Genomic DNA, 105,335 nt, shown 5'->3' on the forward strand with positions numbered 1-105,335 from the left:
TACATACATACATACATACATACATACATACATACATACATACATACATACAGGTGAAACTAATATAAGCGTGTTAAAAAAAGATCAATGTACTGACAAACGAAATAAACCGAGGTGATATTATTGAACACACTAGAAATCATATTTATGATGTTTTAAAGGAAGTACTTCAATATCAGCATATAAAATCCTTTTCAAGTTCACGCCAAAGAAATTTGGATAATAACATGAAAAAAGATTTGTACCAAACTTTGATGAATGAAAGCTTCAGTACATCTGATGTGTTTGATTCCGAAATTATTAGAAATGATCAACACTATGACTTACACATGAGCATAGATAATATTAGACAATGTATGCTGAATGAATGTAATAATTGAATTAAATGTAAAAAAAAAATCATTTTAGTAAGTTTACTTTCCATGGAATTATTTAATTTTTTTATGTTATATGTGTAATATGTTATATATTTCAATCAAAAATATATCTTGAGTTTATAAAAATAAAAATTTTAAAATCCTTAGTGGTTTTTGCTTCATGTTCATTTTTAGCTTCGATGCGAAGTTGAGAAGGTATTGGTTTTACTAAGATGTGTTTAATTTTTTTTTTTTGTCTGTTACCACTTTTTTTCTAAATATTTATTGAAAAGTGAGTATTTTCGTTTTCTTTATTAAGTTTGATTCCTTTATCTTGTAGGCCCGCACAACAATATTATGAACAAAAAAAATTATATAGAAAATGGTTCTGCTTTACCTATTTAAAATTATTGTTAAACATGACTTTAAAAGTCCAAATCAAAGATATAACTTTACGAAATGATTACAAAATTTAAATAACTACCATCATGATACAATAAGTAAAATTAAGGCCATTTTAATTACATATATGAGGAAAATAACCCGCAATTGCACAAATACCTAAATTGTATTTAAAATATTGACAGTATAGAAAAACTAAGGACATATTTCGAATCAGCGTCGAAAAACCTATCAGAAAAGGTGAAAAATAATTAATCACTATTCCATTACCCAAATTTGTGAAGTTGTATTATTATTAACATATGTATTAAACATCACAATTATATGAATAAAGCAAAAATCATCTTACCACTTTTCCCTTTTAGAGGTTTAAAATAACCCTTTCATTACTAAATATATCAAATCAGTCAGTCTCTTACAACTGGGTCAATCCATATGAAATCATTCAGAGTTACGCGACCATTTTAAATTTTTTTGAAATTTCACACACGAGTTGCCTAGTGTTTAAATAGAAAATATGTCCAACTATAATAATAATATTAACATTATTCAGTAGTATAACTCAATTTTGTTTTGAAGTTTTTTATTTTGACCTTTTTCAAGAAACCCAAGTATAAAAAAGGATATGAGGACGGCATGTGCGTAGGTAATGTGGGACATTGTGTCAGGTGAAAATTTAGAATAAGTTACTTTGCTAATCTCAAGTAGTTAGGATTAAGGTGAGAAAAAAGAAGATCTAAAATCAATATTCACAGTTTAAGGTATTTATTAAAAAATTTAATCGACAAAATATTTATGACCTGTCAAAATTTTTATATTACAAAAAAATGGGTATTTCGTAAAATTATCCCTGAAACCTGTGTATTTATACTGACGACTAAAATGTCGTCTAACATGTCCAGTAATTAACAATTGGAAATATTTATTTTTAAGTAATTTTATAAAAATGTTTTTGTAAAAAAATTACATTTTCATAATTAAAATTAACGAAGAAATGCAATTTTTTTCATCAAATTTTTTTTACATCATATTAACATTATTCAGTATTATTACTTAATTGTGTTTTGAAGTTTTTTATTTTGACCTTTTTCAAGAAACACAAGTATAAAAAAGTTCAAATTTTTAAAGTAACGATTTTTAAACAACTTTAACTTAGTTTTTCTCTAGTGGGACAGAAAATTAAATCATAAAAATTTTATTGTAAATTATGTAAAATTTTATTATGATATTGTTACACATGTTGACTTTCTATGGTAAAAATTTCAATATTGGTATTTTACCGAAACCAACATAAAATTATCTTTGAAAATTCCCTTTTTTTAAATTTATTATCTTGAAAATCATTCAATAACACCCTTACATCTCTTATTTTTTTAGTCTTCATTCTTCATTCAACATTTACATTATACTACGTAGAATTAATTATGAATTATTTCATCGAGGTCGTAGTAAGAGAATTTAAAGACAATAAGGTATTAAAATAATTTATCACGTAATATCATTCGATTGGTGGTACGTTGAATTGTAAGAATATGGTTTCATGCGTGTTAAGTAACTCCGAGTAGCAGCTGAATTAACACAATCTTGCTCCGGGCACTTGTTCTTCGAGTGACGCAGGCAAAAGTACAAACGCTTCGTTTCAATGGTGTGTAACTTGGGTAAAACTGGCAGCAGCAAGATCGTCAGATCCAAGTAGATGTCACTTTGTTGTCTTCATCTGAGATCTTATACACTAATATACTCGTCACTATCATAATATGGGATAAAAGTGTGCTACTCTGTTAGTGTCCGGAATACTGGTCTTTTTATTTTCGTTAAGATAATCAACACTCCCATTATACATTATATTCATATTCTTAGAATAATAACATGATTCTTTTCAACCATTTTTTAAAAATGTAATAAATAACTTATTTAGGTTAATCTTAGGACAAAGAAAAATTATCTGATAACATTTCAAATTAATAATAGTTAATACTTATATTATTTTATGACCCTTGAATCACACCACGAATGAAAGTATCTCTCACTTTTATCAATCACCTTTTTTTCTTATATTAATCTTTTATGATTTAATCATGTAAACAAGTGTTTGACACTTTTTTAAGTCTTCTAATTTTGTAAAGTTTTGAGTTACGATACATAAGACAAATTGCAATTAAGAAGAAATAGTTTGAACACCGCAATAAGACTTGCAAACGCCTAAATGTCTATGTTTCAATTACAAAATAAAATAATTTTACTTTGTAATTTATGAATTTTTTAACGCTATTTTGTGTGCACTATTACCAGTCTATAATACTCTTATATTTATAATAGATCAGGTATTATTTTTCAAAAATGAATAGACTAGTTTAATTTTGAAATAATTTGTGTACTTATGCCAATTACCAATGACCAATATGTAAATAATTAAAAATTAATTATCTATCGGTAGGTTATAAGACGTAAAAAAAAATACAATATACAAAAATATTAAAAATTACTGCCAAATTAAAAAGTAACGTATATTAAGTTGGCAAATAACATATGGTGAACACAATATACACGTCAACAAACAAATTAAAAGTATTATAAGTAACATCTAAGAATTGTGAATTCTATATCTAATAGAAGTCGATAAATACATCAATATATTTTTATTGTTCGCATCATTTTTATTATTCATTTATAATTCATATATTTGTGATAAAAAGTTTTAATTTTAATAAATAGATAATTAATCAACAAGATGATTTTGAACTTATTTATTAAATTTATTATTATTGTGGTCACAATCGTTTCATGTAGAGCTTCTTTTAAATCTAATGAAAAAAGTTCTGACGATCCGTCTGAAATAACAAAAACTCGGTCTTGGAAATACGTTCATAATGAAATCGTAATTCTGCCAACAGGTAAAAGTATAAGTTTAGCAGAATTGATAAATAGCATCAATGAACATAATTATAAAATAAATGGTGATGATGAAAATGTATACAATTATAAATACATTAAAGACAATTTGTTTCGTACTGCTTTAGTTACAAGAGTATTAAAGTATATTTGCTTAATGTCTGAGTATGCATTAAGATTGAAGAATTTAGGAGACTCAAAACATGCATCAGAATTAGGGTTCACATTTGATATTGCAAAAACATCTATTGATCACTTTGTCAAAGAATATTCTTGGGAGAATAGGACGGACTTAGAAAGAAAGATAATTGATCTGATTAGTACATTAAATTTAAAAAAAGATGTAGTCGAGTTATCTATAAAACATTTTTATGATATTTTAGTGAAACTACTTAAATATCAGCATGAAAAATCCTGTTTTTGCTTACGGTCAAGAAGTATTGGTATTGACATGAAAATAGATATATTCGAAACAATGAAGAATACAATATTTAGTGTATATGATGCTTTAGATTCAAATATTAAAGACAAGGTGAAGCTACTCAAACATATGAATGATTTAAATAAATTTTTCAATGGAGAATGTTATAATAAATAATAGAAGCTAAATATTTTTCAATTTATTTTTTAAAAATGTTCCGAAAATACTGACACTTTTTTACATACCTTTAAAGCTTATATAATATACTTAAATATAAAAAAAAATTCGAACTTTAAGTTGTCTTCTTAATGATAATTGCTATCGTAAAAAATATGCTACTTTTGGAGTAAAATTCTCGGTTTTGAATTTATAAAAGAGAAAAAAATATTCAAGTCGTTCGATTTTTATCTCATTAAGATTCAATAACTTTAATTAATATAAAATGCTGATGTTGGAGGTTATAACTCTTAGAAGAACAAAAAGTTTCTGACTTGAATTTGACTGTACACCTTCATCTTTGACACTATTGTTATCCATAGATAAAAAAAAACTAGGTTTTCTTATCTTTTAAATTTTGAGCAGAAAATTTACTTTAGTAAATTCCAATTCCATGGAATTATTTAATTTTTTTTTTTTTATTATATGTAAAATATGTTATATGTTTCATTCGTAATATATCTTAAGTTAATTAAAACGAAAATAATAAAATCTTTAATGGTTTTTGCTACTATATTCATTTTTTATATATTATTGAATAAACCTGTAGAAAAAGTAATGACAATTGAGATTATCAATCTAATTACAGATTTCATTCGAAAATTTACTATTCTCTTTTAATATGTAAAAAAAAATTAGTACAAAATGTCATATTTATTTTTTTGGTCATTTAAAATTGTAATTAATTCCAGCTGTATTATAAAAGATATTCCCTGTGCCTTAATTTATACTAATAATAGTTCAATAATAACACAAACGTCATTATTAAACAAATGATATAAATACAAATAATCAAACAAATGATACGTACAAAACAAAAATACACTCTAAGTACACTACATCAATACACAAAATATAAGACTTTTTGTTATGAACGTACATTACGGAAAAAGATTAACTGCCATGCTCCTGAGGTACTCTCCTCTTTAAAATTCAATTCCTTTCGTCTTATATACTAAAATATTTTCATTTTTCTTTTAATGAAACAAAGTTAATAATACAACCATTTTATAAAACATTTATAAATATTCACTACCAGGTCAAGTAATAATAAATTAGAAAATTAGAATTAAACTAAATATTACAAAAATATTTTACTTCCAGCTTTAAAGTAAACATACTATATTACAATAGATAAAAACCCAGCACAGTGGTGACGTGGCATAGTTGGATCAAGTATAATGATATCTGACAGTGATTAAAATCACTATCAAAGTAAACATTTCGATGCAAATCTTTAGATAGTGTTTAATTTAAAAAAAATGGCGGATTATTACAAAAGCTACATGATCTGCTATTTTAATTTATAATAATAAATAAATAAAATTTTAAGCTGAAAAAGTAAATTTTTTGTGAAAAAGTTGTCATTTTAAATTCCTCTCTGTGGGCAGGTTAAGTGTCAGATTTACAAAAAAAATATTCCAAATGATAGATAAGGACATCAAGCATCTATAAAAATTTTTTTTATTGATATGTTTATTTTTGAAAAAGTTACGGCAGTTTTTAGTAAAAAAAATTGAAAAAATTTCGAAAATTAGCGATTTTTAAATTTGTAATTTTTTTTGAGGTTTCCTCCATTTACGGGGAACGAGGGAATTTTTTTCAATTTTTAAGGGTAATGTCTTCGACTAGATACAATTTGTGATCTATTGACGTATCGTTGAAAGAAATCCACTCGGTGAGAGCTGAGAAAATGTGGTAACAGACGCACAAAAAAAAAACACATAGTAAAACCAATACCTTCTCAGCTTCGCATCTAAGCTAAAAATATTATTTTGATTTGTTATTATTTGAAAAAGTTATGGCAGTTTTAAGTACAAAAAACATCTCCATAGAAAGTGATTTTTATCGCAAACATTACATTTTTTTTTAATTTCGACAGCTATTTGCACATAGAAGATAAGGTGTCGGGACAAATTTTTTTTTCAGATGCGGAATTTTTTTTTTCAAAATTTGATCGGGTCACCCCCGGAATTTGTTCAAAACTATAAAAAAACAATTTGTGTCAAATTTCACTAATTTTGGTCAACCCTAAGCCGTGCCTCAAGAGGGTTGAAAATTTAATCATGAGGGTAGTTTTTCAATAATTGTAGTTTATCTCAAAATTTATGATTTTTACATAAAAGTTTATAAGAAAAAAATTGTAGATATGAATATTTTACATAAAAAATTATTACTAAAAAAGTCATAAGTCAAATATCTACCTCGCAAAAGTTAAAAGTTCAACCAAATATATGTTTTATAGTAAAATTCTGAAATTTTCACAATTTTAATATATACGATGAAGCGTTTGCGTTATAAAAAAAATGCTTGAGTAAAAGTTGATTGAAATTTAATATTTCATATTTTTTGTAAAAAAAAAACAGTTATGAATTTTTTAATTTATAAGTAAAAGTTAAACTTAAACTTAAATAATAAGTTTCGTTCTAAAATAATTGTAAAAAGACAACGAATCTTTTTAATCTTTTAAATAATTATAAATAATGCAATATAAAATTTACACACTATAAATGATTACAATATTTTACAATATCCAAATTCATGTATAAATTATAGAAATATAAATAAAAAATGAATAAATAATAAAAATAATTTATCTCATTAGTGTAACTTTTTTACTGTTAGGGAATTGCTTTTGATATCGTGTTACAACTTGTAATATGTACTGTTTTTGTCCCTCGTTTTTAGATCCTATCTTATTAAAATCCTCCATTAATTTTACCGCACGCTCTGGAGTATCATTCACTACTTTTAAATTATTGATAATTGCTTGACCTTTGCAATAACTTGAATTTTCTTCCCATATAGATGGGTCTGTTTCCATAAAACTATAATCAATATTAAATCGATAAAAAAAATTTTAAGTTTTATTTGTCACAAAATCTTCTATTTTTTTATTTTTTATAAAGTTTGATATTTCATTGAAGTTCAAATATATGCGTTTATTTTTTATGACATAATATTCTTCCCCATCGAAATTTTCAGTATCAATTCTTTTAATGTTAAATGCCATTTTAGTTTTTGTCTCGTGTGGAATATGTTTATCGAAAAATGCTAAAGCAATGTTGTCTGAAGTTAAATACCATAAATGGTTAACAACTTTTTCCAAATTATTTTTAGCTAATTCTTTATCTATGGTTTTGTATTGGAAAATATTTTTTAAAAATTCTAAATCTTGTCGAGGCGAAAAAGCAGCAATTGGTGCATTAAATCAAACTTTGATGTATAAATTAACCAAGCAAATGCATATACTCGAGATGGAATTATATTCTTTTTGTGTCAACTTGAATTCTTCACGAAAAATAAATATTTTAAGAGTATAAAGCGCTATTGACATCCATCGAGCATGGTGAATCGCTCCTGGAGCTCTAAATAATACACCTCTTGGCGGAACTCCATTTAAAAAAATTACTGTTAGCTCAAGAAGTTCTCTATAATCTTCTCAAAAGTGGGATAGTTTTAATTGATTTAAACAAAACTCTAAAATATGATCAATAGAACTTTGCAATTTTTCAAAAATAAATCGATCGTCGATACCGGACTTGTAATCTTCAGTATTAATTTTTGGCCAAGACTTTTGAAAACGAAGAAATAAGGGGACATTCGGTCCTGAAGTTATACCAAATTTTGTGTCAAATGTACATTTTAAAATAATCTCGTAAATATGATGATGACACGGAAAGTATAAAATGTTTTTTTCTAACCATTGTTCTAACAAAACACACGTACCTCCAATCCTGCCTAAACGATAATTAATATTACTATTTATATTTTCAATTAAATTTTGAAGGATACAAAATTATAAATAACAGTTAATATAGTTTTAAGTAAAAGTAACAACACGAAAAACGGTGATTTTTTACACAAAAATAATAATTTTCGTTTAATTTCGACTGAATAAAATAGATAATAATAAACAATTGTTTTATTTACCTGTGTTAGTGGCTGTAGTATTAAAACACATTGATTTTACGTGGTTTGTTAAACCCCAATCGACCGACGTTTGATATACACCACTCACTGACAACTTAAATAACTTTTGATCCAGTTAATATTTTTAGCTGATTTTTTTTTAAAATATTAGTTAGACGTTAGGTCTATAGCTATATCTCAATAATTAATTTTTTTACATTTTATTAAAAATATTAATTATTTTTAAATTTTAAATAAAAAGTAAAAAAAAAATCTAAGATAGCTATTTTGTAGAGTAGAATTTAAGAAAAATTTTAGTAAAAAAATATCTTATTAATATTCAGTAGTAAATATTCTGTAGCGTTTTGAAGTTTGTGAAAATTTGAATTTTCATGTATTATTTTACGGTATTAAACATTGAAATACGTATTGAGAAAAGGACAGAAGAAAACGCTATCTTTTCATGATTACTGTGTATACATATGATGATAATGTGTATACATTACAAACTTGGCATTAATACCATGATAAGAAATTAGATAAGGCAATTATTACTTATCACTCTCATTCAAAAGTATATTGAAAAGATAGCGTTTTCTTCTGTCCTTTTCTCAATACGTATTTCAATGTTTAATACCGTAAAATAATACATGAAAATTCAAATTTTTACAAACTTCAAAACGCTACAGAATATTTACTACTGAATATTAATAAGATATTTTTTTACTAAAATTTTTCTTAAATTCTACTCTACAAAATAGCTATCTTAGATTTTTTTTTTACATTTTATTTAAAATTAAAAAATAATTAATTATTGAGATATAGCTATACACCTAACGTCTAACTATTATTTAAAAAAAAATCAACTAAAAATATTAACTGGATCAAAAGTTATTTAAGTTGTCAGTGAGTGGTGGGCCACCCTGTATATCCTCAGCCTGTGATTTAGAAGTTTCGTTTAACATCTTCGATACTGCTAATAGTTGGTCATTTCCATTATTTGAAATAATTATAGGTAGTCTATCAACTATTTGTTTACTACATAAACCAGGTAATAATTCGCCGTCCCAATGTAAAACTAAGGCATTGAGATTAGTCACAGAAAATTTGTCGCGAATTTCTGTAGCTAAATTCCAACGTATTTTTCCACGATGTCGTTTAATTGATGACCTATTAACTATGATATCATTGACGTCATGCCCTAATGATTCAGCCACTGCAATTATAATGTGTACTGCGTCTCGGTCGCTTATTTTGCACCTATCTAATGCTGAAGATAACTTTACAGTCATTATGTCTATTGTACCTCTTTGTTTTATGAAGCTTGATATTGGCAAAACATTAGTTTTATTAGACGGACCCGGTGAACAATTAATATCTTCTAAATTTAATATTTGATACTTAGTTTTTTTAACATTGCCATCAAACAAATTACTGAAGTCATCATTGTTTACGACTATAAAGCAATATAGATTAATGAATATAAGGATGTATAAATCGTTGTAGATAATTTATAGATCGTAATATTTTAATCTAACTCACAATCATCAGGCAAACTTTCTCCTGTGTCGTCGCTTGTAGAACAGGATTCCACAGTTTTAGCTAAAATTTAAATAAAAATTGCATATGACTAAACAATACAATACTATTCATTGTTTATTTATAACTCAAAATACTTACTAGTTAATTTGAATTCATCTTCATTAAGTTTTCTTTTTTTCTTAAATTCTTTTAATTTTTTAAATTGCTTAAATTCTTTCTTTTGGTAAGTTAAATCAACGCCAATAAGTGATACTGGACGACCTTTTTGTTTTTGACTTATTAAAAACTGCTTGTCTATATCAATAGTCATCATGTCTAATGCATCTGCATAAGCAATATCAAATAGCTCATCAAAACATTGTACAAATTTATTTTCTTTATCTATCTGAGTATCTGTACGCCGACTTGAATTTTTTTGCAAATTACGCCATGTATTGTACAATTCCTCTAATTTTGGTAAACAATTACGAACTTCTTTAGTAATTATTCGAGCTTTTTGCCAGAATATCAATTTTTCATCGATCACTAAACGCGCACTATCATGAATACTAAAATCAACTTCTCGAATATTAAAAATAATACCGATAAAACTTGTTTATTTGATGGTAATTTACATCCAACGAGTTTATTTGAACTATTACTTATTAAATAAATACACTTTCGTAAATTTCTTTTAGTCTCCATTAAATAAAAAAGTAATAATAATACTCNTATATATATATATTTAATTTTTTATTACTTTTTAGATTTCTTTTCTACATTAATTATGATGTAGTATAATATATTTTAGCAAAATGTTATTTTATCGCTATTTATTTAAATAATTACAAATTTTAAATAAGTACAAAAATATATTAAAAAATTTAATTGAATTACATAATTGAAAAAGAACAATTAAAAATATTTATAACACAAAAAATCTTTAAATAAAAAAAAATATATGCATCGTGTAATCAATGAACGTCCAATGACAAAAATATTCATTAGATCTTAAATAAAAAGAAATTCAAAAAAACAATTTTTATGATTAGAACAACATAAAAAATATAATAGAAAAAATAATGTACAAAATGAATGATAGAAACGAAACTATTCATTAAATTGAAATTTCTTGAACAAAAGTTCACAAAAATTATTACCAACTTGAAAGTTGTTTATAACACAAGACTGTTGATTTTTCAACAATTATAAGTCATCCACAGAGTATAGTTCAATAAAAATTTGTTTAAATTAAATCTATTGGTCATGATTTATCAAAATTAAATGTTTAGGTGAGTTCATCAATTGAATCTAGATCTTTTTGATCGTTTTTTCTTAGAAACTTTCTTTGTAGAGCTATTCGTAGATAACTTTTTATTTTTTTTAGGATTATCAGTTTGTGTATCAAAATTATTTATGCCATCAACATTGTTAGATAGTTCTATATTATTTACTAATTTTTCTAGTTCCATTGTATTAAATGTTTTATTAAACACATAGGAGTCTATAATTTCTTGCGGAATTCTTTTGAGCAACACAAAAGGATCTATAAATACCAAAATTATAAATTAATTTTTTGATAACAATTTTATACAAAATAAATCATTTTTATATTAAAAAGTAATTATATTATTATAAAATGACGAAATTTTTTTTATTAACACCATTGGAACTTTAAAAAAGAATATATAAAAATAAATATTACTATGATAATTTCATAAGAAATGTTATTTTCAAAACAAAAATGAAAAATGTTTAAAGTAACGTGATTTTGCTATTCGCTTAATAGACTTAGTGTAGAGGGGTTTCCGAGGAACTCCTTTAGGGTTTCTCGTCATAAACACAACTAGGAAACAAGAAGGTGCTAAGCCACTCAATTGACAAAATTACCCTCAACATTTTTTTAATTTACGTATGTTTTGATATGACTTATAACTTATAGTACAACAATAATTTTGTTGAAATTTTATTTTCTTCAAAATTTTAAAATAGCCATTATTCAGCCAATATTATCTTACAAAAAAAATTTGTGGGTCAATGATAATTTTAGGACAAGTACATATTTAGTTACTATTTCAACAAAATTATTATTTGATCAAAAATAATAAAATATGTCTAACCTAGTTTGACATCCTGTATAATTGTTTGGGGTAAGATGAAAATACAATTAGCACCCTCCAAAATGTTAGTTAAATGTTAGATTATTTTATGGTTTAAGTGTTATATGTATAATTAAGTGACATAATTAGACTAAATTTAATTATTAAAAACTAAAGCTCTATGAAATATACTTCATTAATTTATTACTTGAAACATTAAAACAAAATACACTAATACAAAATTTTTAAATATATTATTTATATATTTTTAATGATAGTATAAAATGAATGATTGATTAGCTGTTACTATCAAACTGTTATTAACTATTATTAAACTATTATAAACTATTATATATAATCTAACAGTGGAATTTGATTTTTTTTATAAGAAAAACAAAGGCGTCATTTGAGTGGAGACAACTAGGCTTTTTCCCCAGTCTAAATTTTCAATACATATTGAGGCCGTATAGTGTTTTAAATTGCAATATTAGCAAGACACAAAATTTCAAGAATGTGATGCAGCTGACATACTTTACCCACTCATTCTATGCACATGTGTATATTATTATAAAAAAAATGACACTTACTCATATGATTGACTTTGTCGGATGGTATTTCCACATTAATTGGATTTGATTTGTTTTCAGTAGATATCACGACGTTTGACACGTCAGGAGTTTTATTCTTACGATTTGAATTAAGAGTATAAGAATTATTTACTTTGTCTTCATATTTATTTGTTAGTCTAAGTTTTTTACGTGAATCGTTAACATCGTCGAGATGAGCTCTCTTCTTTGATTGAAAAGTCTTGGAAGTTTCAGGCTTTTGAATCCTTGAATCTTCGTCTTCTTCAAATGTTAAAAGATCTTTATACAATTTTATAATTTTACGTTTACTTGGACGTTTGCCAACATAATGAGGATTTAAACGTATGTTGATGTCGATAACAGGAGTTCTATTCTTTTTTCGATACATCTTGTGGGTTTCAGAATTGTTAATTCTTACATTTTCTTGTTCACCAGAATTATTTACTATTTCGTCTGCATTAGTTTTTTTACTAGACATATAGTAGTCTATAATGTCTTGTGAAATTTNGTTTTTTTACTGGACATATAATAGTCTATAACGTCTTGTGGAATTCTTTCGATCAATACAATCGGATCTATTGATTCAAAAATTATAAATATTTTATGTAAAATATATAAATTGTATATTAAAATATATTAATATAAAATAAATTAATCTTACTCATATGTTTGACAGCTTCGGATGGTATTTCCACATTAATTGAATTTGATTTGTTTTTAGTAGATATCTTAGCGTTTGACTTATTGCTAGTTTGATTGCTACGTTTCAAAATTAACGCATCAGAATTTTTTACTTGTGTTTTATTGACAGTTANTTTCAAAATTAACGCATCAAAATTTTTTACTTGTCTTTTATTGACAGTTGTTTGTTTTTTAGTAATTTTCTTAACATGGCCAACATTAAGTGTCTTTTTTGATTGAAACGTCTTGGAAGTTTCAGGCTTTTGAATCGTTGTATCCTCGTCTTCATAAAATGTTAAAAGATCTTTATAAAATTTTATAATTTTACGTTTACTTGGACGTTTGCCAATATAATGAGGATTTGAACGTATGTTGACGAGAATGGAATTTGATTTTCTATGTCCAGTTTTAAGATGGCTTATAGTCTTTTTGGTTTTGTTTTTCATGTTTCACTTTTCGTGCAGAGATATAAATTAAATATCTGACTACAAAAACTCAAATATTAAAGAGGTTTTGGGCAACTTTTGTGGGGTTTTCGGGCTTAAGAAAATTTCCGTGTCACACCTAAATCGCCCGTGACTGTTAAAAAATATTAACTTAAACAATATAAATTTGTAGTCATGGAAACAAGAAGAAAAATTTATATAAAAACAAATAAATTGGAATAGACAATCGCTTTTGCATTATGTAAAACGAAAAATACATTGGCCATTAAAACTTTTAGCCAGAAAAATTAAAATTAAAATTATATTTATTGTTGTAAAAGTTTGTAAAATTTCCATTTTTTTATATAAATTTTTTTTATTGTTGCATATTATATTTTTATAATTGTATTTGAGATATTGAAATACAAAAATGTGATAGTGATTGTAATCACTGTCAAATATTATCTATACTGGACCCAGTAATTCTAAACTATGCCACGTCTTCACTATGTCGCGACCCTACTGTGCTGTTTTTTTTAGTCTTCTTTCAATATTTTTATTATATTACGTATAAATAATTATGAATTATTTCATGGGGGTCGTAGTAAGAGAGTTTAAAAATAATAAGGTTGTAAGCTCAACTAATATCAACCAGCCTCACTTTACAAGGACTCCGATGAGGGTCCACCCTGGGCTAAGGCAAAGCCGGAGCACTAGGGATTTTGGTTACTTATCCTAGGTGGAAAGGTTATAAAATAAAACAGTTTTAATTAATTTTGTGATAAACATAATGAAATATAATAATAAAATATAAAACCAATAGAGTTTAGATTTAAATCAATTAATTTATATAAACAAAATAATATAATAAAATTTACAATTTACATGGAACAAAATGCATCTATTAAGTTTTATTCTAGACTATGATACTATAAATATTTCCACAATAAAGTAATCGAAAACAGGAATTTTTGTAAGCGAACAATATGGGCAGTGTTTCTTCTAATTTTCTTTAAATTTCAAAAAAAAAACCCAAATTTCATTTCTGTGTACGCTACTGCTAAGAAGGTATTAATTTTATTATGATTTGCTCTTTTTTGAAACATTTAATTTATAATCAACAACAAATTATTATTTTCTGAAAAGTTTTGTATTAAGCCCTTGAATTTTTATACACGTTTGACATAAAAATAATAACTACTTTATAATTTTTATAAATTCTCCGAAAAAATTACAATACTACGTTATTAAATATCAATCTCATGTTATATTTAATTGCTATATTAAATATGTTTTCATATATTATAATTACAAATCAAAAACTATTAATCAGAAGTAATGAAGGAAATAAGAATTTATTTTTCTTTTACGTTAAAAATGATATTTTGCACTGATTATTTTTAACATGTTAAAAATCAAAAACTATGATAATTTTAAAGCATTTTTGTTGAAATTAAAATTAAAATTTAGTTCACTAATTTATTTTACTGTTTAGTAGAACATTTATAATTTATGCTGATGGAGTATTACAAGAAGTTACTGAAATAAAAATCAATGATGAAGAACATGTTCAGAGGAAAATAATTTTGTTGAAGAAAGTGTTCAGAATAAAGTGATAAAGCTGAGAAAACCCAATCAATAGAAGAAATCCAAGAAACATATAAAATGAAACTGTGGTATAGACAAAATTAAGAAAACCACTCAGGTACAGAGTAGAAATATATTATTCGGGACCTGATGATTCAATAACGTATGAAGATGCTATGCCAATAGAAAGGTTGAAAAGTTGTAGAAAAGCAGTGGACGAATTATAGTCGTCATTATAACATAATTATACTTGGAGATTAATTAATTTAGCAGAGAACAAAAAAGCAATTATTAACTGTTGGAATTACTGTACAAAGTACAGCTTTGTAAACTGGTGAAATTGACAGGTATAAAGCTAGACTTATTGTAAAAGATTGTGCACAATTTGACGGGATAGACTTTTAAGGGATATTTAGCCCAGTTGTTAAGTATGATTCAGTACGACTTATATTAGCAATCACGACAACAAAACAATTAAAGCTTAGACAGTTTGGCATAAAAAATGTTTTTTTGTACGGAGATCTAGAAGAAGAAATATGATGTTTCAACCCAAAGAATATAAACAGAAAAAGTAAAGTCTGTCAACTTCAGTGAAATCTTTATGGTTTAAAACAGGTGCCAAGATTTTGGAACAAAAAGTTTAAAACTATGATGAGAGGTAACGACTTGGGCTACCCAACGGATTGTGGAGTCGCCACCCTCATGGCTCCCTTGAAATAAACAAAGTCGTGTCTCGAGGTGAAGGTCTCGATCATAAAAAAAAAACAACACCCGGACCATAAGTGGATTTGAAAAAAAATAAACAAGATTAAACCAAATAATATACACTATGATGAAATAAAGCGTATCATCGAATAAAATTTATATATACTAAAATATAAAGTGTTGTTGCAGACTATAATATGCTGATACCTTGTAGATAAAACAAAATATATTTTATTTAATTTCACCAGTGGTGAACAAACATGAGTATGTTGAAGACTATCACCTTAAAGTTAGAGAAAATTATTAAAGATAAAAAAATAAGATACACGTGAATATTGATAATAAAAAGATTTTTGTTGAATATTAAGGGAACTTTATTGAATTATGAACATTAAGTTAGTAGTGGACAAAACCCGAAGACAAAAACCACTCTGAAAATGAAGGGACAAGAAAGAAATTATTATTAAGAAACAATTATTAAGACAAGAAAAAAAAGTTAACCTACAGCTATTAGACAGTACACGCGAAGTGTCTTCCCTACCGGAACAAGTCCTTATACTCCAGGCACAGCAGATGATTTTTGTAATCTGGCCGGCCGGACCATAGTTGGGCACTGCGAAAATAAGATATAAGTATTAAGTATACATGACACACCACTGACTAATAACCTTGTAAATAGCAATTCTAGCACATATTAAATAATGAGAAAAAAATATATATATAATATAAGCAAATAAATTTTAAAAGAAAAAGGCTCAAACATTGATGAATAACAAAAAAAATGTACGATACCCAGTCCCGGATGGGATTCATCCTACGATAGGAAATTGCCGACGCCTTGTAAAAGTTAATACATCGTTATTTATAAAAGCTATCACACATAAAAAAAAATTGGCTGTACACACACAGCAAAGTACTACTTCGGTGATTTATATGGAAGAGAGACAACCTTTTTACACACCGACGATGACAATCACGTTTGGGAGAGGTTATCAGTTTAACAATTTACAGAATATAAAAAAGATACAATTATGTGAAAATATTAAAATTATTCAGGTATTGATAGTGGTGGCCAGTGTATGTATCATATAGGAAATGATTATTAAATTGATAAAGAATATTGTGTGTATAGCGTTCACCTTACAGCAACAGTACAGTTTTTTGATTAGACGGACGGATATAACGTACGCACGCCCATTAGCAAAGCAAAACATTAAATTTATCTATACCATCAGAAATTAATAGATATAAAGGTTCACATTTTGTCACGTTACAATGTTATTAAACTTTGATTTACAAGAATCAAAAGCTGATTCAAGTGTATTTGTAAGTTGTAAAAATAACGATTTAATTTAATTGTGGGTATTTTTGTAGACGCTGGTTGGCAGCAACTAGTGGCAGCAACAAGTAACGACTTAGTCAACAAATTGATGGCATATTTAAAGGATAATTCCGAGACGAAAGAAAGTAAGCTAGACCAATTCCTTGGTATTGAGATCAATCTTAGACCAGACGGGTCGATTTTTATACACCAATATCTTATTGTAAGCGAGTATTACAGAAATTCAACATGGAGTTGGCAAATCCAACATTAGTAGCTGCAGACATTCAACATTCGCTAGATCCTAGTTTGTCAGATTCACGACAAGCAGAGGGAGTGTCATATTGTAAGCAATTGGCAGTTTGTTATATTTGAGTCAAGTAACAAGACCTGATATTACATATGCAGTTATTGTTGTCAATCGATATCTCGAGAAACCACAGAATATACATTGAAAAGCTGTTAAACGTATATTTAAGTACTTAATAGGTACCGTTGATTATGGTCTATTTTAAAGTTCTAGTGCTATACTTAAACTTGTAGGATATAAAGATGCTGATTACGCTGGAGATACATTCACGAGAAAATCGACGTCTGGTGTTATACTTATGATGAGCTTTGGAATAATTGCTTAAGGTTCGCAAAGACACAAATCAGTAACACTGTCAACGACTAAGTCAGAGTATTAGCTCATAGTCAGGCAGTACAAGAACTTTCATGGTTGTCGCTATTAATAAGTTGTCTCCTGGAAACACAGGAAAGTACTCCTATTATGTATGTGAATAACCAAAGTGCAATAAGATAAGTAAAACACCCTGAGTTCCATAAGTAGACAAAACGCATAGATCTAAAGTATCATTACATATGTGATATATAAACTAAAGTTTTGCTTCTGTTAGAGTATGTATTTGCTTCTGATGAAAGTTTCTTGTAATTCAGTAACTAATATGTAAATAATTTAAATATTATTTGTCTGTTTGTAAGTTCTAAGACGTATACATGTACAATTTACAAAAATATTAAAAATTACTGCCAAATTAAAAATTGATGTATATTAAGTTGGAAAATAACATATGGTGAACACAATATACACGTCAACAAATTAAAAATATTAGAAGTATCATTTAACAATTTGGAATTTTATATCTAATATAAGTCGAAGTAACCTCAATATATTTTTAATGATCGCATACTTTTTATTATTCATATTTATGATAAATAGTTTGAATTTTAACAAATAGATAATTAATCAACAAGATGGTTTTGAACTTATTTATTAATTTTGTTATTATTATAGTCACAGTCGTTTCATGTCAAGCTGCTTTTAATTCTAATAAACAAAGTTCCGACGATCCATCGGAAATAACAAAAATTCGGTCTTGGAAATTCGTTCATAATGAAATCGTAATTCTGCCAACAGGTAAAAGAATAAGTTTGGAAGAATTGATAAAAAGCATCAATGAACAAGATTATAAAATAAATGGTGATGATGAAAATGTGTACAATTATAAATACATTAAAGACAATTTTTTTCGTACGGCCTTAGCTACAAGATTATTAAAGTATATTTGCTTAATCTCTGAGTATGCATTTAGATTAAATATGTTAAAAGGATCAAATTTCGATGATTTTAAATGCACACTACGTACAACATTAAATCGAGCAAAAAAATATATTGAATATTTTCGTGAGGAATATTTTTGGGAGAATGAGACAGACCTTGAAAAAAAGATCAATAATCTGGCAAACGTAAGTAAACGAAATGATATTATTGTACACAGTTTGAATTATATTTATGATATTTTAAGGAAAGAACTTAAATATAAAAATTCTTTTTTATATTTATGGCCAAAAAATATGCATATTAACATTAAAAAAGATTTATACAATACATTGAAGAATAAAAAAGTTAATATATATGATGTTTTTGATTTAACAATTAATGACCAGTGGAAGCTATACGAGAAAATGCAACGTATAAGAAAATTAATGTATGACGAATGTTATGATTAATTTAATGTAAGAAAACTTATTTTATTAAATTACCATTTCATGGAATTATTTTATTTTTATTTTTTTGTTATATGTGTCATATATTTTACTGGAAAATATATTAGTTGAAGATATTATCCCTCAAAAGCTAAAAAAATAAATCCCCTTTATCAAATCAAAAGTTGCTTAACCAGATTTTAACTATAATTCTGTGTGCTTCTGCCAGTCTATAATCCAAATTTTTTGGTAACATTCTGTAAAAATATGATTTTTAATTTCACATTAATTAAATAATAGATTTTTACTTTTGTAATCAAATTTTATAATAATCAACTTTAAAGAATCAAAAAAAAAGGTTAGCAATGATATTTTTCACTGATTATTTTTAACATTATCAATAACTGTTAATAATTGATCAAATCAAAAGTATCCAAACATGGATTATTTTCGTAAATATTCAGAGTAATCTAAGATTTTTGGATTAAAATACTTAATAATAGAAAACCTAAGAATAATAAGCAACTAGCATAACCCAAATATAACTCCAGAAATAATATTTAGTTTACGAACAGTTGAATCACTTTGTATACTAATTTCCACAATACCATATCCTTATGAATGTAAGAGGATTTTTTTTAATTTTTCGAAATTCTTTGCAAAATAATAAATAAAAATAAACGATCCCTGACCATCTACGCTCATATCAGTCATCCTCATATCGCATTCAATAACATCCCTCTATCTCTTTTTTGGTCTTCCTCTATCTCTTCTTCAACATTCATTTCTATAACTATTCTTACAGCTACCAATTCCTCTCCTCATATCATGACCAAACCATTTAAGTCTACATTCTTCCATTTTAACATCGTTTGACGCTACAACTATACTCCTTCTTATTATAAAAAAAAAATTTTTTTTAATTTAAAATACGTTTTAGTAAAAGAAATAGATGAAATATCAATTCTGAACAACTATTACATGAACATTTTTTATAAGTTAATCAGTTAGTTCGCAATATTTAAATAATCAAATGAAATTGATTTAAACAGTTTACATAAAACTATGTTGTAATTTTTTTTTCATCTTTTTAAGGTAATTATTCGTCTTAAATTTCGAAATCAATGACGTAATTTTGTAGCAAGTGACTGATTCAATTGAGCCATAATATTTTTTTATAAAAGTTATTTAAAAATTGAGAATTTGTTGAAGTTTAAATTCTAGGCATAATTTGAAAAAATCAACTTTTTAGTCGAGAAAATCATAAAAATGTGTATATCATTGCGTAAAAAGTTATACTGTGAGAATTGATTAATTTTTTTTCATCAGAAATCTTTTATTAATACACACACAATCATTTAGTTTTAAGAAGTCTAACCTAATATTCAGTACTTTCAATTTTTTAAAAAAATATGACTAAATTTCTGAACTTGAAATTTACCATCATATGCAGGCCATATATTTTTTCCCCATTACATTTGCTATACAGCAAATTATTTTCAAGGCTACTTAAAGTGGCAGCCATTAACGATGAGAAGCAAGACCGGTTGTGGATCTCTTGGCACAAGTGTACCTGTAAAATTTTGCCGAAGATGTTGTTCTAATCCTTTCAGATAATTCTATCAGTTTGACGGGTCACCGTCATTCATTGTGATTAAACGCCATATATTATTTGCAATTGTGCCTAGTATAGTATCGGATTATAATTTTTGTTAATAATGAATTGCATTACTAAAGATGAAAAATTTAGTACTAAATAAAAAATATTACTAATTCAAAATAATGTATGCTAATAGTAAAATAATTATATACTATTGCTCCAGATATTTATTTATTATTTTTCTTAAGGTTATAGACCTCAAGATCAATGACTTGTTAAACCGTATCATTGAAAAAAATATCTATGTGATTCTTTTATCTATTTTTTTATCTTCAATACACACGTTTTACATTTATAAGAAACATAATAAGACGATTTGGTTGTGAGTTTAGCAAGGCTATAATATGAAGTACTGAATACTTCAATACTAAATGTAATATAAAAATATTTTGTGATGATTTGGTGATGAATGCATACAAATTTTAGTTTAAATATTAATTTAATAGCTCTATTTTAACAAAATATAAGTAAATCTATACAAATTTAATCAATATTGAACATTCACTGCCTTATAAATAAATGTAGAGAAATGCACAATTCGTTTCGTCATTCCACTTAACACAATACAAATGATACTTAAGTTGAAGTATAATTATATTTTGCTCTTAACGGTTTTTTTGACATATCTATATTGATGAAATAATGATCCTGGATAAAATATTTATGTCTTCCAGCGATATCTACATGTTCGATAAAACTCACTTTTGTTTATAGATTTGATGTGGGTACAGTTATTAAATGCCACAGTACCGTTTGCTAAATCTAATTAAAAAACTCAACAGGTTCTATATCTAACGTTGATGATCAAGATAGAATATTTAGATACTTTTCATTTTGAAAATCGCTGATAAGTTTTATCAACCTATAGATACCACTGTAGTAAAATTTTGTGTGAACCATTTTAAAAAGGACCCAAGTTTTACAAATTTGTTGTTGAAATAAACAATAGCGTATTTACTATACTATACTTACTATACGTACCCTTTACACTTTTTCGTATAAAGGGATTAAACCCCCCTAATATCCTCATTACTATAAACCCAGTTAAAAAAAATTACTACGTTTTCAAGGCTATCAATACAAATTTGTACTGTCTAATAATGTGTTTGGAATAAGAAAGTTGAAATAAATGACATTGAATTATATTAAACTGCGGTATAGAATGCAACCTAGTTCTGTACTTTGTAAAGTAATGCGAAACTAAAAATTATTCATAGATAATCAGCTTATATAATTTAAAATTTAATTTTGATAAACATAGAAATTGTATGTTAAATTTGAATCTGCAATTCAAATTTACATTAAATAAAATACTTATAAAGATGAGCTGTTTATTTATATTTTTTGAAGGGTAAATGATAGATAAAGCAATGTCAAATAATGAAAACTCTAAGATTTTTTTTATGTCTTTGCCAAAATAGTTTCAACTTAATTGGGTGTACATAATTTATTCAATAAAAATCGGCGACTGTTCTTCATTATTAACAGAAAAACACATTAACGTAAATTTTTCGAATTGTATGGTAATTTTAAAACAAGTTTTTTTCATTTTTTATTATTTTTCCTAGACATTGAGACGCGATTATTTTTTATTGGTGGTTCAAGTGTTAAATGAGTCATCTTTCGTTAAAAACATTACATATTAAATATAAATTATCGAACAAATTAAAACCATTACTAAAGTAATTAATCTTTAAGCGAATGGTAACTCTAATAAGCAAAAAAAAAAATTAATTAGCATATAAATATATTATTATATAAGAATGTATACATGAATAATCGATTAAAATAGTTACTATATGGCAGTTAGTAAAAAGAAGGCCAGTGTCATCGAAACAAAAACGAATTAATAATCAATATATTTCTGTTTTAAGTATCAAAGAATAAAATGTTTAAAATAATATTGGTGGATGACATCAACGTATCGTTCTTAATTTTTAGTTTCGATGCGAAGCTTAGGTAATAGTTTATTAATATCACATTTTTTTTTTAGTTTTACTTTTTTCGTTTATTGATTAAGTTTTGATAAAAATTTATGTTTTAAATGTTATAATTATAAAGTTATTTATAATGTTTTCTTGCCATGCCATTACTTTAAGTAGGAATTAATTTTAAAACAAACAAGATATTTTACAACAAATTATTTAACAAGTCCTACATTAAAAATTAAGATTCCATAGTAACTATTTTATTAAAAGCCGTTTAAAAACGAGAAAAACAAAAATTACAAAAAAATAGAAAAATATTTTAATAATCGATTAATTGATGATAAGTATGATAAGTAGTTTATAAACTTGAACATATTAAAAAAAATTAAGAAACAACAAAGTATGCTATTTTTCAAACAAGGACACTCCCCTGAAAATGATGACATAGATTTGTTTGTTACTTTTAGATTTTATTATTTTATTATTTTTTAATAAGCAAACACGGCGATATAATATATTAATTATCAAGATTAACTAATCATATTATTTTTAATGTTTTACAGTGTTTGCTTTTAATTTATGAAAACGTTAATAGAAGTGGAACGATTGACGCAAAGTACTGTCTAACTTTAGAAGCATTGATTTTTTTTTTAAATTCTCTATTTAAAAATTAAATTATTAATGAATAAATAAATATTAAATTAATAAAAGAAATACTGTATTTTAATAAATTACACATTATACTATTGTATAATTTTTCCATCGTATTGATTATTTATTTGTGTTATTTATATTGAATTACTTTAAAAATAATTCATACACTACGAATTTTATGATGTTCCCAATTTCTTAAGATATGCTAAAATTAAAAATTAATTGATTTAGTTTATTGGGTAATGAACTATTAAATATTGGTCAAGCTACAAATACACAACCAGTTTTATTTAGTCTCGCATCTTATCATTAATACAACTAGAAAAATATTTTTTAGGGTGATAATTGTATTTTCCTCCACTATAAAAAGTAGTTTTTTATGACAACGTATACGATTGTTTGCATTGTGAAGAGGTGCTAACTTATCAACTGAAGTGACAAATTTCATTTAGTTGTGCTATGCGTATAATATAATATATTATATTATCACATTCTGAATATTTGGAACTACATGAAAAAATATTTTAAGAAAAAATAGTAACCATTTAACTTTTAGATGAAAAGTTTACATCTTTTATTGAAATTTCTAAAACTGAAAAATTTTAGTTCTGATCGAATTATTACTCGATGAAAAAATTACTTTGTAATTGAAAATAATAAAGCTATTAATTTTATCAATATTTTAAACACTTATTTATGTTTTATGAAAATATATCTTTAAATAATTCTACTTAGTCATATTAAAAAAAAAACAGTAAAATATCAAACTTATTTTTTTCTTTGCAAATAATCTAACATTTGTCAATATAAATGAAATAAAAGTAAAGAATAATTTTTACCTAACAGAATAACATGTAAATACAAAAATAACGTTAGCTGTATACAAAATAATAATTTCAAAAAATTATAAAACATTTTTCTGTTATTTTCATTATTTTTTCATATCTAAAAAATAACGTTTGATATTATAAGTGATTTATGTATTGTCATTGAAGTTTCTAAATGGTATTCTATTATTATCCATTAACTATTTTGTGGATAAACTTACAAACCTGGTTAAGTTCGTTTTTATACCAATATGTTGGTAAAATTTTACACTATATAGTGTATAGATTTTTAGTTATTTAATAAAAACACTACTGAGTATAATATACTCGAAAGGTCCAAAATATTACGTTAAAATCTTATCCGACCACTAAAAGTACATATTTAGTTTTAATAAATCTTACAAAGGAATAACTTCGGAGAATCGACAGCTGCATTAGAGATATTTAAAATTTATATTTTTATTGTACAGCGAATAAAAGGCAATGCTTAAATTATCTGAAGTTCGCTGATACCAAGGTCAATGCTGAAGATGAGTACATAAAATATTGATGTTGTTAATAAAAAAAATGTTCTTCTCAAAGAGCTGTATAAAAAATGAGTTACACAGAATCGAATAAAAAAAAACACCTTTCAAGACTAACTATGAAACTCTATACACTCTACACTTTTGTCGTGGATGTAATCGTATACAGTTGATCCTCTAACCGGTTAAAGTGCAAGTAGTTTATGCAGAACGTAACCAGTTTTACGTCGATGAGTTGGACGAAGTATCCGTTCCGAGGACAAAGAAAATAATAGCAGTTCCTCTCAACAGATCTCCAAGGGGGTTATCATTGGTTTCCTTGCTATAGCCATTCGTTTTATTGCTATTATTTTTTTGTTCGCATCATTTGTTTTCTATGCTATTAGCCTCCTCTCGCTTTAGGTTCTTCTTCTATACATCGTTATTGATGGCTCGCCGCAGCTCAGCAATCTATTTAAGGCCGGACTGGTGTTGAGCGAGCTCAATTGGGCTTTAGTAGCTTAAAAGAAACTGTTAAACCTTTAGGTCTCGTACACATTTATCAGACACACTCTATAACCAAAAAATGAAGGTAAGATTCTGTTTAACAAGACATTTAGAGTTTAAATACTTTGAAATTAAAAAATAAAATGTTTTATTAGCTATAAAGGTTATATTTTTGTTATAACTAGAGGATTAATAAGAATGTTTATAATTATTATTTTATTTCAATTTTATCAAGGCAAAACTATTTCACAAATTTTATCTTTCTTATTTTATTATTATAATTATAGTTTCTTTTTCAAATCAGTACATTAGTATTATTTGTAGACTATTAGTACAGAATCTAACAAATTATTATTACATCAATCATATTTTCATCGATTTAAAAATGCAATTTTCTGTTAAAATTTAAACTTCAAATTCCAATACGTAAATTAATTTATTAATTTTTAGAAAAAATGACTTTATAATTTTATTTTAACCCAAATTTAGCTAGTTCATATAAAAATAATAATTTTATTATTTCCATGTCTAAAGTGTTTAATCAAGGCTTAGGAACGAAATGATATTGATTTTTCAAAAATTATTACCATATCTAGTAAGTTGGTTGATTGTTATGGAATTTTTTCAAGGATATGTAAAATAATAGTTGTTTTACAAAATCGCTTTTGAAACTCAACATTTGACATTTATAAAGTTTAAAAACCAAAATTAATCAATCATTTTTTTTTTCAATTCATTTCGGTTTTCAAAATATTTTAAAATCAAATTTTAAGTTTAAATAAAATTTCAAAAGCAGTCTTATAATATTTTTAATTATTGTAATTGTTTTTTCAATCTGTGCAGTCAAATGGATCAACTTGGGGCAGTTAAATATCTATTATAATTTTCAATCTACCGCACTAGTAAAATGTTTACAAGTATTGCAATGATGCACAAAATATATGTTCATAAAAATTAAAATTTGTAAAGTATTTAACTGACTCAAATTGGCCCATTTGATGTCATACTGTAATTTTACACATAATTAGTGCAATTTGGACATTAAGTTTGATTTCACTAAAAAAACTAGACATAGATGAGTTTAATTACTCGATATAAAAAAAAATGGTCATTATTTCCTAGCCCTGTGTTTCATTCAGTTAATAATATACTCGCACAGGTCATTGATCGTTACGATACGATTAGTCTCACCTTAATAGTAGCACGTTCAAGGTTGTAAACAAACCATTCAAATTATTCGATTTTAAAAAATAGATCAATTTTTTTACGTAATATGAAAAAAGTAATATCTGCTTTTCATTTCTTATTAAAAGAATTCATGTTTTAATTTAATACAAGTATGAAATCATTTTTATCAACTTTTCCCTTTTGTCGCCAATGACAGTTATCAGTTGTTGAAAATAAATTGTTTAATCTCACTAATTTATCAGTTGTATGAGATTCGTAGGTTTTTAATTTTTATAAAATGCAATGCTCACACCTAATATATTGTTGTGCTTTGTTTTATTTAAATGTTTTTTATAGTTCAACTCTAATAATTTACGTTGTTTTTATATAGGTTTTATGTGTTGTTTTATTGTTAGTGGCGTCAGTCATTGCTCACCATGATCAAAAACCAGCATCTGCTTCTGTACAAAACGTTGCATCGACAGCATCCCCTTCACCCGTGCCATACTCAGGACAAGTACCGTATTCTGGCCAAGTCCCATACCCTGGTCCTTACCCATTCGGAGCTGACTATAACTCGCCTTTAGCTAAATCAGGATTCGGCCCCAAAGCAGCTCCAGCCATCGGTAAGCCTAACATGTAACTAATTACATGATAGTATAGAATAATATATTTAACGATCCTTGATGTTTTTAGGCGCATACCAACCATACCAACAATACAACTATAACCCATATCAGTCGCCATACTATCCATCACCAGCTTACACTGGTTATCCAACACCATACGCTGCACAATCTGCATACCCCGGGGCGTTCTTCGGAGGATACTCAGCTGCTGGCGCATACCCATATTCTGCATACCCATACAATAACTACCCTACGAGTGCATACCAATCCAGCTCTCCAGCTTTCAGAAGCAGCTTTGCTGACCCTGTTGTCCCCTACCATCCATACTCATCTCATTCCGCGGCGTCTCCATACACTCCATTCCCAATGTCTCACCATCACTTGTCTCCATACAGTTCTCACCCAGCTCAACAGTACCCGTATTTACAAAATGTACAAAACTCCGGCGCCACATCTGTAGCTGATTCTTCATCCAAAGTCTCTGAAAGTAAATGAACATGATCTTCAACAATTGTACACGACTCCTCTCTACATTATTTTTAACACTTTTTTATTGAAATAAATGTATTATTTAAGTAAAACTGTTGTTGTTATTATTGAATGAAATCATTTAAAAATATACTTAATTCATTGAAATAAATTCATACTATGGATAATACATAAATAAATTATACACATATACAACGCATATCGCACATAATCTATAATATGCACAAAAACATAATTAAACGTTATTTATTATCAATGGATGATTTTAATCTTTTGATGCTACTGATTAGGTTATCGAACATTTCCAAGTAAAGCAGTTCATTAAGAAAATTGGTGAAAATTTCAAACAGATGTATAATTAATTTAATGCTAATGAATGTAATTTAGATGATCTATTATGGAAGGGTTATGACAAAAATCAACAAAACTCTAATTTTCATGTAATAACATTAATTGCAATAATTGGAAAATAATATAAATACGTTGCCCATTTGCCAATAAAAATAAAAAAATATTCTACAACAATAATTAATAGATATAATTATACCTTTTAACATACATATAATTTTAATTATATACATATAATTTGTGAAAACAGTAGTAAATCAATTTCAAGAAAAATGTTTAATTAATAAATTTTGAAAAATTAATTTTTATCCAAATATTTTGAAGAAAGTTGTTGCAAAAAACTAGAAGATGTCAAAATCAACTGATTTTAAATACCACAATTTCGTGATATTTTCTTAAAAAAAAGAACAATTGTTTTCAAAATTTTTAGGGTAATGCTCTTAGGACAGATTTAAAATAAACTTAAAAAGTTGGTTAATAGTTTTTTAAATTTTACATAAAAATTAATGTCTTTTTTTTTTGTAATTAATAACTAAATAAACAATATATTTCTTATATGTAAAAATATAAAAATCGTATAAAATATCTAATAAAAAATATATAATTATTATAGTTTTTATGGACTCAGGTTTTGTAACATTTTCAAAAATTCTAAAAATGAAATATTAGTAAAATTTTTCATTAATTATAAATGTTCCTTGTACTTCGGTTTAATCTAATTGTAACAAGTTTTTGTTAGAAGTTTTTATAACAAATAAAATATTTAAACTCAATGCTATTAAAATAACATAATTTTTTATATAATATAATTAACTGTTTAATCACTAAAAATTTCAATTTTTTAAATTAATTAAAAGTTATAATTATTTATATATATTTTATTATTATTATTACTATAAATTGATAAAGAACTTTATTTTGTATAATTAAATTATCAGCGTTTTATTACATTTTCAATTTTAGGTTGATAAAATGAAATAAAACATATCGAAGCAAAAATTTGATGTAAAAAGTTATTATTCACGTACCACTTTTAAAAACATAATTTTTATAAGATAAATTATGATTCATTTAAAACACCAGTTTTACATAAATTTTGGACACATTTAATTTCATCGAACTTTTTCAAATGTGTATACTTTTTGTGTTGAATGAAGAAATAATTTCTATTTCTACTTAATTTAGCTATAGAATTACACCACGAAGATAAAAAAAAATTAATTAAAAAAAATGAATGTTTTAGTTATTGCAAAAGTATTAATAATTTTTATTCATTTTATAAATGCAAGCAACTATTTAATTAAAATATCATCTTAAATATATAATATTATATATATAAGCAGGATGATAAACACGTAAAAGTCATAAAAAAAAAATTATATTAATATATAATAATTTATTCTAAAAAGTTTTATTCTTGAAAAAATATTTGATTTTATTAAAGATTTGGCCACAACTCAATTCTGTACAGCATACTAGTTCACAGCTTTATGATATATTTATTCAATATAGAAATTTAAATATTCATTTATTTGGCGATAATTTATGTCCACAATTACATAATTTTTTTTTTGTAAAATTAGTAAATGTAACTGTTACATTCACATTGTACCATGTAAGCAACAACAGTATATACAATTACATATATCTATAATTTAAAATACTAAATGAATAATGTTTCACGGAAAAATAAGCAACTTAAAACAAATAATTTGATTGACTTATTAAAACTAATTGAAACTAATTGAGCTGGGAAATAATTTTAAATTAATAATCGACAATTTTATTTTATGAAATAATTATATTTATATGTGTTATTATTTTATGGTTAAATAAGTTGAATTACATTATATTATTTTTTTACAGCTTATAAAATCTAAAACAAATAAAATGAACAAAATTTACTAATGTATGTGATGTATTATTTTGGTTATTAAAATATTTATCATTACGTACTCTTGAAATTTTTTTTTTTATTCAAAATCACAACGCCATAAAACTAAGCAAATCGAAATTATTGAATGATTTTACGTCCACTATAAGTATAAAGACAAACTCAGGAGAATTATGCGACACAATTGAAATAATAAAATGGAATAACTAAGCATATTTTTCGGTCGCTAAGAATAAACAATGTTATAAACTCCAACTTTCTAGAAATAATGGATATATTAGAGAAAACTTTCCATTAAACTATAAAAACAAGTTTTATTATTCCTATATCTAAACCGATAGGACAAATTTGAAATTGAAAATCGCTATCCAATTATGTTGTTATGTACAATGATTAAAACATTCGAAAAATGTTTGACACTAAAATCAGATGGTTCTTACAATCAAACAAAATCTTAACAATAGAGCTAAGTGGCTTTGGAAAATATCTCACAACATTTAATCTTTTAATCTGCTTACATAATGAAATAAACAGTGTATATACAAACAAACAAGATCTGTCATGTTGATACCAATATGTTTTTCCTTATTTTTAATACATAATAATAAATTATTTTATGTATTGCGAGCTAGTTACACTACACAAAAATCTATATAATTTATGTAATAATTAATATTATATTTTATATCAATTGTTTATTAGCTTCGATGCGAAGCTGAGAAGGTATTGGTTTTACTAAGACGTGTTTATTTTTTTATTTTATTTTTTTTTTTGTGTCTGTTACCACTTTTTCTCAGCTCTCACCGAACCGATTTCTTTCAACGATACGTCAAAAGATCACAAATCATATCTAGTCGAAGACATTACCCTCAAAAATAGAAAAAATTTCCCTCGTTCCCCGTAAATGGGGGAAACCTCCAAAAAAATTACAAATTTATAAAAATCGCTAATTTTCAAAATTTTTTCAATTTTTTTTACTAAAATGTGCCGTAACTTTTTCAAAAATGAACATATCAATATAAATTTTTTTTTTTATAGATGCTTGATGTCTTTATCTATCATTTGGTAATATTTTTTGTAAATCTGACACTTAACCTGCCCACGGGGGAGGATTTAAAATGACAACTTTTATACAAAAAATTAACTTTTTCAACTTAACTTTTGAAAATGTTCCGGAAAGTCTGACATTTTTATATATATCTTAAATTAAAGATAATGTAATATAATTCATTATGAAAAAAAAAAAATTTGACCTCTGGACTTGACTTCATGGTTAAAACGGCTACCGAATGCTATTTTTGTGTGAAATTTCTCGATTTTTTATTTTACATTTTTTAATTTAAAAGGTTATAACTTATTAAAAAGTGTATGGTTCAACAAAATTTTTTTATGAGAAATAATATTTTTTAATAATCCCTTCTTCATTCAGGATATTTATAAGAAAATAGCAGATCATGTAGCTTTTGGAATAATCAACCAATTTTTTAAAATTAAACATTATTTAAAGATTTGCATCGAAGCGTTTTTTTTTTTATAGTGATTTTAATCAATGTCAGATATCATTATACTTGATCCAACTATACCACGTCACCATTGTGCCGCGACCCCCCTGTGCTGGGTTTGGTTTTTTTAATATAAAGATGAATTATTTTTTATTTAAAATCAACTATTGTACATCTTAATCTCAGACTTTTAATTGGTTAAATTGAAATTTATTTGATTATTGAATTTGACGCCTAGTTCTTTCTTAAACTGACAATATTTTCATTTACGTGCTTATTGAGAAGACTAATAATAATTATAATCATTTTGACCTTCTAATGGTGTTTTACCTAAGTTAATGTTCAATAATTGATTTTAAACTTTTTCGTATATATTTTCTCATCTAGTGGTCTTTTGGCGAGTAGCCATTTATTTTTCATCGGAAAACAAGTTTTGTTCATCTTTTAAATAAAATTAAAAACTGGAACTAAAGATGATACCCCATGGACCTGTTTAATCTACTGCATTGGTGAACATAGATTTTTTTTACATAGCTTTTATGTATATATTTTTTGCCCCTTACATCTAATTTTTTTTGATAGTCCTTGAAATTTTGTTGATTTTATAGTGGATGCAATTCCTATTTAAACTCAGTTCTGCGAGCTATTCAGTACATTACAGTCATCTCGAAAACTGAGGTATTTTGTTTATTCAGTATTTTAAGCAACTCAAAAAACAAACTATCATCATGAAGGTAAGACGAACAAATAATATTTATATATATATTAATTTAAAACTGTACAATTTTTATCATATGTCAAATATGTGTTCAGGTCACATGTGTTGTACTCCTTTTGGTCGCTTTAGTCGCCGCAGAAAAAACTGAAAAACGCGATGCCCTTTACAATGGAGGTAAATAATCACTTTATTTAAAATTATATAGAAGTCATAATTTAAGTTTTATATTCCAAAATTTATCTTAACTACTTTTTCTATTCATACTTTTTGTATGATTTTCAATATACTTTTTTAATTGAAATGTAAAAATAAATTTGAATAAAATTCTATAATATAATCACATTAACTTCATTAATTAGTACTAAAAATCATAATACGTACTATTTCGTACTTCTTCTACGGTGATTTGACATATATTAATTTACTTTAAAATAAAAAATTGCATTTTTTTTATTCGCATAAATACTTAGGATTTTTTTTTTAAAGAACCAATACAATATTTAAAACATTTTAGTCTTAGAACATCACTATCATAATAATTATGAATAAAAGCAACTTATCAATATAATTGATGGGTAACTCATTCCATAATACTTAAATATATAAATTTTAAATCAAATTTATTTGAATTAATACTTATGTTTCGTCATGAATTAGTATATATACATTTATATCAATTAATTTAATAATTAACTGATATAAATGATTTTAATATTATATATATTTGGGTAGTAGAAATTCAAAATATAGTCATTGCAAATTAAATAATATTTTTGTATGGTGAAACATCACTCTAAGAAATTTAGATTGGATAGATAAACCTTAACAATAACATAAATTGAAGCCTTATAGTCGACAATGAAACTATTACTTGTAATTTACGTTTGTACTATGCAGTAAACTTTTTATATTTAAAATTACAATTCTTCTTTTCAATCTTCGCTGTAGGTCTTTTAGAACACCTATGATGATTGAAATCGCTAATGGATAAATCAATGTTACGATTATTATTTCAATATTCTTTTACATTGAAATTTCATTGAATGATAAGGAAATTATTAAACAAATTCGCTCATTAATGCACCTTAATTACAAATAATTTTCATCGAATTTCTAAAAGACATGTACATCAATTATAATTATGTGCATATTAATTTTTTTAACGCAAAACCAAAAAGTATTTTTAGTGTGCTGAGGATATGACATTAAAATTCAAGTAATAGATTTGAATTAAAAAGTTTTACATAATTTTAATAATTGGTTATTCTATTTATCAAATATAATGTTTAGTAGTTTTATTTTTTCGCATAATAAAATTAGCTAACTTCACATGCTCATTGCTCTAAAGCAGACACTTTTAGCATCAAATAATTAATGATAATATGCTAAAACACTGTTCAAGTGATGCTTATAAATTATTGTTTTTTGCTGTGTATAAACAGGACACATATAGTAATTTAAGGTATAATGTATCATGCAAGTTGAATTAATGATTTTTTATTGTCAGATTGAATTTAATACCGTTTATGTCATTATAACTTACCCGATATTTCTCTTTTTTTTTCAGTATATGGATCCGCATTTTCTTATGGAGTTGGAAGCCCTGTAGTCCCTCAATCTCACTCTGTCCATGGAGTTGCTCAACCACTCGTTAAATCTTTGCCAGCATCATACTCTGGAGCTTACCCATCAGCTTACTCAGCATACTCTGGAGCCTACCCATCAACTTACTCAGCATATTCTGGAGCCTACCCATCAGCTTACTCAGCATACTCTGGAGCCTACCCATCAGCTTACTCAGCACACTCTGGAGCATACCCATCATCCTTCAGTCCATACTCTGGTGCCTACCCAGCATCCTTCGGTTCATACTCTGGTGCCTACCCATCATCCTTCGGTTCATACTCTGGTGCCTACCCATCATCCTTCGGTTCATACTCTGGTGCCTATCCAGCTGCTCACTCTGCACACGCTTATGGATCTCCACAATACCTTGGTTCTCAAACTCTTGCCCTCAAAAAATAATTGTTCAACTTTGAACAAACTTCTCTAAAAACGTTAATTTAAATTTTCAAAATATTTTTCAAATGTTATAGTGTACATAAATGTAAACTAATTAACTTCTCAAATAAAATAAATAGTATTTTACTGAAATAATAATTTTTTTTTTCATTTCACATAATTTACCTCCCCGAAAATTCTAAAATGCTCTTATATTAATTAACACTGTTAAATAATAACAGAAATACGAAATACATTTATTATTATTTTAAGTTGATGATTTTAAAAAAAACAGTTGTTATTATTATATTTTATAGAATGTAACTGCTAACTATATAAACATAATCCATTGGTTTCTTATGAGAACTGATGAGCCCAATAAATATTTTGACTTTCGAATTATTGGAAACTACATCGGCTATCGCAATATTACAAACATATTGTCATAAGAATGACAGGAAAATCCGATTTGAAATTTATAAAGAAAAATATATTATTATATCAATTAAAATCCAATATATTTCCATAATCAAAGGAAAGGACCAACACATACATGTATATCACGAATTGATAAAATTAGTAATACACAGTAGATTTACTAAAAATAGTGAAACTATTGTGGCCCTTTAATTTTAGAGACTTCCGCGAAGGTTTTGTTAGGTCTTCTATGATATTTCATGTTTTATTTTTTTTACAAGTTTTATATTCGAAATTTATAATTTGCTTATACATTTTAAATTTAAATAAAACAAATTTTTATACAATTAATTCTATTATAAATCTGTGTCTATTATCTAAAAGTTGATTTGTTATTTTAGTATTTGTAATATTGTAATTGCAATTGAAATTATTATAATAACAAGAAATATTTTTTAGTTAATACAATATAATATATATTTAAATTCTATCTCCCCGAGCATTTCTTAGATACATAATTTATGATTATTTAATATAACAATTAATATTCTAATGTGTGATAATTAATGATCACACATTACTCAACTAATTGAATGTGTAAATAATAGCAATGCCGCTTCTAGTAATTCTAAATAGTCTAATTACTAGTTTAGAAATACTAAATTTGTTTTGTTAATAATAATTGTTATAAAACGAACAAGAATATTTTTGACACAAATTTACAGTTTTTTTCGGATATATTAAAGTTACCAAATGCCACAAGTAGAGGGCGCTACTAAAATATAATAATAAAAAAAACTATTTTATCATAAAAATGATAAATCACTAGATTTTTTATTTCAAGTGTTCATTTATTCGAATTTTTGAAATAAATATTACTTATTTTTATCAACTTTTTGTTAAGATAGAAGAAAAATGTTTATGATGTCTTTGAAAAAAAATTACTCTTATCAAGGATCGTTATTTTGAATTACTGTACCCATATATTGGTATTTAAAATGATAATAAATTCAAAAATATAGGTCCAAAGCTATTATTGACCAATTTTTTTTTTTTTTTAATTAGATAATTTTTATTTTACAAATTAGTTAAATATGTATGTTGTTAGTAAAACCCCCTAATTTACCGTCTTAAGACGGAAGACAGATTTGAAAGCTTTTACAAATAAATATTGATTATTGGTTTGAATTAAACTTAAAAAGGTAGACTTCATTGAATCGATCTATGATTAATGAACATAATTCATTTTAATAAAAGTTGAATAATGTTTATCGTAAAAAAATACTGAAGAAACTTTTTCATTTTTATGAACTTAATAAACATTAAGTATGATGTAAAACGAATTATTTCCTATGATATTTTTTAGGTTAGGCTTTCAAAGTCAAATGAAAACTTATTCTTATTTTTATACTATTAGATGGAGAATAGACTTAATAAAATATTATCTCGACAAAACTTGTCTATAGAATAATATTTTTTTTAATAATATAATTTTTAGGTATAGGTTGAAAGGGTGCGCAAAGTGAAAGTATTATTATTTGTGTATTGTTGTAATAAATAATATATTTTACTTGGTGTATAATTTTTTTCTGTGTTACGCAATAATTTTGTGGTGTTATTAAAAATAATCCAAATTTCCAAATAAAAACTTAATTTTGCTTTTAATTGCCTAGCATGAAAAAAGTTGATTTATTTTTAGGTAAGAGGTAAAATGTTGCCAAGTCATATGTAAATCACTATTATTATATGACCTTATAATTCGAGTGATTAGAAGGTTGTCCTGTTTACATTTGTTGATATTTTTAATTTTTGTTCTTACATATACAAAAAAAAACACACCTTTTTTCTATAAAATGCTTCAAAGCGAAATAATAGAATGCTAAATAATTATTTAAATATTTTTATTAAATACATATATATTTATATTAATGTAAGAGATTTTTTTAATACTATAAATATACATATTAATATATAGAAAATAATTTGTTTATAACTATTGGGGTGTTAAGCTGACAAACATAGAAATTATAAAAAAAGTTGCTTAAAAAATACGATTTCGAAGAGAATTTATAACTCTTCGAAATCGGATTTTTTAACGTGAATTAAGTCACTTCAAGTTTTAAAGATAAGTTGTTTTATTTTTGATAGATTACAGGTCATATGACATATTATTTATCTGACAATTCAGAATGAATAAATAAAATAATTACTGTAATTAATAATCATGCAGTATAATATTAAATTTTCAATAGTGAATGTTATATTAACATACCAGTCAGTGCAAAACAAATTTTATTGCACACATTTTAATTATTAAACTTATTAATTCATTGAATTTACGTTAAAATATTGTAAAATTTCCGTTACGCTAAAATACATAAAAAATAATATTTTACATAAAAAGTATGTAATGCGACCCAGTTTATTTGCATGTATAATTACTTTTGAAAAAAATTCAGTAATATGAAATGTGGCTATTATACTAGGTAATCGATTTAGGATACTCATTTTCATGATATTAAGAAGTTAGATTTAAAAAAACAAAGTAGAGTTAATGTTATAAGTTAATAACTTTCAATAGAAACTCAGTTTAATTACTAGTTACTTCAAATAGTAATAATATATTCTTTTATCTAAGTAAAGTTAGCTTATATATTTGCTGTCCATATAAAAGGTATTTTTTTTTATTAAGAAAGAAGAATAAAGATCTACAATAAAAACTGCAACAAACAAATCATTTTTTTTTTTTTGTCATTTGACATTACTAAAAAACTTGAATACCACATAATTCTGTTGTTGCAGTTCAAACCTTCACGCGGACTAAGTCAATATATTCTTTTCGTTATATATATTAATAAATAAAATATGTATAATATATTTTAAATTTCTCAGAAAATGTTTATTTTATTTCAGTACTGTTAATGACAACTACTGAACACTAATTTAACTTATTAAAAAACTACAGTTTCACACGGTACCTCGTTTCCCTCAGCCGCACATCATATTGTCGACCTATATGAGAGTGTATCTAAATCATAAGTGCACTTATGGGCCTAGTGGTAAGGTTTGTCTTTAAGACGCCTTGAGTCTCGGGTTCTAATCCCGTACAAGATTTCCGGTACACTTTCTATGACTGGCGACCATGTTAAGTTAATTATTTAAACTATCTAGTTAAATTCAAACGTTAAGTACGTGTTTAGCGTTGATAATGGTAACATTGTTTCCAAAATATTTATCCGCGATGTTTTCTGGCCTTTTGAGTTTAATATTTTTTAGTTTTAAATTAATAATATTTTTAATATAGTTTTAATTAAAAAAAATTAACATCGTTCCAACCCTAATATGCGTTGAACGACTTCAAAACTAAAAAAAAAAAAATTCCAATCAATCATAAGATTAGAAGAATAAATATAAAATTAAACACATTTTGTTAGTCTTTTAAGTGTATAAGGTCAAAATAAGAATAAAAATAAAATCAGAATAATACAATACGATTGAAGTTAATAACGCACTTTGGGACATCACAGGTAACTCTATTCTAGTGATCCTTCACTGTTTTTAGTATGAGATCCATTTTACCCGGTGGCAATATTTATTACAAATTTAAACCCGTTTATTGTTTTTTATACGATTGTATAATTCATGATTGATTATACAGTAGAAGAGCAAGAGGAGGATGATCGTGAATTCCATTTTACCCGAGTTCATACCACACTCTGCTGCTCGAATACCTTAAGCGCACTGTTTCTATCTCTTTTTGGTCTGCGTAAATCTTTTCTAATTAAGTGGTTGCTAGTGATCAGAAGACAGGTGGGGATAAATTGACGTTTACCGGTGGCTAGTGATCCACCGCTCCGGTTCCGTTGGCATACATCGCGCCTGGAGTGGCCACCACCGCTGATCCCAGTGCCGACTGTATGTTTTATTACACTAGGCGCTCTCGGTACGGCGACGCATTACAATAATAATTGTCCACTCGGCGTCCATTGTAATCGGAGAAGTGAACACTTTCGTTGTATTGTGTGTACTGTAATTTGTTTCTTTTAAGTAAGCCGATCAACGACAACGTTCCATCTGCCGGTCGGACCTGTGGAAAAAGTGTCATCCGCGGACATCTCTCGGTATCTTTTAAAACGTGTAGCACAGTACGACATGAATCCACTCGGCTTATCCGTAAGTATAAATAAATGCTCGATTGTGTTTTTTTATTTCTGTTTATAAACGTGTTGTGCGTATGAGGCTCGCATTTGAAATACGGTTTGTGAAGAAAATAAAATCCCTATTGTTACTTACCCCGTGATGAACTCCACGGGATAAGGTCACTGGCCATGACCTTGATTGAAATCGTCTGTCTGGACTCTCCGGAGTTTTATGTCTGGCCACGCTGTCGAAGGACAAACCGGACTTGAGACTTGTTTACGGATTGTCCGATTACTGTAAGGCGTTTAAAGACAAAGAAACTAACTAGGGTGCTTAAGAACGGTATGAAGCTCAGGGTTAGATTTGGTTTGAGGATTTTATGTTTAAATGATACGATTTTCAGCTGAATTACATTTTAACTAATTAACCTGATAAAATTGATTGATTATTCAAAATCGAGAGGAAGTTTTTGGATAGAATCAGTTTATTGCCGGAAATCTTTTTATTATCAGAATCAGGAACACTCAAGTTCCTCATAACGAAATTAATATTTTCCAAGTGACGGCTTCATCAAAATATGTCGTCGTAAAAAACTTTATCTAAATTTATACTGAACAAATATAAAACAACAGTTTAATATTTTATCAAAAAAAATTAAATACTGTTTACATAGAATTTTTTTTTAATTGATATTCTTTAAGATAAATTAAAACGTTTTTTTTTTATGCTCCTATTTAACTAACAGAAAATCATAAATGTTTTTACTTTTTAAATATCCATAGATTAATGTTGATCAATACTATTCAATAGCATAGCCAAAATAGTTTGATGTATATTAAAATTAAAAAAAAAATTGAATTTATAAGTAAAATATTTTGTTTCAAAATACACTGAAAAAAATCCTTCGGTAAAATCAACAAAAACATTATTAAAATACATACGTCCAATAAATTTTTTGTTAAATGAATCATAGTTTTTTGTTAATTTAGCCATTATTTTTTTTTTGAAGAATAAAAAATTATAAAATTACAAATATATTGTAAAATCGATAGAAAAAATTGGTTAAAGTAATAACAAAAGATATTATTTATTTTACAAAAATTTTATTAAACGTATAATTATAAAAAATGTATTGATTTTACCAAAAAGTTTTTCATTGTAAAATTTTTTTTAATTTTTTTTTCGTTTAGATGGTTTTTTTTTAGAACTATGGATTATTGTTATTTCTAGTATCTAGTTTTTTCAGCGTTTTACTATATTATTTGAAATAATTAACGTAACACAAAATTAATGTTAAAAAATTGTACATTTCTATTTTATGTTTTTATAAATGAAAGATACTTAAAATTTTGATGTCCTAATTACAATTATGGTAAAAGCAGTAAAAAATTTAAGTATTTTATTAACAACACATTTATTCAAATCATATACGTTATACTTGTTTAATTCGAAATTGAGTAATGAATAAATGATGAGCAAATAAATATGTTTTCATGCGTGACCATTTTTAAAAACTCAAAACCCTCGTACAAAATAGACAGATCCAATTCATCAAAATGATAGACGTTCAAAATTAAATTGAGGAATTCGAAAACAAATACTATCACGGAGCGGACACGAGTGTTACACAGTTTTCTATCATCGTTAATTATATAGAAACAATCTTCTGAACGATATACATTATAAGGCATAAACCAAACTCTACATTATCGTTCGTTCATAGTACTTAGTGTATCATTATAAGTTATGAATTATGATCTGTGTTTAAATTTATAAATGTAATACGATATACGTCGTATTAAATTTTTGAATAAATACAATATTTTCATGATTTATTATAAGTTCTTCTGTTGCACAGTATTATGTCTTATAACTATTGTTTTCATAGGTTAGATAGGTGTAACAACTCGTGGTTGTTACACCACAGAAAAATTATTATTACATAGCATATTATTGAGACTTATGCGCTGGTGCAAAAAGTCATTAGTTATACGTCACTTGACGCATATTATTACAAAGCCCTTTATTAAATTTATAAATCGTGACCCTGATCTTAGTATTTGTTCTTATAAGCTGAGTTCTAAATAGCTCTTGGTATTTATTATTTATTTGTATAAACGCCACACAAAGTCACGTGAACAATAAAAAATAAATCAATTATATACTTATGGAAACGACAAGTTTCTATAACTGTCGGAAATTACTATGTAAGAACTATCCGTTAGTTTACGGCGATTCAAACGAACATGGAAGTGTTTAATTTTCTCTAGTAATAATTTTCTATGAATGGAAAAAGTTACTGAACTAACCCTTAATAATCATAGTAACTATTTATGGCTAACGAATTAACTTAGCCAAAATCGGAATACTTATTCTTGACAGGATAATTTATTGATTTTGAACAATTATACATCATGTTAATGTTATTGGCGCACGGTGTTAACGATCGTTGAAGTCCCCAGCTGATAGATGTCGAATTAGGCAAGCGAATTAAATCCCAACGGTTGTCATACGATAAATGGAAGATTTGTCCGGGTGGTTCCAAAGTCAATGGCACGAGATGGCTGAGGTCAACGAACACTGTCGGTCGAGGTTACCCAAAGTTCACACGTATAATATGTAATGTTTTAATGTACTATATTAAGGCAAAAACAAAACGTGTTATTAAAATAACCATTTCGGATGGTGTGCAAGACATGCGGACAAGTTCGCCCACTTGTCGTGTAAATCGGTGCAGAATCTCCACGTAATTATACAAATCACTTAGAGAAACGATTACGCCCATCGTTGTATTAGCCGATGACCATACAGTAATGCACTCAAAAACTAGACCTTCTTCCCGATTATTCACCTATGCTTAAACAGTTACAAACAAAAAATTCCATTAACAGATAGCATTCACATACGAAATTATATTAATATTAATATTTGCAAATTTTATTTTAAATGTTTTCTAGACGGTCACGGCCAACACAATTTACCGTTTATAATAAAAAACGTGACTTGTATACGTACTTCTGGTTTTATATACCAATAAAATATATTTCTGTTGTTAATCAAATTAAATTTTTTTTGTATTATTGTTTATCAAGATCGTAGTACTAAATAATTTAATAAGTCGTAACAGATACACGCCCAAAGGTTTACACCTACTTGCTAAAATCATTATAATTTTGGTCACTTTAAAGGACATAAAACTCCTACTAATACATTTACATACAACGAAATATTTTATTAGCTACCTGTTTTATAAAACTTAACTAGTATACAATTCGACTCAATGCTAAACTATTCAATCCTCTGTGTTTTGAAAATGTAGACTCCGTTCAAAAAATATATCTTATATAGTAATATACTAATATTCAGTATATTGAAATCATTACTAATTATATTAACTTCAAAGATTTTTGGCATCTGACCTCTTTTGGCACTTGATGTTATATTAATACAAATCAAATAAGTATAATTGATTCAGATTGTGTCGCTTGACGTCTTCGACTTGCTCACACACGTGAACCGCGTCCAACTCGCTTCTGAGTAATAACAGAGAGCACATAATAACACTACCATATAATTACTGAATTTAATAATGAACATTTATTTCTATGTTATTAGAAAAACGTGTTGCAATTTTGTTCTAACCTAATTTAAAATAAATGTCATCATTTTACAACTCATTGAAGTTTGAATTTTCTATCTGTAATATCAAATCGACATTTCTCATATTTTTATATTTCAAATCGACAATATTTATTTATGTCATTAAATTAGTAACTTTCGAAAAAAATACAGCAACTATTTTGCTCTCATTATTTTTCATTGAAATGGTCGAATTTTGTTCAATATTACAAATACATTATTTTTAATTACTACATTTCAGAAAATAATAACCTAGAAAATTTTTAATTTTCGTTTTTGTCTTAGATTTATTGTAGAAATTAAATGAACATTTGCATATCTAATTTTTTTGTATGAAACATTTCAGATTTCAAAATCAATCGTCATATTTTCTAAACATTTAGCATTATCATTATTTAACCGAATATTATTTAAAAAATGTATTTTTAGTAAAAATTATAACTTATTTATTGCTGTAATTATTTATTTATATACAATTAAATAATACTTCAGTTTTTAGTTTGATTATCTTAATCAATTTAATTTATTAATTATCTTAATTAAAAAATTTCGCGAAAAATATATTTAAAGGTTTTTAATTGTTATCCAGACGGCATAATCAGAATAGTTTGTATTTAGTTTATATTTTATAATACTTTTCATTTTAATAAAAAATTTCTGTCTACATTCTTCGTATTATCATTTTGTACACGACCATAATAACACTTAGTATACTGAACATATATTAAGGTTTCAAACATTTTTTGACGCATCTAGAGTTTTTATAAAAAATGAAATATGAAAATCATGATATTCCAATAGAATATTTTGCGATATCATCTGAAATTATTTAAATACGACTAAATTTGTATGCATGTAAATAATAACTGATCACCATAAGTGTTATTAGCGTATGGTGGTTTAAGAGAACTACTTACTATATTTAAAAAGAAATGTTTAAATATTTGAACAGGTTAAGGTCAAAGACATTTAGTAGGCCATTTTACCAAGAGAATAGTCAAGTTAATATTGTTTATTTTATCGTTCGAGTTGTCTATTCTTATATAAAAAAAATATATCGTGTTTTATTTTGGTTCAATGTTATGAATACTCATTTAGTATTAACTCAGAATTTGTCTATACTTTTTGAAATTTATAACACAAGAAGTTTTTTTTGTTACTTTAGTTAATAATAATATTCAAGTAAATACTAGTTACAAAAGTATTACATCAAAATACATACCGTTAGAAGATACATTGGTTTTCATAATGTTCCTAATTATACAAACAACATTTTTTTTTTAAATGACCAACCATTCTCGTCTAGCTTATATATTTCTAAGTCTACAATAGAAATATATCAACAGCATTATCGTAGAATATCCCTTTTATAACCATTGGACAACTGATGATAGGTTTCCAATGCTACATGTGGATATTAATTGTATTCGTTTGACAATGAAACTATAGTAATTAAATGTCGATAAAAAATAAAAAGATATCGCACTTTCGTGTGTAATTTAATTATTATTAGCACTGGCCTACAATGCCATTGAATGATAAGCAAAGTGACCAGAAGGTGAAAATAAAAGTAAGATGTATTCAACTAGAATAATTATCACTATGAGAGCAGCTATATGTATCACCCACTAACCTGGTTAGATTAATTTCGAAAATTGCGCTTAAATATAAATATTTTATAACGGGTAATTTGCAAATATATTTACATGTTGCGAATACAGATAAAGTACTATGAAATATAAAAGAAGATACTATTGTGAGAATGCTTCTGATGGCTAATCGTACCTGGGAAAACATTGCGAAAAATAATCATTTCCTGCACCTATTGTTCTCATTCTCGAGTTCCGCTACTTAATACTCAACAAAAAATGAATTATTTATTTGACACAAATGTTTTTACGAATGTGAGGTGTCAGATAACGTAATAAGAAAAAAATTATTTGACGTTGCAAAATACACGTTGATTAATAATCGATAATTGTTGTTTAATACTTTATTTCAATGGGAAATTAGAACAATTCTGATTAAAATAATTTGTGAGAATGACTATTGTTGATCTATGGATACATCAGAAAATTTTAGCGAAGAAAAAAATAATAATTCACAAAATTACTGTAAATGTAAAATTAGGCCACTAAAATATATCGGAAGGATGTAACAATAATCTAACAGGTAGCTGTATTGTAAACGATAATGAGATGTTATAGACGAATATCTATACAGTGTTATTCATATTGGAAGTGGTTGAAGGAGATGGTAGCTAATGCTTTAGGTGTAGAGAAAGGTATTGCAATAGATGACCATATCATTTTTGAGAGTCGAGCTATTTAGAAGTTTGTGTTTGATCAGTGTTAATTAAAATGTTGTTTATTAAGGTAAACTAATTAATTAATTTTTTTTTTTTTTTTTACTTACGTGGTTATTTTTTACAGGTGTTATTGTATTGTTTTATATCTTTTAGTGCTGCTAGGCCATCAGATGTAGATAATTTAGAAGAAACTTCAAGAGACTCCAAAGGAGATAAATTTTTCCAGCAGTAAGTAATGTTTGTAGTATAGTAAAACACACTTCTAGAGTAGTATTAGTATTACAAACACCTTTAATGTATATAACTTTAAACCTACACGTTGTAATAATATTCACTGCAATGAACACTATACAAACTGATATAACATTATTAACACACTGATTAATTGACGGTTATTGTTGTTATACTTAATAGTGACTATAACTCTTATATTAGATAGAACTTTTTTATATAACTGAACACTCGTATACAGTGCACACTTTTTAGTCGGTGGTATTTTTTCCTAAGGTTTTAGTGCTTTTTGTGAAAGTTTAGACATGGATCGGTCATTTCGTGTAACATGTAGTAACAAGGTAAGCTTATTATCAAATAGTTTTTTTATTATTGCTTTTATATGCTATTAATTTATTTGTAAAACTTTAACACAATTTATTTTTTGCTTAAGGTAACATAGTACAACTAACACAATTTAAAATACTATAAGAAAATTTTACTTATATAAATAATCAAAGATCTTATTTTATCTAGTCTAGCTACTATTCTTTTTGCAAAGGTATTAGTAATGTAATTTTTTTGAAATATAAATGTTTATAATTTAAGTTAAATTTAAGTTAATTTTGAATGATAATAATCTATTTTCTAACAAGTTGAAACTTGCATGTTCATTTTGCATGGTGGTTATTGTAAAGTTATATAATTATTATAATTGTTTTTTAGTGAAACCACGGGAGAATGGCCAAATACAGATTCTCCGACAACAATTCAAGCACTTGCAAAATTAAAGTCTATAGCACGTCTTCAAATGGCTAATCACAAGGAGGCTGAAAAAAGCCTTACACTTAGTAGGGAAGAAATGGAGGCACTTAGGGATTTATTAAACGACAACCTTCAAAAATATCAAAATTTTCATACTCACTCACAAATCAGAAGACCAAATGATCCTTATATAGGCCAAATACTGAATAATTTAAACAGTTTGAAAAATAGACAAGATTTTGTTCAAAATGATGAACCACATAATATTCCTGTACGTAGAAAGATTATTAAACATACAGTATTCATGACGCCTAATTTGGGTTATGGTTATCAAACAAATCAAGTTACACCCTCGTTTAATCAATATGCGCAAAATAGCCAGACTGGACAAAGTAGCGATCAAAATTCTAGAATTTGGTCTCCTTGGGCTGAGTATTTTCCAATTCTCATTAGAGATCCACTTCAGGGTTTCACAAACTATTTCAGCGAAACTATAGAGTACGGTCCAGATGCTGATATATGTAAAAAGGACTCTTCTACTACTGAAGTAAATAGTGTAAGCAAACGACACCAAAATAATGATGCCATTGAAAATAATAATGAAAACTTGGTTAGAAAACGAGATTATTCAAATCAATTTCCAAACGATCGTAGCCAAGACCACTCGATAAGATTTCCAGAAGACGATTCACGTCAAAGCAGAACGATGGAAAAAACCATCGAGCCTACAGCAAAATCTTTAAAAAGATCTCGTCGAAATGTGGACGAAGAAAAAGGAGTATTGAATAACATAAAACCATTTCGACCACAGACCACTACGACTGTTGCAGCGGATAAACTTCAAAAAACTTGGATTCCCTATAACCCAAATGAACATAATGGTGATACAGGGCCTCAAATCAAACGTTTAGTTGTACGAAAAGGAGGTGTTGCTATAGCTGGGCCTGGAGGAATAGCAACTGCCGGATCTGGAGGTACAGCCATTGTTGGACCTGGTGGATCAGCATATAGTTCTAAACACTCAGCATCCGGGTCTACATCAGAAAATATACCAGCTGGGCCAGGTGGTATATCGATGGCTGGATATGGACCTAACGTAGTTTCACCACAGTTTTATTCATATCCAATGTATCGCAAAAGTTTTGGACGTAAGTTGAAATCCAAAAAACTGAAACATGACAGTGCAACAGCTGTGTTATCTACAGATGGTGTTGCATACACATTTCCGGTGCGTTCCCGTGGACTTACAGTAGAAGATAGTAAAAATTCACACTCGGCGTCAACCGCTAGAGAAATCAAATTGCCAGATGGTGCTAAAATCATAGCAACCGGCCCGATTGTTTACTATAACCCAGAAAACCCTTCCAAAAAAAAATCCAGAAAAGAAAAGATATCAAAAACATTTGATGATTCAATCGAAAAATTATATGGCCATATTATTTCCCCACAATCAGATTAACGAAGTCTGTCTGGATTAATAGTGTTTGTTCCTTGATATAAGACTGTATAGTTATTGCTCATAACATAGTATCACAGATATCTTATCTGTAATAGTATTAATTTTTAACTTAGTTTTGGTATTAGAGTACCAACAGTAATTATCGTTCCATCAAACGCATGTTGAATACATATTCTTTTAAATATTTTCCTGTGTTTATTAAAATAACTATTTAATTAAACTTATTTTTCTTTAATTTTAATTATAAGCATTTAATTAGAGTATAGAAAGTCTCACTAATTTACTTAGCGTTGATAACAAAAAAAATTAGTCTTACTGAAACATCACATATATTAAGTAACTTATGAATTGTGTAAAGTATTTTCATTAAAATATGTTTAAATTAGTTTATTACAGTAAAATATTACAAATAGTTGTTCAATCATTGAATGGTGTCATATGGAATAGTTAATGATTTTAAAAAATAGGCTATTAATTAATGAATATAAAATATATACAGTATTATATATAAGTATACACTATACTATCTTGAAAATTTTTTTCTAATATAGTTTTTTTTATAAAGTCTAGGTCATTATAACTCTTAATTAAATAGTTGATTAACGTTATTTATAGTTACAAAAAGTATTGTAATCCTTAATGTTAAAATTAATTAATATATCCAATTTAATCTTACCGAATTATTAAATATTAATATTTATTATATTTTTACAATCAATTATATTTATTGGTAATCATTGATTAGCCTAGCGTATTTAGCAACTATTATAAATAATTTTAATAAGTGTACTAAAATTATAAATTTAACAGAATATTACATAGAAAACACATTAATATTTTTAGTTATTTTATAAAATGTTTTTTTTCAAATTACTAATATTGTAGTGTCATTTAAATGAAAATATATTACTTTTTTAATAGATAATATCTATATTGCTTAATTCACTTAATAAAATGTTTTTTAAATAAACACCTATGCAATTTAGTTGTATCATTCCTACTGAAAATCTATTTTATCAAAGATCTTATAATAAAAATGAAAAATAAAAATAATAAACTTATTTAGTTTTTTGTGTATTAATAAAGTATAGTGTTGAGTAAGGAAACGTATTTCTATTGTTCTCATTGTTTGTAACAATTTACTAGTTTCCTTACTTTTTGAACACCTTATATATTAAAGAAACTTATAACTTTGACTTTAGAATACAGATTGTTTACGCTACAAATAAAATTAAATTTGACGATAACATTAACAACTTGCACAGTACTTACGTATTAACTAGAAATAATTTAAGTGGTTCATTTTGAAATCACTGATTTCACATTTATGTGTTAAAGAAAGCAAAAATAAATCGATCAAATTATTAAACTACACAAAACGAATTAAATGTTTAAATTACGATAAAACGTGTAATTTATTAATTATGCTTATTGTTTAAATACAATAAATTGTATAAAATATTAATAATAATAAAAAAGTTTAGTTAATCTCTACTAAAAATTAAAATATATTAGATTCAATAGGAATTATTCATGTTCTAATTTTTTTTTACAACTAAAATCTAATTTATAACAAATCTAATGAAGATTTGAATTTTAAGAAATTCAATTTTAATGTACTCAAATGCTAACGAATTAAAAATAAATTACTTAATATATTCTCATTAAACAGTTTTTTTACATTTATGTAATCCAACTCAGTGTTTAAATAGCTAGTGTTATAAATGTGATGTTTAATATTTAATATTTATTAGTTAAAATTTTTTTTTTTTTAATTTAAATAATTTTAGTTTAATTTATTAAGTTTTTATTCTGAATTTTATCAGATCATACAGTAAACTTCACTTAAAGAATTTTATTTTAATTATATAAAATTAACTGTTTGTTTTATTTGAAGTGGAAAAGATTTACGTAAAACAAAAATTAGCTTAAATACATTAAGTGTGAGTTAGTACATGATGGTTTATTAATTTATATTATTACTTTATTTTATCAAAATATTTTGATTGAGGGCCAAACGTCTAAATCGTGCTTTTGTATGTGCAGGTTTTCGCTGCCTTACTGGGCATTCGTTCCAGCTCTAGGCGTTTGGCCCGATGGACCAACAACCTCTATGATTTCAATGTTGCCAGCTGAAATTGCCAAAATCAATGTGAATGGAGCTCAAGAGCCAAAATTCAAGTACCAAAAACATCCAAACACACCAAGTATTAACGGACCTAGCAAGTTAAGAAAGTCTGCGTCAACCCAACGGCCTATAACTAAAATTTATTTAAAACCTTCAGCCAAGGCAAAAGCAGGTAAAGGAGGCGTAGCACTTTCTAACCCCATCAGTACTGCAATAGTAAAAAGAGGTGATACGGTCAGTATCGAATATTTGCCAGTGGCTGATGCAGAAGTAGGAGATGGTGGTGTAGCTATTTCCAGACCAGAATTAGTCATTCATTTTGTAGACTGAATAAATATTAGTCATTTGACTATGCCAATATTACCATAATTATAATATTATATTTTTAAATACCATGCGATGTGTACATAGAATCAGCATAACAATTTTATTAGATTTTAAAATTTCTTACATTACTTTTTTATATATAAATAATTATTAGCAATTTTAAATTGTGCTCAATATTCATTAAATTAAAATAAAATCAAGTTTTGTCAACATGACTAATTTTTAGTTATCATAAATAATTATTTAAATATTATCAGTATGTTTTTAGTAGATTTTTATACCAGAAAAAATGTTATAAATAATTAATACTAGGTAATATTTAAATAATAATATATAACAAATGTAATTATTATTAAAAAACTAGCATTTATAGAAGCAACTTAAATTTATGTCATAATATTTGTATGTATTATATCATATTATTTGAATGTATGATTTTTTAAGAATATTTTTGTTTAACAAAGTAATATCAACAGGCACTTTTAAACTGCATATTCTTTGCTGTTATTTTTATTTAGTATAGACAATATAATTTCAATATATTTTAATTTTATACTTTAAAATTATTTTAAGTTTTATTGACTGTCAGTAAAATAATGAGTCAATATTTTTGTAAATATAAATAAAGAATAAAATTATATATTTATATTTTAAGATTATTTTTTGATTATAATCCTTGAAGTTTAATAGACCAGCAACTCAATTAACTTTATATCTGTACACATTTTCCCTATAATAGATTAAAAACATATATTATTGCTATTTTTACTAAAATTAGTTATATTGCAGGATATTTACATTTATTAAATTTCTAAAATTATTATAATCTATATCGCTTATATTAAGTTTGCGTATCTAATAAATAATTTTTATTATTTAAAAAGACTAAAAAATATACTATAATGAGCATTTCAAATTTTAATTTTCAAAAATTGATAGTTTTTAAAAAAATGTTTACATGGAAGTTTTAAGTAAAATATTAAATTAAATTAAAATATTGGATTAAAAATATTAGATTAAAATACAAAAACAATAATTGTTTTCCAATGAATAATTATTATTCATTAGAAAAGCATGCTGTTAGTTAGCTAGAAAAAATTATGATATAACAAAATGTTTAACTATTTTTTATAGTTTTTTTTTAATGTCATTTATTATGGACAAATCAGAAGAAAACTCACTTTTATACTAATCATAAATTATCTAAATATTAAAAACATATGATATATTCTTAACAAAAAAGTCGCAAGAACATTCATAAAATGGCCACATTAAGGTTTTAATTTATTAATTTATTCCTATATAAATATATTATAAATATTCCTTTGTCATTTTAATCTTTATACTAAAACTTATTTTCTAAGTTAATTTATTTGATTTTTAAAACAGCTAATTTACATGTTATACAATTATAATTGTATAATAGAAATAATTATTTCTGGTTTAACGATCAGTTAAATACAAGTAACTTGTGATAAGCTCTTTATAATAATGTTTTTTTTAAATTAAAATTATTACAATAATCTAATTAATAAGAGGTAACATCACTAGTCAATAAACACTACCAGTATACCAACACCATTGAATTTACAATTAAAATACTGTCTAATCTAAATATAAAAAATTGTTATTAGTAGTTTTTATAACAAATAAAATTCTTAAATTAAGTCTTACTGCATTATCACAATTTTCGATATAATATCATTAACATTATCATAAAATATCACTGGGAAACTCCAGTTTCTAACATAAAAATATATTTAAATTATTTTATTACCTTTTTTTTTGAAATTTTATTTTTTCATATCAGACTAAATCATCTATTAAAATACTGATTATTAATTGCATTAATTTAAAAAAATATTATTTATACTGAAGAGTATGGAAAAAATTGAATGAATAATTATGATAGATTGAGACTGTAAAATGATATCGAGAAAGAGTATGAATATTATGAAGAGCTAAAGAAATAACTAACACAATTCTATTTTCTTTTGTTACTTATTTATAAATATTTTTATGCTATTATTACAAATAATTTTCCAGAGAACCAATATTTGTAAACTTTTTAAGTGCTAAACAAAATATATACTAATAGAGTACTTTAAAAAATGAAAAACTGTTTTTTCACTGGTGAAATTAAAAAAATAGTTTAAAAAATACTATCTTGTAATCTGTTTAACCATTGTTCTTCACTTACAAAAAATAGGTCGCATAATACATTAACGTGTGATTACAAATATTTTATTGACTTTATGCCAAATCCGGTGATCCGAGTAGTGCTTAGTAAAAGAACAGTTATATATTCTGCTTGTAGGTAGACACGCATAGTGAATTTATATTGTTTATACTTTACTGAATTAATTTAATAATAAGATGTTTTATATTAACTTACAAACAAAACAACATTAACACAAAATAATATCCACTCATAAAAGGTGCGCCAAAAACTACTGCATGCAATAAAAAATAAGAATTATTTATATCTATAAAATGAGAACATCAAATGTTTAAAATAGTATACAAATATAAACAGAATATCAGAAAAAATAAAATCTAATTAAATTTAAATGTCTTTTATGAATAAATTAATTTTTAATTGAAATAATAGGTACTAATATCAATAAAAAAAAATACTCAATATCCAGCATATTTAAAATATATCTATTTACTTAAAAATATATTCGAAAAAAAAATAAACATAATACTATAATATAAGCAGAATAAATTATAAAAAAATGTAATCGATACTTCAATATTATTTAAAAATTGAGACATAATTTTTTTTTTTTTTGTAGAAGTCGCCTTGAGCACCGCGAATCTGAAGACGATGGCGATGTTCAGACATTACCATACTATGGTGGCGGTAAAGGCAAGTACCTTATTATTCATCCTTCAGGGAAAACAACCGTAGAAGACCACAGATTTGATGCGGCCCGAGAAGACGATGAAGAAGATGTAGGTCAAGAAAATGGGACTGGATCTGAAGAACCGCCTAACAACGAATCTGTGAGTGTCAGCTTACCAGCCGACGATGTCTCATTAGCTGAAGCCAAACCTATTGGTCTGGCAATTGCAGGTTGCAAAGGTGAAGCTTCCTCTAAGCCCGTAGCTACTGCCGTGGTCGGTCCAGGTGGTCTTGCCGTTGCCAAACCCGTAGCAACTGCTATAGCCTGTATCCCGGGAGCTGAAGCCTTAGTTGGTGTAGTCGGTAATGGAAAACAAAAGCAAAAAATCATTCCTACAACATCTACTGCACTTAAGAAACCCTCAATTATTACAGGAAAAACAAAAAGATCCCTCTTGCAATACGGTGGGCGTGGAACTATTAACTGGCCTACGTATCCATTATACAAAATTCCTGAATCCCACAGTTGGGGATTCATATTGAGACCTGTGTACATACCATTCATTCAAGAATGAAAAATTAGTACCAAAGTAACTTGCCATCAGAATTAATATATTTATTTAATTTCATTAAAAATAACTAATGGAGTCATATGAATCATACTAAACTTATTTTATGTTTAATTAATTATAATCAATAATGTTTTAAGTTATGTGTGTATTATTTATCACTTATATTTTTATTGCAATATCCAGGTAGTTTTAAAGTATTGAAAATTATCCCATTAAATTATTCAAGTTATCGATATTATACAAAGTTATCAGCTAACATTTATTTAGTTTTTTTTTAAATTTATTTTGAATGCTAATATATGATAATATATGCATAAAAAATCTTTCTCGATGCTTATAGAAAAATTTTAACTCAAAAGTAAAATGAACTTAAAAAGAGATTGATAATGGTAACTGATACAGAAAATTTGTTTATATTTTAGTCAATTAAAAATAAACAAAATTAAATATTTAAATTAAAAATTAAATTCAATATTATCTACGCATTAGAGGCATCGTTCTTTGGTATGAAGGTCCAGAGGTTCATTTTCTCAGCACTGTATTGTGCAGATTATCTCGTTTACTGTACAATAAGATCGACTGTTAAGGAAGGACATTAAATTTAAATAAAATTATAATAATTAATTATAGAAATAATATGTAATATAATAACATATTATAAATTTTAACAAAATCATCAAAAATATAATTGTCTATTTTTGAAATATTATCATGAAATAAAAAACGTGAATTAGTTACTTCTCTAAATTATTGGCATAATGTAAGTGTTTTTAAAAATTGTCTATGCAAGATCTAACTGTATCATAATTATTTTCATTATGATGTGTTGTGTTAGATAAAATAAAAACACTACATTCGGTCTTATTATTTTTATACTTGTACAAAATCATTTTCGACTATTTTTATACATTTTATACTTTTTGTTTATTTTATTCTTTTAGAGTAAACTGGGGTAAAAGTCATTACGGGATTAGTTCAATGTTAAGATAATTAATTAAATTCTATAGTAATGAATCAATGATTGAAAAAAAATAAATTTTATACTATTTTTACATGATTTTAGTCATTACAAAATCATAGAGAAAATTTGAATACATTATATAGTTTATAAAAATTTGTCATACTTTTATGTTATAATTCACTCTTAAAGAATACTACTTTATTTTATAAAATAAAATAAATTTTATAAGACTTCAATTTTTTTAATTGAATATGTTTTTTATTGTATATTGAGTAATGGCATAATTTTAACATCGCACACAATTTTTTATATGTCATTTAATGAAAAATATTGATTTTTTGATTATAGCAAAAGATTAATGCAATTAAAAGAATTACTTTTTTTATATAACTGGACTCTTACACCAATAATAGGATATGAGTACACTTTTATTTTCCATTTTATTTCTGTTCAATAGAATTCTAACCTTCCTATTAACACTTAACTTGTAGTTTTTTAGTTTTCCTAGCTTAAAAAATATAAAAATTGTTTGTAGTTACCATATATTGCAAGTTATATGCGATAGAAAAAAAAGTGAGTAGTTTTACACCAAATTACTCTCTATTTTATGTTTATAATTTTTTGATAAGTTAGTTATCATTTTTTATTATATTGTAACTTGCAGATGGAGTAATTTGAAGCTAGTAGTTTTCAATAATTCTTTGACACTCTAAGTTTATTTTAATGTATTCATTTTTAATTCTAAATTATACTTTATTTTTATTGAATGAAGAGTGCCTATAATCTCCATATTATTATAAAGGATAAATTTTATTGATGAGCGCAATATAATTAAAATAGAACTGTAACAAAACAAGTACGTTATATTATTTGTTATTCAGTATAATTCGTATACAAAAAATAATATAGTAATTACCATTGATTAATACTTTTAAAATTAGAGTTATAACAATAATTGATTAATGTTTCTTGTTCTTTTTCCTCGCCTTAATCCCAATTACTTGGTGTCGGCCACCCTTGTCCTAAACTTCCACTTGACACGATCTCCCCATCCTTAATTGATTAATATTATTTAATTAAAAAACATTTGCACAAATCTAACCAATTCTTAAATATTTAATTTGAGTATTATTGAAATATAAAAAAATTAATTAAATTTTTTTAATTTATAATAATGTTGGCATCTTTAAATGTTAAATAACAATAGTAATAAATTTAACAGTTTATTATTACAAAATGTAAATAATATTAAGTTTTTAATTAATCATAACTAAGACAATAGGCAATAGGATATGACAGCAATTCTTTGAGGCCTGGCAATTTTATGATAAACCCCACACATGTCCTTATGATATCGCATTAATTTTCTATTTAATGTATTTCAAATTGTATTATTATACTAAAATTACACCCCACGTCGACGTACTTAGATATAATATTTTTTAGCTTCTGTATAAAATGACAAAGTTTCAAAGCTGAAAATAAGCTATGAATTTTTTTTTTTTTTTTGATATGAATATTTAAAAACAGGTGAGTAACATTTAAGACATATAAAAAGGTGAACATGTGCCACGACTTAGCCAAGAACCATCTTTGACTCCTTAGCATGTGAAAGAGGGTCATCACTCTCTGTAGCATCTTAAGTTTAGGGAAATATAAGGCTGTAAAACTGATTATTTATTATTACTTTTTATTTATGTTTTTATTAATAAATTAATTTTTCTATAACAAAAATCAATAGAAAAAATCTAAGGGTAGATTTAAAATCAACGTTAAAAACTAAGAGGAATATAAACATTATTTTTATTTTTGTCCTATCAATAATTATTCGTGGTTGGTTTATGGTTTATAAGCCCATCCACAATTGAGTTTATAGTTTAATTAAATTCCTTAAATATTTTACTTATTATAAAAGTATTTATTTATTATAAAGTTATTACAAAAGTAAATACACTAACCATATTTAATTATGTTTTTAAATAGCGAATTCATCTATGAAAAAAATGATATTTTGGAATGTTACCTTAAATTTTGATAAATGGTGGAAAAATACTTGGTAATGAAAAATTAATATATACAGTAGTAGCAGAATTTTCGGATTGTCCAGATAAATTCTTTTATTTTAAGAAGCTATAATCAAAAACAATATAAGATGGTTTTTATTACTCTGTTTATTATAAAAATAATAACATAGAATTTTCATTGATTTTTTTGTAATAAACTTAACTATTCTTATAATATATCAAACATTTTTTTTTGTTATACTTAATTATTAGTGTTCAACATAACCATGCTAACTGTCATTGGCGCCCTAAAATGTGAGACGTTATAGAGCACTAGCTGTCGTTGCCCCCCCCCCCTCTCAGAATGGCCTTAATGATAAACATGTTTGTTGAAAGTAAACAATTAAAACAAAAATATAATATATTTATGTAATCATTATAGTTGTAAAATATTGTATGATGCAATATGTTGTATGGTAATGTACATACTAATTTTGAATTTTGCAGGAAATCAATGAAAACTTATAAAATAACAATATTATAAATAATTATAAATAATAGTAGGTTGTCTGGCAACAATGAAGCTTAGCGGCACATGAGACTAACATTATAATCTACAAGTTATAAAATTCTAAATTGTAAATTTGAACAAAAATTTTAAATATTCATAAATTAAACCAGAAGGAAAGGTCAAAAACCTTAAAAATGTATTCTAACTGTTATAAGTGAACCGTATAATTAATGAATAAAATCTATGGCAGATATAACGTTTACTTGATAATGTAAAATAACTATACAAATGTATAAAACAACTAAAGAACACATTGCTTCCCAAAGTACAGATGCATCAACAAATCAAACTGGATATCAAACTTTTTGAACATGATTTTTAGTTATCACTTAAATAAATCAACAGTTAAATAATTATAAATATGCAAATCTGACTATAATCATAAATATAGAACCGGTTTTTCTGGTACGATATTAATATTGATATATTTAAAAGTATATATAGCCTACAAGTGTTGTTAATATTGCGAACTAATTAAAAATATTTCCTGGGATGCCTTTTAATCTGATCAAACAGTATTTTTGAAGTATAAATGATGTAGTTGATAATGATACTAATAATAAATAATATAATAATTAGTGTCTGATAATAAATATTCTATTATTTATCATATCATATGTCGTTGAAAACATTAATAGAACATGGATCAAATTATCTAAATTAAATATTAGTAAAATTTGTATAAGAAGCTAATTGTAGCTCTATTTAGTTAAGAAGCTAATAAGTTAAGATGTGAAATAAATATAAAAAACTGAATGATATTAATACACTAATGATAATTATTTAATTTTGAAATGAAACCAATCTTTTCAAAATTTTTAACCAACATTAATTTTAATGACTATTAATATTTTAAATAAAGCTCCTAAAAATTTCTAAAAGAGCTTATACCTCTTATATATAATAGTTTGTCCCATAAAAACATTGTTGAGGAATTTTCTTATAGTATCTAAAACTAATACCTTATAATATATCAAAAAAAATATAATCCTCACTTTTTTATTTTAAATAAAAATTGAAGTATAAAATATATATCCTCGGATTAGTGACGACTTGATGACATGCTTAATGAGTTTCTATTTTATTGTCAAATATACTGTCCAATATTATCAAGAAAATGTTCTCTCCCAATAATAGGTTATACTAATGCACTTTTTAACTTCACTAATAACAAAAATAAAAAAAGGTAAAAAAAAAACTTAGCAATTGATACACTATATTTATTTATTAAGGATATATAGAAAATGTTACTTTTTCTATATGCAGCATAATTTTTTAAGAATACTAACTCCAACTTTTTCGTTAAATAAAATTTACTTTAATTTGTATAAATTCGATAATTAAAGTAATGTCACTGAGCTCTTCTAATTAAAAAAAACCCAGCATAGGTGGGTCGCGGCANAAAAAAACCCAGCACAGGGGGGTCGCGGCACAGTGGTGACGTGGCATAGTAGGATCAAGTATAATGATATCTGACAGTGATTAAAATCACTATCAAAAAAAAGGCTTCAATGCAAATCTTTAGATAGTGTTAAATTTTAAAAAATTGGTGTATTATTCCAAAAGCTACATGATTTGCTATTTCCTTATTAATATCCTAATTAAGATAAAGTATGTCGAATGAAAAAGGGATTATTAAAAAATATTATTTCTCATAAAAAAATAATGTTGATCCATACACTTTTCAATATGTCATAGCATTATAAAGTTAAAAATGTAAAAAATAAAATCGAGAATTTTCACACAAAAATAGCATTCGGTAGCCATTTTCACCGTGAAGACAAAATAAATTCCGAATTTTTTTTTTTTCATAATAAATTATATTACATTAGCTTTAATTTAAGATATATATAAAAGTGTTAGACTTTCCGAAACACTTTCAAAATTTAAGTTGAAAAAGTTATTTTTTTGTGAAAAAGTTGTCATTTTAAATTCCCCCTGTGAGCAGATTAAGTGTCAGATTTACAAAAAAAATATACCAAATGATAAGTTAAGACATCAAAATTATATTGATATGTTCATTTTTGAAAAAGTTACGGCAGTTTTTAGTAAAAAAAATTGAAAAAATTTCGAAAATTAGCGATTTTTAAATTTGTAATTTTTTTGGAGGTTTCCCCCATTTACGGGGAACGAGGGAAATTTTTTCAATTTTGAAGGGTAATGTCTTCGACTAGATACGATTTGTGATCTTTTGACGTATCGTTGAAAGAAATCGGTTCGGTGAGAGCTGAGAAAAAGTGGTAACAGACACAAAAAAAAAAACACATCATAGTAAAACCAATATCTTCTCAGCTTCGAATCATAGCTAAAAAGGTTTAATTTGGACATCAATAATTTATTTTTCAATGTTTTCTTATATAGTAAGATTATTAAAAATAATTAAATTAAAAATATAAATCAAATTTAAATCAATCAATTATTAGAAAAAATAGTAGTGTCTACTATTAATGGATAAATTATCTCCAAATAATTCTTCAAAAAAATTTAAAAAATCGCCTAACATACTAGATTATGAACAATATTATACGAAATAACAAAATGGTAAAAAAATGAACTAAGAATGAAATTAAATAAAAATAGATCAAAAATTAAAAATTAAAAAAATGTTCATTATTTTATTAAAAAAAAATAAAATTATGAAAATAACAACAACAAAAATTCTAAGATGAAGAAGAACCACCAAATTTATAAAAACAAGTCAATCCATCAATATAACTCCAACTAATAGACTAACTAACTGTCATTCCGAACATAAATTCTATAATGAATTATTTATATACAGTGAAATTTCCTTTGAACAGACCTTCTAGGACACTTCTGCAATCAGAAAATTGATTCGTTTTTTTTATAGATTGAAATTAATCTCAATTAGAATTTTATAATATAAGCAGCAGGTGAAACGAAGATGCTTCTATTTTTATCATATGTCATTTCTCGATCGCATTACCCCTCTCAGAAAATTACAAAAGTATGAATATCTTCCCAAGAACTGATCCAAATGTTATTTAACAGTCATTGTCTGTAATAGATCATTTTCTATTTTGCAAGATAATTAAAAATGTATGTTGCCATTTAATAGAATTAAATTGACACCTCTATACAAAATAAGGAATGAATATAAAAAATATTTTATAACAAAAATATGGAGATACATGTATAACTAACAAAAGCCAAAATAACTATTATTTTAAGAGAAATTAAGTAGCTAGCGTTAAAAGGAACATCCTATTTATAGAATGAAGTTAGTGGCATTAAGACACCATAGAAAATATGGCAATGCTCTTTTCGCAAAACCTAATCTAGTCAGTCAAGATATACTAAGAAAACGACATCATATTCATCACAATACACTTTCTGACCATCTTAGTTTCATAATAGTAAAAACTACCGAATTCCCCTTTCATAACTCCTGATTTCAAATCCGAAAGTGGCCCGTGGTACATTACTAACATAATCATAGGTGATTTTTGAAGCAGCAGAAATCTGAGAAGAAGGCAAAGAGATGGTATTAATTTATGATAACAAACATCACCCATCCTTCAATAGCGGTTGTTGAATAAAAGGATATAACCCTAACCTTTAAGATGGGAGACCCCATTCCAAACACATAACACAGGCCAGATTGAAGCTATGGTAAGATACAATTTTCTACCAATCCAAAGGAGATACAATTTCATAAAAACATAACTCTTTTTAAGATCTCTTGATTCAAGCGAAGGTAATCTTGAAGCACTACTCAAACACTACTAATCCTTTGTAGAAAGTGTAAATTATTAATTTGCCACAAGCCTTTTTTGTCAAAGCTACTATACTTACATTAATAAAACTTTTTTGCCATAAAATTTAGTTTTCTATATCAATATATATATATATATATATTGATATAAAATCACAAAAATGACAATTTTTGTGTTGTGTCCAATTTTGCCATATGAGAAAAAATGATCATTTACCATTTTTCAAATAACTCTCTTTAAATAGTTTTTATGACATCCCTTCTTAAAATAAAAAGTAACGGTCCTAGACTTGATTTGCTCTTGTATTCGATATTATTACTTACAAATAAGAATGATATATTTCATGCTTAGATATTAATTAATAAATGTTTAATTGGGATAGATGACAAATAATATTTTAACTATAGATTTAATATAATACTCAATTATTCTTAAATTTTACTGTAACAAAACAAATGTTTTTTGTGAAATTACGGATTTTAGCAAGTATTATGATTAGGAGATTTTTGTTAATTCCTATGGTTTTCGTACAAAAACTGTCAAGTTCGTCAAAATTGATCTAATTACCCTTTTTAAACTTATATTTGTAATAGAGCACTGATGTAACTGTTATTATATAGTTACACCAGATTAAACGTTTAAACATAAGTACATGCTTCAATATTTAACATATTATAAGCATTTCAGCATATACTTATAATATAAATATCACAAATATATTTTAAAGTATTACACATTTTAGTAAACTATCAAAAATTCCAAAATATATATATGTAATACAATTTTTATTAAATTATCTCTAAGTCACGGTCAATGGCACCAAAGTTAAACCACGAATAATTTTTACATAATTTACATTTTTATATTTTGTTTATTGGATAACCACTGATTGAAGATACTTTATCATTTGTGGTACCGGTTTCTCAGTGTAACCTACACATTTGCGATTATTATGCTAATAAATTTGAGATCGTCTGGCATTAATGTTTTTCAATAGTAATTTTTTCCATTAAATCCTTCACATTTTCTTTAGTTTTCTCTAACCAAACAAGCGACATTGCTACAGCTTTGTCAACTGTGTATAATTATACTACAATCTTAACAAAAATAAATTACACTTATTAAATTTAAACAAATATTGCTACTAGATAATTTAGTATACAACAAAGACATGTTCTACATACTCGTTAATTTATCTTTAAAATTATTGAACTAAAATAGTTAATTTATTTTGAAAAAGTCTTAGACTCTCATTTTTACTTTCAAACATACAAAACAGAAATACGTAATACAAATATAATCAAAACATTCTTGATATTTTTATTTACACACATACATAAATAATAGCATGATGAACAGTAAATTTTACAATTTAATAAATTAGCATTTACAAATTCAGAAGCCTAAAATGTAATTAAAAAAAAAAATTTTAAGTGAGAATATTATGTAATTTTTAAAAATTTTATAGGAATATAAATATATTACAATATTTGTTGATAACCAGTATTCATTTAAAAAATATTAGTTGTTCATGAAAAAAACTTAGTAATAATAAACAAGAAAAATATCTTCCAATAATGTATGCAGAGTACTATAAATTACAAAAGATTCTTTTTAGTATATCGTGCTCATAATTTGTTTCTATAACAGTCATTGAAACAAAATTTTTTTCAAAAGTCACTTATAACAAAATTATCATATTAATTGTTTTATAATAATAACTCTACTTTTATGCTTTAACACATTGGTGAACTCGAGCAATTATTAAAGGTTTACTTTTTAGCTTAAGTAACTAAAGTGTTACTATTTCTTTGCGAAATTCTTTTGTTACAACATACCAATCAATGACTTTCCTAATTTAATTTTATTGATACATTATTAATGCTTTTATGTGATTGATATACAAACCTACAGGCTACTGAGATTTGTGTGACATTGTATTATAATCGTATTGATATACTTGTAAATTTTCTTTTTAGTGATGTAATATAATTACATTTAATAGAACTTGAATTGAAAATAAAAAGACCTACTTAACATTTAAACCTATACAATAAGGTTTTGTGTAATCAAAACTTTTGGAACTATATATTTTTTTTCCAAAACCAAATTTTTTTTTTATAAACACTGTAAGAAATGGTCGAAAAATTCCCACATGTCAGTATGCTATTTTTAATATACACATTAATTTTATGTACAAATAGTGGAACTTTGACAAAAAATCGATAATTTTTATACAAATATAACATTTTTATCACATTAACATGATATTTATCAAAATTCCTCCTTACATTGCATGCGTTAAAAACTTCTAATAGTAGTAAATAAAAATTCAGAGTTTTTTTTTAAAGTGAATGTATTGTTTTAGAATTTTCAATGAAAAATTTTATAATATTATACAATTAGAGACTAAAATGCGAATATGAAAAGTAATTTTTATCATGCAAATTGCTATAATAAGTAAAACGCTTAATATGATTTTTGTAAAAAAATACATTATCTAAAAAAATTATTGACAAATATTGCAATAATATTATTAGGAAAAATTTCAATGAAATTAAATTATTTATATCGATAATTATTATTAATAATCATTATTAGTAATTATTAATTAGACAGCAATAAGACATTACTATTATAATTCTCTATTTTTTAAACCATTATTTTGTGTTTTCTATAATTGAGATTTTAATTTTAATAGTCCGAAACAGATCATTGGTACCTCTATTTCATGGTAGGGAGTCATGCTCCTTTATAAGCCTTGTATTAAAACACGAATTGCACACTGGACTGTTCATCTCAAGTCAGCAATCATGTTGAAGGTATGTAGAATAATTTTAATAATTTTCTTATACATCCTATAAAATTGTATAATAAAATAACAACTTTTTTATTTACGATTTTCTGAAATCCTCTTACAAGTTTAAACCGTATCCGATTAAGTATATATTTCCAGCTCAATTAACACAAAAATAGTATCACATAAAAAATAAAATTTGGAATACTTGATTAACTTAGTCATTGTTAAAAATTCAATGATTATATTTAAAACATGAACTTCTAAACTTAAATTTTTAAATTAAATTATTTATTTTATCTTACTAATATATTTTTATTAATAATTATAATTTAACAAGTTAGCCAACATTAACCACGAAAGACACATTACATTACTAATATTAAATACTTTCGGTTTTTAAATTGTATCAAAAATATAAAGTATACATCAAAAGCTAAAGAAAATGTTCAATGATTGACCGTAATTAAATTTATAATATAAAAATACGAGTTCACAATCACAAAATATTACTAAATATATTTAATAGTTGTTAATACTGATTTAAACTATTTTGTATTTTAGAAACAAAAGTAATTTTGCCTGAAGTAGCGTCATGGCAATAACCTCTGTAAGATTTCAAGGAGAGTAATTTGTAGTAGTTTTTTCATGATATAATTTAGTCGCGGCTAACCTCGCGATTCTTTAGAGTTCAAAACACTACAATTCACTCTCGCATGATGTTGTTTCATTATAAAAATAACTTGTAAATTGAAAAAACTCATAAAATTGTTTGTGTTTATCTTTAGACATCTTTAGACAGCTTTTTAATCTCAATGGATCTTCTTTTATAGACTTTTAATTTTTTGTATATTTAGTTTTTAATGTAATTATAATTATAATAATTTAATTAGTTTAATTGCTTAAATAATAAATCATAGATTTTTTTTTTAAAGAAATTTTTCATTTGCATTTACACTAAAGTATTTTTTGAGAGGGTTATTATTTTTGATCTTTAAATAACAAATGAAGTATCTATTAGTAAGGCATAGAAAAATACAAAAGCTATACAAATACAAAAAATTGAGAAACCATAGACCATTTACATATAGAAATATGTTAATATGTTTATAGAAAATTAATTCTATGTCTTTCACTAAACATGTTTTTTATCAACCCTGAGTATAATTTCTTTTATACTTAAATTGATATGTCTTAATAACATTATGTCTATGTAAAAAACCCATAATAAAATTCAATATAGCTTTTTTTTATGAGGTATTTATTTTACATTAAAAATATTAAAGACATTAATATAAAATTTTTGTTTATTTAATGTTTAAGATAATTATAATTATTATAGTTTAATTGCCTAAATAATAAATCATATATTTTTTCGAGGTTATGGAGCATTCATAAAAAAATTTTTATACCTAAGTACTTATGAAAAACTTTATCACTAGGAAATCTTAATTAGTGGTGTTAATCAACTGAGATTATATCTAAACACAATAATTTGTCCAAATATTTGAAACCTACAAACAAATTTGATCAAACAAGGTTTAAAAAAAATATATGTAAGTTCAATGTCTTGTAGATTCTTAATTTTGGAATTTAAAATATATTTTTTATATGAAGACCTGAAGTTCCAGTTTCTTCCTTTTAAAGTAATAAAGTATAACAATTTTTCAGTTATATTTTTAAACCAAAAAAAAAAATAAGACACACCAATTATGCAAAAATAATGATCTACGCTACATAGTTTCTTAAATTTTTATTTATAAATCATAAAGGCTTATAAATGAATAAATATCTAAAGAAAACTAATTCAAATGACTTCAATAAACTAATATGAGTATTTTAACAGGCTGTGTTTTAAATTCAGAACCTATTCGCTTGATATCTATTTGACAATAACTAAACATATAATAGAGCTAACTAGGATATATGAGTAATCATTTTTGTTGCCTAAAAGCATGATAATTATGCTTTTCAGGCTCTATAATTATTATGTTGAAAAAATCAAATAGTATACTAGTAACCTTTATTATTTAAAAATTGTTTTTAACCAAGTCATTACCTATTGTGTTAATTCAATATTAAATAAAATAAACAGTTATTTTAAGATTTATTAGTATGTGTATATATAGAATAAAATTACACTGTTTGAATTTATGCATTAAATGATCTTTAGAACATTAATTTTTTATGCTATCTGAGATTTTTATAATAAATTATCTAAATAGTAATGTTTAAATTTTGACCTTTCTTGAGTAAATTCACAAAAACAGAATTTATTTATAGTAAATATTTTTTAATACAACTTTACTAATCTAGTAAAAAATACTAATTAAATGTAATTGACTATATTTTAGAGTTTATTCAGCTATATGTATTTATAGTTATTTGTTAAAGTCTCCCATCTATATAATTACTTTGTCACAGTAAACTAAATTTTTCGGTTGAAATAATTATTTAAATAGATGTTCCTACTGTAGTATTTTCCATATAACCGTTTAGTGTTGATCAAGTTTATGTAGTTCTTGTCAATTAATAAATGGGATGCATGTAGTGTACGAGCACTAGATATGTCAAGTTCTTTATTTTAATTTACAGTATTATTAACAATTTTTCAATTAATAATTGGAATTATAAAAATGTAGTTTTGACAAATATAATTTCTTTTCAGTTACTTGTATCAACTCTCTTCGCTGTTGCTTGTGTTGAATGCAGAAATGTACCTGTTCCAACTGCAGTTCCCTACAATGCTCAACCATACCATTCTCAAGCTTTTACTGTACAACCAAAATACAACGGTTTGCCATATGTAGTATCTCCTTACTTCCCTGGATCATACTTCAGACAAGATTTTCTACCGTGAGTTAATTTTCTTGATAAAAAGGGGATAGTTGTTTATTAATATTTTGAATATCGAATTCAAACAGAGAAAACAAATTTTCAAATTAAACACCACATATAATTATTAATTTAATTGTAGGATTGGAGAGTACGTACCGATTTTAACATTAAATTGTGCTTGTTTTCCTTTAATTTGCTCATGTTAAAGAAAAAAACGTTTTGAAATATTAAAAATTTAAGAACTATTTCATTAAGTGAAATTTTTTTTTCAATCGCATATGCGCGACTAGAATAAAAATTTAAGGAAGGCTCGATTCACTTTATCCCCATCCTAAATATATACTTATATAGTAAAAATATAAATTTATAACTTTTTGAGTAGCTTATCCTTCAACTAGAAAGTAATCCCCATAAATCCTCTCTAACTGCACATTTATTTAAGTGAAAAATAACTAAAAATCAAATTTTTTTATTGATGACTAAACATAGCAAAAGCTAAAAATGATTTTCAGAGAAATCTATTTTCCACTCTAAAAGCATTTATAGACAATCAAACAATTTTATTCAGTTTTGTTGCTTACATCATTTAGCATATTTTACTGTTTTCACTTCAAAAGTACGGTTTCCAAATTTTAAAAAATTATAGGTACAACAGTATATTGAGAGCTTAAAAGAATTAAAATATTTAAATTCTTTAAAACATCTTTTAACGTTTATATTTCGTGTATAATAATAAATGTATTAATCTTGGTAATTATTTTTCATGTAAACCCTTTACTAATACATTGATATTCACACATTGACATCTAGAGCTAATCCTGCCTACAACCCTTATTTATATGGAGCTTACCCGGCTTTCCCTCAGCAATACCCTTTTAATGATGGAACACAAGTTGCTGAAAATGCAGGAGCTGAATCTTCGTATATTGACTACTTGACTTATTATTATAACAATTATTTTCCAAGCTGGTCAAGTATTTACGGTGGATCATCTGAAACAACATCTGCTGAATCATCTCAACAAACCACAGCATCTGAAGGAGCTGCCGGTATGGTTATTTATAAAAATATGAATTAAATACAATAAATTACTTTCTTTTTTTACATAGTAAATGCTGAAAATTCCATCAAAGGTGAAAAACCAACTGAAGGGCTTAAAAGTGAAACTCCAAATACCGTGAACCAAGTGCCTATACAATATCCTTATAGGCCATTTGCAGCTCCTCAGTTTTCTTACTTTGGTCAACCTCAATTTTATGGTCAATACCAACAACCTGCATACCATGGTTCCATTTCCAACTATATATTGGGCTATCCTCAACAGGTAATAAGGAAGTAAAATATTATCAAATGAATTTTTCATTATTAAATACATAAATTTATATTTAAGGTAATTGGCCAACGTTTCCATCAAGCTCCTCAATATGAAGCACCTGGTTCTGCTGCATTAGCTTACCAAAAATATTTGCAACACCATAAGCAGAATTCTCAACAATCACAACAAGGAGTATCACAAGTTCAACAAGATGCTTCTTCAGTCACAGTTAACTCAGTTACTAATCAACCCGAAAATGATGATCAACAAGCACAAACTAAAATAACATCAGGTTCGAACTAATTTGGAGCATTAACGTGACTGACTTTGTTTTTTTTTTTTTAATGCCACCAAAAATTTAAGTAAAAATTATTACTTAAAGTGAATGTCAATTAATGAAATTTAAATTGTAATGTTTTAATTATATTTAATTTGTACATTTATGTGAAGTAAATATGAAATAGATCATCATTCCAGAATACATATCGATGAGATATCCCAAAATATTTATAAACTTTGTACTTAATAACCATCGAAATAAATATATTTCTTGACTAAACTTTTTTCTAATTTTATGGGATAAAATATTTTTTGCCTAGATTCTTTAAACCTCAGTTTTTCCTTTCTTAATTAAAATATTAAAAAAAAAATAGGTGCTTAAATGTAATACGTAGATTAATAATAAATATTAAAGAATTATATTTATTAAATATTAAAAACCTTTTATTATGCGTTAGTAATAAAAATTACTATTTAAGTAACATCTTTTACTGTTAAAATAGTGTAATCTTTTTTTAATATGTATGGGTTTTATGACTACATAAATCATTATTGTTTTCATTACATTTTTAAACGCATATATAATTTCAACACTATTGTCTATTCAATTGTTATCATAAATACTATTTAATAGCTATGCAAAACAATTGTCATGACACTAAATATGTATCATCATATATTGCCAAATAGATCCAACGAGAGCAGTAGCTGAACCGATAGGCGTTGCCTTTGCCGGAATCGGAGGTCAAGCTGGAGCTGGACCTGTAGGTACAGCAATTGTTGGAAAAAATGCCACAGCTGTTGCAGATCCTAAAGCTACAGCTATTTCTATAGACGAGACACCATCTTTTAACATCATTCCTGTACATAAAATGACATCAGCATATATAGCCAAATATACACCAGAAAGTGGAGTTTATAAAATTGTTGAAATTAAATAAAATTAAAATAGGGTTAAACCCTTGTTATGAATTAAGTTTCGAAATGTAAAAAAAATAAGGCTAAATCTTTCCAAACAAATTAAATGTGTATAAATATTATATGTATCGACATTGACACATCCATAACATATTTGTTTCAATAATATAATTCTATCAAGTAGATTAATTATCTTATTTTTCATGATTTTTAATCTTCATAATTTTGTATTAAGTTGACCATAATTTACTAAATGGTGTTTTTTTATCACATCAGAAATTTTATGTATTAATGTAGTACAATTTAATTATAATTAAGATTATAATAATGACTGAACTATTGACTACAATTATATAAGAAAATATAATTTATTTATTTATAAAAAAATGATTTTTTCTTTATTTTTCTTAAATTATTAATAATAGTTGATCAAAATTTAGTTAATAAAATTATTAATAATCATTGTCAACAAAGTTTAAAAAGCTTAAGAAAACAAGTTTCAAAAAATTTCATAGTTTAGTTGAATTTTTTCAATTTAATATTTGAAAAAATTCTATTACAAATGTAGCATAACTGTAACTAGTAATTTTTAAAATGCATGAAGAATATTTTTGAATTTGGGAAATTCGATTGTTTTAAAGATATTATAGATAAGCTATTGGTGTTAAAATGCCACCTAGAAAGATCGCCTGTGTATCTGTCAGGTTTAACTCGAAGACAAGACAGCTTGCACGCTAGTTTTAGGGTTCCACTATGGAAACGGCATTCCTATATTAACTCTCGCCACAGAAAAATACTAAAATTATAATAGAATTAAAAATAATTTATACGTCTTAAAGTAATTATGAACAATTATATTTGTTTCGATAATTGAAACACATACGAATAATAAAATAATTTATTAACACAATATTTTTATTAAAGCCATTTGAATATAAAATTAATGCTTTGGTCTACACTCGGTGAAGACATTTGTAGTCAAAACGTTAATCTTCATTTTATAGTTTTTGTTTCCTTTACATGTCAGCTAATCTCTACTACTACATAGGCGACTAAAATCAGTCGCCAATTACCGAAAACTAATAGTAAAAATAAAATAATTGTTTAAACTCTCACTTACCCTCTAAAAATAGTATAATAATTTAGTATTCAAGTAAAATGCTTTGTAAAATTTTGGCTTATAGCACCTAATTCTATTGAAGCTCTATTTAATGATATTTTATTTTTAAAAGCACTTGATGAATACAGATCTGATGATGTACAAGTAGCTGGTTAAGCTATCAAAAAGTTTGTATACCATTTATAGTACCTTGGAGAGGAAGCTTCAGTATTATCTATTTTTGCCGATCGTATTCATTTAAATATAAAAAGACGAATGGCCAACTAAATCGTAGACTACATAAATAAAGAAAAAGATGTAGAATTTGAAGGAGAATGTCAAAAAAAATTACTTTTAAAATCCATTGACGTTACTGATTTTTTAAACAAGGACTTCCCTCATAATATTTGACAAAACGCAGTTTGATATAGACTTCTTCAAATAAAAGTTTACAAGTTATCCAATTGTATATATTTTAGTTTACATAAGCATTAGAGTTGTATTTTTAAGTAACAAAATTTGTACTTAAAAGCCAAATTTAGCCTAATTTAGATAAATACATAGATTTTTTTTACTGGAAATTTTTCATTTGCATCTACACTAAAGCATTTTTTAGGAGGATTGTTTTTTTTGATCTTTAAATAACAAAAGAAGTATCTATTAGTAAGGCATAGAAAAATACATAAGTCATACAAATACAAAAAATTCTATGGATTTCAATAAACATGTTTTTTATTAACCCTGAAATAATTTCTTTTATACTTAAATTGATATCTTTATAATATTATGTCTACGTGAAAAACACATAATTAAATTCAAAATAGCTTTTTTATGAGGTATCTATTTTACATCAAAAATATAAAAATATTGAAGACATTAATATAAGATTTTTGTTTGAACTTTTATACATTTGTATAAAATCTGATTATAAAAATATAATTCAATAAGAAGTTATTTGATTAATAAGTTAAATTTTTAATTGTACCAAAAATTCTAGCTCTTTTAGATAATATACTCACACTACATACATGACAAGTTATAAGATGATTATATTAAAAGATATTAAATTATATTAATTACGAATTCGTTAAAATCCTTCACTATTCAGTATTATCTGATAGAATCTGGTAATACTAATTTATTAAAGCTATACAATGATATAAACATTATTCAAATTAATATTAATTTTAACGGTAAAGAAGTCCCATACATGATGATGACTGTTGATTCTAATAAAACTAAAAACATAATTATCATACAGTCGTTAATTTTAAAAATAAAGAAATGCAGTTCAGACTATCTTAACATACCCGACCACATTATTAAATAAATCCAACTACACTGATGGATAATTTTTTTCTATTAAAGATCGATGAACTTTGTCAGATAGAAGATGGAAGGGCATCTGTAGTTTGAAAAAAAGTACACGCACACCAGTCTTCGCTATATTATCGCACAAGATACTGCTGTGTTTTGACAACAAAATATGGAGTTAAAAAAAATATGGGTGAGTAATTGAGTGATTTAAATGATTTCACAAAAATTTACTTCATTTTTTATGTTTATAAGTTTATATATTATAATCAAATTCATATGGCATACAATTTACCTATGTCAAAATATTTCAATCTTTAAAGTAATTAATTAAAATTTGTAAGAATGAAAATAGATAGTATACTCAGACTTTTTATCATTTTTAATCTCATTAGTTTAGCATATAATGAAAATAAATGCATACAACAATTAAAAATTATTGAAATTATATATAACTGAGAAATATTTATAATATGATCATGTGTTTTTCAATTATCGTAAACTACACTGAACTTTTATTGTTTTTTAATTTTTTATGTGTTACTTGTAAAATTTTAAAATGGTTACTAAATAGCATTAGGCTCTTTTCGAGATTAAACAGTAATTAAAGCAAAAATAATACAGTTATGATTAAAATTATTTTGGATATAAATCAAGTAATAATGTAACTATGTATAAATCGATACAAATAAAACTAACACTGTACGATATTTCATCTTATTTTGAAAAAATGAAACCATATTTTTAATTAATTTTAATACTCGTATTTAAATGAAAATTTTATACTTAATTCATTTTTTTACCCGAAAAAAATGTAATTAATTTATTATTATTTCAATTATTTATTCATTGCGAGTTATAACATTAGCATTAAATATTGTACATAAAATTTAAACCGAGTAATAAAATTCGCATCTCAATTGACTAAATGACTCGTCCAATTTTTTTTTATGCGGGGAAGATTGTAATAACTGTTCATAGACCATTTCAAACAAAATTATATGTAATTGTGCTTTTATAACGGGTATATTTGATTGAATAATTATGATTCTGCGTTGGGTTGGGTAACAATTATGTAGCATTATGCACATGCAACTTTAAAATTATGATAAAAATAGTATTTAAATAATCTCATTTTTCATCGGCTTTAGTTGACTTATAAAAGTTATTTAATCTTGATTTTATTTATTATCACGAAAAAATGTTTATTGGTTCTTTTTATCGAAGCACGATATAACTAAACGAATTAATATAACTTCCTGTCTTTCATTTATACTTAAATTGAACAATTGGTGTAGATAACTAATTGCATGATTTTGTTGTGTTAGCTGATCGTGATTTTTGTAATATGCTTTGAACGTTCCAGTAGTGCAAGCAACGTCAACGTACTCAATAATAACCATTCTATCAAATCAAGGTGAACATCATTACTATTACTTTTTTTATGTACATCACTATTACTAAATACTCCAAGAGGAAGATACCGTACATTAGTTCCGGTGATCTCAAGTGTAATTCGCTCAATATACTCTTGAACATATTGTGTGTACTTTAGGGAAAGTGAATTCAGTAAAAAGGATGTTTAGATATAACCAGTTTTGAAGTGCAACGCAAATTATCTTTTGTTTGTGTGACTAATAAAATTATATTTTTTTAGAATAAAGAGGTCAAGAGCTTCTGACATATACTTAGCATTACCGCCGGACACAGAGAAAATAGGCAAGCAAAATGCACCACCGACATTGATCCACCTTGATCCCAACTCTCCTATTAAGTTCAAGGGCAAATTTCCTACGCCTATCGAACGCTTCATTCAACGCATTCAAAACTATTTCTCAGTATATAACCCTCCAGAATATCTAAATGATCTGAGGCCAGGTATAAACAATCCCGACAACGACAACAATACCTTTGTTAATGACACGAATAACACACATGTTATATTACCATGCAATGGTACAAGCACGATAATTATCATTCCAGTTCCGTTTGAAAACGAAAATGTAACCAACGAAGAAAACGCAAAACCGGTGTCTAGTAACCAGTCTAGTAATGGTTTTCCCGATTCAATCAAACCTGCGGTAAACGAGCAATCAACTCCGAAATCTAGTCCTCCCTGTGATGAACTGTTATGTCCTCATGCATCTACTCCGACACCAGTTATTCCGGATGAAGTTACAACGCCTAAACACAATTGTCAAGAAAATACTACGACACCCAATCCTAAAAGACAAGAAACAACACAAAAAGAAAAAATCCCAGAAACTATAACAAAAAAATCACCATGTCCAGATAATAAAAACACTGGTTCTAAGCCTAGCGGTTATGGCCCAAATGAAGTACCACCAATAAATTTAGTCGCACAACCCATTAGCCCTTCAGAATATCATTATAAGAAGCCCATATCTACTCCAGCGTCAACGTACTTACCGCCTTATCCACCTTCCCCGGCTTACTATGTAGCAAGCACCTCACCCCCTTGTACGGGATATCCACACAAACCAAAACAGCTTCCACCAATTCTCCGACTAAAACAAATGCTATTCCCAAGACTGTTTGCAGCTCTTCATTCTGATGATTATTAGATTATTGAAAAAAAAAACTATTTTATTAATTTATATTTTGAATATTAAGAGTAAATGTAGAACTCCTTTATTAATTCGTACGTGTATTAGTTATGTTGATTAATTATTAATTTATTTATTACTTTAATGTACTCATCATTGTACGGTAAATTTTCTCTATTAAAAGTGAAAAACAAGACGATATCACTTGATTTGTTAAATGAAACTCCTAACGACAAGTCTTTTTATCACGTGCCATATAAAGATTGTAATAATTTTACACTGGTTAGTATGACTATAATGCGAGCAATGGCATTACAAAATTCTCCTTTTCTTGATATAAATAATAGTGTTCTTATTACAGTAGGTAACCGTGTTTATCGTTTTACTCGGATGCTTACCCCCAAGAACCTGATTCTATGATAGTCACCTAGTGACCGCTTAAAAAGAAAGTAATTTTAGTCTTAACGTAACTCTCGTGCTATCATGACTCTATCACAAGCTACAAAGCAAAAGAAAAATTTTAATAATAATTTTTAATTGAATTTTTTCTATTTTTTACAAATAATAAATTAAAAATGTGTATCTACAGAATATTGAATAAACCATATTTTATTGTGAGTATTTTTTAAGAATTTCAACATTTTATTTTATTTATACAAAATAAGTATTTTGTTTTAAATTATCTCATTTCATTTTTTTGTTCGATAAGTTCAATTTAACATAAATTGAAACAATTCAACATTTTATTTAATTATGTATGAAAGTATCATTGAGAATAAAAAACTAATTAAAATTATATACAACGCGTTATAAATATTTTATGCATTTTAAAGAAAAAATTATACTAACTTAAGAAATATTTTTATTAAACGTCAACGTTTAGGATTATGATTTTAATAAGCGTTTTCATTACCGAAATATTTACTCGGTGAAATTAAAAAAAAATTGTTTCATGACAATTATTTCGCTTTATAAGTTTTATTTAAAGAATAAAAACTTCATTTGCTTAAGTTTAGTTAAGAAATTATTAAATTAAGACCGCGTTTTTTTTTATGAATTTCCAAAATAGAATAAGAAACTACAATTAGTTTATATATTGTTTTACCGAAAATAATCTTTCATATTACGTAGTAAAACAATTATAATTGTACGTGTCGCTCGGTTTTCTTTAGATTTAGTTTGTAAAAGACATGATTTTAGTTTACTATGTCGTGTGGGCGCATTAAAACTCACATAAATTAAATCAATGAATCATCATTTTATTTAGAAATCAATGACATAAATTTGAACTTTCTCCAAGAGGAAGTTACGGTATAGAGGTCATAGTTCAAGGTCGCTAATGTAACTTTAAATGGATGCATTAAACCGGTACTAGGTTAAATAATGGTAATAATCCTAAAATCACAGTTTTATAATAATCAAAATCTATATTTGACCAATCCTATGTAATATAAAAGAAAAAATTTACTTATTTTAAACAAAGTTCTACGAAAGCCTAACTGATTTATAGTTACTGATCATTTTTTTATCAAAAAATTACGCCATCTATACATTTATATAATATAAATTATTGAAAAATAAAGTCAAAAGTCAATAAACTCGCGACTAACCAGTTTTGAATTTATAAGCTCTGATTTTTACGGCCTTAGGCTTATATTATCCTATCGTTGCATTGTCAGAGATATTTCATTAAAATTAATTCAAAATATTTTATTATGATCCGGTTTAGTGGTATAGATGCATATTATATAAAAAATTGAATTATTTCACGCCATATTTTTAAATATTAATAATATAGAAACATGTTATATTTTAATTAGAGCATTAACTTTATCATTGAATAGAATCAAAAAATATTATTCGAAACCCAACCTAACAGTAAACAGAATTCAAACTTATATTTAAGTATATATTAGGCACTTTAATAATTTGGATAATTTTAAATGCGTCAATCAAAATAACTAAAATTTTAAGTCTGAAATTCAGTTTAAAAATGCGTCAATTCAATTAATAATCATTGATTGAAGTTAATTTGGGTAATTTTGATTATCTTTAAAATTATACAAACTGAATTCCTTATGTTTGTACTCAACTTCAAACAGTTTGCATAATTAGAATACTCAAATATGAAATAACATTCCATTAGTAAAATTCTAACTAATTAACAAGTGTTTCATTATTATTCCTAATAAATATTCTTAAGCGCATTTGAAATAAATTTTTATGGCAAAAAAAATAGGAAATCTATGTCGCAGTTTTCCATTTTCACGTTAATTAGTTACTTTCAGGTAAAAAATTTCTCACTAAACTTTCTACCTAAAGCAATACATTTAATGGCTATTACTTTGAAAGGTTGCAAGTAATTTAAATGCAACTTTTATTATTCAATCAAAAAACGAACTTTTTACTATTTTACACTTCAAAAAATAAAAACTGTGAAATTTTCAAATTGAAAAATTATAAGATACATAATTTTTAAAAATAACTCGGTAATTTGTTTTTGACATAATAACTTGTCATAATATTATTGAAGAATTGTCTATAAATTATCATTTTGTACTATTTTATATATCCACGCACAAAACACCGTTAAAATCCATAAAAAGTATTTTTATATCATATTAATTAATACAAATAAAAAGGAAAAATTAAATATAAAAGTTAAAATAGTTTTAAAATGAAATATATCGCAAGGACCATACAAGTGATGGGTGAATAAGTTTTAAAAACAAAATTATTTGATCAGTTGTAAACGTTTATTTTTTGCACTAATATTAACATCGAATTTATTTAAAATACATATATCATTATTTATTTTACAATTTTTCATAAATACTTTAATATCTCAAATTACTTTCTACTAACAATACACAAAAAACTTTCGCTATTTATTCAAATCATGTTTTTTCAAGATTAGTATTTTAAAAAATTTAATTTTTTTCATTTTTATCTTCATGAATATTAATTGTGCATATATTTATATATTAATAAAAATATCATTGAAATCTTGAAAAATTGGACTCGTCTGATTGTTATTTAGGTATACGTATTTAAATTGGAAACTTTTTAAGCGTTCTCAACATCACACACTTGTACTCAAGTAGGCGTGACGCTACAGTACTTATACATAAAATAAATAAAAACGTTTTTAAGCGTTCAGAGGGCGTGAATTACTTTCTTACGACGTTTGGCACTACTGCATATGTTGATGATCAAGCTAATTAAGAATTACGATAAAACTAGACAAAGGTTTAAGAATTAAAGGAGCCTAGTTACTTTTTAAAATTAAAAATATATGTAAAATATTAATTCAAAACTAAAAATATTTAACTCAAAAAGCCACAAAAATACTAAAATTCGCGTGTATGTAATTCGGAAGCAATGTTACCATTTCCAGAAAAATACATACTGAGATAGTTACAGGCTTACTTATGAATATATCAAGTGTTAAATAAAAATTATTCTTGAACAAGATATACAATATCATAAGTTCTTTTACATAAATTTAATTTTGAAAATTTCCAAACAAAATTTGTGACATTTAAGTACTTCAAGTACTTTAAAGTATACTCAATATGTATTTTTTTTTGGTAATAGAAAAAAAATATGAGTTGAGATGTAATTAAAATTAAAAAAATAGGTTATATACTCCAATAAATTAAAATAATTTAATAAAACTTGTTTAGTAGCATTTTCAACCATTGTCAAAAAAGCATCAGAGATATAATTTAATCTAGTCTCGACTTTAGATGAAAAAATGTTGATTGTTTCCCGTTTAAAATACATTTAAATAAATAATTAGTTGTACTACTAATTAAGACGGTTTAAAAGATAATTCAAAAGTCTTATCGTCACGCCAAAAAAGATAATAATAGTAATAAAAGAAACTAGTTTTTTAACAAATTCTTAGACCTGAATATCAAGAATAATATGGTAAAATATCATAAAAATACAGTTAGCTTATTTAATTTCTGTTGTTCTATAAAAAAAAAATATTAAATTTTATATATATATATATATTTATTTAATTAGCATACTTCTGTTAAAATATACGTGATTTATAAATATTGTTAAAAGTTTGTTTTAATTTAAATTTTATAGTTTTATCGAATTTAACAGCTAAATAATTAGTAATTTAAAAATTTTATTTAAAAATATTGTCATAGTAATATTAAATATTTTTATTTAAGTTTACAGTCTTGTTAATTTGTTGTCTATATGCTCGCAATATAGAAGCTGGTACATATCCTTACAAAGCAAAAACAATGAAAACTCCCACAACCACAGTAATACCTGAAACAACGTAAGTAATTAAATAATACCAAGTATCACTTTTAATGATACAATAAATAGTAAAAAGTAAATAATCTGAATAATAAAATTAGGATGACTTTATACTCTGAGTAGTTATTGTTTTTCTCCGATTAAAACATTTTTAGACAAGTATTATTAAAAAATAATAATCAAAAATAATTAATCTCGTACACTGTACAAATTACAAAACGAGTATTTATTAATTAAGTTATGTGTATTTGGTTTACAGGACAGATGCTCCAGTGATGGCAAGAATATTTTTTTCGGCTTTAGGAGACTTTATTGAAGCTGTTCCTGTATTTCCAATTACTCTTAATGTACCAGATATGGTAACTGCTTTTAGCGGACTACTCTCTGGAATGGTTGGCTATATAACGGGAAGCAATGATAGTGGAGAATCTAAACCAAAGGACATTTTGAGAGTTATGGCAAAATTATACAGAACGATTGCTGTACAAGAAGATTTACATGACATAGAGTTTTTAACATAATATAATTTTAAACAAAACCATATTAGAATTAAAATGTAAATTGTTGTATAAATTAAATTATTTTTGTAAATTATTTCAAATATTTAATTAAGCTAATTAAAACCATTAACAATTCTTTATGTTAACGTGTTGTAAATAAGAAATCGAGAACAATTTTTTAAATACATTAGTAAGTTTGAAAGTGAATAAAAGTAGAAAAGTTTATCTTTAAATACGTTGATAATTTAGTTAATATATTTTTAAATAAAAATATTTATATATTTTATATTCCTTTTTAAAATATAAAAACATTTATGTTAATTATTTTTCTTTTTGAATATTGTCTTAATAATATTATTACTCAATCTAAAATTTGAATGTTCATTCTTTTTATTATTTTACTAATTTACCATTATTACATTTTTTCCTCGCTAAAAAATTATAATGTTGATTTTTACAATTATAAACTATTATCATTAATTATTTCCTATATTTTTATTCATCATGATCAATTTCATTACCTAGTCTTACAAGCCCTAAAGTCGTACACTGTTAGTAAAAAGTACTATGTATAGAGTGATCCATTTATCTAAAACCACTTAATTTTTCGTAAAATGAATACTTTAAAAATTTTGTTTCATGTATTTCTTGATTTATCAGATATTAATTACATTTTAGCAACATTCTTATAATTTGTAGGGATGTCAACTTTTTTTTTAACGGTAACATATATATTTAAGTAGCTTATAAAATAGGAAATGATTCTACTCAGAAATTGACAGGCTGATAAAAGATTTTGAACTAATATTTCGAAAATTATTAAAATTTTTACATATGGATAGGAGGAATAATGCGGTTAATAATAGTCTAATGATATAAATAATCATACCTTCAGTACATAATTAAAATCATTATAACTTCTAAAGTACTGGTTCATATTTTTTTATCGACCCATCATATTATTAATTAGATCATTTTCTATTTTATTAGCTAATTACATATTTATGTTATAGTTTAAAAGAGTAATGTTGTTCCTCCCTTATAACAAAGGACATTATAGTAAGACACAAAAGTTATAAGCCCTCATAACTTAGAGAAGAAATAATGATAGTGATAGAATAAGAAAAGTACTAAAATAAATAGTAATTAATAGCTGATAAATTAAGAAATATATGTAACATAAAAAACATTATTTTCAATATTATTTTTATTTTACGAGTAATTGAGTGGTTTATGATAAACGAATTACTTTTTATATCAGAGGAAATGAAAAGAGCTACAGCTGTTTAATTCCCTAGTATACGTCATTGCCTACAAATACAAATGATAATTAACATGAAGTAGTGTTTTTTCAATAGATTATCATAGATAACAATCGAATTATGTAAATTACTAATAATTGTATAATTGAAAATTTTTTCATTAAATAAATAAATACATTCTAGTTTTAATTAAAAATTCAAACTTCTTTATAAATTTGTCTATATTTAATTATGATGGTTTATTATAACAGTACTTTTTATACAAATACTACATTTTAACATTATAATTAATTTATTATTTTTCGTTATATTTTAAATAATTATTATATTGTCTTAAATACAATTATCTTATTACATATGTATCAATTTATTTTGATTTAAGATTAATATATTATGCTTATATGATTATCATAGAGCTATTTATTATCATATCTCACAAAAATAATTGTAATATACCATAATCATTAAATAAATATATGAGTACAAATAGTAGATATAATAAAATTTTCATTAAACTCAATCTAAAAAATTACAGCTAAATTTAACGAAAGTGACTATAATTTTAAAAGGAAATCATAAGTTTCTAAAAATTACTTAACTATAATTAATTTGAAAACAATGGTTTTAAATTAATTTAAAAAAAAAAATTTTAAAGCATTTTAAAAACTTAAAATGGAATAAAAAAATTTTTTTAATTAAAAATCAAATTTCATTTTTGATAAATAAGTGTAGTAAGATATCTTAATTTTGTGAATTACAAAAATAATGTTACAAATAATTTAAGAAATCAAAATAGAAAATTGATTTTTAAGAGCATGTATGTTTTTTAAAAATCTCTCTCATTTGAAAAATTCACTACAGCTCTCAAAGTTAATTCAATTACGCATAAATTTAAACTCTTTTAACATTTGACTTAAGTGGGACTAAACGATCACCAAACATCTTCATGGACTTTTTATCCCTAGAGTCAGCTTTTTTTGCATATTTATAACTACCGTCTGTACTCCATGCTATTCTCATTAAATTAGGATTATCTACAATAACCGAATCATCATCATACTCTTGTTCCTTCCAATCTGAATCATGGCTTAGTATATTTGCAGGTTTTGCAGTGGTAGAAATAATTGTAATAGATGCAGAGCTCGGAAGCGGCAGCGAAGTTGTATTTCCTAATACAGAACTATTGGATGTAGATCCATCAGAGGAGGCGATGACTTGTTCGTTTTCGTTACCTTGTAAAGATACATCACTACGTTGGTCGTCTTTAGGTTGATTATCATCCACTATGTGACCATTATCTCTACTTTAAAAATTGATGAAACTAGTTTACCGTTAAATGTTTTACTAAAATTATTCAGCTAAATTTATCTTACTTATTGTCGAACAAAGACGCTAATGTTTGCTGGTAGATTTGAAAGTGCTCATTCCTAGCCGCTTCTACTTCAGGTGTGTCTTGAATGTATCCAGAGTCAGAAGACATTATATTGTTACCTGTGATATGAAACCCGGCTCCTGTATCCCAGTATTGCGCCTATAAGTACCGTCAATAATTTTTTTATCGTTTGAACATTAACATTGTTGTACTACACATGGTACACGCACCTGTACTTGTTTTCCCATGGGGTCAGTGTAACTATATGACCCTCTCACCGTTCCGTCGGCACTTCTAGATTCTACTCTTGACTGGTCAGCTGTATTAAATCCGAATATAAATCTACCATCGGAATCTTGTGTCTGGAAATGTGACATTTCTAATGTATCTGCCAAACGTTGATTTTTAACCGGTGCCAAGGAGTTAGATACGACGGGTATGGGTTTAGCACTTATAATAGGCGGCATTCTAAAAACTGCGTAAGGGCTTAATCTTGGCACTATTGGTAAAACTGGCAAGTATGGTCCGGGAATAGGTTCAGATGATGGTCCTGGATTGCCCATGTAAATTGGATGTGATCGCATGCCATATTGAGCGTAAATAAATAGAATATTACCGAAAAACTGTGATAACATAAAAATTAAGGTATTAGTATAAAATTGGGTTAATCAAGATTTATTAGCCGCTCCAATATCTAACTGATATTTAAATATACAAGAAATATTTGCATGGCGTTCCGATTTATGATGTCTATTAACATAAGATCTACGTATTGTTGAAGGTTACAGGAAAACAACAATGGCTAGGGACCTAATATTATTCTTTCATTAACGACATATTATTTGGATAATGAAAATTGTTGAAGCATACAAAAGAGCTGATCGGACAAGCAATAAACATAATTAGATTCGGATTTAGTTCATTGAACTACCCCATGGTTAAATTCCCATCGGGTTGAGAAAGGCTCTCGGCAGACTAACTAGTCACAACACTATCAATTGCTTTTTGTGAGTTTATTACAGTCACGATGACATAAAGATTAACTAATTAAAGCTGAAAGCATTCCAAAAAAAATTTAAGTTGAGGTAGCTAATTTCTATTGTAGTTTATAAATTAGGTACTAAAAGTTTAATATCGTTATTTTATTTTGTATAGTCAAATTTGTTATGATATTTTATTTAAATTGTTTTCATAATATCTGATAATGCATTTTTTTTAAACTATGAACACTAAAAATGAAAATAAATTTGTATAACATACGCGGATAACTTATCCACGGAGAAAAACCTAATTGTGCTTAAAAACAATTATATCAGATTATGTCCATTATAATAAGCCTTAAGTTAAAAAAAAAGTATATATACAAAGTTTTAATAAACATTTTTTTCAAAAACTTATTATTAGTCAACAACGACTGAGATTTCATAAAATGTATTTAGTAATACTACAAATCATTCGAAATGCAACATAATAGAAAACAATTTTCAAACCAAACTCTAATGCAATTATTTAGCGTTATCTAATTAATTTGAGATGTTAATAGTAAAAAATATTTTTCTACTTAAAATCAAAAAATACGTTTTTCCAATTATTTAGGTTTTATGTCACTATTTTATAAACAAAATGATTCAATTTTCACATTGAAAACTTTTTAAGTGAGAATAGCGTTTGAATTAATTCAATCTGATTTTAAGTTTACCTAATTATTCTAAATTCAGTTTCGTTCAACTCCAAAAATTATTTTAGTTTAAACTTCTAGTTATATAAAATGCCATTATTATTTGATTGATTTTTTTTTTTAATAATCTATGTTTTTTATGGTTTTATTGTTAACATTTTTTTAAAAATAAATCTAAATTAAATGTTCCACATTTAAAAAATAATCTATGCAACTTTTTTATCTAATTAAAATGATTTGATCTATATACTTTTAATATAAAAATATTACATGATTTATCATAAAATACGTGTAATATANAATATAAAAATATTACATGATTTATCATAAAATGCGTGTAAATTATTAATATATAATGTAGCCAAAAGTAAATAATCAGAACTTGTTTTTTTTTTTATAACTGTTTTAAGATTTACTTACAATAGTGACAACGAACAAACGAATCATTTTGAAGGGTCGAACTGTTGTTGAAGCGTCTGCTGATGGTATCTCTCTGAATCAGTAACTGTCATCGGTCATTCCTTATATAGGTTCACAAGGTATCACTATCGATTTTCAATGGTATAACTAAGGTAATTTTGTGAGTCGGATTAGCTTTTTTCGTTTCATCTATTCATCAACATATACATGATTTAAGACAATTAACCGTTACGGATCGACGCGTTATTGGGGTGACTTAATAACTTAAACAATATAAATTCATTGCCCTTGGTTTTTACGTACTACTTCTATAGAAGAAAATGACGTAGAATTATGTATTGTAAATGTTCGGACTACATCGAAACTCACTATTGTGTGAGAATGCAAGTATTAACTGGAACTATATTTATCACTGGAATTTGCCACAGACAAAAATGTTTTTGTCAAAAAAATATACATAAATTATGGTCACTTTCTAAAAGCTAATAAATCAACTTTAACAATTTTTCTGGAGAGCAAAAATAAAATTTCCAATAGCATCTTACGCAAATCGTTATTTTTTAAATGCTTAACAAACCTTGTTAAAAATTTCTAGTAACTTTTTACCACTCGAAAGAGACACAATTTTCTCTGTATGTATAATTAAATTCTAAAAAAAAAAACATTTTTTGTTACATATTCACAAAAAATAGTACCATAAGATATTGTTATGCAAAGTACATGGCCTACATACGTTGAAAGATGTAACCACTATTTTTTAAATTATGTTGGAATAGGATTATGCCAACTCTTCAAATCGGATACTGAATTGTATACAATTTAAAATAGTTTACTTGGGGGCAAATTAATTTGTTTTAGAAATGGGGAGGAGACAAGTCAATGGAGTAAAAAGATTTTTAACAGGTTTAAAATGTAAACTATAAAATAATATTTTTTTATATATTTATTATACGATATCAAACATGTAACAGAAATATTTATTAATAAAATAACTGAAAAAACGCATTATATCCATACTAACTTTGCCTATAAATATTATTATTGTTTAATTTATTTATTTACAATTCTTATAAACATTTTAGTGGTGCAGTAGATTGTTACGATTAAAATGATAATGATAGCTCGCTATCCCAAACTAGCTCATTTAACGAATAATTAAAAAAAAAAATAAAGCAAAATATTCAGTAGGTTAAAAATGATTAAATTTGTCGAAACGCTACACACCACCTTATTTGATAATCAATGAAAAATAGTAACTAGAAATTGAGAATATTTTTTAAGTTTTAAATTGTTGTTATTGATACAAATTAGGAAGACAGGAGCAAATAAGTTTTTTCAATTAGATTAATTTAAAAAGTAGAAGTTTTTGTTATATTATTAATAATTATATAAATTAATGAACGAATTAACTAATAAGTAGAGGATTTAGTAGAGGATTTTTTAAATTCTTTAACAAAACCAATATTAGACTCGTTAAATTACTTAAGTAAAATATAATAGTACAGGATATTATGTAGTACATTATTTATTTTCCTCGTCGTTACCATCGTAACCTATACTGTAATTCACGAACATTCAAATAAAAAATAATAATACCTATTATTTAAATTAAAAAATTGTAATACATATACAAAATAATGTACTCAAGGCCAGAATATCTTAATAATAATAACAGTAAATAAAATAAAAGATTTAAAAATTTAAAGATGACAAAATATATCAACTGGTCATTGTTAGATAATCTCACAAATCCCACTAAAATACAACACATTGAAAATATTTTTTTTCGTTGCTGTACATAGGAACAATAAATTATAACAAATTCTTTAATTTAGATCTTAATTAGAGAAATAATTCTAAATAAAATGACAATTATAAGTTAATTAAAGTAGATGATCTATTAATAAGTTTATGTATAGATTCTTGAATTGTTCAAAAACATAAACTGAATAAGTATACTTTATTTCACTACGTAAAATGGTTTTTTGTTACCAATTAAAAAATTCGTTTTAGCTGATCTGTTATACTTTAGAAAAATTCTACTTTGGTTGAAATTAAAGCACTGTTTTAATAGCACTTTATTTTAGCGAAATCATAAATAAAAATTAATTTTAAATATTTATTTGAACATTATTCCGATAATAATGTAAAAAGAATTTCTGAATAAGAAACATTTTTTTAGAAAAATATGTTGTAAAGATAAATTTTGTTTGTTTGACCAAAAACTCAAATTCATAAGACTTAAAATGTTTAGAGGAAATAATCTTTAAATTTAGATCTAAAATTTTCATACTGTCTGGTAGAATTATAAATGAAATGTTAAAACTTAACACTGAAAATAAAATTTTTCTAGGTAAAATCTAGAATTACAAGTATTATTGTATTATTTCCATGACATATCCGTCTTATGTATTTAAAAGCTCAAATTTGAAAAGTACTTCTTAATTATTTTGTAATAAAGCCTTGAGAAAATGTAACTAGATATCAGTGGTGTAAAAAATGATTATAAAATAACTTACAAAAACGATTGAACACTAATGTAACGAATCTAATTAATTCCCTGATGGTTCAACTATCGACTTGTATGGTGATCATTGAATCGTGAACAGACCTATATTGTCTGTAAATTCTATTGAGTATACAGAATAACTATATTGGCTATAAATACAACTTGATAGACAATAGGTTTAATATCGTAAACAAATTAAATGAAGATCTAGAAAAATGTACTCAAAACCGTATAATTTGTTCAAGGACCAAGGTCAATGTATAGAAACGTTTAAAGAATTGTAAACACGTACTATCATCTCGATCATTTTTTTCTACATCAAAACGTATGATACGAAACGATTTTAGAGGAATAAATGATTTTTAGAAAAGTTTTACTTCTTTTTTAACTAAATAAATAATACCAGATCGATCTGGATTTATAATCCTATTATTAGTTTAGTTTTCTTTCTTAATTATTTTACGGTCAAGAACGTCATTTAAGTATTCACTTATATATGGTAAGTCTGGATCTTCAGGAAAATTAACAGAAATATGTCTACTGAAGTATTTTGTACAATTAGTCAGCATAACTATATCTTCAACCTTATCATTAATAGTAAAAAGCTATTACAGATCCAAAAATATTTAACTTTTATATGAATTTTTATAATTTATTAAATTTTAAAGTATGGGTACTTGTTTGTCTTTGGAAGATGTGAGACCATTGATCATGCATGTTATTGATTATTAGTCTCCGGTGATTACAAATACAGCTAATGGAGCTTTTGTCACTCATGACTGATATATATTATTTTAGACTCCTTATTATTGGCATTTCATAGGGAAAATATTAATATATTTAGGAGCTAACTTATAAAAAATTGCCCAAGTTTTAATAATAAGAAATGTTGAAGGTATTAAGTACTTGCGAGATATATACTATATGCTTTGCAAGTTCTTATAATCCCCTTGATATATGAATCTGGAATACTTGATCAATTTCAATCATGTACAACGGGTGGATAAACCCCGGATCCGTTCGCTACTGACGAGAACTTCCAAAAAATTCCAGGAACTGCAGTTAGACTGTATAATAACTACCGACGTATATGCTATTGCCCGTCTGTTGCGCCTTGTTGTCCGACTTGCACTAAATTTCAATTTAGAACTACTCGTATATTGTTAATATAATAATAACTGCCGACGTTTACGCTATTGCTGCCCGTCCACTGCAATGTATTCGCCCGGCTGTCCCATGACAATGACTTTAACAATTAAAAAAAAAAAATGTATACTTTTTTTAGCTCGTAATTGATTAAGAAACTATTTGTTATAATTAAGTTCTATTACATTAGTTAATGTCCAATGCTAAAACAATATTGTTTAAAAAAATTATATCTTGAATTTACACATGTTTCAGTTTTTAGCTTCGATGCAAAGCTGAGAAGGTATTATTTTACCATCTGATTTTTTTGTGTCTATTGCCACTTTTTCTCAGCTCTCACTGGACCGATTTCTTCCAACGATACGTCAAAAGATTTCAAATCGTATTTTTTCAATTTTTTTTACTTAAAGCTGCCATAACTTTTTAAAAATGACCAAATCAATGTAACTTTTTTCTATAGATACATGATATCTTTGCCTATCACTTGGTATATTTTTTTTATGAATCTGACCCTTTACCTGGCCACAGGGAAGCTTCAAAATGACAACTTTTTCAACTTACTTTTGAAAGTATTCCGGAAATGCTGATACTTTTATATATCTTAAATTAAAACTAATGTAATATACTTTATTAAGGAAAAAAAAATTTTCGACTTTATTTTGTCATCACGGTGACATTGGCTACCGTATGCTCTTTTTGTGTTAAAATTCTCGATTCTACATTTTAAATTTTTAACTTATTATATTTCTATAACTTCTTATATTTCTATAACTTTTTGAAAAATGTATGGATCAATACAGTTTTTTTATGAAAAATACTATTTATATACTTCTTTCATTTGATATAATGCATTATATCAAATGAAAGAAAATATCGAAAATAATCGAAAAAAAATATAAAATTAAAATTATTTTGATATCATCAAATTATAATTAATAATTAGAAAGTACAAATAGCACTGTTAAAGTAACGATAAATAAAAATATCCAATTGAACACACGAATTACAAAAAATATCATTGTTATATTTACTAAAATTCTATTAGGATATTACAGAAAAATATACAATACTTATAAAGTTTAGTACAAATAACAAATATTAATACATTTATCATAAAGTATACAACTAAAAAAATCTTTTTAAGTTAACAAAAAAAAAATGTTTGACCAATTTTAATGAAATAATGTTAAAACGATATTGAAATAATTGTAAATTATATATTCAAAACTAATTTTTTTTATAAGGCAACGTAAAAATCTTTAAATTAGCTCATTAAATGAAAAAAAAACAAAAATTTAAAAATGAAAAGTTAAAAATTAAAAAAGATTTAATTACAGAACACATAAAATGTAATAAAAGTTATTAATTCATTTAATACAAAAGCAAATCATTATATAAATCATGTTTTTTTAATAAAAAGAAGATATCCGACAGTATGTACGATAATAGATTGAAACACAATAGTAAATTACCATGTGTACAGTGACTGCGGCAAGCATAAGAGTTATAAGGTAATATACAGACATATGTCAAAAGACAAATGAAGTCACAAACGGCACAGATGTCGCTATTGGTGTTGAGATAAAAATTGTAATAGCAAATCATAAGTCTTAAGTATGAACAAAACATCTATGGTCGAAGAAAGTCCAAAAGAATTGGTTCGACCTCATATAAAAGACACAAGTTATTAAGTTCAACAATTTCATGATAAGATTTCTGTTCTATAAGATGTTGTATTGGAAGCAGTGATATTAATGCTTTGTCAGAATCTGTGTAATCATCAGAGGTGAGCAAAATATTGTCCAAGACTTTGTATAAAATATCAAGCCACCTATTGTTTCTCTGGAGACCAAAAAATGCAAATGCGTGGCCGCAGTTACGATCCGGTTTCAAAATTGCATACGACTCAAACATACCAGTCATTGCAAAAAGACATCCGATGGCTATTTGAGTGTGCAGTGGATATCCAATTAGTAACATATCGTTAGTAGTGTGCTTCAATGAATCTAAGATGTAATGCAAACAATTGTATTGTAATTTGACATTGTTTGTACGATTTTCCAAATAAACATCTGTCAAATCACAAACTGTTGTATCTGATTTACAGTTTTTCAGTTGAGATTTGAAATACGAGGATCGAGTTTTTTTACAACTAGTTCTTTCAACATAAGGAAATTTACCAATTATCTTATTTCTACATTCAAGTAACGACCCATCGCAAAATTTTGATCCGCGTACTTTCGTTACTGGCTTTCCCATACAAAATTTTACCTGTGACACATCGATGTTAGATTTTTTACATCGTACAGATAATTTTTTATTCCATATATTATTTTCTAAATTGGAAAATTTTGTCATGTCCTTGTACAATATTTCAGCTTCTTCTCGAAGGCTTAAGTCACGACGGCTCATCTTTTCCGCGTACGAGACGTCAAATATCTTCTTATTGTACTTTTTGGATACGTTTTTTGATATAAGAGTTTGGTCTTCACGAATCGGTTTTAAATTGTATCTTTTGATAAACTCTTTGCACACATAACTTTGAATTTCCTTCATTTCATTATAATACTCGGCCTTTAGAAACCACGATCTAATGTTCCTCTCGATAGTTCTTATTTGTAAGTTTGAAAAATAACTTGAACACTTGAATATTTCGTTAATAAAAGTTCTGGGTATTTGCCCAAGAGGAAACATTGCATTTTCGTGGTTTTCACTTTCGAAAAACGACTGAATAAAAGGCTCAGCAAATTGTCTACCTTTGTAATCTTTGCATATTATATAAATTTCTGAATTCCCGGACTTACTTGTGGCTGGTTTCTGAATTTCGACAGATTTAAATAGACAACAAAGCAAGTATATTCTACAAATTGTGTTACATTCAAATATCGTAAACGTTTTTAATACAAATGATCCTCTGTCTTTTAATATGTTCAAACCAACCATTACCTCGTAATTATGTAAACGCATGACAGTACATTCTTGTTCTCCTGGATCATTTTGACAATCTATACTTCCATCGGCCGTTACCAAACTTACGCCGTCTACAAATCTTTTAGAAACCGTCGCCAATAAGTGTTCGTGATACTTCGGTTGAAATATGTCACCAGTATAGTCCGGACCGAATTCCCATTTGTCTAATGTGTTCAATATTAAGCGGTCGTCAGTAATAATTTCAGGTTGGCCATTAGATTCATGGTACGGGTTAAGTGTCATGGCCAACCAGTCGAAATTTAAGTTATGATGATTTAGTGATATGTAATGATTCAGTGCAGAAATAAATGCTCCAGGAGCTTCACAAAGATGTACAGAGTTGAAATTAGCTTTGGATGTACGTTCTTGAGTAAGCAAAGAAGAATTTCCTAAGATCTCATAGAACTTACACCAAGCTTGAGTCAAAAAATCAGGACGTATATTTTTCTTAAGATGACCAATGACTAATCCAGCAGGATTCATTTTGGTTGTATGCGCATGCCATGTTTCGCTGTTGAAGTTGTCCAGTTTGTGCTTAACGAAATTCAACTCTGATTTCAGTTCTTGAAACTTGTGTAATTTCCAAGAAGGCTTTGTAAACATACTATTTGAGCGCGGCATTCGCCAATTTCTACTAAGTACAAACTTTTTAGAGAAAGCTATAGCTTTTTCGTTATGTTCGGTTTGAGATGTCATCGTGTGAAAAAATACTTAAACTTTCTTCGTTCACGTCAGATCACCTCCTGAAGAAAAAACTGTTTATTTGATCTAAGCACATAAAAATTTTGTTACCTAGAAACGGATTTTTGTATGTTTATTTATAAATAAAATAACTATTGGCCTAAACTAAAATTAAATCATAATACTACGATAAATGTTTATACTTTTAAATAAAACAATTATGCTAATGTAATTATAAACTTTCAGAGTAATAAAAAAAAATACTTATCAATTTTGGGGAAAAAATATAATTTTTCTTTTTTTAATGATTACAGAAAATATTACAATGTAACATTTGATTAAGAACCTTATTTTTAAGTTAACGTTATTTAAATAAATGTTTTACATAGTTTAATTATTACGGAGATTTTATGTTACAAATGAAGTACACAAAAGAGGTAATTGCACTTTTAAGAATTCATTAGAAGCTCCAATTAAAATGTTTTATTACTATAAGAATCAATATAAATTATAATTCTTATAAAATGGTAAAATTTTAAAATTAAATAGATTTTATTTTAAGATAATTTTTACAGTGTCATTTTTATAAATAAAAAAGCTACTTACTATTTATTTCTGGAAAAAATACCACTTTTCTATAATAATCTTTTTTATATAATATCCTCAATAAGATCTTTCCCACAGTAAAAATTATTATTTTTAACACTTGCTATAAGTAACATTCTTCTGTATAGTTGTATGTCGCATTAGTAGATATTTAACATGAATAACTTTTTATGTTTAAAGGTAAATTTACAATGTTAAACAAATATAATTCATCAAAAAAAATACACATTTAGAGACAATATATATATGTATATATTATAATTTCCAATTTATTAAAATACAAAGACAAATGACATCCAAATTAAAATTATACAAATAACAATTTAATAAAAGATTTAATGAATGTGCTTAATAAATGTTTACATATGAATACATAAAAAATAATTTCAATATCTTATTATATCGAAAGGAAATATAATACAAAATCTTTAAGTAATTATAAAAATAAAAATATAATAATCACAGTTCGTATGGCTTTTCAATAGTTAAATTAGTTGTTTAAAAGACATAAATAAACATAAAATGAACTTTAAAAAGTAAATTTTTAAAATACACATAAAAAAGCAAACTTAAATCATCCTAGATATTACAATATAATTTGGGTTATTATGTTTTGCTTGCAGTTTTAAAATTAAATATAATGAAACTATATAAAATGATTATAAAATATGTCAATATAAAAATTTGTGCTATTTCAGTCTTAAAATTATCAAATTTATTATTAATTATAATATATTGTAAAATTCAAAAATACCAGTTGACTAGGTGTACAAAAATGAATATTTTTAATACTAAAATAGTTTTACAAATACATAAATTCAAATAAAAATTTTTCATCTTTAAAAAATTTTTGAAACTTTTTAACTCAATATTATTTCAATAATAATATCAATATCAGAATGGAATATATATATATATATATCTTAAATTAAAACTTATGTAATATACTTTAATATGAAAAAAAAATTTTGAATTTTATTTTATTTTTATGGTGAAAACGGACATTAAAGTTAATATAAAAAAAAAAAATATGATTTTTGTGAAAAATTCTTTTATTCCATCATATTATGTAACACTTTATTTATTTAACATATCTTTACTATCCCAATCCAACCTATTATTGTTATCTAACAACATTTCCTTTTTTTATTTTAACTAAATGGATTTTTCTATACAGGGTGTTCTATAGAGGGTGTTACAAACAATGAGAACAATAGAAACCCGTTTCCTGACTTACTGAACACCCTGTATTAGTATTTCTATGTAAAATTGAGTTTATGGATATTTAATCATTTTGGCCTTCACGCCATTCAGAATTAAACAAAATAAGTATATGTTAAGTTTTAATAATGGTAACATCATTCCCGGAATACGTATCCTCGATTTTTTAGTAATTTTTTTATGGATTTTTGAGTTAAATATTTTAAATATAGTTTTAATTTTAAATAATATTAGCCATAAGTGATCAATTATTATTATTATTAAAAATATACTATATAAAATATAATTACAAATAAAAATTTTCTTGAAGTAGTTTTGATAAGGTGTAGTATATTTAGTGTAAGGTATCCACTTAACGCCTACTAATTAAGAATGGAGAATAATATATATTTCTACACAAGATTATGCTCTAACCTGAGTATTCAAAATCATAAGTAAAGTTACACACCAAGTCATAAATATATTATGATATAATATACAATGCATAGATAATATTATCTAAATATGATCATAGACAAGTTTTAAATAAAAATCTTTTAAAATAATTAGTATTTGAGTAAAAATGTATACTATAATTTTTTAATTTAAATAAAATGTATTGCTTTAAATAAGCTTGAAACTTGAATCACTATTAACTATCACTATTTTTATTATTTAATAATCAAATAAATAAAACATAATAAATATGGCTTTAAACATTTAAAAAAAATAATTACTTGATTTTTTTATCATAACCCACTCAATTACTTATAGAATAATAATAATTAAAAAAATTTTTTTTATTATTATCTTTAGTTACACATTATTCTTGAATTATTAACTATGTAATACTTTTTAAGTTCATCCCTTATGCCTGGTAAGGGTGTCAACTTTGTTTTTTTAAATGGTAACACATATTTTTAATTTAATAAAATGTTTGAGTTTTTAATTCAATAATAAATGGCATTTGAATTTTTAATAAAACTTAATTTATTTATTAGACATAAACATTTAAAGTTTCAAATTTTTGAGTTAATATATAGGTATAATACACAAGGGATTACAAATACAGGAAGCTAATTGATTTTTTATGACATCGATATTAGCAGGTACACAGCATTGTTATTATCAATGATAGTAAGGTACATTGTTGTGAGTTTATAAATACACTAACTGACAATACAAAAAGTATATCTATTGATAGTCATAATTGATAATAAACAATCCGTGACTGTGATAGCAATATCATAAAAAACCAATTAGCTACCTGTATTTGTAATCCCTTGTGTATTATACCTATATATTAACTCAAAAATTTGAAACTTTAAATGTTTATATCTAATAAACAAATTAAGTTTTATTAAAAATTCAAATGCCATTTATTATTGAATTAAAAACTCGAACATTTTATTAAATTAAAAATATGTGTTACCGTTTAAAAAAACAAAGTTGACACCCTTACCAGGCATAAGGGATGAACTTAAAAAGTATTACATAGTTAATACTTCAAGAATAATGTGTAACTAAAGATAATAATAAAAAAATTTTTTTTAATTATTATTATTCTATAAGTAATTGAGTGGGTTATGATAAAAAAATCACCCTGTATATATATATATATATTATCAATATTCAATTTAAATAAGTTATTGATGTTTCAAGTGAAATGTGTTTATCTTTAAGTAAGTTTAAAATAATGAAAAAAAATAATATGTTAGGTAGGTTCGTGGGATCCGTTTCCTGTAGTATTTCTGAGGTGCACTTTGTTTCGGAAGGATCTTCTCAAAAATGAGCAAATTCACTGGGAATGAATTTTGCGCCCTTCTAGTGATAGCGTTCTACTTAAGGGACTTAAACTAAAATTGCTACCGCAAACTCGGTGACTCTACGATTAATAGCCACCGAGTAATAAGCTATCCAAAATTCGGAGTTGGGATTACTATATTGGGGTAACTTGCCTGAGTACCACTAATCAATTGCTACCGGTCCGACCCGGTTCACGCGATTAATAAATGCACTCATTTTTATCAATTTACTATATGTTTAGTAAAGGTATAATCCATTCACTCGTTAACTCAACTTTTTGTCGATATTAAAATAATTTGTACTTAATAAATTAGTTTACGGATATCAAAATTCTACCTTGAAATATAGTATTATTTTATATTTTAAATATTCAAAATACTACTGGATAGCCTAATAAAGTTCGTTTTAAAATATACGATTATAACTGTTATAAGAATAAATTAAAGCAATTAATATGTTGTATTATTAAAACAAAAATTACCTTAATTAACCATTCTAAAACTTTGATTTACTGTTAAAAAAAATTTCTTATATAAAATAAATAATAGTACAAAATAATAAAGTATCTTACTATATTCGCATCCATATGATTCGATACGCATATGTACCATTTAAATTGTTTGAATAGTTTATTTTAAAGGTGACAATTTTTTTTTTTAAATAAAAATTTATAATATTGACTTAAGTTGTTTTAATTGTTTAATTTCTAAAATTATTAAAATAGCTATTCAAGAGAATACAAAATTTTTGTGTACTTTATACCTTGTTCATGAAAAATATCTAAAATTTGCTAAAACTGGATTTGCTAATTTTTGATACGGTGCCAAGTATATACATTAATAATTAATAATTGTATCACATTGTTATTATCTATACATATAAATAAGATCATATTATATTTCAATAGTATTAATTGTTAATATGAAAAAATAACAATGATTATTATAATTATGATAACATTTATGTATAATAATTAACTACAAATTAAATTAAAATAATTTGTGATATTATATAAACAATTCATTTTTTATTATTGTACTGGATTTTAAGGAATTGTTCAATGAAGGATTAGGCTAAAATAATTGTAATTTTTTGAAAAGGGTCAAGAGTCTGGAGGCGAAATGGGTCGGCGTCGAATCGGTTCCTGCGAAGTGTCCGGGTCCGGGGAGATCGTGTCAAGTGGAAGTTTAGTATAACAGAGGCCGACCCCAAGTAGTTGGGATTAATTTATAGTTTTTAGTAATTTAGAGTTTTTTTTATCGATAATAGTTTATCGATCATACAGCTAAAGCTTCCTCAGTTGATGTAGAAATATATCTGAAGTCGTTGTATCTAATGTTATTATATCGCAATTAAAGAAAAAACAGCCAAATTTAAAAATTTTTATAATCACTGTTGTTTCTCAAAATGTTTTACATAATATTCATCAGCATGAAAAACTAACTTAATTAAAAAGGGGGCGTCCTGTAAACCCAATTTATATCAAAAAAAAAAACACGAATCTATTCATATTTGATGTACTTGAGATGACTTAGAAATTTCATATCAATTTTAGAATATAATATTTCATCAATACACGAGAAATGAATAATTACTATTAAAACACTAATAAAATTTAAAAGTTAATGAATTAATTTAGAGAGTAAATACTTATATTCAAAAGTTCTCTGACACATAACAAACAGGTATGAATGACCAGAGTCCATAAAAAATTGACGCTATAATAAGAATAGCCTGCAATCAGTTCCTTAAATTCAAAATATAGACAGACTAAGTAATACAGATAATGTAACAGACTTTGAAGTAATTATAGAAAATATTGTATGGTACTTGAAGTGCTTGAGGATATATCCATGTTTGTAGTTGAGTTCTAACGTTTCGGACTCATTGTAAAGTCCATCTTCAAAGTGATGATTGCTAGTCGGTGGCTGCAACTATGATGACATCAAAAAAACTCTAGAAAATTTAAAATTTCAAATGATAAAACACCATGATACAGACACTGCAATGCCAAAGATAACAGCAGGATTAGATAAAAAGGACTGGACAATCATTAAACAAATAATTATTTCAATATTTAAAAATACTAGTAATCAATATACTCATATGTCACAAAGAAAACGCGTACTGTGCAAATAAATCTCAAGTCAACGCTGTAACATTATTCCCTGAAGATAATCAAAATTTAAACAACTCACAAAAAAATATTGTTACATTATTTTCAGAAAATAATCAAAATACCATAAACCAAGAAAAAAATCATTTTTTGAAAGTTTTTGAAAAGTATAAAAAAGGCGAAAAACCACCTAAAAATGGGGCCTGTGGATTAATAGCAATATTTAACGCATTAAATTCTGATAAAAGCCAAAGAATAACTTCCATTTCAGAACTTCTGAAGCTGTTAAAGTTAATTAATTACCAAATTACTGGTTCAGCGACCAAGAGCTTGCTTCCATAGCAGAATACTACAATTTTGATACACACATATATGATGATAAAAACAAAACTGGAATAATTTATGGTTTAGGAAATCAACCTCCAACTGTCCTATACAATGTAGACAACAATACACATTGGGTTCCAGGCATCCTAACTAACAAAATATCAAAACATGTTCCCGCAAGTTTCGTGAACTTAACAGAAATTGATCCAATAAATAAAGTAAAAGAAACTTTATCCAAGCTTTTTCATAACAAAAATTCTTCATCACCTAAAAATAATTCCATTAAAGAAATAACTAATCATATAATTAACAATATAAATCTTAACACTAACACAGTCTTAGAAACAAACAAGAAATACGTCACAGATATGGAGGACATACCAATCAACATTTCTTAACATTTATCTGTATCTGAACATAATCAAGTTTCTAACCTACTTGAACGATACAAACATTTATTTGTTAATGACAATGCAAAAATAAAGGCAGCAAATGTAACGCCTTGTGAAATAAAATTAAAACCCAACTGCACAGATCCAAAATTTACTGCACCTCACAGGATATCACCTCAACAAAGACAAGAATTAAAAATCAGTTAGATAAGCTTTTAGAAGCTAATATAATAAAACCAATCACATCAAACTTTGGAGCACCTGCATTTTTTGTAAGTAAAAAAGAAAAAAATTCTCATCGACTAGTGGTATTATACAAAAAATTAAATGATAGGATACAAACCAACTTATATCCTATTCCAAGAACTTCAATCCTATTGAGAGCATTAGAAAACTCACAATACTTCAATTTACTCGATTTTAATTCAGCCTTTTTTCAAATACCTGTTAAAATTTCTGATCATTATAAATTAGCATTTACATCAGCACTTGGGCTTTTCACTTTTACAAAATTACCTCAAGGTTTAAAAAAACAACAGTGCCATCTTTCAAAGAAAATTCAATGAAACTTTTTCACCTTTATTATACAAATCTTTAATCATATATATAGATGATTTAACTTCATATGGAAAAAACTTTAGTGACACTCTAAAAAACCTCGAAAAGGTTTTCGAAATAATGAATGTATACAACTTCTCACTCAAAACAAGTAAATGCAAATTCTTTTATACGGAAATAGAATTACTTGGTCGTAAAATCAACAAAGAAAGTATACAACCACTAGATAGAAATATTAAAGCTATTACAGAATTCAAAACTCCTACTACACAAAAAAACGTCCGATCTTTCATTGTCATGTGTTCTTATTATAGAAAGCATGTTAAAGACTTTTCAAAAATAGCAAATCCACTTACAGACTTAATAAAAGGAGACCACAAAAAAATTACTTGGACTTCTGAACATGAAAAATCTTTTAATCTTCTAAAAAAACTTTAACGACCCAATCATTACTTCGACATTTTGATGATAACAGAAATACCTTCCTAACCACCGATGCATCAATAAATGGTCTCGGAGCATGTCTAGAACAAGACTACAACGGAACATTATTTTCAGTTGGTTTTGCCAGTAGAAAACTACTAAAAAACGAAGTAACTTATTCATCAACAACACTGGAACTATTGGGTCTTTGTTTCGGTGTACAATATTTTAGGGAATTCTTGTGGGGGAGACACACACTTCATAGTTTTTTACGACAACGTCAGTATGCAATACTATAATAATCTCAAAATAACTCCCGCCAGAATTGCCAGACTCGCATTAAAACTGTTAGACTTCTCCTTCGAAATACATTATAAGAAAGGTAAAGAAAATAAAGTAGCCGACGCTCTATCCAGAAATCCAATTAACAACATAAATATTAGTACAGTTCAAAAACCAACAAATTTAAATTTACCGAATTTACAACTTTCTCAAAAGGAAGACGAATTTTGTAAGAATTTAATTGATGCCCTCAATGGTAATCAAGACAATTCACAATAAAGGATAATTTACTTTATTACAAAAAATATTTACCAAATAAAACAACTGAAACAAATATAGTAATTCCACAAAACCTTATCCAGCATATTTTAAAATCATATCATGAATCGGCATTAGGAGGAGGAGGTCATACAGGAATTTCTAGAACAATACACAAAATTCAAAACAAATATTATTGGCAAAATCTTGTAAAAGACGTTACGCAATTTATAAAATCATGTCCAAATTATCAACAAAACAAAATACTAAATGGAAAACCCATAGGTAAATTGAATCCAATACCAATAACAAGCAAACCTTTAAATCGACTTACTTTTGACTATTTAGGTCCATTAAGCGCTAGTAATATAAAAATATATATAATAGTAGCTGTTTGTAATAATACAAAATTTATGTTCACAAAAGCTGTATCAGCCGCCACAGCGGAATCAACGGTTAAATTTATTATTCAGATAATCACACAAGTGGGTTGCTTTCAATATTTTTCGAGCGACAGAGGAACTCATTTTAAAAATGAGTTAGTTAAAAAAACATGTAAAAATCTAAGCATAAAACAAGAATGTTCAACGGCATATTCTCCGCAAACGCAAGGTATTGTTGAAAAAATGAATGGAGTAATTTGTGCGTCCCTATGAAATTGTATTGAAAATAATGATCAATCTAAATGTGGTCATATTATCTGCCTTATATAACACTAGCATACAACGCAACACCACAATCTAGTACACACTACACCCCCTTCTATTTATTACATGGATTAACCATATTTCCCAATTGACAACAAAATATTACCTGACAACATACCTTTTGACATAAAGCAATCATTAAAAATTCTACATGAAATACTAAGCACAATTCCGTTAAAAATTCAAAATATTCAGCAAACTCAAAAAAACAGTTATGATAAAAAACACGTTATCCTCTAACTTTCGATCCTGGTGCTTTAGTGTTAGTTAAATTTCCATTTAACGAACATGGAAAATCACCGAAATTAGCACCTAAATATAGAGGGCTTTTCAAAATTATAAAAAAAATTAATGACTTAAATTACAAAATTCAACTAACTCTAAATAACAAAATTACTGAAGATATTATTCATGTAAGAAGAGTAAAACCATATTACCAAAGACTCACCTAACAACGTAAACTTTTCTCTAACATACTATAAATACATATTAACACATTTATTTTTATCATAGTTATTATTCATTTATTTATTTAATTTTTTTTTACTATTCACAAAAACAGAACCAATATATCAGAATGAACTCGTCATTTAATAACACGCACCCACACATTATGAGTCCCATAGGACAATTATGTGTCAATTACACTCATAAAAAATGGCTTCTGCAAACAGATCATTATATTATAGAACAGGAGATGAATTGGACAAAACGCGTTATAGGATATTTTACAAACAAAAATATCATATGGCTAATCGACGAATTAATATATTATTTAATGATAGATGCAAAAAGGAATTTAAGATACCATTACCTAATTCATTACTTCAAAATTCAACAATTGCCAAAACACAATTATGATAGGTTCCAACAAATAAAACGAATTAAAACATTATATAACAGAAGTTTAACTGCAGATAATCATAAATTACATACCAATTATTGGAACAATCTAATTTATTATATATTAGTAGAAGATTACAATATAACACACACTAATTTAGAACCTTTACACAAATACAACTTAGATTCAAAAATAATTGAAAATTCCAACAGAAATGATAAGATTAAACATTTTGCAGACAATTCAGATGAATTTTATGACGATTATATACAATACCAAAATGTACTTCACAAATTCGAGAGCTGAAAAAAGTGGTAACACTGCGTCTCTCCAAAAAGAGGAACTCCTTCCGTACTCATCTATAGCTCTAGTACAAAATAATACATGCCACTCGTAGCGCACAATATCCCATCACAAGCTTGTGGCAGGTTCAACGGCAATATATTACATACTTTTCGCCATGAGGTAACATCAGCCATTGCCCCTGTTTCCTTACAGCAATAAAGCTCGTAATGATCTATTCTCGCGTACTGTGCTGTCAACTTAAGTCTCCATATCAAGGTAAACTTCACTAAAAAACTATTCTGACTTTTTTCTTCTACTCATTAAATTTTTATATTTTTTATTAATTTTTGAATTACGACAGTGTATTGTTTTTCAAGAGCAGTTCATTAATAATAAACGTAAAACTTAATAATAATGTTAATTTTAGACAAACTTACTTATACTTATTGACTAATTTATAATTTCTTGATTTTAGAAAACTAATAATATTTCTGAAGCTGCTCGTAGAAGGTTATAAGCTAAACTAAGTATGACAAAACCAACTATTTGGAAATTCATAATAGAGTTGAAAAAAGTTCAGGCCGAACGCGACATTTATTATGAATTTCTTGTTGCTGGTAATGAGCCACCTCCGACTAAAATAGTTTTCGTAGAAGCTAGTAATAGAATATTGCGATTGGTTCAAAATTACCGCCACAAAACGAGAATGGATTATTTAAGAGGCTTGCCGATAATTTTTTAATTGATCATTAAAATAAATCTAGAAATTAACGTTTTTATTAAATTTTCATTTAAGCAAAACTAATAACAAAATGAGAGTAATTGTTTAACTTGGCTGTGAGACTTAGAAAGTACATTAATAATTATGTGAAAATAGGTACTCATGTATTACAAAATTAGTAATAATATGGAATTCTGACGGATTTATTGGAAAAAAATGAAGCACAGATGTCATAATAAACCATCATAAACAAACACATATGAGTTCAGTAAATAATCGTCCGCTTTTCTTGCTGTGAAAATACTTCAGTATTTCGAGAAACATCATTTTATAGAATGCCAAGCGCCCTACCTACGCGAGCTGAAAAAAAACGCCTCTCATTTGCGATTGGTTGCAATTATCATTGTTTATTTGCTAATAGGTGGAGCCAACTCTCCCCACCATCGGATGTTTTTTAGAAATTTCTATTTTATTTTTGTAAGATTTTGTGACTCGGTGCATTTTTTCTTTTTACAGCCCAAAATGTTATAAATTTTTTAATTTTGACTGGAGGTGAGGTGCAGGTAGATCCAAATTATACCTATTGTGACCTCAGAGACAGATTTTTTAACAGGTCTCAAAAAGTTGATTAATTGTAAAACAAAATATCTTAATGTACTATATTTCCATTTGTACACGTATAGAAATCAGCAGTTAATTTATCAACAATTAATGTTAATGGTATATACATCTGAACATCGTTTTTGAGCTAAGGATCTCTTGCAGTTAAAATAATATCAAAGTTAGAAATTCATAATCGTTAATTGTATGCATTTACAAGAGTTTGGTGTTGTTTTAACAACAGTATGTTTAAAAATAATTATAGTTTAGTTTTAAGTTAAATTCTACTTGTAGTAATGCTTTAAAATTTTAAAATAATATAAAAATACAAAAATTTGATGAGATGACTGAAAGGATATGGTCGATAGCTATTCCTATTTAATAATCCTAAAACCTACCTAAGATATAACATTAGTCATATGATCAAGTAGTGATACATGTTTAAGGCTTATTTAAAGCAATACATTTTATTTAAATTAAAAATTTATAGTACACATTTTTACTTAAATACTCATTATTTAAAAGATTTTTATTAAAAAAAACCTGTCTATAATCATACATAGATAATATTATCTATGTATTGTATATTATATTATAATATATTGTTAGCTTGGTATGTAACATCACTTACGGTTTTTGAACACCCAATTTAGAGCATTATCTTTTATAGGAATACATATTATTCTCAATTCTTAGTAGGTGTTAAGTGGATACCTTACACTAAATTGTCTACATCTTATAACAACTTCAACATTTTGTTTATTTATTTGCAGTTGATATTTTGTTTAATTCTAAATGGAGTCAAGGCCAAAATGACCAAATATCCATAAACTCAATTTTTACAAATACTAATAAAAGAAATATATATTTAATTAAAATATAAAAAGGAACTTCATTAGATAATAATTATAATAGTTTGAATTGGTGTAGTAAAGATATGTTAAAATATAAAGATTATTACATTACACAATGGAATCATTTACTTTGTGTAAATTGTAAGCACAAAATACACTTACAAATTAATTACAATAAAAATAATTTAGTGACATACTATATATTATTAATAAACAACAAGATATAAATTTTTAAAAAAACAACTATGTAACAGTTATGAATATATTTAAGAGTAGCCTACATTTTACCATTACCCAAAACTCTTTTGATAGTTGGTGTTGAATCAGATAAATCATTTTGAATCCTGAATCATTTAAATTCTGAAAATAAACATTTATATAAATAATTACAATATAACACATAAATAAATAAAACAGATTCAACTAACAAGGGTTTCCAGGACTTTTTGTTTGTTTTTATTTGGTACTAGATATGGAATTAATAGAAGTTTCATTATGTTGCTTGTTCTAGTATCTAAATAATTTTTAATTTAAATATGATAAGTATCAAACATAACAGCTAAAATATATAACAAATAATTTAAAATAGATATTGGATATAGATACATTTAAATTTTATGTGTTAAAATAGATGAACTAAAGTGATTCACTTATTATGCACTACTTAATTGATCAAAAAAAAAATATTGATGATTTTTTTATTGGTTTCTTTTAGTACAATGTTTCTTTAAATGTATCATTCATAAAGTATTTTTTTATGTTCATCCCTTTTACCTCATAAGGGTGTCAAATTTAATTTTCATAATGGCAATACATATAATTTATTGGCTTTTTTGTTAGATAATAATCTAATTAAGAAAATAACTGGTCAATAACAACTTTTGGACCACTATTTCAGATTTTATTAATAATTTACAGTAATGATTAAAGGTGAAGAGTTTATTGCTGTTTTTATAACTTAACATTTCGAGCCATACTCATCCTCCCCCTCAGTAATAATATTTAAACCTCGATTTTCAGTCTTTCTTATTTCAAAAATTAATTTTCAGTGTTTTTTTAATCTCATCAAAGTTAAAAGACAACCCAATTGTGCTTAACCAAACTTTTGCTAATTTAGCTTCATCTATTTTAATTTTTATATTAAATAAATAAATGAATTGGATGTATTAGCATNAGATTTTATTAATAATTTACAGTAATGATTAAAGGTGAAGAGTTTATTAGAATATAAAACCAAATATATTACCAAACTTTGTCTTGAAATAAATAATTTATTAAAAGTTTCATAAGTGTATTTTGAGCATCATCAGATTAATGTTCATGTTTTAATTTTGCATCAGTCTAAATAAAACGACCATCATTAGTTGAATGCAGCAAGCTCATAATAGACTAAACATAATACATATTATTTTATAATTTGTCTTATTTAAAGAATAAAATTTTATTAGTATATTACCTGTGAAGTCCATTTCATTGGTTTATACCTCCCATACTTGGAATTTGATTCAGTTAGAAATGAATATGAGGAAAATCTATTCGAATTAGTTTGCACATTTACACTATCATCACTTTCATTACTATTTAAAACACTACATTACATATACATTAATAATTTCATCCAAATTTTTATATTCTGCCATAAGACAGCTATAATTATTTAAAAAATCACCTATTTGTATTTAGAATAAAAGTGTAACAGCCAAAACAGCTAAAAGCAATAGTTCAATACTATAATATAAAAAATGTACAAGTTATAGATATATAAGAACCTTAATAAAGTTAGTATTTATTTTCATGACTGAAGTGAAACTGCTGTATTACCATATTTTAAAAATTATAATACTTAAACTTACATAATTATGCCCCAAATTAACAAAGCAAACAAAATAGGAAATCATGATTTTAAGTTTAAATTAATTTACAAATTCTAGATTAAAGAATATGTAATATTATGTTTACAGTGATGTTTTGTCTGGTGAATGTTTATTATCAGTGATTATTGCTTATTCGCCCTTCTAAAAATAACCTTTTGTAATATTTTAAATTGAATATCAACTAGCGTTTTGAAATAACAATGATTGTAATAGAACTAAATATTTCTAATGCTTTACTAATACTCATTAAATGTTCAACTTAACTTATAACAATGGCATAGTTAACATGGTTAAATTATTTTAACTCAATTAGTAAAAGTTATTTTATAATAACACTCCGTCTGATAAAATCAAAACATTTTGATTTAACACTCATCCAGTTAGTATCTCAATTAATAATAGAGTTTAAATCAAAACATTTTTAATATTATAGATTGGCATATATAGTATTTATATTACAATAACAATTCTAATATTCACGATTACGATTAAATTATAATTTAATTTTTACTTATAAGTACAAATCAAATTTAAATAATTTGTGACATTGTATAAATAAAAATGTTTTATCATTATACTGCATTTTAAGGACTTGTGCAATAAAGGATTAGGTTAAAATAATTATAATTTTTTGAAAAGGGGTTAATAGTAAATTTATATATCAAGAGTCTGGGGGCGAAACGACGGCGGCGACCCTCCGCAAATATTTCACTGACTAAATGAAGTTTGTAGTACATTTGCTATGCAGAATGTTCAGTAAGTAAATTTTTAAGAACAAAGAGAACAATAGAAACCCATTTCCATATTTACTGAACACCTATACAAACTACTTGTAGTCTGTGAATATACGTTGGAGGCATATTTGTGATACCTTATGACATGCATTGTTCGAATATCACTTATTTTTTTCGGCACATCGTCAACCAACTACACTGTTGGAAACTAGTTAAATAATTCGATCTCGCGCATTACTCTAATTTTTCCTTTTTGTATGTTATATTTGTTTATTAGTGAGAATAAACGTCAATTTTCAATCTTGAACTATTGTATCGCTTACGTTTAATCTGTGTCAGTTTACATGGCTCCCTTACCAATATATAGTTATCATTATCGCGACTCTCGCGTTGTAGTATTTTTATACTAATAAAATACAGTGGCGGTCCAATGATTTTACTATGAAAGATGAAAAACCTCAATAAAATTCATCATGAGAGCTGTGTCCCCTACATCAAAAACTTTTTAGTTTTATTACTCTATCAAGATTTTATTATGAACTATTAGACATGTATAAATGGCTTTTTTCTCATTAAACATATTTAGAATATTTAATTTATTTTAGAATAAAACCCCCTTAAATTTACTTATTCATAAATAATAACCCATACTTAAAATGTTATCTCCCAAATTTTTAAGATTAAAATGTGTTACAATATTAATTATGTTCAATAATTAGCTTCGATGCGAAGCTGAGAAGGTATTGGTTTTACTAAGATGTGTTTTTTTTTTT

At 25.7% G+C, this 105,335-nt stretch overlaps 12 protein-coding genes and 1 long non-coding RNA gene across 20 annotated transcripts in view; 9 read left to right on the plus strand and 4 right to left on the minus strand.

The window, feature by feature from the left end:
• The window catches only part of LOC126893673 (uncharacterized), a 10,102-nt gene extending 9,585 nt beyond the window's left edge, over window positions 1–517 (plus strand). Inside the window, exon 2 of the mRNA XM_050664081.1 lies at window positions 115–517. Within this exon, the coding sequence (XP_050520038.1) occupies window positions 115–380 (266 nt within the window). The 3' untranslated portion in view covers window positions 381–517. The remainder of the gene's footprint in view (window positions 1–114) is intronic.
• Window positions 518–9,047: 8,530 nt separating this feature from the next.
• On the minus strand, window positions 9,048–13,533 carry LOC126895775 (uncharacterized). The gene is made up of 5 exons (XM_050668000.1): window positions 13,068–13,533; window positions 12,407–12,859; window positions 9,880–10,299; window positions 9,742–9,801; window positions 9,048–9,655 (listed from the first exon to the last, which is right to left on the minus strand). Exons 1-5 carry the CDS (start codon window positions 13,531–13,533, stop codon window positions 9,084–9,086), a joined length of 1,971 nt encoding a protein of 656 aa, XP_050523957.1. The 3' UTR covers window positions 9,048–9,083.
• A 4,701-nt stretch (window positions 13,534–18,234) lies between these two features.
• LOC126894582 (uncharacterized) lies at window positions 18,235–23,434 on the plus strand. Of its 4 annotated transcripts, XR_007701452.1 has the most exons (3): window positions 18,267–18,874; window positions 18,934–19,144; window positions 23,266–23,433. XR_007701452.1 is itself a non-coding variant. In XM_050665704.1 (2 exons), exons 1-2 carry the CDS (start codon window positions 18,383–18,385, stop codon window positions 23,374–23,376), a joined length of 603 nt encoding a protein of 200 aa, XP_050521661.1. In that variant the 5' UTR covers window positions 18,268–18,382; the 3' UTR covers window positions 23,377–23,398. The 4 variants fall into 4 exon arrangements, 1 of the variants encoding a protein (XP_050521661.1); XR_007701451.1 differs by having other exon boundaries at window positions 18,235–19,144; window positions 23,266–23,434; XM_050665704.1 differs by lacking the exon at window positions 18,934–19,144 and having other exon boundaries at window positions 18,268–18,874; window positions 23,266–23,398.
• Window positions 23,435–25,122: 1,688 nt separating this feature from the next.
• LOC126894175 (protein lifeguard 1-like) lies at window positions 25,123–27,570 on the plus strand. The gene is made up of 3 exons (XM_050664986.1): window positions 25,123–25,278; window positions 26,752–26,986; window positions 27,057–27,570. Exons 1-3 carry the CDS (start codon window positions 25,273–25,275, stop codon window positions 27,482–27,484), a joined length of 669 nt encoding a protein of 222 aa, XP_050520943.1. The 5' UTR covers window positions 25,123–25,272; the 3' UTR covers window positions 27,485–27,570.
• Window positions 27,571–31,810: 4,240 nt separating this feature from the next.
• On the plus strand, window positions 31,811–34,100 carry LOC126894174 (enamelin-like). Of its 2 annotated transcripts, XM_050664985.1 has the most exons (4): window positions 31,811–31,956; window positions 32,036–32,114; window positions 33,508–33,820; window positions 33,854–34,100. In XM_050664985.1, the coding sequence occupies exons 1-4, from the start codon at window positions 31,951–31,953 to the stop codon at window positions 33,963–33,965; spliced, it is 510 nt and encodes a 169-aa protein (XP_050520942.1). In that variant the 5' UTR covers window positions 31,811–31,950; the 3' UTR covers window positions 33,966–34,100. The 2 variants fall into 2 exon arrangements, with proteins under 2 accessions (XP_050520942.1, XP_050520940.1); XM_050664983.1 differs by having other exon boundaries at window positions 31,812–31,956; window positions 33,508–34,100.
• Window positions 34,101–38,201: 4,101 nt separating this feature from the next.
• LOC126907848 (uncharacterized) lies at window positions 38,202–47,643 on the plus strand. Of its 2 annotated transcripts, none has more exons than XM_050689486.1 (3): window positions 38,202–38,531; window positions 44,570–44,673; window positions 45,382–47,629. In XM_050689486.1, the coding sequence occupies exons 1-3, from the start codon at window positions 38,511–38,513 to the stop codon at window positions 46,877–46,879; spliced, it is 1,623 nt and encodes a 540-aa protein (XP_050545443.1). In that variant the 5' UTR covers window positions 38,202–38,510; the 3' UTR covers window positions 46,880–47,629. The 2 variants fall into 2 exon arrangements, with proteins under 2 accessions (XP_050545443.1, XP_050545453.1); XM_050689496.1 differs by lacking the exon at window positions 38,202–38,531 and adding an exon at window positions 44,276–44,512 and having other exon boundaries at window positions 45,382–47,643.
• Window positions 47,644–48,917: 1,274 nt separating this feature from the next.
• Window positions 48,918–49,633, plus strand: LOC126907857 (uncharacterized). The gene has a single exon (XM_050689504.1). The coding sequence runs from the start codon at window positions 48,918–48,920 to the stop codon at window positions 49,335–49,337; it is 420 nt and encodes a 139-aa protein (XP_050545461.1). The 3' UTR covers window positions 49,338–49,633.
• Window positions 49,634–62,765: 13,132 nt separating this feature from the next.
• LOC126893850 (uncharacterized) lies at window positions 62,766–68,409 on the plus strand. 2 transcript variants are annotated; one of them, XM_050664371.1, is made up of 6 exons: window positions 62,766–62,848; window positions 65,492–65,679; window positions 66,472–66,710; window positions 66,771–66,985; window positions 67,052–67,268; window positions 67,946–68,406. In XM_050664371.1, exons 1-6 carry the CDS (start codon window positions 62,771–62,773, stop codon window positions 68,194–68,196), a joined length of 1,188 nt encoding a protein of 395 aa, XP_050520328.1. In that variant the 5' UTR covers window positions 62,766–62,770; the 3' UTR covers window positions 68,197–68,406. The 2 variants fall into 2 exon arrangements, with proteins under 2 accessions (XP_050520328.1, XP_050520329.1); XM_050664372.1 differs by lacking the exon at window positions 62,766–62,848 and adding an exon at window positions 63,388–63,433 and having other exon boundaries at window positions 67,946–68,409.
• A 2,228-nt stretch (window positions 68,410–70,637) lies between these two features.
• LOC126895643 (uncharacterized) lies at window positions 70,638–73,354 on the plus strand. The gene is made up of 3 exons (XM_050667768.1): window positions 70,638–70,779; window positions 71,915–72,003; window positions 72,244–73,354. Exons 1-3 carry the CDS (start codon window positions 70,759–70,761, stop codon window positions 73,169–73,171), a joined length of 1,038 nt encoding a protein of 345 aa, XP_050523725.1. The 5' UTR covers window positions 70,638–70,758; the 3' UTR covers window positions 73,172–73,354.
• Window positions 73,355–73,478: 124 nt separating this feature from the next.
• Window positions 73,479–78,184, plus strand: LOC126895648 (uncharacterized). The gene is made up of 3 exons (XM_050667774.1): window positions 73,479–73,767; window positions 77,344–77,456; window positions 77,697–78,184. Exons 1-3 carry the CDS (start codon window positions 73,729–73,731, stop codon window positions 77,956–77,958), a joined length of 414 nt encoding a protein of 137 aa, XP_050523731.1. The 5' UTR covers window positions 73,479–73,728; the 3' UTR covers window positions 77,959–78,184.
• A 1,643-nt stretch (window positions 78,185–79,827) lies between these two features.
• Window positions 79,828–82,770, minus strand: LOC126895644 (uncharacterized). 2 transcript variants are annotated; one of them, XM_050667770.1, is made up of 4 exons: window positions 82,670–82,770; window positions 80,802–81,194; window positions 80,573–80,730; window positions 79,828–80,499 (listed from the first exon to the last, which is right to left on the minus strand). In XM_050667770.1, the coding sequence occupies exons 1-4, from the start codon at window positions 82,694–82,696 to the stop codon at window positions 80,091–80,093; spliced, it is 987 nt and encodes a 328-aa protein (XP_050523727.1). In that variant the 5' UTR covers window positions 82,697–82,770; the 3' UTR covers window positions 79,828–80,090. The 2 variants fall into 2 exon arrangements, with proteins under 2 accessions (XP_050523727.1, XP_050523726.1); XM_050667769.1 differs by having other exon boundaries at window positions 79,892–80,502.
• Window positions 82,771–87,953: 5,183 nt separating this feature from the next.
• On the minus strand, window positions 87,954–89,990 carry LOC126895784 (cap-specific mRNA (nucleoside-2'-O-)-methyltransferase 2-like). The gene has a single exon (XM_050668011.1). The coding sequence runs from the start codon at window positions 89,988–89,990 to the stop codon at window positions 87,954–87,956; it is 2,037 nt and encodes a 678-aa protein (XP_050523968.1).
• Window positions 89,991–101,781: 11,791 nt separating this feature from the next.
• LOC126895649 (uncharacterized) lies at window positions 101,782–104,190 on the minus strand. The gene is made up of 4 exons (XR_007701688.1): window positions 103,411–104,190; window positions 103,201–103,343; window positions 102,383–102,468; window positions 101,782–102,314 (listed from the first exon to the last, which is right to left on the minus strand). It is a non-coding gene; the product is annotated as an uncharacterized LOC126895649 (long non-coding RNA).
• Window positions 104,191–105,335: the final 1,145 nt, after the last annotated feature.

The sequence above is a fragment of the Daktulosphaira vitifoliae genome, unplaced genomic scaffold (assembly GCF_025091365.1).
Source record: "Daktulosphaira vitifoliae isolate Bord-2020 unplaced genomic scaffold, ASM2509136v1 Scaffold_1, whole genome shotgun sequence".
Taxonomy (NCBI): domain Eukaryota; kingdom Metazoa; phylum Arthropoda; class Insecta; order Hemiptera; family Phylloxeridae; genus Daktulosphaira; species Daktulosphaira vitifoliae.

Coding starts and splice junctions, on each gene's coding strand:
- LOC126894582 (XM_050665704.1), top strand. CDS start 18,383: ATGGTTTTGAACTTATTTATTAATTTTGTTATTATTATAGTCACAGTC. Junction 18,875..23,265: donor AGATCAATAATCTGGCAAAC/GTAAGTAAACGA, acceptor AATGTTTTACAG/TGTTTGCTTTTAATTTATGA.
- LOC126894175 (XM_050664986.1), top strand. Junction 26,987..27,056: donor CAAAGCAGCTCCAGCCATCG/GTAAGCCTAACA, acceptor TGATGTTTTTAG/GCGCATACCAACCATACCAA.
- LOC126894174 (XM_050664983.1), top strand. Junction 32,115..33,507: donor CGATGCCCTTTACAATGGAG/GTAAATAATCAC, acceptor TTTTTTTTTCAG/TATATGGATCCGCATTTTCT.
- LOC126907848 (XM_050689486.1), top strand. CDS start 38,511: ATGAATCCACTCGGCTTATCC. Junction 38,532..44,569: donor TGAATCCACTCGGCTTATCC/GTAAGTATAAAT, acceptor TATTTTTTACAG/GTGTTATTGTATTGTTTTAT. Junction 44,674..45,381: donor GGAGATAAATTTTTCCAGCA/GTAAGTAATGTT, acceptor ATTGTTTTTTAG/TGAAACCACGGGAGAATGGC.
- LOC126907857 (XM_050689504.1), top strand. CDS start 48,918: ATGTGCAGGTTTTCGCTGCCTTACTGGGCATTCGTTCCAGCTCTAGGC.
- LOC126893850 (XM_050664371.1), top strand. CDS start 62,771: ATGCTCCTTTATAAGCCTTGTATTAAAACACGAATTGCACACTGGACT. Junction 62,849..65,491: donor AGTCAGCAATCATGTTGAAG/GTATGTAGAATA, acceptor ATTTCTTTTCAG/TTACTTGTATCAACTCTCTT. Junction 66,711..66,770: donor AGCATCTGAAGGAGCTGCCG/GTATGGTTATTT, acceptor TTTTTTACATAG/TAAATGCTGAAAATTCCATC.
- LOC126895643 (XM_050667768.1), top strand. CDS start 70,759: ATGGAGTTAAAAAAAATATGG. Junction 70,780..71,914: donor TGGAGTTAAAAAAAATATGG/GTGAGTAATTGA, acceptor TTGTTGTGTTAG/CTGATCGTGATTTTTGTAAT. Junction 72,004..72,243: donor AACCATTCTATCAAATCAAG/GTGAACATCATT, acceptor ATATTTTTTTAG/AATAAAGAGGTCAAGAGCTT.
- LOC126895648 (XM_050667774.1), top strand. CDS start 73,729: ATGTGTATCTACAGAATATTGAATAAACCATATTTTATT. Junction 73,768..77,343: donor TGAATAAACCATATTTTATT/GTGAGTATTTTT, acceptor TTTTTATTTAAG/TTTACAGTCTTGTTAATTTG. Junction 77,457..77,696: donor ACAGTAATACCTGAAACAAC/GTAAGTAATTAA, acceptor TTTGGTTTACAG/GACAGATGCTCCAGTGATGG.
- LOC126895644 (XM_050667769.1), bottom strand. CDS start 82,696: ATGATTCGTTTGTTCGTTGTCACTATT. Junction 81,195..82,669: donor GTTTGTTCGTTGTCACTATT/GTAAGTAAATCT, acceptor ATGTTATCACAG/TTTTTCGGTAATATTCTATT. Junction 80,731..80,801: donor CCATGGGAAAACAAGTACAG/GTGCGTGTACCA, acceptor CGGTACTTATAG/GCGCAATACTGGGATACAGG.
- LOC126895784 (XM_050668011.1), bottom strand. CDS start 89,990: ATGACATCTCAAACCGAACATAACGAAAAAGCTATAGCTTTCTCTAAA.